At 36.9% G+C, this 118,085-nt stretch overlaps 2 protein-coding genes and 1 long non-coding RNA gene across 9 annotated transcripts; 2 read left to right on the top strand and 1 right to left on the bottom strand.

The window, feature by feature from the left end:
* The first annotated feature begins 4,280 nt into the window (after positions 1–4,280).
* On the top strand, positions 4,281–10,124 carry LOC139983591 (uncharacterized). The gene is made up of 4 exons (XR_011798757.1): positions 4,281–4,393; positions 7,017–7,111; positions 8,360–8,502; positions 9,889–10,124. It is a non-coding gene; the product is annotated as an uncharacterized lncRNA (long non-coding RNA).
* Positions 10,125–12,022: 1,898 nt separating this feature from the next.
* On the bottom strand, positions 12,023–93,552 carry LOC139982340 (epidermal growth factor receptor kinase substrate 8-like). 7 transcript variants are annotated; one of them, XM_071995064.1, is made up of 22 exons: positions 93,343–93,552; positions 68,058–68,197; positions 67,440–67,783; positions 65,281–65,369; positions 60,637–60,798; positions 59,525–59,674; positions 58,775–58,839; positions 48,647–48,789; positions 47,091–47,194; positions 45,461–45,676; positions 43,967–44,190; positions 43,267–43,357; positions 35,023–35,105; positions 33,864–34,017; positions 32,277–32,516; positions 30,985–31,126; positions 30,116–30,160; positions 25,050–25,166; positions 23,705–23,876; positions 22,648–22,780; positions 18,422–18,548; positions 12,023–16,920 (listed from the first exon to the last, which is right to left on the bottom strand). In XM_071995064.1, exons 2-22 carry the CDS (start codon positions 68,126–68,128, stop codon positions 16,856–16,858), a joined length of 2,937 nt encoding a protein of 978 aa, XP_071851165.1. In that variant the 5' UTR covers positions 68,129–68,197; positions 93,343–93,552; the 3' UTR covers positions 12,023–16,855. The 7 variants fall into 7 exon arrangements, with proteins under 7 accessions (XP_071851165.1, XP_071851162.1, XP_071851160.1 ...); XM_071995061.1 differs by having other exon boundaries at positions 43,159–43,357; positions 93,339–93,551; XM_071995059.1 differs by having other exon boundaries at positions 43,159–43,357; positions 93,343–93,551.
* LOC139983776 (uncharacterized) lies at positions 36,033–42,055 on the top strand. Its single transcript, XM_071997553.1, has 6 exons — positions 36,033–36,099; positions 36,612–36,716; positions 37,224–37,430; positions 38,203–38,409; positions 39,182–39,388; positions 40,417–42,055. Exons 1-6 carry the CDS (start codon positions 36,033–36,035, stop codon positions 41,094–41,096), a joined length of 1,473 nt encoding a protein of 490 aa, XP_071853654.1. The 3' UTR covers positions 41,097–42,055.
* Positions 93,553–118,085: the final 24,533 nt, after the last annotated feature.

Genomic DNA, 118,085 nt, shown 5'->3' with positions numbered 1-118,085 from the left:
CGACTTTGACTATCTCATTTATTTACAATTAAACTTGATTAAGTCTAAAGGCATTGAAGACTCGCCCCAAACCGTGTGAGGCCATCTGAAAAAGTTAACTTTCCGTTGCCTGCAAGTGAAGTTTTTTTTTTCTTGTCGCTACAAAATGCAGACAGTAATGAAACGTGATACCTTGTTATCTTTTATCTAGACCTGAGATGTCCATCGCTGCTATGTACACTGTGTTGTTGGTATTGACCGTATCTGCATGTATTGACTATGCACTAGTGTCTAATTACTGACGGTAGCAAGCTGTGCGTGTGCATTTTCTGGGATCGATGGTGGTGTCTAACACTTCTGTTACACCTCATTCGAAACTAGGTCAGATTACCGGCATGAGACGTTTCTTTGTGCGCGAGTCTTCAATGCCTTTAATGAACAAAAATATTGTAGGATTGTATCATTGATTCCGTAATCATCTTACATATCGTCGCACCATTACGTCATCATAAACATTCTGGATAGGCTTTCTTGAGAAGTTATTTATACAAACACACACAAAACTAATAAACTAAACTCCGAAACAAAGTAAACTACTCGTCCTCTAAAATATCCAAATGTCAGCGTTCAGTGTTGCGCACCGATAGCAGTATACTTACACAGTCTGCTGAAAACTGAAATATTTAGCAAACATCGTCTCCAGAAAAGGTCTTACGCATCGATTAACAGCAATAAGGGTGAAAGGATGACGAGGTGAGGTACTGAAGCTTATAAGGATCCTGCAGACAGGAAGAATATAACAACCATGTAGTTGACCATGGTCATACAAGCATGAAAATGACCCCTATGCAGCTTCAACGAACACAGGACCACGCCTTCCCTTTAATGAATCACGGACGCCCCCTCCCACAGCTCCCATCTTTGAACAAGTGTCTAAGTATATTGAATACATGGGTTACTGAGAGCACTATACATTGACAAGCAAATTTGCATATATTATTTCGATCATCCGTTATAAGTTCGAGAACCCGACATTTCTTATAATCTAATTGAGCCGTACATGTTGGGTGTCGTTGCAACATTATTAGTTAATTGAAAAAAGCAGAATGAGATATAGTCGAGTAAAAACAAATAATATAGATAAAGGAAAATATCAGGCAGAATTTTAGACTTTGAGATAATATTTTATAGGCCAAGAAAGTAAGAGAAAAAGAAATGCTGGTAAAGTTTCCACGATATTTAACATATAAAAATATAATTAGATATGTGTAATGTTCCTTTAAGGCTAATTTGATTATGTTGTCAACTCTTTTAGTGCAGGTTTAAATTTAAATTGTAATCCATTTTTCAATGTATAGATCATAACAAAAACCTTAGCCGAAATATATTTGGATGGCATTTATCACAACTAGAAATTGGTAAAAATTATATTGCAGTTTAAACGGCGTGTTATTTGAGTCCATAAAATCATATATTTGCCCACAGGAGTTTTGTAATTCTCCTGAGGAATTGCGTGAATGGTCTGTATTGGTTAGAACATGTAGTCCAGTCGCTTTAATTGATGTATCTCGTATGTTTAAAGGGTTAAAGGGTTAAAGCATCATTACTGAGAGAGCCTGAAGGATCCTTAATACCCTTAAAAGCTTAAGTAATATTTTATGTCTCCAATGTCTCCCTCTCCATTTCCTCATGCAAATCCTATAATTTCTAAAATTCAACCTATTAGCACCTACTTCAGTATTTTTTAAATATTATAGACGACAATGCAATCAGAGATTGTCTCAACATCCCTAGGTATTTATCCACAACCAGCCGATATTCATAGCTGGTACAGCAACAACTGTTCATGCCCTACAACCGTGCATCAGTAATTAATACTTTGTGTTCCTTAACATGGTAACATGTGTTACAGGTGGCACTGTAACAACTGTAAAGCTGTTAACTTGTTCCCATATAAGACATAGAACTGCGCGACTGGACAAGGAGTCTATGAAGATGAGAATGCCTGACGAGATGAAGTAAAGGAGGTAGGGTACCGCTTGATTCCAGTTCACGCCTCTCTTTAAATTACGCCAATTCGGCATGCCGAGAACGAAGAAAGGCCATGTTCGGGTGTGTCCATAGGCCTACAAGTTTATAGCATAAAACGACTAGATACGACTTTATTTTAGAATCGCGTTTTAATGAACTTGCAATCAATGATTGGTACAGCAACTACTGTTCATGTCCCACAACCGTTCATCAGTAATTACGAATTTGTGTACGTAACACGGTAACATATGTTACAGGACATGAACAGAAGTTACTGTACCAACCATTTAGAACAAGTTCATTCAAACGCGATTCGAAAACAAAGTCGTATTCAGTCGTTTAATGCTACGAGTATAGGCCTATGGATGAACGCATGAGCCACGAGTATCGGGTGCAGCCGAGTGCCACAACACAGCTGCTTGAAGCGATAAATCATTTTCAACTTTTTGACCAACAAGAAAGTATTTAAACGATGCAATTCTACTCCTCAAGTACCTACTTCGTAAGAGTTATGCTAAGAATAATTTAAATCTTTCCTAGACAAACTCGACTTTATGAAGAGGGAAGAGGCGTCCTCTCTGGCAAAGGGAAGGATGCCCCTAGTTTATGAACCTAGTGGCTAAAGGGCTTGTGAGTAAAACTCCGGAACTGAAGTTTACTTCCGAGGAACAGCCTAGCCACCTGCATTGAATTTGGTTTATGTTCCTAGGAGAAGGGGTATTGCCAGGGCTGTAGGGGGGGGGGTCTCAAAGTGAAGTTAGCTTGCCCCCTTCTCTAGCTGCCAGTATTTCTGCCTTTGTCTTTACGATTTCTTCCGATTCCAGTCTGAGACTTATTTGGTTGTCTTCTTTACCCCTACTCTATCGGCTTTCATTTACTAACAAATGTATTTAAAATTAAATTTATTTTCTTTCTTGATTCGTTTGCTAACCTGCAGTAGTTGTGGCGTTGCAAAGCTAGATGAGGCTCCCCTCCCCTCCTTCTGTCCATTGCTAAAATTATTACTTCCTAAGAAAGTAAAAGTGGTATAGCAACACCTAGACTGATAGAAGTACAAATCAAAGTCAATGTTGCAATTCAAGTCACCCTTTAGGTACGTCGCAAATGTTGTGCACTTTCTCAAATGAAGAACAGCCATAAACAGTAACCAACAGCTTGAATCCAAAGGAGAGGATTGAAAGACAATATGTTACAATTCAAGAATTGTCTTCGTGCTTTGTTATCCTCAATTCGCTTTCTTTTGTTTCTCTTTGTCTATCTTGCTCTCTTTAATTTTGCTTTAATTAGCTTAGCTCTCCAGCCCTTCCTTCCTTTGGATGGGTCTTTCCTTTTTGGTTTCAACCATCTGTAAAGCGATACCGGAAAAAATGACAGCATGGTGATGAAGTTCTTTCTGAGACATAATTAATCAAATTTATTCGCCGTGATACTAAAGATATATATATATATATATATATATATATATATATATAAAACACAGAACACTGTGACATAAGTGATACCACATATATATGTGATTACACATATATGAGTGATAACACATATAAATGTGATAACATGAGTGAAAACACATATATGAGTGATGAAAAGTGATAACATATATGTAAATAAGATTACACATACATGAACGATAACATCTATCTCTATTTATGTGATTACACATATATGAGTGATAACACATATATGAGTGATAACACATAAATAAGTGATAACACATAAATAAGTGATAACACATACATAGGTGATAACACATATATCAGTGGTAACTTATATATAAGTAATAGGCTAAAGCTGAAACTTCTAGCCAAAAGATATGTACAATTTTGAAGACTGAAGTTTCGATATCTATATACATTTGTTTATCATGAAGTCATGAACTGTGGTAAACAGACCAACGAATGACAATTTTCAAGGCAAAAACCAGTAAAGATAAAACACATGGCCAATGGTTACATTTAATTAAGGTCAGTGATGTTGAATAGAAGATATAAAGAAGCTAGAAAAATATCCTCATGCCTGAACGAAGATAACATTAATACAGACCCGCACTAGTAGTTTCTCGTGCTGAAACTGAACTTTGTAAACTTTAAAGGAAATTTCTAAAACCACCCAGCATATCGTTACCCAAGAAAACGTTAATTTAAAAATTTAAAGAAAACAAACAGGAAGAAAAAGTATGAAAAACAAAGGAATATTACAAAATAAACCAATTAAAAAGATAAACATTTTCCCTTTTTTAATTAACAGATTGCCCACATTTTTGTTGTGTATTATTATTATTATTTATTATCGCCCAGTTTCTATAAAAAGGGGAACTTTCGTCGTTTCTGCTTCATTCCTGACTGAAGACCTATCTATACTACCTTACTACTTTACTGAGAAGGTAAGCATTTTGTTTTTAAAATTGTTTCAAATCTAATTTCATAATCAGTTGGTAACATTATAATGTCTTATTTTAATTTCTTTTGACGTTGCTGTGAACAGATATCAAAAATCATATTCGTTAGCTTTTACTAAAAAGATTGTATTTCTATGAGGAATCTATGGACTATTTCTCTCTTCAGTAAATTCTTATTTTATTTGCATAAAAAAAATATATTTTTATTTTGATAAGAAAAACAATTCATCACATGTAGCATATTAATTTAATTCTCTTCTGACAGAATTTGTCGAACATAACATTTTGCTACCTTAATATCTTAAACAGATTGTTGCGGAATTGACCAGGAATTTTCCTAAACTTAATTTAAAATAATATACTATTCGTCGAAGTTAGGCAACTGGCTCCTAGATTTCTTTCAAGAGTGTAAAGGTTAATGAGTAATTAGTGGTTCGGAATCAAAGTGTTAACATAATGTCTGCCAAAATAATTCTTACATATTGTAAAGTATTGCTTACATTTAATTAGCTAATTGGAAAACTTCCTGACTTAAAAATTAATTCTTGAAATGAAATTTGGCAAGTCAAACAAATTGTTCACAATTTACTAATTGTTTATTGTATTGCAGCAGGGACAGAATTATCTCCTATAGCTAAATAAGTCGCCTAAATCATATGCAAGTCGAATTAATAATTGATTCCAATAAGAGAGACAGTTTCTTTTACGACCATTTGGTGTTAGCATTCGAATATTTTAACCTATTTGATATTTGTTCACCTACGTTATACCTATTTCAACAAATATTTTAACGAATATTTTAAACCTATTTTAAAATAGTTTAACCTATTTTCCAGGCTGTTATGAAGTATGTTTTACCTTTTTTTGTTTCATTACTCATCTGGTTCCTCGTGTTCTATATTCAGTTGTATGGTATATCCTAGCTTGTGGTTAAGACGTCAATGAAATTTGAATTATTACCTGATTCTCAAATGCCAATATTTGTTGATGTTTATCTTATAACTCAAGATAAAGTATACTTAGCAAGTATTTCCAGAATTAGAAAAAAAACAACTTTTGTCTGAGCATGGATGATGATAAACAAATAATAAACATTTATAGATTTAGAAAGGTGATGCAGAGGTTAGGACTTAAGTTTTCATTGGAAACTTCAAAGTCCAAATATAGAAAAATATTCCCCTTACTATAAGACTTTACCTGCAAGTAGCTGAGGTAATGCTCGTGTTTAACATGGCAATTTTCCAGCCTTTGTTGCAATTTCGTGTGTTTCATCGAATTGCTTTCTGAAGTAACTTTGTTTCATTTAAATATAGTGTTAGTTATATTACGTGATATCAACTGTATTTCTAGGGTAATTAGCATGATATTTTCATATTTAACGTTGTTTTCAAATAATACCATTAAAGAAAAAGTTTTTTATTCTTCACAAAAAGTTATTACTACTACTTTTTATATTAAAAAAAAAGTATCAGTGCAAGAAAAATGTTTAGAATATAGAAAAGAATAAGCATTTACTCAATAATTTAACATGTTCTATCACAAACATACAGAATATGTATTCACTTAGGTTTTCAACTAATATTTCGCCCCAGATCTGATATGCATATTTTTGTTTCGTTTATGTACTTAATAAACGTTCCAGTCCTCCCAGTTACTATATTGTGTGACATGCACGATTTTAAAACTAGAGTAGGTCTAATTTGCATATTAAGATTCGGATGATATTTTGTTTATTAAACAAGTTAATACTTAATGTTTACAATGTTTGAAATTTTGGAAGAAATGATCTTATTTTGTCTTTTAGTAAATTTCCTCAACTTAATATTTGTCTTGGTGTCGTTATATGATTAAATGATTTCCCTCATTATGTCTTACATTTTATATTATTGAACTGTATAGTTACGACTGTATATAGTTCTTGACTGTAATCAATCTTTGATTATATGGTGCTTTATACCTTATAGTCTATTGTAATGTATAGTCATTCAATTATAAGGTCCCGAGTTCGAGTCGCTCCAAGATTAATGTACGTCGTCCAGGTACAGAGTTGTTGACAATTGACAATTCATAACCATGGACGTTAAATATGAATCTAAGAGACTGACTTCAGTCAGCTTGCGGCTTTGATAAGCCAATGATGGCTTCTTCGCTAGCTCCTGCTTGCAGGAGTATCTAAAGATACATACATACAAATAATACAGAAGTTGAATAAATAGTTTTTCCTACTCCACTGTATCTGACTGTATGGTCGTGGACTGTAACGTGTTCTACATGTTTAGTCTTTGACTCTACAGTGTTTGATTGTACAGAGCTTGACTGTGTTAGTCTTTGCATACATAGTGTTTTACATTAGTCTTGGACTGTTTCAATCGTTCCGACTATATAACTTTTGATTGTATAGTGTTTGTGACTGTATCATATTTGACTCTATAGCGTTTGTTTTCTTACATGATTTGTGTGAATGTTAGATGCTGGCAGCACCTTAACGTTTCCATGGATATCAGCTGACAATATGAATAAGAGTTGTCTATAACACGTACTGACATGGAAAGCGTAATTGGTCAATATTATCGGTGATATTAATATATCTTTCATAATTCATTCACAGACTAACCACCTCAATCGAGACATCAAAAATGGCCGCCATTCGATTCATCTGCCTTGCTCTTCTTGTGCTCACAGCTACCATCATGATGGTTCAAGGTAACGTATAGATTATATATATATATAACATCATGTTACTTAAACCAAAATACAATTCTTACCTAATAGAACAGGGTTTCCCTAACTTTATGCCCCCACGAACCCCCTGTGGATGTCAGAGTTGTCCACGAACCCCCAACTTTTCGAGACACGATCTGAGTCATTATTATACTATAATACGCATAACAGCCTGTGTCTGTTTCATAATTCAGTTATTGATCACATGCACTGCACGGTACTACTATGGCAACATATGCGTATGGAACGCATAAAGAGTTTGTCGAGAGGTACCACTTTCGAACATTACTAAATTATATGATATATCAGATTTTAGTTCAACAAAAAGTACTATAGTTTTGACTTTCAGAAACGTCTCACGAAACCCCTGGGATGGACTCACGCACCCCCCCCCCTGGGGTTCATACACCCCAGTTAGGGAACCCCTGTTATAGGAAGTATTGAGACTTGGCTATATGCCAAATCTTTTGGTTATAACGTCATTGGTATACTAGATACACGATGTTTTTCCCCGTCATTTATTTTCTATCGCTCAAGAAAGTATAAGGTACAGAATACATTGAATGCAATATGTAGTATTATTAAATTTAAAACAATGAAAGGCGATTGGTGAGAGCCGCTTGAAGCAGTTACTCTTCAGAATGCATAAAACAAAAGCTGAATAAAGTTCTCAAAATATCATACTTAATCAGATGATTAGTGCTTTTCAAGGAGAGACGCTTTTCAATATGTAATAACGAATTTTAAATGATTTAATAATTCAGGGCATTTCGGAAGCTTTTCCACCATTCTTTTTGACACAGAGAGTTCTTGGTCTGCAGTTTTGCTTTTCCAAACAGGAAATTTTCTTTGGTTATAAAACCACCTCTATAAATTTCTCATTTGCAAACTGAAGTATTATATATAGATACGCAATTCTATTAAAACGCACCAATGCTAAATGTCTTTTTGTTTTTTAACTTGTGTTTTTCGTGGGCTAGACAGCTTTCTATATTATCGACGTTTGTCAAACGAAAATGTTATCTGATGGAATTGTAGGTAAGATGTTAACAAACCAATCTAAGACCAGATAGAAATCTATTTGAACACCCCCCCCCCCCCTCCCCAACCTCCCACCTAATGGTTTTTTTCTGACGGGGTCTATTATTATTATCATCATCATCATCATTATTACTATTATTATTATCATTATTATTTTCATTATCACTATTATTATTATGTTATCTGCAGCTGATGGTTGTGTGGAAAATTCGATTCAAGTGACCCCTAAGAACCCTAACGGAGATAATCCCACGTGCAAGATGTGTAAATGCGTGGGTGGTGAGTGGGGCAAGTGCACCACAACTCCTGGGAGTTGCTAGCGGTCTCATGAGGTAAGCGTTTAAAATATGCTTGTTATCGTGTGGTATAACCGTAAAGATATTTGGAATGTTGGAGGCAGTTCTTTGGCAGTAAAACCAATATAGACACGATTAACCACGGCTATACACGTATCGTTAATGGGAGACAGGAATACGTCTCTACCACGATACCGTCTGTTGACTATAGGCTGAACGTACGAAGATGCATGTGCATGAATATTAAACAGCCAGTTGGGATAAAATGTTGGCGATTTTACTCTCCTCCTCCTCAAATAATGATTGCTAGCATCCATCTTGACGATATGAACTATTTGTCAACGTGTTCCCGATGTCGTCACATTAATATTCATATTGTCCAAGTACAAGTGCTTTGAAGCATGGCATGAAAGTACATTGCTTTTAAATATTCCGGCCAAGAAGGCAAAGATGATTTTCAAAATAAAAGTGATATGCATATTCATTAGTATTGGGAATTTGGTGAGATCGCCAACACCCCCCCCCCCCCGCACCCCTTCTACTTTCATATGAGCCACCATCATGGGTACAAAACAAATCAAAAGTTACAGGGAGATAAAAATGTTCCCTTTCTTAAATGGCTTTCCCCTCGGCACCCCACTCCTCGCCCCCAACCCCAATACCAAAAACAAAACTGAGAATTTCTGGTTACAGGGTTACGGTCATCTTCGGTACAGGTGCATGCAACCCCCCGCACCCCTCCCTAAAAAGAAGGGAAGTGTATAATGTTTGAGGTAGAACACTATAGGGGAGAACAATGACCCATTATCATCTTTCCCTCTGTTTCTCTTTAAAACAAAAGAACCAATATAGAAATGATTCACTGTCTTTCTAAGCAATCCCCCCCCCCCCCCATCCTATCACAGTTGTTGCTAGACAGTCCCTTCTAGCTATCCATTTAGTCGTTCATATTCCTGTTCTTTTTAGTTTCCGTTAGCCTCTGAAGAAGATCCTTCTATGTTAGAAACGTTAAGTCCTCTGAACGTTTACGTATACTTAATACGTACTTAATATTAATACTTACTTAATACGTACTTAATATCAAGACTTACTCCATGCGTACTTAACATAAATACTAAGTTAACACGTACCTAGTATTCACACTTACTTAATATCGAGACTTACTTCATGCGTACTTAATATTAATACTTACTGAAACACGTACTTAATATTAATACTTATACTTAATATCGAGACTTACTTCATGCATTCTTAATAGTAATACTTAGTTAACACGTACTTAATATAAATACTTACTTATAATTAATATCGAGACTTACATCATGCGTACTTAATATTAATACTTACTGAACCCGTACTAAATATTATATTTTAACATCATCCAGAGACTGATTTAGGTTTCTTTCTCCGTTTCAATTTCAGCGCTGGGAGGCCACCGAGGGACGAGGCTACCAAACCCAAGACTCATTTAAATAAGAGATAATTTTTGCATGATGGATATACACGTTGCTAAATTTCTTAGTTTGGTTAAAAAACGTGTTATAATATATATTGTAACTGGTACTTAAAATACTCTACGGATTAAATTAAAAAAAAAACTTCTGTTATGATAAACCAATCCCGTAAGTAGTCGGAATAAAATTTGGGTCATAAATTAACCATCTCTCTTCATTTTTTTTTGAAGTCCTCATTTGCATTTATGAATATTCATCATCTATAAATACTCGCCATTTTGTTTCTTCTTACGCTTAAACCACTCTAAACTCTCCTTTGATATTATCATGCTTCAAATCACTTGTACTGGTAGTATGAACAGTTCCGTTCCAACCTTAACGCATAAACCCTATATGTATTCCCTATTCATACTGTCAGTACAAGTGTTCTGAAGCATGTCATGATATGATACGTGTTTGTATCGCACAGATGTTACTTACACATCGTTTGTAACGTATGTAACCAAGCAACGAAATAGACTCTCAAAAAGACACGTCAGAATCCAAAGCTCGAGTTATTTCTGGTACCACCTACGCAACACCCATCTCGTACCCCTTCCCTTGATCCCTGCTCTAACCCCTATCCCTTTCAACCTTTCCTCCACCCCTCCGCTCCATCTAATCCGACCTAGACTCACTTCATATCCGTAATCATAGTTTCAGGATGTGTCCCCCCCCCCTCCCCCCATGTCTTCTCAATTACTACATGATGTTTTAGCAGGTGAGGACCGGCGAAAAAAACAACAGCTACACAACAGCAACACACTGTTAACTTAAGGCAGCATACGCCCATTAAAAGCCCATTGACTTACACACTAAATCACAAAAGTAATGTGGTCTATATTTCTAGATAGAAGTTCTCACTAGCTAAACGCTACCCATCACCGGATAGCTGACGAGTTGGCCTTTCATGGCACTATCAATTCTCCGTATCATGTCGGTGCAGATTTTTTTGCTATCCGAGCCGGAATTTTTCTCCCCTTGTAAACAAATCTCTTCACTCAGTAGTAAACAATTTTCGTACGCTGCTCCTGGGAGGCCTAAAATTGCCTCAAGTGACCCAATTTTTGCACCACATGTACTTCCATTCATGCTCTTCAACAAGCCACAACAAACCAGATCATGATTGATTACAGGTAAAAAAAAAACAGGTTCTCCTGCTGCTTTTTTGGCACTTTTCCTGAAGGAGAACGTTCGGGCCGATTGATATATATATATATATATATATATATATATATATATATATATATATATATATATATATATATATATATATATATATATATATATATATATATATATATATATATATATATATATATATATATATATATATAGACTCTAATAGGAGTATACCAACTTAAGATAACGGCAAGTGCTAGCAATGAACAAAACAGAGCGGGTGATCCGATAGTCAGGTGGGACCCGGGGACAACTACGTAAACGGCCGGGTACAAGTTTATTTTTTTACTCTTTTTTTGGTGGGGGTGGGGTGGGGGTGGCGGGTACAAATGATGACCGTTGTCCGACTTGGGAGGGGTATATTTACCGGTGCTGTGGCAGAGTGGATAAAGGCGATGGCATTTGAAGCAATGAGGCTTAGCAATCGGGAGGTTCCGGGTTCGATATCCGGCCGGGTCATAAAGTGGGTTTTTCATCTATAGAAATCTACGGTTTTCCCATCTGAATTACTTTCTAACTTGAAAAAATTCCAAATTTGAGTTAAAATGTCGAATTGGAAGCTACCCGACGCGTGAGTTGAACTAACTGTTGATTATTATTATATGAGGTTTTCAAGGGGAAGGGGGGGGGGGTTAGGGGGCGATAAGCAAGATGTTCGAAATTTGTTGTAGTAGAAATATGTATAATTTAGCTTGTGTTGTTAAATTGAATCCATTTAGAAACAAAATAAAAGTCTGGAAATTAGGGGGCGACGGCACCCCTTCCCCCTGGGCTAAGGCCCTGCACCCTATCAAGATAACATTTCTATCATGGTTTAAAGATCGCTATATTCGGCGATATGTAAAACACACACAACAATAGATAATACTAAATGGTCTAAGTTAGTTTCGAAGATACAAATCTTTTATTTTCTAATTAATAAACTTTTACAAATAATATCTATTTTTTTAATGGTAATTTACAATTATATCACAATGTTTTTTTTATCTTAATATTGATTACGAATCGTGAAGTAAATTTACAGAATTGAATTCCAATGAATTGATTTTTCTTTTCTTCTTAATTAATTCATAACGCCATTCCAAATGATGATGAAGTAAACAACAAACAATACAACGGTTAAAATGAGATTGAAATGAAACAAACAGATACATATTACCATTGAAACAGTTTTTTCAACAAATTTCTAAAACAGGATCAAAACCAAATAATATGCAGCAGAAAGAATAACATGAGATGTACAATGGAATATTACGTAAACGAAGTAAAATAATCGATAATATATTATTATTATTGTTATTATTATACAATGTTATATTTGCTCGAGTTATAACGTAAGCTCACGTAACGTAGGTAAAGTGCGCAACTAATTTGCAGTATAATTTATTCACTTAAAAATGACCCCTGGGTTCTGTTTCCAATTCCTTCAAAAAAAAAGTCAATGAAAAAAAAAATTGGAGACAAAAAGTAATATTAGTGTTGTTTAGAGACATTTTATGGTACGTATTTTAAAATGAAACAAACAATTAATTTAAACAATGGGGGCAGGGAGTGTGGGTGTGCATGAATTTTAATTCTTGTTTCTTAAAATCTTTCTCTTTAAGGAAAAGACAACACCGTTTCCTTCTTCTTATACGCTTTTAATTACTTTGCAATGGACGTAACGATATGGACGTTCTAAAGACCATGGAATCATTCCTGAATAATGGAACGCAATAAAAAACCCGGCGTATGCTATGAATAAATATAGACTTTACGAAAACAACTTGCTTGATGTAAAATAGATTTGTTTTCAAATCCATTGTGACCCTTCCACGTGATAAGACACGTGACGTATATGTTGAGTGTATTAGTAGACTATATTGGCATTTGTTTTTGTAATGAATTGGGACATATACAATGTGCTCTATATACGATGTGCCCGTTCACATTGAAAATATTCTTACAAACACATTTTCTGAATACATTAATGAATGTCCAAGGCACAAGAAGATTCCATTAACTTCATAGGGGGTGTGGCCTAAAGGCGGCAGTTCTACGAGTTGTCTAAAAGTTTCAACATCGAATTTTGGCCTAAGATCAGTTTAGAAGAGCAAAGCGTAAACAAAACTTGCACGGCAATTCCGTTTGACATAAATCAGACTAAGCACGATGTTCTTTGTTCTTGGCATCGATGCGACAAAACAATGGTGTACATTGTTCGTAACATCAACGCGACAAAACAATGATGTGCATTGTTCTTAACATCAACGCGACAAAACAATGGTCTGCATTGTTCTTAAAATCACTGCGACAAAACGATAGTTTATGTTGTTGTAATCTATTGTCATTGTTACAAACGATGTCAAAGTTAGCTTTTAGCAGTTAAAACTTGTTTCAATACTTGAGAGAAGTCCATTTTATTCTTCATATCTGAGACGTTGAAACAAACATAAAAACAAGAGAGAAATACAAACAGAAACAAACGCACGACTATAAATGAAGAATTTTCGTGAATGTCTTAAAGCTTAAAAAAGAAACGAAAAAAATAGACGATAAAAAACGCGGTTTCAGTTCTACTTTTGTTGTTTAGTCAAATTAGGTTTCTGGCAACACAACTATCTTTAAAAAAAAAAAAAAAAAACAACAGTTGTCTTCTATTCATATACAAGAAAATTTATGTAAACTCTTAAATCTTTTAGTTGTCTTTACTAAATTTAAAAGTAACATTTTTGAAAATGGGAGCCGATGCAGTTAATCTGCATGCATATTCAGTCTGACGAATATGTAAATATTTCCCCTTCACTACTACATGAATATGCAAATGAACAACTATGACGCTTGCAAACGAGATAAAAGCTCTCTTTAGAATAGGTTTGCATACTATCAACCTTTGCGTAGAATCTAACAATGGTATAACATTCTTCTATATAGCATACATGAAAGTAAACAACAACAAAAAGAGTATGAGGATATAAAATAATTATGAATTATCTAAATTTAAAAACTTTCCTTTTTATTGTTATTTCATCAAAAAAAAAATAAAGTTTCATTTTTTTTATATCCTGAACCATAACTTTTGAGGGAAACCAAGAAAAAAAAATTGAAAACTACATACGGAAAATATATCATTTAAATCTTTCTGGTGAATACATGTGCAAAGATAGAGATTTAAATTAATTAATTAATTAATTAATACGAATGTCAAGACAAAAGGCTATGAAGATCAAGGTAATCACTAAGGCCGGTTCACACCTAAAATCACACGATTGACCTCAAATGAGTGTGAACCCTGCTGAGTAAGGTCTAATCGTACATGGATTAATTAAAAGTACTGTTGAAATAAATACAATAACAAATATATTATAACAAATTGTACAACGTCATTGTACATACTGGGTGATTGTGGGTACAATGAGAAGTAACGCAAGCGAGTACCAGCACATATGATTTGTGACTGTACTCCATACATTGTACTATGTTACACCCTGGCAGCCACTGAGTTGTGAATGACAATGATTGTACTGTAAGTGGGTGGTGGTATCCACATAGTATTGGTTGTACTCCAAATCAGTTCAATTCTGAATACAATGAATGGACAATATTAGGAAGGTACCAATCTCTAAATGGTACCCCTTAAAGAAAAATAAAACAAGTACAGTAGTGCATATACACCGACTTGTTGTGTTAAGATTGAAAATCATCTGAAACTTAACAAAATCTAATTTCAAGAAATTAATTTCCTTCATGAAAAGACCGAAGTAACCAGGTAAAAATGTTAGCTATTCATAGATGATATCAGTTTAAGATGAATTATAACCAAGGCCAATAAAATGTTGAATACAATTTATATTTAATACTTCAAAATTATATGTGAGTACTCCATTTAAATATATTTATATATATATATATTACAAGAACGGAAATGAGTACCTTCATAGAGCTACCGGAGAGGACCATGGTACTACATCACGACCGTGAGATGTTCTCAAGAGCCATCAATCACAGAACAAAACCCCACATGACAGGAATTTAAAAGATTTTAAAGAGGAGAATACATTCTTGCTGCTTTGACGAGACTTTTGTACAATCTTTCGAATTTAACAATAGTCTATTGTCACACTCGTAACAATAGATATAACAGTTTGCAGGCTACAAACAATAGATTCTGAACAAAAAAGACAATTGGCCGTTTGCAGGGGTACCAAGATGAGGCAGTTGAATACACAAAATGGAAGTGATAAAAGGTAGCACCCAGATATAACGAAAACAAGCGAAGAAGGATTTTCATTTTAAAAAAAGAAAAAAATTATGTCTGTCGTCAAAATATTACGTTACCGCCATCTTGAGTAGCTATTTATATACACCTGAAGTTTTTGTTGTTTCTAAACCTAATAAAAGAATATTTCGTTAGTACAGTTTTATTTTAGTGAACCATTTTTGTTTTTACCAAGAGATCTGTCCAAAACAAAAATATTCCATTCACTGATACTTCAGACAGTGTAAGCAGACTATTAGAGATAAAAACAATACCTCATTGAGTTCAGTAGGTTTAAAAGAAGAGCTTTCCATGAGGTGAACGATTATACCCTCATTCAGCTGTGTAGGCTTAAAAGACAAGTCTTCCACGCAGTGAACTTTAAAATGATAGAATTATGCATTGATATAATCTGTGCTTTGAATATTCTGCTAACATTTTTGCTATGTGCAACCCTTTGGTTTTTTTTCTTATTAAAATGCTACACAAATAATAAATTCAACATTTAATATGAGGTATTGTTTCCTCATCCAATATATATATATATATATATATATATATATATATATATATATATATATATATATATATATATATATATATATATATATATATATATATATATATATATATATATATATATATATATATATATATATATATATATATATATTACGGATGAATATTAATTCTCCACCGGATACACCAGAATATATAATATTGAATTAATCACCAATTATAGAGCACCTTAGACCAAAATTCAAATGAGCAGATGTAAAGCAAAACAAAGGTTGTGTTTTGAGATGAATGAGACAAATATAGCTAGATGTGATGATGAAGGGCTAAATGGATATGTTTGGCAATTACAACATGTGACTGAACAGCGCTGGGTAGAGTTGGATAGAGCAAGATAGAGTTGAATACCATTGAATAGAGGATGAATAAGATAGAGTTGAATACAGCTGAATCTGAGCTGCTTGTCTATCACCAAATGTTTCTTTTGAATCGACCAACTTTCAACAGGGACTGAACAGAGTTGAATAGAGCATGAATGAGTTTACCCCAGTTTTGATATAGAGTTGAATAGAGCAGGAAATCACTTAATCCACAGCCCAATCTCATCTACCCGTCCATCAAATATGTTTTGTCTTCGTCGATCGACTTTCATCGCATAATGCTGGATAGAGTTGAATAGGGCCAGATGGAATTGAATAGAGCTGAATCTAATAGGGCTGGACAGCGTCAAACAGAACAAGATGGAGTAGAACGGAGCTAAATCGTGAGGAACCTGGTCCGACAAATAGGTTTTCTCATCTTCACCAATCAAGTTTACCAGTCAAAAAGAAAAATTTGTTACAGAGCAAAAGAAAATTGAAATGCAAGAAATGGGCAGAAAATTGTGGCAGCGTGTTTCTTTTAAGAATGCGTGTAGCGCCCCCAGTCGGGATTCCAGAGCAATTCTTGAAGTTCGGGGAGGTCACTGGTCGTCGTTGTCTTCTGTGTACTCGATGGATGGGATGGCAATGTGGATGGAGCAGTCTTCTGGGAGGAGTTAAGAGACAGGTAGGAACATGATATGAAAAGCAATATGTTGGAATTGAGCAAAAGTGATAAAGCATCATGATGAACCAATTCGAACTCGGTTTACAAATCTATTTTCTTTCGAAAAGATATATTTATATCAGTAGGTTTTGTGGATCAGTCCAAAGCACCGTTATTCATCTTTAATCTTTGAGAACGCCTAGAAAGAAATTAATCCCTTGTGAATCACAAAACCTCTTGATGACATCAGGGACAAAACAAGTTATTTCAATTTGGCTGCCATGTGACCATTTCTTCCAGGTATTCTAATCTAGCATATTTCTGTGAGATATTATTTTCTTACTTGACATCATTTACTGTGCATGCAGGAGAGTGGTTGTTAACTAATTAATTTTAATTTTTTTTTGTACTCTGCAAAAAGAAATCTTGCCTATCCTATTCCATCTTCTTTTCTCAAGCCCCCTGCATCCAACCCCACCCCCTTGGTCACACCCACCCTCAATCACCCAAGTTATTTTCTGTATGTCCCTTAAACTATTACTAAAATTATTTGCAGACTTTCCTAGGTTGAACAGACCTGGCAGTACTTTTTACCCCCCCTCCCCCCCCCTCTAAAAAGAAAAGTTTCCCAGGTGATATTTTTGGTCTTAAACCTACAGATTACCATCACCAGAAATCATATCGACTTAGAATTATATCTCAACAAGGTCCCATAACCCTGCATGATTGAGCAACCGTGGACATAATACGGGCAAAACTTCTAGTTATTAAGTGCTGCTGACTGATATTTTGGCCTATCTCTGAAAAATTTTGAAAACACGAAGATCGTTAAATATGATTGATGGATGAAACGCCAACAGGTGGTAAATAAAACATGTCTGTTTTTTGTTTGTCGCAGGTAGCCGGAAGGCTGGAGACGTATGACGAACAAACGTGGTTAACCGTAACACGAGAAGGTGAGTATGAGAATTGATGAAATGTAACAGTTCATGATGATAACAAATACACCAGTTTTGCCCATTATTTTGTACTTTATCATCAACTCCCTTGAAATGGTTCTCTTGAAAATATGTGCAAATATAGGCAAATTTTTAACCTGGAATCTGAATTTTAATTCATGCCGGTTGGACTCAAAATAATATATCTACATATATATATGCATACTAATAACACACTTTGATGAAGGCAATTTCCTTCAAAACAAGATCCAGAATTATATCACTTTTGAAATATCTCACAAATAAAGATACTCTTTATGACAGTACACTATATATAGTACCCTCCATATTAAACCCCCTCCCCCCCAAAAAACGAAAAAAACCAAAAGAAATTAGAACTCGAATTGGAACCTTCACAAACATATACCATTATGTTAGACAATACCCAAACACATGTTAATACACACATAAGCCATGTTTGTGTCTTGCTCTGTTACGCAAGCCGTATGGACGAAAACGAAAAAGTTCAACACAAAATGTTGGCGAGTAGATTCATTAAGTACCTCCTACGGGCAGGCCAGGATCAAAGTCCGGAGGAGCACCGAGGGCGCCGTCGTCCGTCACACTGCGGCCCTTCCTCCTCTCCATGATGGCCTGCAGTTCGGCAGAGGTACCGCTGGCTTCCAGGGCCTGTATGAGCGGTGGCAGCGGTAGCAGCAGTGGGAAATACAAAGGATGAGGAGGAGGACGAGGGAGAAGAAAGAATGCAGAGGATGTTAATGAATGTTAATAGCAGCCATTAGGGTCGCACACCAAGATGGAAGAATATTAGAGATAGGTGAGAACGAGGGGGTATGGGCGGGGGTGTCCCCTGGGGCGTACCACCGTCTTAACTAACTGTACTTATTCAGATATCGGTCTGAGAGGTAGATTACTCTATGATGCCATAAGCGACTACATATTCATTTCCGAGACGCAGAATGGCTTGTAACTTACTAACTCAGGTAGGGTGGTGTTTGGTATCCAATTTTGCACTTACAAGCTCAGTTTGGTCTCTCGTCTTTGGGAACAATTTCTTTTTGGAAGATTGTTGCCGATGAAAAAAAGAATTTCTCACTGGATGAGGAACCCAGTTTACATTTATCGGAGGTGGGATATCAACCTAAAAACCCTCCCAGATGCTAGGTTTCATTGCTGGTACCGACAACACGTTTACCCAGTCAAACAATGCGACATTTTGACAGAGTCACTTTTCAAATTCGGCAGGTCGACCAAATTTATATTATATTAAGTTAAACAATTTTTTTTTTGTGCTTTTAACTTATGCTTATATCCATCTATCTATCTTTATGCCTTCAAAGAAAACAACCTCATTTATGCCATTTTATTCTCAATCGACTTAAACCACTATTATTCACAGACACCAGTACTAACAGGCAAGTAGCTGTCCTCAGCGAGCGACCTTTCACCTTAATCAATTGCAAAGTTCAACAAACCCCTATCCTACCAGGAACAGTCCTGCCTTTAGATATCTATGACACCAAATGACACAAAATATAGATGTTTTTTTGGCCTCTAATGTTATCGACGGTCACGAATTTGCAAATTACAGCTGAACTTTCGACGAGCTATCATAAAAAATGTCCATAAAACATCAACGAGTCTATGCCCTGTTTTGTGAATGATTAATGATCAACAACTTCTTTGAAGTTCATATTTCCATCTTTAGGGCCATTTTTATTGATATTTATTTTTTTTTCTCGTTTGACACAATACATCCACTTTATGCGAATTTTATGCGATCGCTCAACAATGACGTAAAGTTTTACGACCGTCTCAAATTTGTCCCTAATTTATCTGGATATTTCTTTTTTATTACTTCAATATGGATGACAAGGTTAGGGGTACCACTACCATCATAAAGCAGATACAAAAAAGGGAAAAAGTTAGGCAATAACCAGCGAGTCTACCAGTTCCCCGATAAGGCACGGGTGAATGGTGATATGTTACTGTTGATTATTAAACGTCTCATATTAAACGTGGGAGACATAGGTCAGCAAACCCAACTCAATACCCTGCTGAAAAGCTTTAAACAAAAAAATAGCCACAAGGCCATCTCACTTGCATCACGAATCAGGGCAAATTTTTAAAGATTGTGCGGTTTCCCAAGACAACCAAATTTCTGTTCGGACTAACAAGCTTAGCCGTGGACTGGCCGGCGAACAGTTGGTTCCCTCATATTCAGATTAAACTGTAACCACAGACCCCTTCAATAGGTAAACGATAAAAACTTCTGGTGTTCTACTCACCAAACCTTCACATCTCTCCCACGGTGTAAATATTGGTCAATTTAATATTTTTTATCATTTTTTTATATTTTATTATTATTATTTTATTTTTATAATAATTTTTTTTTTCAGGAAACCAAATTTGCTGTTCAGACAACCAATACGTGACGTGACGCCTTGTTGTCCGGCGGCCATTGAACCCGGAAAAAAATTCTGAGAGATTTGCCCCACCGCTACTAAAGGTCTGGTCGTGATATATATACATATATACTGTGAGTGCGCAATGTTGAGAATATACTCCTAATACTGTGTACAGCTGGTTCAATACACTAGATCTTCGTGCAGAGGGATGCCAACAACAACAACAAAATTTCCACAAAATGGACTGATTTTTCACAAAAAAATTTCAGGCTCTCATTTTGAAAAAAAAATAGACTCATCCTTTTTAATTTGGTTCATGCAAATAGAAATTTTGGTTATTTTAAAGGATTGGATTTTTAAAGACAGAAGCAAAATGAACCTTGTGGAAGTAACTGTCCTATTTTCACAATTAAATTGAAGAGGCTCACATATCCTTCTGATAATTTTTAAGAAAAAAGGATAATTTTGGTCTTTATGTTAAGAGATTCAAATATCAGACATCTCAGATGATTGGATGATGATAATTGTTAAAAGGGGGTGTTGGGAGAGGGGTGGACACCAAGAAGGTATATATCTGACTCACTCCTTGAGGAAACTGCCGTTGAAATTTTTTTTTCCAAATATTTTTCAAATCAAATCAGGCCTAAAACAAATTAGTGCATTCACATCAAAAAGAAAACCCAAAATAACTGTAAAAATTCGTTGAAAAATGGGGGCATAACTTCAGAAGAGTAAAGTTGTACAAAGATAACTAATAAAACAACACAGCAAAAGAGTGGTGCAAATAAAAATTAAAAAAAACATCCCATAGAAATCAAGCTGTTTAGTTTAATACTCACCTTCTATTAATCCCAAGACGGTAAAAAATGCCATGGAAGAATTAAAGAAAAGTCTTGAAAACGAAAATGGACCTTTCTAAAAAATTTAAGAACTGATTTTTCTACAAAGTGATATTTTTTGTAAATTAAGAAAGTTTTGGAACAAATTTCCAGAAAACCTAATAAGCAGACTTTTTAATCTTGGCATTTTATTCCATCAACCATCGACTTTCTGGAATTTCACAATTTCTAATATATATCTGATCCTCATAGTTCGATTAACATATTACTGAGCTTATTGTTTAGGTATTAAAATAATTTCTCCCAATAAACCAATCTTCTTCACTCCTATAGCACCCTTATTCTCTCCCTCCTGTATATAAACAGACAAGTGCTTGACTTATCACTTTATCACATATATTTTGTAAGCTATCAACATTTCAGACATAACAGAATAATTTAATGAGTAATTGAAAAGAATATTTCAAATTTTTTTTTCCTTTCAAAATTAAAAATAAAAGATCGGTAGTATGGCAATTAAGTTGCAACAAATTAAACAGAAAACACATATTGTTAATGCTGTTTGTAAATTAGAAAAACAAAAAATTATACTCAGGTTTCCACACAATGACAAAATAATATTTTCAATCTTTTCCTTTTACAAAACCCACATTACAGCTCCTGTACAACTCCCCCCCCCCCCACCCTTGGAACCTACGACAATTTTAAAATTTGAGCAATATGGTTAACTTAATTATCTCGAACGATTTGTGTTCCTGGCTGACTACATTTTGTGAGACGTTGATACATGTATCTCCTAACAGCCAAAATCTCCACCTAATATTAATAAATAATATCCCAATTTGTACTTTTTTGATCAAATAGGGCGGATGCACTGATAGGTGGCAGTATTCTGTTATTATATTTCTAGATACTTAATCTTACTGTTTATCAAAGTTGTAGACATTTCTTGTCCAAACAAGAAATGAACGTTTTTTGGGGTGGGAGAGGGGGGGTGGGGGAGGAGGTTCTCACCACATGTTGTACAAACTGAAATGAGTAAAGATTGTTTGGAACCAGGGACAATGATTGAGGCTGTGACTCATAATTTATATACAACTTTGCTCCACTATTATGAACCATATTATTAAACAAAATATGAAAATAATTTTATGGATTTGATCCATTTAAAATCGCTGAATAGAATCAAATATACATCAAAGTCTTAAAGGTTGATACTGAATTGTTCCTCTTATATTAAAATAATTCTCGATCCTGCGAGAGTGTATTCTTCATAAATACGCATAAAGAAATATTTCCATACAAAAAAAAAAATTCAAACAGGTGCAATCGAGCAAGCCTTAAATTATATCCACACATTTCTCTTTTGTAAACTGATTTGAACGTAAAAGCAATCGTCGGGGAAAATAAACGATATAAAAATTGAGATTGAAAAAAATTGGATGACAATTTCAGAAGAAATATAAAAAAACAAGATTGAAAGTTGAAATATTTTTTAAAGAGAGCAGCTCAGGGGCTAACCTGTATGTTTGCCTTTTGAACCATTAGTTGGCTGTAGACACGGGCGCCGTCATTCTGACACACCTGTTGGAGCTCATCTTTCGTCAAGCTGAACAGCTGTGCCCCTGACAGGACACCGAGACTTGTGATGGTCCTAGAAAGGGGGAGGTGAGGGGGGAGGGGGATTGGAAGGAACAGACAAAATTAGTTAAAAGAAGGATTCTGGGGGGGCCGAAAAAAATTGAGGGTCATTGCGTACAAAATCAAACCAAATTTCAGAACAACTTGGAAGGTTCAATGCTCCGATTTGACTGACTTTTGCATCATTTATATTAATTTTATCATATTTTTTATTATATTTATATTATTTTAATGAGTTAGTGGGAAGGTCTGCCCCCACAAAATTTGAACGTCCTCAGAATTGTTACTATTGTTTTTTTGTCCCTTTTGGCGTTCCTTATGATTTCCCGCCAAGTAGAAGCTCCGCCATATTGTTTGTGGAAAGCACTGCACATGTGTTTTCGCGGAATAGGAATAGAGAGACACTGGAGAAGGACGCCCTACCGAGTGCACTTGAGAGGAAAAACAGCAGCCAGGATTCGGGGAATATTGAAATGACCAGTTTAACATTCCAATGTTTCAACCTGAACTATTCCTTTCTTTGTAAACTACAAACAAAACTAATGTTCTCACAGTGAGCTTTGGTTTTAACACAGCCCCCCCCCCCAATTTGCACTTTTTATATATCCCATATTTCCTTGGCTCTTTCCATAGCCCCTCCTACCTCAAACCCCCACCCTGCCCTCCAAAGCTCATCTGTTGCACAAAGCAAATGAGTTACACAAAGAATGCTACTATATAGATCATATTTTGTGCTTACTGTTCGTAATTCAGAAAAAAAATCAACTTATATGCAGATAACTGGTGTTCATAAATTTATTCCACATCTACTGGATACTACTTTATACAGCATCCCAGCCCACCTCCCCACCCCCCACCCCATTGGCACCCTGTTTAATCTGAACCATGACCGACCGACCAACCCCCCGGCCTCTGTGCCATTTAAGATCCAACTCACAGTTTGCTGAATCCCTTAGAGTTGAGCCAGTCGGTGACCTCTTCCGGGGACGAGTCGAAGGTGAGGGGTACATTAGGACCGGACTGTCTCACCACTCTATAGTTTCGCTTGGGTCCCGTCCTGCTCACCCTCCTCATCAGCTCCTCATTCAGGGCGTCCATGTTTGATGAAGCTATCAAGAGTAGGAAACCGGAAAGGAAATTGAGAAACTTATGAAACCGATAAGTTTGTAACTTAAAAATTAACTGGAAAAAAAAAAGGCGTCAGTAACGATCAGGTTGGTAAGTGACTACAGACCACCGAAGAACGATAAATGAGTGTTAAAGCATATTGACGTACACCAGGACCAATGTCTTAGAACAAGACAAAAAAACAAATGAAAAAAATACCAGTTAGAATGAGAAATCGTTAGTAGTAATAATGTTTACCATGCAATATATTCTTGATTAGTTTGAGAGTTGTAAAACTTCCAATATTTGAGTTTCTTGTATCCAGTAACTAACACAGGATTTGAAAAGTGGGAGAGGTGTGTGGGGGTGGGTGAGGGAGGGGTCAAATTCCAATTTTCCCTGTTGACTTAGTTTGGTAAGGGCATGAGAATTTTGTGTACCAAATCCCACCTTCAACACCATCCCACCTACAAATACATTAACAACATGATAACATCACATATCTGTTGGTTGGAGCTCTACTATTTCTATCATGGAATGCAATACCCCACCCAATCTCACCTTCAACACCATCCCACCTACAAAAACATATTCACAACAAGATGGCATCACATATCTGTTGGCTCTATTATTTCTATAATGGGTGTAAAACCTCATCCAATCCCACCCTCAACACCATCCCACCTAAAATAACATATTAATTTTAGGGTACTAGGGGTATATCATACATCTGTTGGTCAAAGTGATATAATCTCCATCATGAATGCTCTAGTCAACCTAATCACACCTCTGACACCACCCACCTACAAATACATATAAATAGGATTATTAATATCATACATCTGTTGGTCAAAGTGCTATCATCTCCATCTTGAATGCTCTACTCAACTTAATCCCACCTCCGACACCACCCACCTACAAGTACATATTTATAAGAGGATTATATAACACGTCTGTTAATTGAAGTGGTATTACATCCATCATGAATGCTCTTCTCCACCTAATCCAGCCTCTGACACCATCCCACCTACAAATACATATTAATAGGAGGGTTATATCATACATCTGTAGGTCGAAGTGCTATTATCTCCATCATGAATGCTCTACTCCACCTAATCCCACCTCCAACACCATCCCACCTACAAATACATATTAATAGGAGGGTTATATCATACATCTGTTGTTATTCTGTGGTTCGAATATCCCATTGACAGTTTGCTGCTGGCGTTGCTGCTGTTTTCTGCGAACAGTGTTAGTCAATTCAGAGTGGAAATCTGTGCTGCCAAAGGCCGCTGAAATTAGAGAGATAGGGTACAAAAAGTACGGAGAAGTTAGCAGCGGTTAATCGTGGCATGTCCATGCAGACGTCAAGGGCATACATATGGCTGGCTAGGAAGAGTGCATGTTAGTATACCAGTGTGCAACATGCCATATTTTACCCAAAAATGATTTTAGATTATTATGAAAGAATAACATAAGAAAAAAAAACAAAATGATATATTTATATAATATATTTTATTGACTCAGAAAAGATATTTTTCAAAATAAGAGAAAAATTTGGGGTTTTGTTATGCTTAGCCAATCGTACTACCGAGCAATACACATGACACTGTTTATACAGCAAAGTTCCATATTACAGCATATTGCGATAGTGTGCCAAGTTCATGGAGAGAGAATATGGTCTAGCATGGTATGGCATCATTTATTATGTTCCCTTTATGTAGTTTTGTTTTACAGGTTATTAAATTTACCATCCAATATGATTCATATTAAATCATTTATGGTTTTTGCTCATTTGTAACTTTTTCCCTTTGCTAATAATATTTCAATTTTTTACCCCTCCCCCAGCAAAACCCCATAGGATTACATATCTGTATGCAATGCATTCAGTATATATGTGCACTATATAGCATTATATACTAAATACATGTACATCCGTACAGCATTAAATACATGTGCGTAAATGTATATGCAAATTACATACAGGAGGTACATAAATGTATATAGATATGTATTTCATACATGCGTGTATAATGTATCGTGTAGTGTTACATACATGTAGATAGGTGTATATGTGTATTACATAAATATACATAGGCCTACATGGTTATGTGTGTAACATACAGGTACATAAATGGATATGCATATTACATATATGTGTACATCAGTGTATATATACATTCCATATATGTACATAAATGTATGTGTATTACATACATGTAGGCCTACATCAGTGTATATGTGTATTACATACATATACATAAGTTAATATGCATATTACATATATGTACCTAAACTTGTATATATACATTCCATACATGTACATAAATCTATGTGTATGAAATACATGTACACGCGTGGAATATTACATACATAAATACATTTACATATTGTGTATTACACACAGATACAGGAGTATAAGCATATGAAAGTGTACTATACACACACACACATACATGGTTTATGTGTATAACATTCAGGTACATAAGTGTATATGTGTGTACAGCTTCACACACATACATGGTTATGTGGATAGCATACAGGTAACTAAGCGAATATGTGTTAGTAAACAGTATTTTATACATGTAGACATATTAAATATGTTCATGTCATATATTAAACTAATTTAGTTTAAAGTTTAAAAAATAGGCAGGCCAGAAATTCAGGACATAATTGCATCAGCATGAACCTACACCTGCAGCAGATTTCATGAATATGTATTTTAATATATATCATATATATATTCATAAATAAATAGCATTTTAGGGAATGGCCAGTGGCAGAGAATGGGATACCCTTAAAGGGTGTGAAAAAAGAAACATCTAATGCCGGTAATCTGACCTAGTTTCGAATAAGGTGTAACAGAAGTGTTAGACACCACCACCGACCCCAGAAAATAGGCACACAGCTTGCTTCCTTCGGTAATTAGACACTAGTGTACAGTCAGTACATACAGCTGCGGTCAATACCCACAACACAGTGTACATAGCAGCGATGGACATCTCAGGTCCAGCGAGGGATAAAAAGGTATCACGTTTCATTACTGTCTGCATTTTGTAGCGACAAGAAAAAAACTTCACTTGCAAGCAACAGAAAGTGAACTTTTTCAGAGCACGGTACGCGGTTTGGGGCAAGTCTTCAATGCCTTCAATAGGATATTTTCGTTTCCAAATTTTTTTGATACAAAATATTTTCCTTTTAAGTTCCCAGCTAACTTCAAGAAAAAGCAGGAGACTTCAATTATTTCGATGCAATCAAAACAGATTTTCAGTAATTCTTATTATTTCTTTCATTTTCAAATCTTATCTAGGTCTTCGCCATAAAAATAAAATTATATGTTTGGATTACAACTGATCCAAAGTCAAAGTTTCATGAAATGTTGGAACTTTTCTTCACATTAATTATTTTCTCGGTCCCTTTTCTGCATAAGGACTTTTTACATTACCAAAGTAAATTTTGAGCAAACCCAGTTGTAATTCACTATAAATAATATTTTTTTTAAATATTAAGCAAAATTCTCATATTTCGTAGCAAACTACGTCATCAAGATGGAGCATTTTAATAGCAGTCTCTTGTATAGTGTGAAGCTACTTCTGTAATAAAACAGTCTATTTCTGCCACTGGCCAAACATTTCAATTATACTTGTATAAATACTTTTTATTTTGAGCTTGCAGCTTTAAAGGTTGGAAGAGACACCAATGAGATCCATTAAACAGAAGCTGGATAAATAAATAGCGCCCCCATGATAACCAGCATGTCACACCAGTAAACAACCGGTTCTTATTTATTATCCTTTTATTGAAATTATGTTTTACCTCGAGGGATTTGTAGTTTTGCTGGAAAAAACAAAGAGATCAAGAAAACAAAGAGATACAACTCTGTTTAGAAGAATCTTGCAAAAGGTAAAGAAAAACTAAATTTTGCTACCGGTTAAAACTTAAAATCCGAGGGATGCGGTCAGGGGCAGATTTGGGCATAAAGTAATCTACCGACTCAATAGTAGCGAATGCGATGGGGCCTTGAAACCACAGACCCATTTGGCGCATCTTTGGCGACCAAGAGAAAATGATCTTTACCATCGCCACCTCGACCTGGTAGTGACTCATCAGACCCCCAGTGGATCACATGTTCAGAGCTGGTAATATCTATCGGCCACTACCACTCCCACTTCCCCCCCCCACCTTATTAGATACCGCTTAACTCTTATCGTTTATGAAAAGTAATATAGAAGGAGATATAAGTATAAATAATGATAAATTATTAAGTTAATAAGTTTTAACAAAAAGTTGAGATATATATCTCAGTGGCTTCTGAGCTGTCATATCTCTAAGACGGTTCATCGGTATTGACCGGAAAAATGCTAGAAGAAGTAACCTGGATAAACGTTCACCGATATTCAAACAATTCTCGTCAAGTGCCTTGCTGTGAGTATCTTATATTTCACAAAGACATAACAATTTCTGATTGTAGCAATCCTCAAAATGTGGGAATCATTTGGAGAAATGTGAGACCTCTTGCCAAACTTCCACAAATTGCGTTAGTTTATCTGTTAAAACTGATAAATGGTCGTAACAAATCTGGTTTACTAGGTCTTCTTGACAAGCAATATTGATACCATCGTACCTTTGGTGAGATTGCCGAAATAACTGACTTAAGGTCGAAGGAAAATATTTGAAACATTAAAGGTTTAATCACTATTTCCAAACTTTTGATGGTCCTTTATTGACTAAATCATCTTACTTTGTGAACAAATAAGTGAACATAAAAAAAAATATAAAAAAAATATATAAAAACAGAAATTAGTCAAATTTTTGCAGCACACAGGCATATCTCCTAGCAACAAGTTAATGTGGAAACACACTTCATACAAGCTAGCTACGAAAAAATTTACTGGATATCTGACATTTACATTATTAGTAGGTTGGCCTGACGATTTGACCCTAGCAGGATCTTCTTCAATCCAGGCTAAAAATCAAGGCATTTTAAGCCTATGAAGAAGATCCTGCTAGGATCTAAATACCACGCCAACTTACTTTTACACATTATTCTCCTACACAGGCTCTCTAGTGGATAAGCAGTTTGCTAACAGTTTTATTTTATTTTGATTTACATGATTAAACAGATTGGGCAAGGAGCATGACCTCCTGTGCATATCTATATCCTGGTAGAAAATTGGAAATATTCCATAAAATATATATATGTGATGAATTAATGTGATGTTATTAAGTAATATATGTGTAAGTACTAGAAAAAGTAGAGAAATAAGATATGACTCATAATTGACAAATAATGATTAGATTCAGAAATATATATCTAACGAGGTATGGAAACATGACTATGTTAATTTATTTTGATTTGGAGGATTTTGAGATGTTAGTGGGTAATATTTGTTAAACAATATGTAAATCATGCTAAAAACAAAGGAAAATACAGAAAAAAATTGATTACCATAGAAAAAAAATGTGAATGCAACCCAATACCACCTAGTTTCACTGTCAAAATGTAGGCAAATCAGAATTAAAGATGCTTTAAAAAAACTAGCATCTTGCAGAATTCGTTCGAACTATGGAATTTGCAAAAGGATTTGTTTCTGTACTCCTCCAACACTGGTATTATCACATTTTACATATATACATAAATTCAGCTGCATCGGACTAGTTACAAAGGTTGCTCTGAGAAAGGAAGTGTCGATGAAACAGTTAGGTTAGAACCTGATTCGGTTTATAGGACCACAGGTTCATATACTTTATATGTTTGCTTTATATGACTTGAACCTAAAAAAATTAATTAAATGCTAGTGCCTTGCAGAATTTGTGCAAACTATAGGCTGGAAACCAAATTGTTTTCTGTGCTACCTAACACTTGTAATATCACCTTTTATATACATAAATTCTGCTATATCGGACAAGTTCTACAAAGGTTATTCCAAGTAAAAAAATAGAATATCTCAAAATCAGATAAGATTATCCAAGACTGTTTTTTCCTTCTTTGTGAGAAATACTTTGAATCAATACATCGGACAGCCAAGACAAGCAATCGATCAAGTTCAAAAATATTTTTTTTTTTACAGAAAAACCAGAGATTATAAAACAAGGTTAGTAGAGTCGGATTGATCGAGCGGTGAAGAGACGGGATGGTCGATTAACGAGTGATCAAAGAGAGATGCTAAAAACAACGGAAGTATGGTTAATTAATACTCAACAAACCAAACCAATCTGAAATGACTAAAATGGTTTCTACCTTGGTTGTCATCGCTAGCTTGGGCGATATCTTCTTGTTCTCTAGCTATGGCAGTAAAGTCGGACAGAAAATATCCTCAAATATGGTCGCTTCGGCTCAAGGACAGTACCCGAGGTACAATGCCGTAGTACAAATGAACTTTCTGTTCCCACACATGACCCCACCCCACCACTCCCCCCCCCCTCACCATCAACTACTACCACAAACCTTGATTCCTATTCTGGCAAGAATTGCAAAGAATAAAGTCAACTTAAAGGGATAACAAAGACTAGATATTCAAACAGATCTATTTAACTCGTGAAACGAAACCACCTCGATTCAACTGATCGGCTCAAAAGCCTAATTAGAAATTATTATATTGTATGTTTCTCCTTACTTTCCTCTGTGATTATAAGTTTGGGGATTTTTAGACTTTTTTTTAAAACCTTTAACCTCATATTCCAAGCCTTAAAACCTAAGTCGTCACACACTTAATTTGAATGGAAATAAACATTGGTAAGTGTGTCATTGCAAGAGGTTTGCACAGTACCTCTGTCCTCATTTTTGCCCCTTACTGTTCCCAAACATGGCCCCCCCAACCACTCCCCCCCCCCCCTCGCCATCAACTACCACAACCCTTGAAACCTCTTCTGGCAAGAATTGCAAAGAATAAAGTCAGCTTAAAGGGATAACAAAAAGAGAAGGTATTCAAACTGATCTATGTAACTCATACCTCTGTTCTCATTTTTGCCCCCTTTTTTTGGGCCATTTATTTACATAGCTTGGAATCGAGAAAACGACTAACTTTAATCACACGGAGATGAAGTACCTAAACTGGCTGCTATACAACCAAAGGGCGCTATATAGAAATGCCAAAAATCAATACTTACTTTGAGGCGACTGATGGGTCTTCTTCGGAATGCTCAGCTTGGTCGCAGCGGGAACGGCTGTAGGTGGTGGTGGTGGTGGGGGTGGGGGAGGGGGTGGGGGAGGAGGGGCTGGCGGTGCCTGTGGAGGAGGTGGAGCAAACTCCTGTGGGAAAGCAAAATAGAAGGTATTTACTTAGACCACGAAACGGTTATACTTCATGATAAACGTGATGAAAAGGCCACGTTATTTGACTAATGAGGCAATTTACTAACTCAAACAATGAAACAAGTATTGTGTATTATTTTGTATCAAGTAACCATATGCAATGCTCAACGTCAACCTCTTCAGTTTTTTCTTTCTTCCAACTGCAATGCTTACATACTAATCATGACAAATTAACTCCATAAACGTAATTCTTACAAAATCGGCGCAAGAGACAGGTTTCTGGAGGAGTTTTGGCCTTAATATGTTAAAACCTGCCCTTTGAAATGGCTTGTAAAATTTTGAATAATTCTCATCACACCATAATTGTCATGAATGTGAACACCATTGTGTCAAACCCATATAATGTCATGAATGTGAAAAACATTCCATCTAACCATAATGTCATTAATGTGATCAACATTCTATTTAACCATAATGTAATGTTTGTGAACAACATTCTAACCATGTCATGTATGTGAACAACACTCTATCTATTAAGAGATCTCTTTCGTAACAACAACATGGTTACTTCCAAGTTCTTGGACTTTCTTAAACTATTTCACCCAAATAAATGATTTCATGTGTGCAACAACATTAACATGATGTGTCATTACTTCATTGATTAACCCTTGGAGTCTATATCAGACTTAATATTCATTCCTGTAGTGATTTCGGTAGACACTAGTTAATACATTATGTTTTCAGGGTACCATGTGTTTCCTTCAACAGTCAAGTACTAAGGTATCAACATAATTTGGCAAAGTTACTTCAAATTAACTTAATATTAATTTTAAAATAAATTTAATTTTTTTAATTTATTAACTAAATGAACAACAGAGAACTGAATGCAAGAACTTTTTGGATAGAACAGGATTTGGCGCCCTCTATATTAAATATATTATATAGGGATTGTGAACAACTAAGGCCTGGAGAGCTCATTTGGTGGAACACAGGACTTGTAACCAAATTGATCAATGTTCCCACTCTGATATAGCAAATTTAACTTATTGCTCCAAATGGAAAAATTTAAAGTATGTGAAGAATATATGGGTAGGGGTGGGGGAACAGGGTCGATGAGAAGGGTGTGGGTGGGGGGTTTTATACTTACTGGAGGAGGTGCATGGACCTCTGCTTTGCTTATCAATTCTCTGGAGTGGTTGCTAGGGTCACTGAGGGGTGGTGATGGCAGGGGTGCGGGCTCGAACGACGAGTTTGAATGGTTGAAATTCAGATTTTGGCCAGAGCTTCCCGAGGAAGGATGGATGGCCTCTAGGATGGTGGAGGGAACAAAACCAGTCTGTCCAGAAGAATTCCTCACTTCCCACCATCTCCTCTTGTTATCGAAAACCTGGAAAAGATGATTAATAATAACACAGTGGATGTGTTATAATAACAGTATATATAGGCATCAACTCTGCATACATATTAGTGTGCTATAACCACAGTATAGGCATCTATTCGGCATACAAATTAGTTTGTTATAAGAACAGTATATATCGGGATCAATTCTGCATAAGAATAAGTGTGTTATCATTACAGTATATATAGGCATCAATTCTGCAGACATGTTAGTGTATTATAATCACAGTATAGGCATCTATTTTGCATACATATTAGTGTGTTATCATTACAGTAATATATAGGGACCAATTCTGCATACTTATTAGCCTTTGAAGAAGATCCTGCTAGGATCGAAACGTCAGGCCAACTTACTTTTACACATATTAGTGTGTTATAAAAACAGTACAAATAGGTCTTAATTCCACATGTTAGTATTAGTGTGTTATCATAACAGTATATATATATAGGCATCAATTCCACATGTATATATACAGTGTGTTACAATAACAGTGTATATGGGCATCAATTCCACATGTATCTATATATATATATGTTGTTGTAACAGTCATCATAATAATAATTAATAAGATAGTGGATTTATATAGAGCCAAATCAGAAACCAGAAGTAGCTGCTCTATGTGCTTGACAAAACAAGTTAATAGCAATCAAATGAACCAAGTCAACAAATGATTCTTTAGGAAACACTTAAACCTAGAAATTTTAGGTCCAAAATTGTTTAATACGGTCTGGTAGCTGGTTCTACAGATAAAGGAACAGAGTAGGCAAAAAATTGGTTCCCGTATGTTTTGTATCGTGGATTGGGAAGAGAAAAGTAGGCCCTGGCAGAGGAACGAAAAACAATGGGCAAGAGTATAGGGAGAGAGTAGTGGAGAGATATATACAGGGTGTTCCAAATGATGAGTACGAGAAACAGCATTAGAATCAGAAATGAAAGGATTGCAAGAAGAGAGTTCAGTTTAGTATAGTTTAGTTTAGTTTAGTAGTAAAAATGGATCAGGAGGGACACTTAAGTCCCCATCAAGGACCCTATAGAGCGAGGAAAAAAACTTAAGACATAAACACACAGACCCGATTACAATGCTTAAAGTGCTTATTCAAAGCATTCTTAAAGCATTCTTACAGCATTCTTAAAGCATTCTTAAAGAGTTGATGGACGGTTGTAATTTTCAGAGGGTTGGTGAAGACGCAACTGCTAAAAGCCTGGTTGTAACTCGATTGGTAGAGGTCAGTTAACAAAATTGAAGAGTCTACAAACTTTTAGCTTATCTGTGCCCAGTTTTATGCCATCCAGCAAATTTGCTTGACGACGAGATAAAATTTTACGCAGACTTACATCCAGAATTTCTCCAGCCATGATGGTCAGTTCCTTTGAATTCCTGGCTACAAAGTCGTACGTTGCTCTGACTTGACCGGAGGCATAATGGGACGGCGTTGCCATGGGAGACACAGGTTTGGGACTCACGGGCGGTGGTTGTTCGTTACTGTGTCTGTGAGGGAAGGAGAAAGAAGGAAATATTTGTATGATGCTAATTGTGATTGTTTAGAATGTGGGCTGGTGTTGATACATGATTATTAAAAGGCAATTACGGGATAACATACGTATGGTGACAGGCATTAACACATGATTACAAATATGATTACACTCACTAATAGGTGGTGACATGTACATGATTACAGGCATTAACATGATTACATATGATCACATGCACTCACATATATACATATACGATACATATACGATATTTCCATGCTAAGTTGTGTCTGTGTCACAAGCGCTATGATCTAGATGGAATAGCGCTATATAAATATTAATTGTTATTAATTGTTATGTTATGATTACAGTGTAGCATATCAAGCTAGATGTAATCATATTAATGCCCGCCACCATATGTATACATTCGTGTGATTGCTGTTAATCATGTATAAAGTGCCTGTATCATCACTACACAATATTTTCAGCAAGCGTAATCACAATCATGTTAATGACTGCAATCGTATCAATATACAACATGTGAGTGCATGTAATCATATGTAATCATGTTAGTCATGTGTATGATTACAGGCACTGACAAGACAACAAAGGTAAATTACATGCACTGAATACTTGTCCTTAACAGTAAGAACTCTTTCATTTAAGCATACCTGAACGTAAACACAAACGCTTAGGTCTGATTTTGGGTATTTTCAAGTAAAAAAACATGTATTTGTTTTACCCAATCAAGCACTTTCACATGCTTCTGTGGACTGAGATACCAACATAGTAATACAGTTATTTTGAAAACATACCAGGTATCAATTTTTTCGCTCACAAATAAACAAAATGTTACTTTCGAAATGACGGCTGCATATGTTACTGATACCGTTTAGATAGCCGTGATTGCAACTTTCATCAGCCAATCAGAGACCTTAGCATGTTTAGGGGATTATGCGATACATTTAATCCGTTCTGTCATAATTCTCTGAACTTATACGGTTGGAAATGTTACCCTTACCTTGGGGAGCTGGGACCACGGTCCGAGTTGCCTGACGAAAGTCTCCCTTCTTGAGAATGGTAGGCCAAGTCTGTGCTGTCATTCTAATGAAAAAAAAAAAATGAATAAATCACAAATTGGGTCATTATCTTCAAAGTTTGAAGGTAAGAACAGAAAACTGACATTTTTAGACTCATACGCACAGAAACATCAAGTGTACTCACAGATAAGTCTTTGCGTAAATTTGTCTATTAATGTCACCAAGTCACCATTTCATGATTACTACTCTAAACAAACTTTTTGGAATGAATCAAAGTATTACCCTTTTACCAAGCTACCAGTCTTTTTACACCAAACTGGATGTTAAATAGCGAGAATTCACTGAATCGGTTTGATTCTAAATGATTCCACGTACAACTTGAAACCTACTGTATGGCACATGTTCCATAACTACAGGTGGAGGAAGCCTGTGATGAAACTCTGAAACCCTCAGGGATTATCTATGGAAATGTGTGAATTCGTGTGAAAAGGTGTGATTTTGTGTGAAAACGTGTGATTTACACACACACACAGAAGCAGCTTTGCCAGTTCTCACGTTTAATCACACATTTTCCACAGATCCTCATTCAGACACTTCTTCAAGACCCCATCAATCACATCGGAGAAGATATCAGAAATTTTCCCAAACGTTTGTTAATATACATTTTTCGATCATTTGAAAATGAGACTTGATTTTGTCCAGCTAATGTACTCTTTTCACACTATAAGGCAGGCAATATTAAGTGTTCAGATTTTGTGTAGCCGTCTTGAAAGTTCAAAGTTTTGTCTCTGATAAAATACTCCGGTTCCTTCATACTAAACTGCTACACCTCTTTGCACTTATATTGCAATTGGACCATTTCATGCAAAATGTTTGCGATGCGATGCAGGATAAATAATTCCCTGTGTAAAGGATTTACAAAAATCTAGCCAGGTCCTGGGCTGCCTTAGTCCCAAGAACATTCACATTTGACAATCGACTTTGTAACTTAATGCCGTTTGGCTATCTCGGCTGGGATTCTTGGACTACACTGATTGTTTATCTGCAGTTTAGCGATAGTAAGCTACTATAGTATCCCAATGCAGTACGTTGTGGAGGCCTTACATGTGCTGTACTCTGTGGGCTACCCTGTGGGCTACCCTGTGGTTACAAACGTAAGCCAGGCCGACCGAATTTACGATGGATTGACAATTTAACCAATTGGTCCGGCCGTTCTGCAGCCCAGCTACTGGAAGATGGCAGGCACCGGATTAACATTATAAAAGGTTACAATCCTAACATTGTTTATAATCTTCGTTTGTATTTCGTTTGTACACATCTTTGCCAAATGTTGGAATCAATTGTCTCTTTGCAATTAACACAAGGTGTTCAAATAGCCATTTAGTTTGAGAAAAAAGTCTAACAATTAAATGAAAATATCAAGACATTGTAGAAATTTGGTTGAGCAGCTACCAATAATGAGATTTCAATTTAAAAAAAAAAACAACTTTCTTCTGACCATTTTCATTATTGAATTTGTTCCTGATATAAAATAAGTTTGTTACTAATCACACTTTCTGGTTTCCTACAGAGGAGGAACAATTCATCACGGAATTAAAGGCAAAGTATGAGATACTTTATCACTCCGTACAACCATTGCCTTACATCAGAGACAGAATGTATTGTGCATTGAACGGTTAGTTGAACAAGCACATGGAAACAAAATTTGGAAACTTTTAGAGTCACATCATGAACTACTAAAGTAACCTGAGAATTGTGGTAGGCAAATTATTGAGGGCGAAGCCGGATATGGTAAAGCAACACTGACAATACAGCTTGCATACGATTGGTGCCAAAGAGTTCCAAAATCCCCTTTAAGGAATGTACCGATATTTATTTACCTGCGGCTAAGACAACTGAGAGGAGTGAAGTCAATATACCAAGCAATACGGCGTTTTATATTACCCAGAGACTCAGATCTGAGTGAGGATATTGTGGAATCAATCATAAAGAATTGTTCAGGTGCATCAATTGGTTATTTTGGATGGATTTGATGAATACCCTGATAAAGATGATCAAGAGACTGATATTTCTCTTATCCTTCGGAGAGAAATGTTGCAGGAAATAGACGTCATTCTGACAACCAGGCCTTTCTACTTGCCGAAAGAATTTGCACCGCATACTGATCGTTTACGTTTAACAGGTTTCAACGAGGACATCCGAGATCAATATATTCGAAAAGCAGTTGTACAGGGTGACGAACACGCCGCCAGGGAAATAATACTTAAACTCCAACGAAACCCTCTACTCGGTGACTTGTGTCAAGTTCCTTTGTTGTTTGTTTTGTTTGCTCACATGAGCCACGAGAACAAAGACTTGAAGACAGTCAAATCCGTTACTAGTTTCTTTCGTAATGTGATAGCTTGCTTACATAGTCATTTGATGAACAAAACAATTGAAAAGGGTATGTTTTGGCTCAAAACATGATGAGTTGAACAAGGCTGCTTTTGAGGCATTGAGCGGTAAAAACCAACTGATTGTGTGGTATAGTACTTCCCTGAGAAAACGACTTCGGGATGACTTTTATGAGCAGTACCTTAAAACTGGAATATTTTTTGAGGAAGAAGTTTTGACTGGTGATCAATTTCTCTACAAAAAGGAAGTCAGATTCTACCACAAATTGTTCTGTGAGTGGTATGCTGCCCACTACATTGCATTGAGTCACATCATGAACTACTAAAGTAACCTGAGAATTGTGGTAGGCAAATTATAGAGGGCAAAGCCGGATATGGAAAATCAACACTGACACTACAGCTTGCATACGATTGGTGCCAAAGAGTTCCAAAATCCCCTTTAAGGAATGTACCGATATTTATTTACCTGCGGCTAAGACAACTGAGAGGAGTGAAGTCAATATACCAAGCAATACGGCGTTTTATATTACCCAGAGACTCAGATCTGAGTGAGGATATTGTGGAATCAATCATAAAGAATTGTTCAGGTGCATCAATTGGTTATTTTGGATGGATTTGACGAATACCCTGATAAAGATGATCAAGAGACTGATATTTCTCTTATCCTTCGGAGAGAAATGTTGCAGGAAATAGACGTCATTCTGACAACCAGGCCTTTCTACTTGCCGAAAGAATTTGCACCGCATACTGATCGTTTACGTTTAACAGGTTTCAACGAGGACATCCGAGATCAATATATTCGAAAAGCAGTTGTACAGGGTGACGAACACGCCGCCAGGGAAATAATACTTAAACTCCAACGAAACCCTCTACTCGGTGACTTGTGTCAAGTTCCTTTGCTGTTTGTTTTGTTTGCTCACATGAGCCACGAGAACAAAGACTTGAAGACAGTCAAATCCGTTACTAGTTTCTTTCGTAATGTGATAGCTTGCTTACATAGTCATTTGATGAACAAAACAATTGAAAAGGGTATGTTTTGGCTCAAAACATGATGAGTTGAACAAGGCTGCTTTTGAGGCATTGAGCGGTAAAAACCAACTGATTGTGTGGTATAGTACTTCCCTGAGAAAACGACTTCGGGATGACTTTTATGAGCAGTACCTTAAAACTGGAATATTTTTTGAGGAAGAAGTTTTGACTGGTGATCAATTTCTCTACAAAAAGGAAGTCAGATTCTACCACAAATTGTTCTGTGAGTGGTATGCTGCCCACTACATTGCATTGAGTCACATCATGAACTACTAAAGTAACCTGAGAATTGTGGTAGGCAAATTATAGAGGGCAAAGCCGGATATGGAAAATCAACACTGACACTACAGCTTGCATACGATTGGTGCCAAAGAGTTCCAAAATCCCCTTTAAGGAATGTACCGATATTTATTTACCTGCGGCTAAGACAACTGAGAGGAGTGAAGTCAATATACCAAGCAATACGGCGTTTTATATTACCCAGAGACTCAGATCTGAGTGAGGATATTGTGGAATCAATCATAAAGAATTGTTCAGGTGCATCAATTGGTTATTTTGGATGGATTTGACGAATACCCTGATAAAGATGATCAAGAGACTGATATTTCTCTTATCCTTCGGAGAGAAATGTTGCAGGAAATAGACGTCATTCTGACAACCAGGCCTTTCTACTTGCCGAAAGAATTTGCACCGCATACTGATCGTTTACGTTTAACAGGTTTCAACGAGGACATCCGAGATCAATATATTCGAAAAGCAGTTGTACAGGGTGACGAACACGCCGCCAGGGAAATAATACTTAAACTCCAACGAAACCCTCTACTCGGTGACTTGTGTCAAGTTCCTTTGCTGTTTGTTTTGTTTGCTCACATGAGCCACGAGAACAAAGACTTGAAGACAGTCAAATCCGTTACTAGTTTCTTTCGTAATGTGATAGCTTGCTTACATAGTCATTTGATGAACAAAACAATTGAAAAGGGTATGTTTTGGCTCAAAACATGATGAGTTGAACAAGGCTGCTTTTGAGGCATTGAGCGGTAAAAACCAACTGATTGTGTGGTATAGTACTTCCCTGAGAAAACGACTTCGGGATGACTTTTATGAGCAGTACCTTAAAACTGGAATATTTTTTGAGGAAGAAGTTTTGACTGGTGATCAATTTCTCTACAAAAAGGAAGTCAGATTCTACCACAAATTGTTCTGTGAGTGGTATGCTGCCCACTACATTGCATTGAGTCACATCATGAACTACTAAAGTAACCTGAGAATTGTGGTAGGCAAATTATAGAGGGCAAAGCCGGATATGGAAAATCAACACTGACACTACAGCTTGCATACGATTGGTGCCAAAGAGTTCCAAAATCCCCTTTAAGAAACGTACTGATACTTCTTTACCTGCGGCTAAGACAACTGAGAGGGGTGAAGTCAATATACCAAGCAATACAGCGTTTTATATTACCCAGAGACTCAGATCTGAGTGAGGATATTGTGGAATCAATCATAAAGAATTGTTCAGGTGTGTTGGTTATTTTGGATGGATTTGACGAATACCCTGATAAAGACGATCAAGAGACTGATATTTCTCTTATCCTTCGGAGAGAAATGTTGCAGGATATAGACGTCATTCTGACTACCAGGCCTTTCTACCTGCCGAAAGAATTTGCACCGCATACTGATTGAATATGTTTAACAGGTTTCAACGAGGATATCCGAGATCAATATATTCGAAAAGCAGTTGTACAGGGTGACGAACAAGCCGCCAGGGAAATAATACTTAAATTCCAACGAAACCCTCTACTCGGTGACTTGTGTCAAGTTCCTTTGTTGTTTGTTTTGTTTGCTCACATGAGCCACGAGAACAAAGACTTGAAGACATTCAAATCAGTTACTAGCTTCTTTCGTAATGTGATAGCTTGCTTACATAGTCATTTGATGAACAAAACAATTAAAAAGTATGTTTTGGCTCAAAACATGATGAGTTGAACAAGGCTGCTTTTGAGGCATTGAGCGGTAAAAACCAACTGATTGTGTGGTATAGTACTTCCCTGAGAGAAGGACTTGGGGATGACTTTTATGAGCAGTACCTTAAAACTGGAATATTTTTTGAGGAAGAAGTTCTGACTGGTGATCAATTTCTCTACAAAAATGAAGTCAGATTCTACCACAAATTGTTCTGTGAGTGGTATGCTGCACACTACATTGCTGATTATCTATCTCAAGAATCTCCAACCTCTGCTACAACAGAGAGTCAGACTGTAGCTGAACTGCTCCATTGTTTGGATCCCTTTGAACTTCACTATGTTTACAGATTTGCCTGTGGTCTTAATAAAACTGCTTCGGGTAAAATTGTAAATTATCTGCAAGACAACCTTAAACATGAAAAGTTTGCTATGATGTGTATGCTGGAACAAGACTATAAAAATGAGAAGATTGTTGATGCAATCACAAAGTTGGCCTCTAAAGTGGTCCACGTACATAGCGATGACAGTCAATTACTTCAGAGATCAACTTTACAAGTTTTGGAATTCGCAAGTGCAAAACAGGTGAAGTCATTTTCTTTCATTGCAATCAAGACATATTTCCTCAGTTTTGTGGTCATGTGGTCACCGTCTTGTACTGTTATTGTACAATAGAATTATAATCACTGTGTCTATATACCTACAGAAACAGTGCAAAACTTCCAGCCTCCACCGGGATTCGAACCCTGGCCCTCATGTGTTGAAGTGCTTGGTTTATTTTCCCACCAAGTCCTGTTTTGATATTTCCAGTTTGTGCTGTATTTTCTTGAAAGTTATATAATTACAATCGATTCATGAGGTCAGATTCGTAATACATATCTTCAGAGGTTGAATCCCAAAATAATGACACAATGACCCTACGAATGTAAACAGTTTCAAATGCTGACAACACTTACTGTCGTTGTCTTAACCAATAGTGTCACTTGATCTATTGCTTTCATGTGAATGGGCCAATTGGCTTATGACTATTGATTGATTGATTGAGTGTACCCCAATCTCCAAAGTTGGGCTTATATATATACTATATTACATCCTATGTAATGTAATGAAAATGTAACACAGGCCTTGTGGTCCAGTGGTTAAGGCAAATGGACTTGCAATCTAAGGATTACAGGTTCGAGTCCTGGCCAGATCAATATGTTGTGTCCTCGGGCAAGGCACTTTATCTCCATTGCCTCTCTTCACCCAGGTGTATGAATGGGGACCTGCGAGGTAACTTGTAAATGTAGTTGTGTGAGCAGGTTTGTGGCTGCACCCTAATGAGAAGCCCCCCTGGGGACACGTGGCTGTGGTGCACTGTGGTGCCCCAGGAGAGATTGTTTGAATTGTGCACACCTTGGAGTGTGGGTGTGACAAGTTACCAATGACCAGGGGTTAAGTGGTCTAAAGTCGTGTGGGGGGCCTTGGCCTTGAACAAGACTGTAAACCTTCAACTTTTAGTGATAGTCATTCCATTCTACCCAAACATCTTTTCTCTTTAAATTTTATTTAAATTTTTTTATTTCAGTTACGTAGTAGCACTGCCACCTATTATTCGTAACTACATCATTCCAGTCGTAAAAATTGCACTTATCGTACATGCCAAAAAATTTCAACAATAGCAAAAAATTTTTGTTTTTCGTTATTCTGTGTCTAAAAATTTCTTCCATGTGTGGGTGACAATGATGACCGGTTTTTTCTGTCACTAAAAATTAGCAAATTTTTTGTTCCATCTTCTCATTGTTCCATTCCATATCAAAGAATAATTCGAAGGGAGCGTTATTTCTATCACTTGATGTCTCAAGACAACAGTTTTACGTTTACTTCCCCTTTAAAGGAAACCCTTTCTCCCCGATCCAATTTTCATGTTTAGATTAAAAAAAAACCCCACAAAGACAGAATGAACCATTTTGTAACCCTTGGAAACCGGAGTTAGTGTCTAGTTTCTGCAGTTTCATAGTCGCTATGGGTATAGGTTACTAAGGTGATGAAATATTTTTGCTTTTGCTGCGAGAAGACAGTAAGGATGTTAAAGCATAGATTAATACAGTTGCACACAGCAGAAACTGGAAAATATTAGTAGATCAAAACAACCATCAAATAACAAAACAAGATTATTAAATACAATAAATCATATTGCCATGGTAACCGGCATTGAGAAAATTAACATGGTTTCAAATTCTACAGTTTGATATATGGAATTTTGAAGAAATTGACAAGGTAAGATATTTAAGGAGCATACTGCATTCAAAACAAACATTTTAACAAATCAGCTATCAGTTATTGCAATTGCTGATAGAAAACAACTTGTACAATTTATAAGTAAAATCAGTTTTTACTTACAGTGTGTGGCTAACAGTAATACCATTTTTACTCCATAATATTTTTCTCAGAAAAATTATTTTGTACTATTAAAAAGTGGTGGTTTGGTTTAAAACTGTGACAATAATCTCAATATTAAGAGAATTATCTATTTTTGAAACATTGTCTCTCTCTAATTCTCTCTCTTAATCTATCAATTGCAATATGCTCCCCAAAGCTGATCTCCAATCGACCATAAAAGAACACAGCAACTGATTTAAATACACCCCATTTAACATCACTGATGCTAAAATAACACTAGGCTACAGAAGGCTATACATTTAGTGTGTTAGGATAGTAAGAAAGCAGCAAAAGCATGAAGATGGTGTTAGTTTACCATATCCATGGCGATACTCCGCCTTGCTTCGTGTTTGGCAGCTGCCTCAGCCGCCTGGGCAGCCATGCCTGCACGTTCCGCCAGTTTTTTATTAATCTCCGGGGTTACCTGTTCAACGGCGGGGACTGGTGGTGGAGTCCAACCATCCCTAAACTGTGGTACAAATCTGGCTATCGGTTTGTCCTTGGGCCATTCCGTCCTGCAAAATACCAAACATAAACTTATGCAAATTCATCCTGTAAACACTCATGACAACTTTTTGGGTATCAGAGTTGGACGGATTCAACAAAACATTTTTCAAACCAGCCTGTAGACACCAGTGTTGTAGTAAGTCATAACTTGATAGCTTAAATTTTTCAAAGTTGAACCATGCTCCAAGAAATTTGATAAAGTATTTCCTCTTAGGGATGAAACAGAAAATGACTTGGTTCGGAAACCCTCTGGTTTATTAAACGATAAACTTCAAAAGCGAAACCAACTCCAAGAAATTTGATAAAGTATTCCCCCTAAGGGATAAAACAGATGGGTGACTTGGTTCATGAAACTCATGAAACCGGATAAGACTCGATAAAGTTCAGAAGTGAACCAACTCCCCGGAAACTGTCTGGTTTTGAATCAACTAGACCCGTAAACAGAGTCACAACTCTGGCAGTCTCTTAAGAGGTTTTAGGATCAATGAAACGAAACATCAAGAAAATATAGTTTATAATCAGAATCGTAGCTGTATCAATACATAATATCTACGGCCAAAAGTGGGGAATTGATCAACTTGAACCATGCTCCCAATTCCTCGCTTTTTTTCACTTACGATGGAACATTCCAAGCGAGGCCGAGGGATTTCCAGAGGTCGGCTTCCCTCGACGTGAGACAATTGTTGAGAAGGTCCACTGCCTGGGGGGTCAGGAGTGGCGACTCTACGGACCGGGCCATGTTGGGACCCTGGCTGCCCTCTACCACTAGTTTCAGCGGTATGAACAGGAAGTGGACAAGCTCCGGAGCGTTAGGGTCGTGAATGTGGTTCTTCAGTTTTGCCTGAAAGTGCAGGAGTGAACAAGGAGAGGAATTTCCTCAGCTCTATTATTTTTACATAAATGTTACATCAAACTTCAACATCCGAGTGAGTTTCTGACACACATTGAACTCAAACTTTACTCTTTTTCTTCTTTGTTCTTTTTTTTAAATTCCAAGGAACACCTCCTCCTGTATCAGCTGATTTTTTTTAATTTTTTTTTAATTAATCTCTTATTAATGATTTTAGTTCACTGAGATAATGTATATTTCACATATTTACATATTGTCATTGTTTCACTTCTCTGTATTTAATTGCTTTAATGTAATATTTTGTACATCACATGACATCAGAGAAACAGAATATGTATGGCTGAGTTCAGAAGAGTTGAGAAGAGATGATATATCTAAATATATACATACTGATTTTAACAATATTTTTTTATCAGTTCTACCAGTTTAATCTGCCATTAACCAACCACTAGCGTTGTGCGGTAGTCGGATTTCACACAACCGGTAGTGTTGCAACATGAATCCAGGTATCGTAACTACAACCGGGATTTTCCTCAACTTTTATCTATGGTTCAAAGCACTTAGTTACGAGACTGTCAATGTCATACATTCAATATGCATAGCCTAGGCATAGGCCAGTATGTAAATTGATCAGATATTATTCAAACTAAGAACACAGAAACCAGAAATGAAAGTGTTTTCTTTCTTTAATTCAAATAGTAACACGTAGATATTTTTATTTTGTCCGGGATTCCCGGGAATGATACCAAAACGAATGTAATAACCGGTTGTTTTCCCAGTACCGGTTGTAGTTACACATTGCACTGTGATCGGGATTAGTCAATACCGGGATCGGGATACCGGGATTCTCTTGACTACCAGGATCCCGCACAACGCAGATTTCTGTTCCTTGCAAGACTTTTCTAGACTTTGCAAATGTTGATGGGATAATGAAGTCTAAAATGGTAGAGGAATTTATTTCATCAAGCGAGTTAAACAGAAACACATCAATCCAACTCCCATTTTTAATTAGCTCTATCCGTTGCTGAGGTAGCAACAAGGTTTGAAAATTATTCAGGTTTTACTCAGATAATACAAAACGAGAAATCGATGGATTTATTTTTCGTTTCTACAACAAGACAAGCTGTTAGGAGTTGGTTTAATATGCTTCATTTCACAAGACCTCTGTGTTATGCATATTTTCATTTTTTGGCCTATTTCATGTTTTTTTCCCCCATCTTCCAGGGCAACCCCAGACCATTCCATTCCTTTAATCACTTACCAGTAGATTGAGTGAGTATTTGAACATCTGGTAACAGCTGATGTAGTCGGCATCTGATGGCGGTTTGGATCTGGTCAGCAACAGGCCGTCTCCCGGTTCGCGGTGCGGGTGTCGTCTCGATTGCCTTTTGTTGTTCAATTCCACGTAAGCCTCCGCCGCTTTCTGGAGTCGCTGGATGAAGAACTCGATTTCGTCGAAACATTTGTTCAGGAGTTCCTGAGGGATAGAATTGAAGGAATTGAAGAGGATAGAGAAATCCGAGGTCAAAACGAACGTCTAAGCTACTTAGGGTTACTGGTTCAGTCTAAAAACGGTAGAACGAGGAGGGCATCGAATGGAGGGGTCTGGTCATAGAGGGCACACAGTGCTAAAAGGGTAGAACTAGAGTGCTGAGGTTGTGAGGAGACAGGTAAGCGAGGAGCGAAGTAAAATACATTTGTTCGAGAGTTATTGAGGGATAGATACAGAAGTGCGACTATTATATTAATTTATCTCTGACTTCGTCAGCTCAATAATCGGGTTCCCCGCAACCGAACTCAGAAATCAGTGTGGATTCAACGACCCGGTGTTTTAACTAGTAAAGGCCTTGAGTCACTCATTTGCCAAAAAGTAAGATTTGTGTGATACTTTTCCACAGAGATTGTTACAAATCTAGAGTGACCAACTCTCCACCTGAGTCGGGAGAATAACCAGGGGTGCCTAAACTCGACCTCAAGATAAACCCTTGAATCACCTTTCAGCTCCTAAGTACCTAGAGTCACCATAACATTGCAGTCATCTTCATTTGCAACTGTTAAAAATACCTAATTTCATCTTTCATGGTAAGAATTTAGGGAAGACTACTAACAAGAGTAAGTTTACATGATTCTATTCTACATGCCTTCTCTTTTGTATTCTCCCCTCCCCATCCCACTTTTCTATATCCATACCTTATCCCCTCCCCCATACCCCCTCCCACACGCCGACTTACCACATCAACCCCGTCACCCCACCCTCCACCCCCAGTGGCCTTCTTATCCCTTCCACCTCCTCCCATTCTCCATCCCACTTCTCACTCTCTCCTCATCCCATAACAACCTCCTGTCTGACTGCCCTTACTCACCACATCTCTTTCTGTCCTCAATGCCAGTGCCTCAATACTGTTATCCCATAACCCCACCCTCCATCCCCTGTGGCTTTCTCCTCCATTCCTTCACCTCCTCCCATTCTCCACCCCACTTCTCACTCTCCCTCTCTCTTCATCCCATAACAACCTCCTGTCTCACTGCCCTTACTCACCACATCTCTTTCTGTCCTCAATGCCAGTGCCTCAATACTGTTATCCCATAACCCCACCCTCCATCCCCTGTGGCTTTCTCCTCCATTCCTTCACCTCCTCCCATTCTCCACCCCACTTCTCACTCTCCCTCTCTCTTCATCCCATAACCACCTCCTGTCTCACTGCCCTTACTCACCACATCTCTTTCTGTTCTCAATGCCAGTGCCTCAATACTGTTATCCCATAACCCCACCCTCCATCCCCTGTGGCTTTCTCCTCCATTCCTTCACCTCCTCCCATTCTCCACCCCACTTCTCACTCTCCCTCTCTCTTCATCCCATAACCACCTCCTGTCTCACTGCCCTTACTCACCACATCTCTTTCTGTTCTCAATGCCAGTGCTTCAATGCTGTCTCCCCTGTCTGGTTTGGGGATAGAGGAAGACGGTGTGTGGGGTGGCATGACGGCTCCACCAGCTATAATCAGGTCAAGAAGAGAGCAGAGATGAATAACATCAAAGAAACAATCATGAATGTTACAAGAGATTTAAAAGAAAATAGAGAAAACTTTTTTAGTTTTTAGAAAAAAGTTTTTTTATTAGAAAAATGTTTTACAGAGACTAATGATTAGCAGGAGTAGCAGTTATCATATAAATATAAAGTCTTCTAGCTCTTTCAAAGCTTATTAACTGTCCCTAACATTTTACTCAAAGGATTGCAAGAACAAGGAACCAAAACCCAGGGCTGATTCCCACATCTCCTACACACACAGGTAACTTTCAACTGATCTTCCGTTGAAGGCCATCTTGTAAAGACTCTGCCAATAGGATTTCTCTTTATATGAAAATGTTAGGATTACAATGAATCAATGCACTCATTTCGACAGTATTATCCAGTATGAGCCAGTAAGAATTCATATATATAATTACTAACCTGTGTGTGTAGTTATCAACTAGGGGTATCTCCTTTTACTCAAGTTGGGACAATTCTTTTCCATACTGTACTTTTATGCCCTGCCTCCATGCACTCACATTTAGGGATGCACCGGATATCCGGTCTGGCCGGACTATCCAGCCGGATAGTGAGGAATTATCCAGTTCCGGTCGGATATTTTTCAAAATCCGGCCGGATCTTTTTCAAAATCTGGCCTGAATTATTCCTTAAAAAGGTGTTGGTATTAGCTTAAATCAATGTAAACTATTTCCAAAAATTAATAAAAACATTCAAAGGAAAAAATTAGGTTTAACATGTTTAATTTAATTTTCTCAATGGTCTGACCGACTGTTTCTAAAGATCAATCAAAGTAATACAACTACTGTAATAATATGAAGCTATATACAACAAATACAGTTTGCAGTGAAATCATTTCTTGCAGCCTTCATCAGTTTAATATTGTGCAGTTAAAATAGACCATTCATATACTTATCAGTCAAAATACTGTTCCATTGAAACTTTACTTTCCCATTATTGTTGGCATTCATGTTTTCTCTGAATATTTATGTGTGAAACAATCTCTTATATGGTTAAATACATCTGAATTTTTTTAAATTCCACAAAAACCACCTTCTTTATAATATGCGTATACCTCACCTAATATTTGCTCCTTGTTTCATACTTCTACTTCTTATTAATGATTTTCTTTTGTGTAATGAGAAAATCCGGTTCCGGCCGGATTTTATCCGGCCGGATTTCATGTACTATCCGGCAAAATCCGGTTCCAGCCGGATCCCAAAATTTGGATCCGGTGCATCCCCACTCACATTGACAGTATGAACCAGCAGGAACTGTTTGTACTGTCAGTAAGAGTGCTTTGAAGCAAGCTTATGGGAGGAGAGTGTCAATCGGTATTAGCATATTTTAATTGTCCTGACTGGCTGATCCTTGTGGGCCAGTTACTAATGAATATGCATGAATTAATCATCACCATACCTTGAGCTGCAGCATAAGCTGCTGCATATAGAGCCACCTTTTCCTTGACGTGGCTATCTGGGGGTAGAGGAGCTGGCTCCTGTGGGGGTGGCGGGACCACGATGCCATTCTCTGAACTTCTCCCCGAACTTGGTGGGGACTTCCTGCAATTAAACCATAACCATATATGACAACTGAGGCTTATCAACAATGCACACTGTGTAAAATTTATACAATACAATTTAAACAATACAATTCAAACAATACATTTAAACAATACAATTACAATTTTAAACAATACAAGTCGGTGACTGTGAGACCTGAATGTTTTGTACCATATGACTGTTGAGATATTCCACAGGGTATGTACTGTACTGTATGTGACTAAGCCATATAGACACATGTCTACTGCAATTTGATTCATCACCCAGACCAATTCGATTGATCTCATGTAAAGAATTTGATGAACATGTTTCAATTTAGAAACTCTTACAGAAGTTACAGTGTTTTATGTTTTTAAATGTTTCTGATATTGCTCAATTGCTAATACTGCAATGAAATGACACACAAAATACTCCGGATTTTCTATACATGTATATAGTAGGCATGTACTAACAACATGAGAGTGCCACTTTAAACACTGCAACTGGTTTGCAGTGGTCTTTCTCAGTATTAATAGCAATGTCAAACTCTAGATTCAATGCATTGGGAATTGGATATATATCTTATACCATATATATGACTAACGAGATTATTCCAATAGGGTACTGTATGTGCCTAAGCCGTATACAGTACTGCCCTTCGGTTTAAGGAGGGTTTAAAAGGCATCTCAAGAGCTTGGTCAATTTACCGACTGGATTTGCTTATTGGATTTACAGTTGAGAACCACATATTTCACAGCAAAAGTCAACAGTGTTACAGATAAGTGGGTGTACCTAACTAATACACCCATCCAGAATTTGTGCGATTCGGGATTGAAGCCAATAGGCCTGTACAGTAATGGGATGGAATTTCACTTGGTGAAGGACTTAGTACTTATAATATTATATAACTTTTACAACACATTTAAAGCATACACCCCATGATCAATCAGTATGTCATTACAATGGACAGATTGTCATATTTCAAATAACGAAAAGGTCAAAAATATCTCACCATATTCATATGAAAAGGAATTCAATTAAAAATTCTGCCCTGTAACTCAAACAGTTGAGGAGTGACATTGACAAAATTGTATCCCCCCACCATCAATCCCATCCTCTCTCTCCTTATACTGTACCCCTTCTCCCCTCTCTCCTCCCCCTCTCCCTTCTCCCCATTCCCCTATCCCCACTCTCCTCTCCCCTTTTCTCATCCCCTGTATCTGCACTACCCTCTTCCCTTTTCCCTCTCTCATTCCCCCTCTCCCCACCCCCCATTCTCCCCTCTCCTATCCCAATCCCCATGATGATTCTCTTTTTAATAATAATAATGGCCATTTTAGTTTCAACAGACATGTAGGGTGTGTATTACAACAGTTCTCTGATATAAATCCAGTATATATATTGATGTGTACAGTAGGGAATAATTAACCAAATTTTGCATAGTTATCAATTTTGAAGGCTCTGAATAATTAACCAATTTATGCATAATTATGCATTCATGATTATAAAGTGACAAATTATGCATAATTATGCATAATAACCAATTTTAAAGGCTCTAACTTTCCTCTTAAATGATTAAACACTATGGTACAATAACAGCCTTACATCTTTACTCTTTGTATAGGAACTTGACCAGTTTGCATAGTATTTTGTGATGAGATAACAGATATAAAATTAATTCCCTGTGCTTACAGTATGCAACAATGACTTTATATTTTGTGTTATCAGTTTTCAAGGCACTGAATTTTCTCCTTTATAAAATAATATGGTACAATAACAGCTACACATCTTTACTCTTTGCATAGCAACTTGACTGTTTTGCATAGTATTTTGCAATGCGATGCCGGATAAATTATTCCCTATTCAGCATGCACAGTAGATATATACAACAATTAATCTGCTTTCTCTGTAAAGCGCTTTGAGCAGTGATTTTTGTTTACTGATTTGGCACTATACAAGTCTCATTTATTATTATGATTATTAATATTATTTAAATAATAAATTAAATAAAACTGTTAGCAAACTGCTTAAATCCACTAGAGAGCCTGTGTAAGAGAATGTGTAAAAGTAAGTTGGCCTGAGGTTTCGATCCTAGCAGGATCTTCTTCAAAGCTAAATGACAAGTAACAGTAACACAAGGGACAAAAACACACACAGAATACAGAAAGGTTTATGAGCATGGTAGTATATAAACAGTGTACAGTTAAGTGAGAAAACTTAGCAATCCTCAACTCTGGTATTTTAAAATTTTACTGTACCTTATAACCCAACTCATGACAATAATGACTTTGGTTAAAAAAGAATACAAAATGTCACATTAATCACTATGGCAACAAGTAGCTGGCATTCCAAGAAATATACCGCAATTAATGGACCAGCAATTACAGTAGAATCCGTAAGGGTCACCTTGAAATCGTCAATCCACAAGTAGGCGAAAGCACATAATAAAGTTATATTCTTGGATCAGAGAACAGAATTATACCACAATTTAAAACCCAGAGAGCTGTTAATCTCCTGAGCGTTCTCACTTTAATCCCCAAGATGTGTGTCAACCACAGTGACCTTTAATGTTACCACTATACAGCAAATTTTAGGTTAATACTTAACAGTACAGAATTTTCAACCTAGCAAGACTGATGCATATGTTCCTTCAAATTGACTGCGCTTAGAGTGAGGGTAAAACTGCAGGTGTACAGGGAAACCTGCAGACTCCACATATAGGTAAAAAAGCACAATTTTATATCCGTAGATCAGAGAACAGAATTTAAACGCAATGTAAAATTCAGCGCTCTCATTTTAATCCCCAAGATGTCAACCACACTCCGCAACCATGACTGCATCCATGATCGGTCAAAAGGCACCAAATTTCCAAACCCCGTAGACTGGACAATTCACATCCATCAAATTGACCAGTAGCCGACTAGGAAAAAGTTTTCATATACAGGAAAATATGAAGAATCCACATACTGTATATGTAAGAAAGCACAACTTTATAACATTCAATGATTCAAGGATGCAATTTACTGCTCAAGGATTAAAAGAAAGAAAAAACAGAATTTCACACTTTTAAAGTTGTTCATCTCCTTATCCCTAATTATCCCCATCTATAAATATGACCCTCATTTCATGACCTAATATATCGACAAGGGTCACTTTTGGCAGGAGATTCTAGAAGAGCTATAAAAATTTTGAACCCGATACAGGGTGAATGATGTAATTTCCAATAGATAGTTCAATACTATGTTTACTGTACTGTACTGCACACAGGAAGCCCTGCAGAGTCTACCAGCAGAAAGTAATTGAACAATCACGTTTACACACTTGACCGTCCATACCAAAAACAGCCGTGCTGGCGGGTTGAACAGTGTGTGGTAACTAGTGTGGAAGAATCAGTGCAAACCAGCATGTACTACAGCAGGGAGGAGAGCAAAACCATGGTAACGAGGTGACTTCTGTAGACCTTTCCTTCACCCAAAACTCATTGTCATATAGACTGTAAGACACAAATCCAGGCTGGTTGTTGGGTAAGGTGACACCATGGAAAGTCCATAGTGCTATTATTACTGATAATATCACAGGTTCACAACTAATGACAAAGGCCTCCATTGTTTGCACAGTCTCAAGAATGCCAAATGAGTTTTGGTGTCATATTTGGGGTGCATACAGTATATCAATGGGAATAATTTAAAGGTATGCTGTATTGGCCCCAAATATGCTAGATATTCAATTACATGGTCACCTTTGGTCGAAATTCTTAAAAGACTGTTTTTATTTACAATAAATACAACATTCCAGGAAATTATTGTCCTCACTTAACTGTTTTTATTACAACCTTCCAGGATATTTTCCTCACTTAGACATTCAGTCATCTAAAATTGTGTGTTCCTTAAAAATGTGTGAGAACAATTTGGAGGGTTAAAGACCTCCAGGAAATTCCTTTTTGTAAACTTCTAGCAATTATAGCATGCTACTGACTACCTTTAAAAAGTGGTTATAGTCTGTATGACAACATTTTGAACATTTTTCAACAATTTGTCCAATAATTGATCAGTGACATGTATACTGAAACCTCCAAGTGTTTCTTCACCTTCTCCACTTATGCACCAATAAGCAAGTCAAACTACTTTTGGAATTTGGAACCCCCACCAGCGTTCCTTACCGCCCCCCCCCCCCCCCTCAATTGTAAGTTTTACAAAGACTTAAGTACATGACTTTTATTATGTTTCAAAATTACCCAATTTTTTATATTTTTTATATATCATTATTATTATTATTTTTATTTCTTTTATATTTGTTATTAGCCCATTTACATATTGTGATTGTGGCAATAACACATTGCATTAATTACATAGATTATAATCATAAATTACCCGTATTCTTTTTCTTTGGTTGGTCCATCAGTGAACATACTGTATCACTTTAAAAGTATACATAAACCACATACAGTAGGCTGCATATATCTAGGGTAGCACACCTAGCAATAAAATGTATGGTTCTCAAGGCAGACCTAACCACAATATTGAACTTTACAGGTATAGTACTCATATCCTAAAATCTACAAAACCAACATTCTTGGTGTAGCAACCAAAACCAACAAGGAAATGAGTCCATAGTACTTTAAGACTTGCTTGAATAACCATAAACCTGTAACTCTTTGACCTGCATATTACAAAACTGTAAACAACATGGTAGAGATGTTTTTGTATCCTTTGTTTCTTTCTTTTTTGGGGATGGGGGAGGAGGGGGAAGGGGTGGGTTGGTATAGAAAACACTGGACCCTTCCAAAAACCAGAAAAATATTTCCATGAAATGATATCTCTCTCTCTCTTCTAGATTTAATTTATTACCTTGGGAAGAGAAAGAACTTAACTTAAAGAGCTATATATACACCTGTACTAGCTTCCCCTCTCCCCCGGTTCAAGACATGCCTAGTGTGTCTCCAACTCTGAAATCTATAATTCAGCGACTGATCTGTCATTAATCAAAGAATAAAACTTATTACAGCCTGTGGGCAAGACAAACCGAGGAACGATCGATTAAATCCATGACTCTCTTCTGTATCCCCCACAATCATCTGAGCACCTTCAACCCCTCCCCCAGGACGGCGATCAGTATACCCGGCACTCGGGAAATCCTGGGCACATCCCTGCAGACTACAGTGTGTGCAGCTCAATTGCAATAATGACATCACTAACTCATTTGTTGCCAGATGCATTCATAAACCTTCTCCAGCAATCTTTTAAACTTTGTTCACAGGAGCATCCCTTTAATCATGGTTGCCCACCCAAAAAGGAATGTAAACTTCCGTTAGGATCTGGTATTTATTTCAAAGCAACTTTTTGCATTCATTATAAGATCTGTCTATGAACCCTATACCCTCCCTGTCCACTGGTTGCACCCCAAAAGGGAACGTAAACTTCCATGAGGACCTGGTATTTATTTCAAAGCAGACTTTTTAGCATTCATATGAACCTTATACCCTCCCTGTCCACTGGCACTCCAGGAATTTGGAGCTGGGCAAACAACCCATCCTCGGAAACAATTTAGGTGACAGTTCTGACGTCAAACCAAACACTCGATACCTCTTAAAAAGTGAACTTTCATATCATAAAAATGTACCGCCGCCGAACAGGTAACAGTACACATAAACAGTGGCACACCCATCAAAATGGGTTGGCCCACCCCTCCCTTCCTCTCAGGAATCAAAATAAACAAAACCTCTTTACAAAACTTTGCTACTACACTTTACTCCCTTGTTGAACCTACTTTTTTTACTGTTTGTCTTTGGGGGGTACATTTTTCTGGCTATCAATTTTCCATTCCCAATGAAAAGTTTAAGACACAAAAAATTTGCCATCTGACTAAAGAGATTTGTAACTTTGATCAAAATAAAAATAACTTTGATCAAGACAATATTTGCTGTCTAATTTTAATCAAAACTGGTGCTGTGTCAGAGATGATAAAGGCGGGTGGCATTTGAAGCAATTCGGCTTAGCAATCGGGAGGTTTGAGGGCCCGATACTCAGCCAGGTCATTATCAGGTGGGGTTTTCATCCCAGAGCAATCTACTGTTTTGCCATCTGAAATGACTTTCTACATTGAAAAAGATTCCAAATTTATGTTAAAATGTTGAATTGGAAGCCACCCAATGTGAATGTTGTAATCTATAAGCCCCTGCGGATCACTCCCAAATCCGTGGTCGCTTAAGCATAGTAAAAATAACTGCTGATTATTTATGATCATTAAAACGCATAGAAGAGTACTACAGTTTATCTAGCATTGCATGCCAAAGGAGTACAAAATGCAAAGTTGTAAAACTGGTTCACGATAGAAAGAACTAAACAAATTTTGTTAAAGTTGGTAACTATTTTCTATACCTGAACAAACATGATCACGACCATAATTTATGGAATGACTCCCGATGAAAAAATGAATACCTGAACGGCTTATTTGTATCTCAACATTTCGTAAAACACTGATTTGTTCTTTACGATGAATGAATGCATGTACCCTAAGTCATAGCCAAACATTATTAAATGACCCAAAACAGTAACCTGTCTTTCCCTATATGACTAATTAATAATTAGTAGCTAAGAATAGAATCCTGTACACATAGAATGTGACACATTAATCTATATATATATATATGAATCCATACCCTTAGTCATACTGTAGCTAAACGGTATTAGGTGACCCCATACAGCAAACTGGTCTCCCAATATGACTAATCGGTAGCTTAAGAACACACCCTGTACCCATGGAATACCAGTTTATTGTTTACGAATGGAACCTCGTAACCCTTAAGTCACGCCTTAACCTAATTAATGGACCTCCCCAAACAACCAACAAAAATCTGACTTCCTGTAAGGCTCATTGGTATCTAACACTATAAACCCTAAATACATAGTTCTACCTGTCAGAACTTGTAAATTTCTTATGACTTACAACGTTCCTTCAAGGAAACCATCAATTGACCGCCAATAGTCTCAAGGAAGTCCTTTCATGTTTAAACTGATGTTACAATACCCTCCCACCAATATAATATCACTTCATTTGTCTGTGGTTGAAAAGCTCACACCCTGAATACCCCTAATCATTGTTAACTGATCTCAGCACTCAAATGTAAATCAGATTGTTTATTGTGGGGAACAATGGTCGCCCATCCATAGAACAAAGGGAGCCCTCATACCAGCCTATAGACTTCCAAACCCACAGCTTTGTATTTGGAACTCCTCACAGAGAAGTTCCTGTTGACTTTTGGTGTTGTTTTTTATTGTTTGAGTCATTATTCATTTTCGTGTTAAGTCATTGTACGTAAGACCTCAAAGGTCATTGTTATTAAAACACACAGTAACCGCTCTACACGATACCTCTTTCTATGGTGGTTTGTTAGGGACATATTCTACAGAACAAATTTTTCTAAATATTCCTCCGGACAATTGTGACTATGAAAAGTCTTCAAGATTCCAACCTTCAAGTTCAAACATTTCAAGATTAAGAAGTCAAATGTCAAGATTTTAAAGCCAGATTTGGTTTTCATTTCATTAAACTGTCAACATTTCAAGATTACAGAATGATAAACTTTCATGATTATTTTATAAGTCAAATTTCAAAATATCAAGATGGAAAATATTACAAACCTGACTTGAGGATTGTACAGTCCATTTGCTATTGTTTATGGATAATGTTATATGTTTACTGTTCATATATGATGTATCATGTTATGTCTCATGTATAATGTTACATACAATGTTTATGCATTTAACGTATACATGTATAATGATATGTACCTTTATGTATAATGTAAAATGTTTATGTAAAATTTATAATGTAGTTATGTTTATGTATAATGATTATGCATCTATAGTGTATAATGTATATGTACACTATGTACACTATAGTGTATAATGTATATGTACACTATGATAATGTATAATGTAAAATTTGTATAACGTATCATGTATAATGTAAAATTTATAATGTATTTATGTTTATAATGTATAATGTATAATGAATATTTATAGTGTATAATGTATATGTACACTATGATAATGTATAATGTAAAATTTGTATAATGTATAATGTAAAATTTATAATGTATTTATGTTTATAATGTATAATGTATAATGAATATTTATAGTGTATAATGTATATGTACACTATGATAATGTATAATGTAAAATTTGTATAATGTATAATGTAAAATTTATAATGTATTTATGTTTATGTATAATGATTATGCATCTATAGTGTATAATGTATATGTACACTATGTACACTATAGTGTATAATGTATATGTTCATGTATAACTTACAAGGTTATGCATAATGTACCATGATTATGTATACCGTATACTGTTTATGTATAATGTTCATGTATAACGTACAACGTTATGCATAATGTATAATGATTATGTATAGAGTGTATAATGTTTATGTATAATGTTCATGAACTAGCTTCATATATTACACATACATACTATATAAACATTGTACATGCACATTATACATAATCATGATACATAAACAATTATACACAAACATTATACTTTATAGATTCTACATAAACATACATTATAATTATTTATAATGTATGTTTATGTAGAATATAAATAAGGTTCAGATTAATGCAATTCTCATTTCTCCAATCGCAGACAGTAAAAAGGAAACACTAATCCACTCAAACAGACTTATCCATGTATTTAAATTTTGATTGTCGGGGAACCATAAAGGTTGCTACGTAAACACATGTAAACATCATCCCATATAATAATAACCAAACAAAACAAAATGAAAAATCAAGAAGAAAAAAATCAGCGATAATTATTAAAGGGGAACAATCTCGTTTATATTTATCTATATCCAACCTGTTTGGCTGTAAGGGTAAAGTACGAAACATGGATTCATAGACAAGAAAAGAGAATAAAAGAACAATCTATGTTTGATTTATGTCTGACTTTATCATTTCCATAAATGTATGATGTGGATCGAGAATTAAATTTTGATGAGCAAGTCAACAGTCTTATCAGGACGGGCTGTTGATCATTCACAGAATCGACGACATGAACCGAGACGGATACAAAAGGTTTATGACACAGAATAAACCTGCGAAGTAGCTCTGTTATCGAAACTATCGATCACTTGATACATGTATCATCATGTTGTCTATAATGCAAGCAGCCTTTTCGGGCTGTTTACAAATACAGTAAAATCATCCACTTAACAACTCATGAGACCTCTCAAACTATATAGGTGCCATTTTGAAGAAAAAACTAGAGTAGATAAATGTGAGCCTCAATATATCATGATAACTTATGATAGTTAATCCTTCATGTGTTCAATGTGACAATTAAATTTCTGGGTGACTTTTGTCTCTAGTTGTTCTTGTTTTGCCCTTGTTTTTGTATCTCTAAAACAGTTCCTGCTAGCATGGAAAAGTCACTAACTTTTATACCCTACAACTTTTCTTTTCTAAGAGATGACTTTTTGTAGTTAGAAAACCTTTATGCATTTTGTAAACAAATTTCAACAAATTCCACAAAGTTATTCCAACTAAGTCTGCAAAGTTTTAAAGTGGGGCAACTTCTTTGATTTTTAATTTTTTTTTAACAAAGTTAATGTTAACAAGCATGCAACTAGTGGTTTCAATTCCATTCACAATGTATCTTGTCATATTAAAGTGAGCACCTTGTGAAAGGCTAGGTTATTGATGTTGTTGAATATTCATTTTGTACCTGACAATTTCTTTATTGTTGAATATTCATTCTGTACTTGAACATTTATTTCTAGTTGAATATTCATTTTGTGCCTGACAACTTATTTATAGTTGAATATTCATTTTGTACCTGATAATTTACTTATAGTTGAGTATTCATTTTGTACCTTACAACTTATTTATAGTTGAATATTCATTTTGTACCTTACAATTTAAATATCATTGAATATTCATTTTGTACATGACAGTTTATATATATTTGAATATTGTTGAATATTCATTTCTACTTACTTTTTCTTTTTCTTTCCTGCCGCTGAATCCACCGCCCTCTTGACTTGCTGGACAACTTCCTGACCCTGGCGAAAGAAAAGTAAAAACCAAAATCAAATTACCCGGGTGTTACTTCAGGCTTATTGCCTCCTGCCTCTGTGATTGGTCGACCATTATATCGCATTTGAGAGAAACATGTAGGACATTGTGTTCATTAAATCATAAACGTAAAGAAACCATCTAAACCAAGGGGTGGGCAACATTTTTGAATGAATGGGCCAGATATAAGGAGTGAACAATTGACTGGGCCGCACCTAACCAACCACCTGCTGTTGATTTCAAACCTTTGATTCCAAGGACTTTCAAGCAATTGGTGTGTGTACTAAATCTGTATTCACAAAAACATATTGTCAATACAGTACAGTTGATAATTAATGGAGATAGTAGGCCAACCTGACAGCATCATTAGTGCCGATAAATTCTAAGCAGCTAGCTCGTATTTGTGATGATGCAAAATAGATTTTTTTCTTTTTCTTGAGACAACGCACAAGCCACAAAAAACTCACTGACGGGCTGCATGTGGCCCGCAGGCTGTAGGTTGCCCACCCCTGATCTAAACATATCAACGATTATGATCTCTGATTGTGGCAGAAGACAGACAATGATTCTTTTCAGAAGAAAATGGGGGGAGGGAGGGACCAAGGGAGGGAGGGTAGGAGGGAGGGAGGGGAAAGGGAGGGAGTGAGGGAAAGGGGAAGATGAAACATTTACCGGAGTGTTTTCACAGCTGAAGAAGAATATCTCGGGAGGTTTCTTGTTGCTGAACTGAAACACCAGTAGTATCAGATTCTTGTACTGTGTTTTGTTTGGCTCGGCGTGCACCATGGTCAGGTCGGCTAACGGCAAGGTTTCAATCGTATCCTGAAGAGAAGATAACAACGGAACGGTAGCTATCATTGTATACAGTATATATACTGAGCAGATCCAGTGAAGACTGCATACTTATGCATAATTAGTAGTATGCATCATTATAGAAGTAAGCATAATTATACAAGTATGCATAATTATTCCATCTATCAAGTGGCGGAGCTAGGGGTATTGATCAGGGGGAGCGAGAATGGTATGTAGGGGCGCTTTCGACACTATCCAAGCGGAGCGCCACCACAGGTTGGCACGGAGCACACAGAAATTTTTTCTGAGAAAAGATACTCCCTAGATCGCCAGAACTGACCCTTTCCGGGCCTTGCTAGTTTGCAGATAAACGAAGAATAAATAGGTGTCATCGCCATTTTGTCAGAAAATTACACCAACAAAATGTGACAAATGTCAATAGGTATTTGAGAGCGCAATAAAAAAGTCAATAATCGCGAATAAGTACACTATCTGTAGAAAATAAGTACACGAATAAGTGACTATATCAACGCTCCGCCACTGCATCTATCATTGTGACAGTATGAACCAATATGAATATATACTATACTAACCTGTGTGTAGTTATCAACTCATTGATGCCCTGCTTCAATGCACTCACACTAACAGTATGAATTAGTATGAACCAGTGTGAATATACTAACACAACTAACCTGTGTGTAGTTATCAACTAGGTGTACAGTATATCCTTTTACTCAAGCTGGGACAATTCTTTTCCATACTGGACTTTTATGCCCTGCTTCAATGCACTCACACTAATAGTATGAACCAGTAGGAAATATACTAATACTTCTAACCTGTGTGTAGTTATCAACTAGGTGTACAGTATCTCCTTTATTCAAGTTGAGACAATTCTTTTCAATACTGTACTTTTATGCCCTGCTTCAATGCACTCACACTGACAGTATGAACCAGTATGAACCAGTATGAATATATATACTAACACTACTAACCTGTGTGTAGTTATCAACTAGGCGAATATCCTTCTCAAATATCTGCATGGTTGCTTCCTGCGCCCAAATCTTTCCCTTGGCGTCCATCAGTCGTAGTTTCCTCATGGCATCGTCCATGTTAATGATCCCCTCCTTTCGGTCCATAATCAGGGTAGTTAAATGCTGGAGGGAGGAGAATTAGGCAAGATCATGTTTAATACCTGTGTACAGGATTAATGGAGGGCGTTGTGGTCAAGTGGTTAAGGCAGTGGACTTGTGATCTAAGGTTTACAGGTTCGAGCCCTGGCCAGATCATTGCGTTGTGTCCTTGGGCAAGGCACTTTATCTCCATTGCCTCTCTTCACCCAGGTGTATAAATGGGGACCTGCGAGGTAACTTGTAAATGTAGTTGTGTGAGCAGGTTTGTGGCTGCACCCTAATGAGAAGTCCCCCGGGGAACATGTGGCTGTGGTGCACTGTGGTGCCCCAGGAGAGATTGTATGATTGTGCACACTTTGGTGTGTAGGTGTGACAAGTTACCAATGACCAGGGTTAAGTACAGCCCGGCGAGACTTTATTGTAATTTGTGCTACATAAGAACTGTTAATTATTATTACTAATTCTTCCCCTATGCCACTAACCCCTGTACCCAAGTTAGCATACTGTATAATATGTAACATTTAATAATATCATGTCAGTCCTCAAATACAATTTGTTTATACATTAAAACAGTCAATGTTATAATGATATACCTGTATGTCAACAATATTGAAGAATATAAGACAATAACGTTGAAAAATCTGAATGATATATTTTAAATAACCATTGTCACCCAATTACCGCCTACATTCTAACACTATACTGTACATGTAACATCTTTTTACATTTTATCAGACATTATGTATGTAAATATTTAGGAACATTTCTTTAAAAAAAAAAAAAAAATCAGAACTTTTACTGGTATTTTTCAGTCATTGACCTACTTTGCCCTATTTTGCCTTCTCATCATACTCAAGGCAAACAGATCATAGATCAACTGTTTAAAACTGTTTAAAACTTGTCTGATTGACTTTCAAGATTACCACAATGAGATTAAAGTTTAGTCTTGTTACAAAACATCAAAAGAATTGAACATTGGCAGCCAACCTGTGCATGCATACATGTATGTATGTACACATTGATAGAAAATTAGCTATAAATTTCACAATGTGATTATTAATTATTCACAGACGTCAACGTCTAATATTATCTGATTATTTTCAACATTGCCACAAAAAGTTCAAAGTTTAGTCTTGTACATGTATGTTATCAACAACATTGGCAGCCAGCCTGTACATATGTATAATTAATATACACATTAATAGAAAATTAACTGAACAAGCAAGAACATTATACATGAATAATGACAGTCCAGCTATGTTAATATGCTATATAACTACTGTATGTAGTATCATATATATACACCTGCCGTGATACTGCAGCTGTGCAATGACTTCATCTATTATATATTCACCACAAAAGGCAATTAAAAACATTTCTAAATTTGTGTGTGACTCAAATTGCTCACGAAGAATAATATATCAAGTCCATGCCAAATATGAAAAGAACAAACTGAAAAAACAATCTCTTATCTTTCTTGAGAGGAGTGAAAATTAGCAATTTCAAAGAAATTAAAGTATGACAGCAGAGTGATATATATGTAAATTGAGAATTGGTGAAGTCACACAAAATACAGGTAGACCAACTTCTCTGTATGATTGACAGACGGACAACAGGACAGACGGACGGACAGACGGACAACAGGACAGGAACAGAACTTACTGTAGGATAAAAGGACAGGAGCACATGGACAAAAGGACAGGAACAGAAAGGACAAAATGACAGGAACAGAAAGGACAAAAGGACAGAAAGGACAAAATGACAGGAACAGAAAGGACAAAAGGACAGAAAGGACAAAATGACAGGAACAGAAAGGACAAAAGGACAAGAACAGAAAGGACAAAAGGACAGGAACAGAAAGGACCAAAGAACAGGAACAGAAAGGACAAAAGGACAGGAGAAGAAAGGACCAAAGAACAGGAACAGAAAGGACAAAAGGACAGGAGAAGAAAGGAAAAAAGGACAGGAACAGAAAGGGCAAAAGGACAGGAACAGAAAGGGCAAAAGGACAGGAACAGAAAGGGCAAAAGGACAGGAGAAGAAAGGAAAAAAGGACAGGAACAGAAAGGGCAAAAGGACAGGAGAAGAAAGGAAAAAAGGACAGGAACAGAAAGGGCAAAAGGACAGGAACAGAAAGGACCAAAGAACAGGAACAGAAAGGACAAAAGGACAGGAGAAGAAAGGAAAAAAAGGACAGGAACAGAAAGGGCAAAAGGACAGGAACAGAAAGGGCAAAAGGACAGGAACAGAAAGGGCAAAAGGACAGGAGAAGAAAGGAAAAAAGGACAGGAACAGAAAGGGCAAAAGGACAGGAGAAGAAAGGAAAAAAGGACAGGAACAGAAAGGGCAAAAGGACAGGAACAGAAAGGACCAAAGGACAGGAACAGATGGACAAAACATATCTGCACTGAGAACAAGCTCTTGTTTTCAAAAATTGTTAGTACATGGGCACAAAGAGCTTGGAACGTGAGACATCTCTCCTTACGTGTGTAAGATGCAAGACACTTACTTACATTAGCTAAATATTGTTTGTCTCACAAGTAGGGAAGCGGAAATTGGGTGTAAACATTAAAAGTTTAAACAAAGTTCCAATATAGGCAGGAAAGGCTAACAGAGGTTGAGTGATCTATGCTGGACCAACACTGAGGGTATTGTGAGTTTGGAGGGGGGGGGGGAGTGGGGAGGTGGAGTGTTAGGAGGCCGATGAATGGCATGATAGGTGCCACTAAAAGTATCTAGATGATTCCTCAAATCATTGCAATGGATGCATACCTACATATTCAGTTTTTAATGAAAAAGTATGAAATGCCCTGGTCAACAGAGAGCATTCTAAGTAAGGACTATAAAAGGAGGCAATCCCGGTCCCGGGCTTTACAAGCTTCCATACTCTCTTTCTCTCTCTCCCACACTTGCTTTGGTTATATGTTTACAACATAATTTTAGAACATTGACCAACCAGTTGAAAAAAAGGTCTCTAAACTTTTGTGAGGGAAAAGCCGGATGTCAAACACCTCATGTCTCTATCCACAGGGATGAGCCTGCGGTATAGGCTACAGTTTGCGTATGCTACAGTGTGTTAGGATAATAGTTTTTGTCCCCGAGGTAGAAAAGAAATCACAGATATTCCGCGAAATCGCGGAAAAAGCTCATGCCTGTATCCAAGAGGGGCCTGAGGCAAAGGTAAAATCGAGTATTTTGTTTTCGTCGGCCTGAAGTAGTCGTCAACTTAACCACATCTTCTTCAAATATAACAACAACACAAATACAAATATGGATAGATCTGATATCTGCAGAAACTAAATTTCCAACAGGAATGTAAAATGAGAAATAACCAAATATGCCTGAAGATCCTGTTAGGATTTAAAGACAGTCAGGCCTTCTACTTTTCATGCAATGTGTATTGGTTTAGCTACAACATATGTACCACCTCTGTGTACTACAGTACATGAACAGTTCAACAGTGTTAAAGAAATAGGTCTGTTTCTCTCTTCACCATATTTGTGTCACTGTTTACCAAACAGTCCACAGGTCGGTAAGACTTTCCTGCACGTACGTATTTCAATCACAATGTCTTTGCCCTTTTTTATGATATTGAGTATATAAGGCATAGCAACATACATAAATGGCAGCTTCATTAATTATACCTTATCGAATTGCTCGAGTACAAAGGTCAACCGAATCTGTCTTTAATCAGTGACAGCAATGACGAATAAGTCACGCAACTGCACCCCTAATGTTGGTAAAGACTCATAAACTTCCCCCGAGGTGGGTCGTAGGGGAAATAGTGTTAAAATGTTACCGATCTATGTTATTTTTTGGTATTTTAAAATCAAAGTAAAATAAAACTGTTAGCAAACTGCTTATCCACTAGAGAGCCTGTGTAAGAGAATGTGTAAAAGTAAGTTGGCTTGACGTTTCGATCCAATGACAAGTAACAGTAACAGAAGGGACAAAAACATGCACAGAATACAGATCGGATATTGAGCAAGGTAAACACAAAGAGATAGATGTAAGGGGATTAGTAGACAATGGATGGAGAGAAGAAAGAAAGAAACCAACAAGGGAAGAGGAGAGGTAGGAGATAAACAGAGGAGGGACAATGGTTCATGAATGTAATACACAGAAGAGAGGTATTTTAAAATGTTAGAGCATGTAGATTAGAGAGAGGTACAGTAAAGAAGGCATGAAGTCACATACATAATAACATGTTTACAAAAATACATACATATACATATGTACACGCACACATACAGACATACATACACCAATTCATAACTACACCCATACATACATCCACGCAATCACCCATGCATATCTGCAGCATTTATCTTTGTGTATTCAACACTTCAAAAACAGAAAAATTCAAAGCAGACAACGGAAAATTCATTTATGGACCTACTCTCCTGGGTTTATATGGCACACTTCCAGAAAGTAAAGAAGATTAAAACAGCTTTGGTTCGACATTACCCGAACCTAGCAAGAGGTCAAAGGTGGGGGGGTACTTACCATAACATGATATTGTCTGTCTGCTGAGCCGGCCGATTTCCCAGCACTGCTCTGCGATCTCGTTGTCTGCGAAGAGTGACTGAAATAATCTGAAAAAAAGAGAATTTTTTTGCCTTTTGAAATATTCATAAAAGCAAGACTTTGCATATATATGAAATAATCAGTCCACACACAAAGAAATAGGTCACTTGGACCAAGGTTTGTAAATATTTATTCTATAAAATATTTAATCAAGGTTATGTTCAACAAAAATTAAACTTTGTAATTCTTCAATAAATAAAAAAATAACACACCAAAAAGAAGAAACAGTGGGCATCTCCCACCTACAGACCACCATACCCACCCCACACCCCTGCTGACCACCATACCCATCCCCACACCCCTGCTGACCACCATATAACCAGCGTACAGTATAACCTCTATTAAAAGATGTCTGCATGAATTGACTTCCTACCCATTCAGCTTGATATATTTAAGAACTTGACAGTTTGATGTCGTTCTCTCTTTAAGAGTTACAAGCCCAAAAGAACAGGTAGGTTTAACAATGTGTGAAAAGTAAACACTCGAAAATACGACGAAAAACGACAAATAAACCACAAAACGAATAAAGAGAACGTGACAAATTGTTTCGGCAAAATAGATAACAGAAAAAATGTCCAAGTGTCACAAACTGCCCCAGTTTTACAATAATCAAATATTTACTTTGAGCGGGTTTGAACGACAGACCTGAAAATAGTTCGATATTTCAGTGCTTAGTTCACGATGAACTACTAGAAAGGTCAGAACATTCCGAGCTAGACATTTAATTGGATCATGCAATGTACACGTGTTTATGTACATACATGATCTGAATTAACTTCATACAGTACTTCTTCAAGCATAATGCCACACCTGCAATTCTATTAGGCCAAGCAAAAATAAATAAATAAAAAATAAATAAATAAATAAATAAATAAATGAATCAAAAAATATGTAAAAAATATAAAAATATAAAAAAAATAAAAAAATTTTTCAAAGAAGTAAGAGGGTTTTCTTCTATCATTCATTTTTATTTTTTTATTATTAATGCAGCACTTTGTCTATTTATTCAGACTGTAGGTGACAGAACAAATGTTGTTGCATTTTAGGACTTTAACTTTGGAATGCCTACTGTAGTTGAGTACACTCCACGCCATTTAGGGTTGGTTCCCTGGGTTACATCATTCAAATATTGTTCAGACTACACTTGAAAATGACATTTTTCAACAGTTCGCACAAAAAACACAAAAAATTAGGAGAACATGAAGCAGGGCAAGAAAGAATGTTAACGAGGACAAGATACATGTGAACGGATATGTTTTCTTTTTGCTTTGCATACTCATCGTCACAGTTACCCGTCGGCTGATTTGCATATTCATGATCACTTAGCTTTGATTAATTTATTTAATTTCGTTTGCTACTTTGGAACCCATCATATTTATTTATTTCGTAACCAAAAAACTTAGTCACTTATTTTCATATTTTAAGATCATGCTATTTACTCTGCTGCCATGACAATCATTTACAACTGCACCCCCCTGATGAGTCATCACACCCTCCTTGTTGTCCCCCCCCTCCATCCAATTGAGCCAGCACAGCTCCCTTATTGTACCCCACATGATGGGTCATTACACCCTCCTTGTTGCCCCCCCCCACCATCCAATTGAGCCAGCACAACTCCCCTGTTGTACCCAACATGGTGGGCATTACACCCTCCTTGTTGCCCCCCCCCCCCCAATCCAATTGAGCCAGCACATTTTGAAACCAAGTCAGAACTGTTTTCATTTAGAGATTTGACATTAAAACTGAAATTTATCGTCAAACTTAAACTTGAAAATTTTCAAATTAAATTTGAAGCTGAACTTTTATAAAGTTAATTTTAAGTTGAAGTTAATTTGAAGTTGGTTCTTCACAACTTCGGAAGTTGAATTTGATGTTGAATTTTTTATGTTAAATTCCATGTTGAACTTTAAGTTGCATTGGATGTTGAATTTGAACTTGAATTTGATGTTGAAATTTGAACTTGAATCGATGTTGAACTTGAACTTGAATTTGATGTTGAATTTGAACATAAATTTGAAGTTGAATTCGAATTCGATGTTGAATTTGCAAATTGAAGTAGAAGCTCCAATCTGACTCACCTGTGTTGATGTCCCCCTGTCCAGATATCTTTCCGTTTGAGCCATTTTGGTGCCCTTGAGATTTGGGCCTTTGCTTCCTGGATGGGCCCAAGCCTGCATCGAACTGAGGGCCATTAGCACCATTGGTAGGGACGTAGCTGCTGTTTCTGTGATTCTGGTTTCCTCGCCCGTAGCCGTCGGGGGGATGTGAAATTCCGTTGGAGGGTCTGTGGGGTGACCCTCCATAGTAACCCTGCGGATTCCCAGCAGATCCGCCATTAAAGCTCGACGCTAGCCTGTCGTGGCCGTTAACTTGGCCATAGTCCTTGGCAGGATAGCCCATAGGGGCATGAGGGGCGCCATGCCTATAAATCAAAAGAGAAGAAAAGTAATGTTTAAAACTTGGGTCACTTATTGGTCACTTATTACTCAAATGGTCACTTATTACTAAAGATGGGATTTAGGTAACTTTGTCAGGGTTCCTGGATAATTATAGCAAGTTATCCATTGCACTTTTTCTTCTTCTTCTTTGGTACATAAATCTTTAATGATCTTGAGGTGCAATGTTGAATATCCTCAACACCAGCGAGAGTTCAAGTTTGTAATGTATCCCGGCCCAACTTTCACTGACTGACTTACTGGTAATTATTATTTGTGTACGGTGCCTCTTGGTGGTATTCCCTACCGTAGGCCCCGGTGTGACCCGGCATTATTCTCGACTACTGCGAGGAGGGTCCACTAGTTCATCGGTGCGACTCGTTGTAGCGCAGCAAATTGACCTGTCAAGTGGAAGGAATTCAAAATTAAGAATATTCATAAAGGCTTTTCATTTGAAAATAAATTGACTCAATTGGTGCTCTCAATACAGTACTACAGGTTCAATATGATAATAATAATAACGGAAGTTTTGAGTTTAGCCAATCCCCAGATGACAATTGGGAAATACCTATCAAACATGCTGTAACAAGCTTAAAGGGTGTGAGGAATGCGCTAAAAGGAACGTCTAATGCCGGTAATCTGACCTATTTTCGAATAAGGTGTAACAGAAGTGTTACACACCACCATCGATTCCAGTAAATACACACATAGCTTGCTTCGTCTGTAATTAGACACTAGTGTACAGTCAGTACATACAGCTGCGGTCAATACCCACAGCACAGTGTACAAACGTTACAGCGAAGGACATCTCAGGTCCAGCTAAAGATAACAAGGTATCACGTTTCATTTTGTAGCGACACGAACAAAACGTCACTTGCAAGCAACAGAAAGTTAACTTTTTCAGATGGCCGCACTCGGTTTGGGGGGAGTCTTCAATGCCTTTAACTATCTAAAAGTGTGATGCGCATCCAGTTGCCATGGAGATTCACGTATCACAACTAAAGACAGCGATCCTGTGGATCTGACTACTCCTGCAAAGCAGATATAATATTGTCAGAAATTTTACGCTCGAGTCTGTCTGTGGTCATGCGACTTAACTAAATCCGTTAGTAGCTATATTGATCAATTTTGCATTACACCAGGATGCTTCAGATATGATATGTTCCTCTTTTATCAATAAATAATCAACTTTCCTCGGGACTTTTCAGATATTAAATCTACAGGATTGTTGTGATCAGCATTGCTATGTGTGTAAATCATATATGGTCAAAAATATGCAACTCTAGAGAATGGAGAAAGAGGGGAAATAACCTAATTTGCATCATGGGAAATTGTGTGTTACACCAAAGTTAAGTCACAAAGTGGATATACTATATACAGTGATAATGGTATTGCATGTGCACAAAACATTTGAACAAGTTAAGAAGGCCAGCTGTTGGTTTGCTATGTAATAATGTAACTAACAAAATGATATGTATTTGTATGAGGTAAAAAAAAGAATTAGAGAACACAGAAAGAGGGGAAATAACCTAATTTGCATCATGGGAAATTGTGTGTTACACCAAAGTCACAAAGTGGATATACAGTGATATTGCATAAATTTACATATAACATTTGAACAAGTTAAGGAGGCCAGCTAGTGGTTTGCTATGTACAGTAATAATGTAAAGTTACAAACTGATGTATATGTATGCGTATATGTGGTAAAAAAATGAATTAGAGAACACAGAAAGAGGGGAAATAACCTAATTTGCATCATGGGTAATTGTATTTTTTACACCAAAGTTTCCAATTAGATAATATTGGTATTGCATACATCATTTGAACAAGCAAGGAGGCTAGCTACAGTGGTTGTTTGCTATCTGTTTGCTATATATATGCAATATGCTATGTTTGATATATGTTTGCTATATATGCTATATATGATATGCTATGCTATATGTTTGCTATTAAGTAAAGGCTCATGATTACACATCTGATCCTTCCCTCCTCCCATTTCCCATCCACCTCCCCCGTTGAAAAATGAAAACATTGGATTAACTGACGGAAAACCGAGGAAATTAATTACAAGTACATGTAAATTTTGAATACAGGTGACAAACTATATTACAGTATATACATTCTAGCATGTTTGGTAACTTAACACTGAAGGTCTTTATAATGAGATTAAAAACTGCTCTCTAAAGTTAAAGTGGTGATTAAAGCGAGCCCTTTACTCCTTCCTGTATTGACCTAACAGCCATTAACCGATATCCCTATTTACATAACAACAGAACTGGTGGCACGTAGGGTCTAACGGGACTGGTGACCAACATCCTGAGTTAGAGTAATAAATCCATTAAATGAGGGGGGGGGGGAGGGGGGAGGGGGAATTAAATGACAGAGTGTATTAAAGAACAGTGCGTAATTTAAAAATTCAATTGGTTAATGGGTGTTATTGAAACTGGTCAAGAATGCCCATCAAATGTTGGTATTTATTTTATAGAAAGCCTTAAAAAAGAAATTGGGGACATATAATTCTATAATTATAAGGCGTTATGTCATTGAGTTCAAAGTGTTGACAAACTAAAAGTTATTCAATTGATGTGCTTAATGCATATAAAAATTATATATTATTATTATGTATTATTATTATTATTATTATTATTATTATTATTTTTATTATTATTATATAAAGCGTACATATCATCCAAGTGTTTTCTTCTGTTCTTTTCATTTTTTTATTCATCATTTTATAGTGAAATGATGCTATTTCGTTTGTTAATGACAGACAAAGAACAGCTCGGCTACCATGACTTTAACAGTTAAGACAACTAGAGACAGCTATAGACTGCTTTTAAACGTGTTTCAATGTGTCCTGAAGGTTGCACAGTGCTAAAACGGTTACCGGTTCAACTCTTAGTCAAAGTGGAGTGAGAGTGCAAATGTTGTGAGGAGACAGGTAAATTGAGAGCTTCAACGAACTATTTACCATCATAATCAAATGGTATCAACCAAAGACGATCATGTCCCATGCATTCATCGACCTGTCTGTTTAACTTTAGACTATACCATTCGATAATAGGTTGGCGTCAAGTTTAACGATGGTAAAAGCTCGGCATACAGTAGGTTAGGGATTAATGATAATATATATAAGTATTAATTCGCTAAACTCAATATGTCTAGGATGTGAAGTGTCGTTCTCAAAATAATTTGAGAATGACAAAAAAAAATGACTGTTTTACAGTAGATTCCATACAAATTTATACAAGACACCCCTCCCTCAATAGTGGAATATACCGCAACAAATGGTAAATGATCCAACACAAGATTTTCAAAAAAGTACTAACTAATTAGAAACTATTGATAATCGTTATCATTAAGTGTGAAATACCAGGTACAGTACTGTACAGGACTACTTCCTGTCTGTGCAAGAAGCTAAGATATTGTAAAAGTGAACCTAGGGTAAGGGTAAGGGTGGGGGGAGGGGGTAGTTTTCTATAAAGTACAGCTAACTGTTAAAGGAGAGACGTTTCCCCTATCGATTCTACCAGTCCATCTTCATCGATTGTTGTTGTACATAGATACTCTACCAAGCTGTGTTACAGAGATCTGTATTTCTGCTGCTTTCTAATTCTATAAAGAGTCACCGAAGACGTAATCCACTATTTATAATTATTTCCCCTGAACGGCACACTCTTTAACCGAAGCCTACAACAAGTACATTACAGATGATCTTCGAACGCAGTCTTTGATTAATTTTAGATAAACATTTTCCTTATCGATACTCCTGTACATATAGAGTGTACAGTTTGTGTTTGTTTTACATTTAACGTCAACGGACTGTAATCACAACGTGCAAGGTCGTTTAATGACGCATTAGGAACTAAACTAACAGGAAGCAATGTCTAGTACAGTAAATATGTATTTTACTCCCGGAATACAATAATTACATCTCGATCTTCCAGGTTTTTTCCTGTTTTTTTTTGCCAACTAAACTAACAGGAAGCAATTTCTAGTACAGTATATGTGCGTATTTTATTGCATTTTTATTAGAATTACTTCTATATTTTCCAGTTTTTTTCTTTTTCATATTTTTTTGGGGGGGAGGTACTGTATTTTCTTACTGTGCATGCTAGTGCACAATTAGATTATAGACATCCAATTAACCACTGTCATACTTAATGGCTATATGTATGTTAGCAGTTAAAAACATCACGCATGACATGCGAGGGCATTGTGGTAAAGTGGACTTGTGATCGAAGGTTTGCAGGTTCGAGTCCTGGACAGATCATTGCGTTTTGTCCTTGGGCAAGGCACTTTATCTCCATTGCCTCTCTTCACCCAGGTGTATAAATGGGGACCTGTGAGATAAAAATGTCAGTTTGGCGCTGTTTAGTTGCTGCCATGTGGAGGGATTGTCTCTATGTTTGACAGGTAATCATTGACCGGGGTAATATTGTGATGAGCCTTGAGACCGTTATCCGTGGATATTACATTAAAATATTACTTAAATGTTTAATGTTATTATATAAAATCGGATATAAATCTGAATATTATTATTATCTCGGTCTGCAAAGCCTTAGGACACACATTTATGTAAGACCACACACATACGTCGTAACGAATGCAACAACTTTATTCTCAAAATTAAAAGGAGACTCAGTCACTCAGCAAAAATAAAGGTATTTTTAAAGTTGTCTAAATCCCATTAGAAATATATAGGAGATGGGTCAGAAAGGAATAAAGTAAATTCATATTAACTTTGCATACAATTCATGTGACAATACAATTCATGCAACCATTCATGCATACCATTCATGCAACATCATGTGACATCAAACAGGATTGCATAACAAGAGCATTTTGTAAAGCCAATGAGGTTCCAGTCAATGCAAATCACCCTGGAAATGTACTGTACTTGTGAGCCTTCAGAATGGGTGTCAGCCAATGTGTACTCCTAGTTTATACGTGTATACTTCAAATGTTGCAGATAAATATACAAAGAAAGGGAATATTTTATCTTGTGATGTATGTATATCACAAAACACTATGCAAAATGGCCAGATTACTATATGTCCAGTACAAATCAAAGATGTACATAGCTCAGTTCTTTTACACAGGAACCATAGTACAAATCAAAGCTACAGTGACATGTCCCCTTAAAGGTAGTAAGGGCCGTAGTGAGGGCGGTAGTGAGGGCGGTAGTGAGGGCGGTAGTGAGGGCAGTTGTGAAGAAGTTAGCATGCATTTAGACCCTAAGTGTGTGACCTGACCTTAATTCACTTTGGCTTCGGCTATGAGTACAACATAAACATTTCCATATCCTGCTGTGTTGGACGAATCTAACTGTAATGAGTAAGTAACGACTTTGCGATCCGTGTTATAGTCATTGCCCCACTATGCAATCCGCGGTCCCCTCACAATTTTTCATGGTCGGTAAGACTGGCTCCATAATTTTCCATTTTGGGAAACCAAAAAATGTGAACACTAAATATAAGTTTCTGAATACGAGCCAACCTAATCGCATAATGGTGTGGAAATAACGCTGTATCTACATATGTTAAGTTGTATTGCAAGGTAAGTTTGTGCCAATCAAGCAGTTTTTCCCAAATTTTAAACTATGCCAAATTTTCTTTTCTTATTTTTTTTTCTTTTTCTTTTTAACATTTTTTCCCTATTCACTATATTTTCCAGGGTAACAGACCGTACCACCCACCAACTGTCTACAATCAATTTAAGAAGAAAAATCAATTAAAAAAATTTTTTTATATATATATTTTTTAACCTTTTTTCTTTCTTTTTATTTGTTTTTTATTGTAAATTGTTGTTCAATCATGCCATAAAATGTAATTCACAACTTAGGCAAATCAACAATACAATCGTGAACAAAATTTTAAGTATTAGTGACAAAGTGCTTTATACATCTAATACATACATGTACAGTATATAGATCTAGGTTCATGGAAATAAACCTACGCAGTAAAACAACACCAAATACATGGCGCAAGTACAAATGCATCAGTCTTTCACAGAAGATATCAATTTAACTACAGTATACATGTGCATGTACTGACTGTTCACCTTGAAATTGAGAGCCTCATCTCGCAACAGTTTTTAAATGCCAAGAAGAGAATAACTTTAATATAATAAAGATCTTAGGTACATAATTTTTTAATATTTAATCGACCCGTTAATATTTCCATCCGTGATATTATACAAGCATACTTCAATACTGATAGTTAGCTGTACATACTGTATACACGCACGTACACATAGTTATATATGGTCTTCATATATCGTAACTTACATATTTTAGCAATTAATTTTCAGGGTTGCAGCTCAGCAGTACTACCAAAGCTCTACATACCTGCTGTGTGAAACCAGTATAGTAATTTAAACAAAAGTTCTGTACATGTACATACACAGCGATATATATAGTACAATGTGTATGACAACATGTACTGTAATTATAACACACTTTATGCGGAATTGATCCCTAGATACTGTTATTATTCCACACTATGCGGAATTGTTTCTTTTTATAACACACTATATAGACGGAATTGATGCCATACTATTTTTATAACACACTAATACATGCGGAATAGATGCCTAAACTGTTATTATTGCACACTATACATGTATGCAGAATTGATAGAGCTCTATACTGTTATTATAACACACTAATACATGCGGAATTGATGCCTAAACTGTTATTATTGCCCAATATACATGCAGAATTGATACCTATACCTGTTATTATAACACACTAATACATGCATGCTGAATTTATGCATTTACTGTTATTATTGCCCAATATACATGCAGAATTGATACCTATACTGTTATTATAACACACTAATACATGCATGCTGAATTTATGCATTTACTGTTATTATTGCACACTATACATGCGGAATTGATACCTATACTGTTATTATAACACACTATACTGTACATGTGTATATGCAAAATTGATGACTATATTTACTATACATATATATTATAACACACTGTATACAGAATTGATATCTGAAGTGCTGTGGAAATTAATATTATGTGACACTGAAAATTTATCAACTGGTTCTAAGTGTACTACTGTAGTTTACCTGTTACCTGTATCAAGTACTTGAAACTAATTCCAAACACATAATTACTCAGTTCCAAGTGTATATACTAGTTTTCCTGTTACCAGTATCAAATACTTTAAGTTGACTCCAAACACAATATAACTCAGTTTCTAAGTGTACTAGTTACACTAGTCAGTTACCTGTATCAAGTACTTTAAAAACTAATTCCAAACACATTATTTAGTCAATATAAATCTTTTTAAGTGTTATTGCTCATTGGCTTTTTATCATAATTATTGATCTAAGATTGCTACTATATAACATGCCAAGAATAATTGGAATGATGTAGATGTCATCATATGCTAGCATATAATCAAGACCTAACATATAACTGTACTGTATATAATATGTCGATATGACTGCATGTATTCATGTATATACAGTAACCTGTACAGTAGAGTGCAGAATCGACAATATTCAAAAATTCTGTTTGTTTTTTACATAGTTTCTAGGTTATTGCATCCATTAAAAGAAGCACTCAATATTCAAAAGAAAGCTAAGTAACTAGATGAGAGTGAACAGTTTTGTAAAAGTCATACCTAGATGCATAAGTAATTAACTCAAAAGTGAGCTGTGATGTACTGTAAAAGCCAAAAGCAGAGAGAGTACTCAACTTTTCATTTGGGGGAAGGGATATTATTAATAGGTTTTTTTTTTTTGGGAGGGGGCGGGGTTGGTAGGAGGGGGCTTTTGTTTTTTCTTTACTGGAAAGTTATTTTCTTTCTTTGTGATATCAAGACATCTATGCTGATTAAAGGGTGTGAAGACTCGTGCAAAAAGAAACATCTAATGCCGGTAATCTGACCTAGTTTCAAATGAGGTGTAACAGAAGTGTTAGACACCACCATCGATCCCAGAAAATACACACACAGCTTGCTACCGTCGGTAATTAGACACTAGTGTACAGTCAGTACATACAGCTGCGGTCAATACCCACAGCACAGTATACAAATAATACAGCGATGGACATCTCAGGTCCAGCTAAAGATAACAAGGTATCACATTTCATTACTGTCTGCATTTTGTAGTGACACGAACAAAACGTCACTTGCGAGTAACAGAAAATTAACATTTCAGATGGCCGCACGCGGTTTGGGGCGAGTCTTCAATGCCTTTAAATGCCATAGAGACACACCTGCAGGTACAGTACGTATCTAGGCCACTCGGCCATGTCTCTCTTAGCTGTCATTTAACAAAGTTCTGACAGTATTATTTTGCGTTCCGGCCAGACTCGGACTCAGTTTCTCTTGACTTGGAACTCGGTCGAGAATGGGCCTGGACTAGATCTGACCCCATGGATTTAGGATGTATCATGTAACTATGCACCCTACTCATCATGTAGAACAGCCTGTGTACCTCTCGCAACTTCTCTTGCCATATATTCCAACTTGCACACTTCGTTCCTCCAACAAACTCTATTTAACTGTTCCCAAACCCCCGCTTGAAGACCTATGGTTACAGTTCTAGCTTCAAATACTCTGGCTCTTATCTCTGGAACAAGTTACCAGATCACATTCGAACATGCTCTAAACTTTCTACATTCAAAAGTCTACTTAAAAGACCCATCTTTTCACTTGTTCTTTTGTAAATTAATTTGCTTTCTTTGTATTTAAGTGCCTTGAGCAGTGACTTTTGTCTACTGATTTGGCGCTATAAGTCTCATTTATTATTATTATTATTATTATTACTACAGCTCTGATATAGAGTGCGCGCAGAGTTAAAAATGTTGCCAGTTCGTTCTAGACACGGTATAACGAGAGTGCTGAGGTTGTGGGGAGACAGGTAAGCAAAGATCGAAGTAAAATTCCCTTCTCCCTTCCCATGCTATAATCACCTTTAGAAACTATTAATTTTTATGGAATAAATTTCAACCCAAAAAACAATTTTAATGATGATTTCATTTTGTCTTTTGATTCTATAGCAAGGTTGGTGTACATAACAAAATTATTTGTTGAAAGTAGTGATATATATTCTATGATCTTCCAATTAATTAGGTTAAAAAAGTATATTTGTAATATGTTCCCTTTCTACATACATATCATTTCTATGTCAAAAAAATCACAGAGATTGTCAAAACCAATGATATTAAATTTTGTTTTTAGATGATTACAAGATTTTCGAGACGATTGTTGTTCCCTCGATCATCACGAATTCCAAGATGATCTACTTAAACTTATCAAAGCCACCAGCCAGCATGCCCTGTTATGGATAACAGATCAATATTTAATTAGGTCAGCTAATTGATCTCCTAAAGTGGTACCATTTGGCTCTTGGTCAAGACAAACAATTACTTTGTGTTCCGATCATCAAAAACAGCAGAAAACAATGCTGGTCGGGTTTCCAGCGCAAGTTTTAGCAACCAAAGTTATTATCATGCACAGTATTCCCATAGAGTACATTCATGTGTATGCATGCACAGGAGATCTACTCGTTGATTTGGGACTTTCCACCAATACAGCACCTTTTTAGAGAGGATCATTGACTTAACTTAAAAAAATCACCAGAAGTTAATTTCAAAAATGAGATGGTTGTATACATACCTTTAATATCAAAACACTTTAAAAACCACTGTAACTTCACAACTCTTTCTGACTTAAAACCGTTAGATTCCTTCGGGCATTAAAAAGATTTAATCCTGTTTTAGAGGTAGCTGAAAACTCCTCCGTAGAACAATGACTACTTATGAACGGTATTGTTATCTGGTGTTTGTGTCTTCCAGTCTGTGGTCGCTGGCTCGTAGTACCGTGTAACGGGCTAGCTACTCAATGCTTACTTACAGACTAACATTAACCCCACTAACTGGTTGCATAAGGTGGTCCCATAAATTCTCCAACGATGGTTATCGGTTCTGTAAACAAATCGTACTGCGGCTCTAACCGGTGGTCTATTGCTGTTCCAATGCACTCTGCAACACACCTAGTGTACAAACTCCAAAGGTTTGTTTGCTGTTAGTATGTGTAATACACCAACTGAAGAACCTCTTCTAAAAGGAGAACACACAAACACTGGATAGTGTAATTAAAGGAACTCCCACTGTAAACCTTAAAGGTACTGCACTATGTAAGTACTGTGTACTGTGTACTGTGTACTGAACTGTGTACTGTACTATGTACTGTACTATGTACTGTACTATGTACTGTGTACTGTACTATGTACTGTACTATGTACTGTACTATGTACTGTACTGTGTACTGTACTGTACTGTGTACTGTACTATGTGTTATACTGTGTACTGTGTACTGTAGTATGTACTGTGTACTGTAGTATGTACTGTGTACTGTAGTATGTACTGTGTACTGTACTGTACTATGTACTGTACTGTGTACTGTACTGTACTGTGTACTGTACTATGTGTTATACTGTGTACTGTGTACTGTAGTATGTACTGTGTACTGTAGTATGTACTGTGTACTGTAGTATGTACTGTGTACTGTACTGTACTATGTACTGTACTGTGCTGTGTGCCGTACTGTGTACTGTACTATGTACTGTACTGTGTACTGTACTGTGGGCTGTACTGTGTGCTGTACTGTGTGCTGTACTATGTACTGTACTGTGTGCTTTAATGTACTGTACTGTGTACAGTACTGTACCAGGGAGTTGTTATGGAACAACTCCCTGACTGTACTGTGTGCAGAGAGCAACCTCAAGTGCAGTGTGCCCAACACTGTAAGGTAGTTTAAAAGGTATATGGTCACCTTTGAACAATATTGTCCTAGAAAATAGGCATTGGAAATCATGAAAATAGCTGCAACTGCCATCAAAATCCATCAAAGATTGATTATTTCATATAGGTCTTTTCTTAATTCTGGTGATATTAATGAATAAACAATTAGCTAATTAGAATTAGCACATTGATGATGTAAAGGGTCATGACTTCTTAATCTGTGTTATGTTAATGTTCACAATTCCTTCGTTTCAAGGACACTGAACTCAGGTTTGTGGCCTAAGGTGACATTTTGGATATATTTGTCTTCTTTGCAAAAGAGGACAGATGTCACATTATTTAAATGATATATGTGGGCTTTTAATTAGGGATTAACTAATTAACGGCTAAAATAATAAATTTTGATGAGCGCAACACTCCACGTCATACTGTAGTTTGCACATATTTAATGAGTTTCCCAGATTTCTCAGAACTTCAAAAATGTATCTCGGAAACAAATAGAGCTTTTGAATAAATTTCAACAGATTTTGAATAAGATTATCACACACTACAAATGTACTGAATATGGGGCAGATTGGCTAAGCGACCATAGTACTTCAAAGCACTCACACTTTATACACTAAATGTATTGTGTGTGCAATAGACTAACCACTTACTGCAAGACTACACACAACACTGCAGTAATTAAAGGTAACTTCCCTATTAAACATTAAAGGTACGGTGTGTGTGCAATAAGACCCTCTTAGGAGTACATGTACAACACTGTACATAAAATAGTTATTTAGGGATTCGCACTGTAAACCTTAAAGGTACTGTGTGTGCAATAGACCATGTTAATTGTACATAGACAACACTGCATAAGTAGTTAAAAGAACTCCCACTTTATACACTAAATGTTCTGTGTGTATGTGCAATAGACCACTAATCTCTAGGGGGTACACACAACACTGTACAGTAATTAAAGGTAACCCTTTAAACATTAAAGGTACAGTGTGTGCAAAATAATCAACTTCCTAGGAGTACACACAACTGTACCTCTTAGGATTACACACATCACTGTACAGTAATTAAAGGTAACTTCCACTTTAAACATTAAAGGTACGGTGTGTGCAAAATGATCAACTTCCTGGGAGAACATACAACACATACCTCTTAGGAGTCCACACAACACTGTACTGTAATTAAAGGTAACTGCCACTTTAAACATTAAAGGTACCTTGTGTGCAAAATGATCAACCTCTTAGGAGTAAACACAACACTGCACAGTAATTAAAGACAACTTGCAATCGAAACATTAAAGGTACTGTAAATGTGCAAAATGATCAACCTCCCTAGGGGTACACACAACACTGAACAGTCATTAAAGGTCACTTCCACTTTAATCATTAAGGTTAAAGTCACCTTTCTTTCTTTCTCAGAGAAGCAAGCTGACAAAATCACTCTGATTAATTCTGTAAACAAAACACTTCCGTACTTCACACATACTATGCATCCAATATGTATATTTTAGTGTTAGGGTACTTTTACTGTACTAAGTTTCAAATGTTCTTGCATTTTTGTACCCTTTATTAGAACTGATCATTTGTAAATCATATTCTGAATTCTGGATTCCTTTTGTTTCTCAAAAACTGTATCTATCATTAAACAGCTAATTACCATACACATGACATACTGTGCAGTAGCCCCAACAGCTACATACAGCATATACACCCATATATATCCATATGATAAGGTTTATATAATGTCTCTAATATTTACGCATAAAATCATTCACAACCCTTGGTTAAAATGTAACCACAACTATTAGGAAAACCTATGAAACCTTTTGGGCTATTGTCAACAATTCGCAGAATCTGTTTTTCGTACGCCACTGCAGTTGGGTGGGAAATAAAGTCTGCCCTGGTTAAAAAATTGGTGTGTTGAAGCCTGTTTATATGATAACAGTGAGAGCATTATTATGAATTATTTATTAAACTGTCAATTCCTAAAAATCTGCTCAACAGGGAAACTTTCCTCCCTTGAAAACTTAACCAGTGAATCAAAGGAAATAATTCATATATAGATCCAGTATTACTTTGACCATGCACTATCCATCCAGAAAGTCATAGTGTTTTTAATATTTTATAACTACAGTAAGAAAATGATGTTATAAATCATGTGAAAAATATTATGCAAACATGTTAACCATAAATTATACTCTGGAAACTTGATGGTATTGACATACTTTTTGTTGCTCAGGGATAGATAGGAACATATGTGGTGCAAATATAGGTGATATCTCCCTGGTTACAGGGTGACATTTCCCTGGTTACTGCATGGGTGACATATCCTTGGGTGACAGCTGCAATTTTGACCTGTGACCTAAACAGTCTGAGGAGCTGGGGAGATCATTTATATTCATGTTCTCACAATTAGACCTTCTATGTACTGTACAACTATGTATAGAGAACATGTACTGGGATATATACATGTATGTTATAACTGCAGTGTTTATACTGTGTACATACCAAACAGTATTACTATACCCATCACTGTAACCAATCACACTGTAATATGTATTGAGACATGTACTGGGATATATATGTTATAACTGCAGTGTTTATACTGTGTACATACCAAACAGTATTACTATACCCATCACTGTTAGCCAATCACACTGTACTATGTATGGAGACATGTACTGTGATATGTTATAACTGCAGTGTTTATACTGTGTACATACCAAACAGTATTGCTATACCCATCACTGTAACCAATCACACTGTAATATGTATTGAGACATGTACTGGGATATATGTTATAACTGCAGTGTTTATACTGTGTACATACGAAACAGTATTACTATACACATCACTGTAACCAATCACACTGTACTAGATATATTGAGACATGTACTGGGATATATGTTATAACTGCAGTGTTTATACTGTGTACATACCAAACAGTATTGCTGTACACATCACTGTAGCCAATCAAGCTACCCTGCGTAACTGCCTGTTACAACACCATGTATGCACAATGCTGAAAGCAACTATATTAGGTCACTACCTGGTTGCTATGTACTTCTTCTCTAGGGGGAGATAAAATCTAGATTTAACAAGAAATGTGGTTTTTCCTTATCACTAACTGGATCACAGATAATTACATTCTTATTACCACAGGAGCTGCTTAATGGAGATAATTACATACTGTATATCCAACCACTTAGGTAGGGTAGGCTCGGACAGACTCTCTGTTTCTCAGCCCCTTCAAATTCTCTGTGATATTTACTGGCTAAAGTACCGGTGGATTTTGCCAAATTTCGCTAGTTACAAGTCCTTGGCAATACAAACGTAAAGACATGGTTTAAGAAGCCCGTTTTAAAACAATCATTACTTGATAATCAGTCAAAGAATTGAATGATTTCCATACATACTTCTGCTCATATTCCACTTAAATGATATTAGGCATGCACTCAAACCACTGCACATAGAGTAACTTACTGTATAATGTGCGTTATTCGTAATATTACCAGAAAATGCCAACTTGGTGAGAACTTGGTTTATATTCAATACATCTTTCCAAGCACCTCATTTGAAACTAGGTCAGATTACCGGCATTAGACGTTTCTTTTTGAGCGAGTCTTCAAACCCTTTAATACCAGTGGATTTTGCCAAATTTTGCAGTACTTGGCAATACAAACGTAAAGACATGGTTTAAGAAGTCTGTTTTAAAACAATCATTATATGATAATCAGTTCTGCCAAAGAATTGCATGCTTTCCATAACTTCTGCTCTTGTATTCCACAAATGATATTACTGTAGGCATGCACTCAAACCAATGTACATACAGTAACTTATAATGTGCGTTATTCGTAATATTACAGGAAAATGCCAACTTGGTGGGAACTTGGATTATAGCCAATAGATATTTCTAAACATAACCTTTTTTAGCAAGTTGGTTTCAAATCAGTACAAAAAGAACCGGTAGGCCTACAATTTTGACTCAAAATGCTTTAACTTGGGGACAGCTATAAATTTATCTTACTACAATATGCAGTAAGCGTGAGTAAGTGTAAGGTAAGTGTGAAAGAGTGTAACCTGTAATGAAAAGCAAATTTATGAATGAAGTTGAATACTGCTCAGACAACCAAGGACCCAGGTAATAGCTGAAAGGTCCGGATTTAACTAGTTTTTGTCTGTGGTTTTGAATATTTATCTTATATATTCCTACACTGACCGGTCTGGAGGGTACAGTAATCTCAAGACCAACAAGGTTACTTCTGAGTGGATGACGCTGCCCACTCAAGCTTGACCACACAAAAGAGCTTGGTGAAGGAGGAAATAATAAACACTCTGGCCAAACAATTTATCCAAGACAGTTTGATGTGTAAATATCGGAGAACTCTGACAAATTGGGACCGGATGAAAGAAATTAGAAACTGTGTGTAAAGTATTGAGAGGAAGAGGAAAGAGAGAAAGTCCTGACCAGGATATGATCATGTTATCTACAATTTAAAATAAACAGTTATCTTTCTTTTCCTTTCTTGTTTCTTTTTTTCTCTCTTTCCTTTGTTTTTTTTTCTTTTCTTTTCTGTTCTTATATTTGTTTTCTCTCTTCTAATTTTTTCTCTCATTTCTTGGTTTGGTCTTTTTTTTTTCTCTCTCATTTCTCTTCTGGTTTGATTTTTCTCTCTTCTCTTTTCTGTTCTCGTTTTTTTTTTTTTTTTTCTATTCTCATTTTTTTCCTCTCATTTCATGTTTTGCTTTTTTCTCTCTTTTCTGTTCTTGTTTTTGTTTTCTCTCTTCTCATTTTTTCCTCTCATTTCTTCTTTTGGTTTTTCTCTCTTCTCTTTTTGCTCTCGAGTTTGTTTTCTCTGGTCTCAACTTTTTTTCTCATTTCTTGTTTTTTTTTCCTCTCATTTCTTTGGTTTGGTTTTTCTTTCTCTCTCATTTCTCTTCATATTTTATTTATCCTCCCTTCACATTGCTGTTTTTTTTTTTTTTTTTCTCATTTTTATCCTCTCATTTTTTGTTTTGGTCTTTTTTTCTCTCTTTTCTGTTCTTGTTTATGTTTTCTCTTTTCTTCCTTTTTTTACGTTTCTTTTCTTGGTTTTCTCCCTTTTTTTCCTCTCTGGATTATCTTCTTTATGTTAATCATTACAATAAATACAGTACTGGTGCTTTACACATGTGGAAATTGTATTTTACTTCAGTATAACTATTGCCAGTGTGATCAATTTCCATATTCAGCATAACTTTTACGGGCAGTCCCCCATTCTCCCCCCCCCCTAGGGGAAGAGGCAAGTTGCCCTAAAATGGGTTAAAAATGATAGCAAGCAACTGAATCAAACTATGTGTCCAACAGCAAACTTTAAAATAAGCCAACTTTGACATTGCAAACAGACCTTACACACTACCCATGGTGGAATTTTCTTTCACTTTTATCATGAATCCCAAATAACTTCTTTGAAAGCAAAGAATTCTTTTTATCCATCAGTGCTATAAATCCCTTCTGTATTTTTGTTTTTTTAATAACTGCTAAGCCAAACCCCAAAAGTCAACTTAGCTGATTGCTATTATATGCCATAGGTCATATGTAATTTTCTCAATTATCATTTTATACATCAATACCAATCGACTTGTCCATAAAATTTTTTTTAAAAAAACACTTATAATATATACTTTATATAACTACATCTTTGTTTAATTCACCTTGGCTGTGGACTGACCTAAATCCCATGGGGAATAGGATATTGACTGTATCTAATCAAGCGTAGAAAAGACTTTTACTTTCTCAGGGCCTGGAGACCAATCCTTATCTTGAATTTTGATATGAAAATTAACTGTCATGGTAAATTTAAGGCAGAAGCCATTTTCAATCTTGAGTGCTGGATACTGCATTGATTGAGTGAAGCACAGGGTAATACAGTACCAGTAGCAGACCAGTGCTGGATAGGACATGGTCCAGTGATCACAAATATGTACTGTACAGCAGTGTGTTTCAAGTTTCAAATGTATTAAAAACCCAGTATAAATACATGAAAGTACATATTTATAAATAGGATATTTATAAATAAGATATATATAGGTGTAAGGTTGAGCACTACAATCTCAATAAAACATCTGGTCTGAACATTGAAGATTAAGAAACTTACCTGTCTCCTATGTACAGTATATATACTCTCCTATATATGCATACACCCCCATGAACTTCCTGACCCCTATGACCCTCACCCACCCCAAAAACTGAACAAAAACTGCTATAAATATACACATCTTTGCACCAGTTTGTATCTGCAATGTACCCATTTTGCATTGCTATGAGAGATGCTACAGTATCGGGGATAAATAATTACATTGGTATACATGTTTAGGGATGTGCCCAGGATTTCCTGAGTGCCCGGTATACTGGGGCAGGGGTCTTGGTGAAATATATAACATACCTGGTAAAAGTTATTAGTTTGTTTCAAAGAGACTTTACAAGGGACCGATTGAGAGCCGTAAGTAATGTTTCTCGCATGCGTATCCGATGCATTATTAGTCTGTATGATTTTGGCATAGGCTAGGCCCAATTTATGCTGAATGTATTGTTAGGAATGTTAGGATTTTAGATGAAAATAGTGCTGGGCGGGATTCACGATTTTTAAGACAGTGCTGTGCGGTAATTTTTAGTGCTGGGCAGGGCTGCCCAGTGCCGCCCAACGTGGGCACATCCCTGCATGCATGTACAGTATATCCATATAGGTGAGAATTAGTTGAAACTAGTAAAACACTAATATCTTTGTTACTCCGAGTTTCACACGTTTGAGCGATTAACTGGTAGCTTCATGCTGTCCTCCTTTTGTTTTCATGCTTTATATCCACTTATAATATTTGATTATATTCAATAGCTCAAAGGATATATGATACAAATTAGGTTTCAAATCCAATGTCACAAACTGCACAGATTTCAACCAGCATCCTGTGACAATCTTTCACCAAATGATGTTGCGACCTTTAAATTTCCCCTCTTAAAACAGAGATAAATGACAAAATATTTGGACAGATTAGAACCAGAGCCCCTCTTATACTTTTATATTTACATTTTACTCTGTTACTAAGTTCTGCCTTTTCATCTTATTTTACATGTTGCTATAGTAACTAGCTAAGCTATAAAATGGACTGAGTTCAATTCACTTTTCTTTTCTTTTTTTGTTGGCAACTTATGTTCAAAGTTGTTTTTTTTTTGGTTTTTTTTATTATTACAATTAAGACCAATTAAGAAAAACAGATGAGCTCTTTAGAGAATATTAAGTCACATATAAATGGATCTGTTTTTAATAATTACTGTACACTGTGTATGACTGGCATTGCCATCTACACATAATGTACAGCAAACTAGGTGTCAAATGAAACACATGTGTAGGTAATATACATTAATGATATGGTATTTGTTTTAATAATAAGTAATTGAATAAATAAATTTATATCTCTAGAGAAATTACTTTTTGGGAATTTCAATTTTCATCTATTTGGTCAGATTTAAAGGCACATCACTGAAAATATTTATTTTGTGCCTTTTTACTGCTCAAGATGAAACAAACGATCTGTAGATTAGGTACTTACAATGAGTCTGCAGGTGTTTTAATATTTATTTTAATATTTTGTTATCAAAAATTGGAAAAATCTCTAAAAGGCTTAAAAGGGTATATATATATCCATTTATTTGTGAATAGTAAATTTAACTTGGTCAAAATGACACAGATTAATAAACAATCATACACATACTGCTTCATATCTATGCCAGTAGTAGCAAGTTACCTTACATATTCTTTGAAACCTAAACTTTCCCTTTTCAAGCAAAGAAGAATTATGGACATAAAATTTTGGAAGTTTGGCACAAGAGCTACCTTCTGTAGTACTGTTAAAATACACTTGTAATTTTAATTTTAAACAGTTAATTTTAAACAGTTAATTTCTTCCAAAGTTCATCACGAAAAATATGGAAAGCTACTTTCGTCCCTACCAGAGCTACGTAACTACTGCTGTACCACAGACAGGCTGTTTATGCTGAATAGTACTGTAAGAAAAGGAATTCCAACAACCAGTTAACGAGTGGGTGTACGACACACAAATATAGAAAATATTACAATGTTGAACACTTTTTAATAATGTATACTGTCTTTTGTTCAATACTGCTATCATTTTTGTTGTGTTTCTTTCTCTCTCTCTACAGTATATATTTTTATATAAATATATAAATATATATCTCTCCTGTATTGTTCTTTTTTTGCCCTGTAACCAGCATACCATGCTAGGAATATACTCATATGCATGCAAGCAAACAATCCATTTTGATTAAATAAACCCTTACATGTATACTGGCAAATAACAATGTAACAAGGCAAAGTTCAAAGGTTACACGCTTACAATTCCCACACGATATGTTGAATAATCTCATTATTCTTCAAAGGTTACTGTATTAATTGTGATGCCATTGGTCATCATATTTGTCGCCCTCTATATATTCAGGCTACATGTCACTGTTTTAGCCACATGTATGTGAATTCCATGTGGACAGTGCCGTAAGTATTACAGGTCAAGTGACATCTGTTCATAAGCTCAGGTGGATCAGATCTCGAGACATGTGAATCAGTCTTCGCTCCCGTTCTGAATCGTTCCGTTCGGTAGAACCACAGGTTCCGATTTTTGTGGTCGTATTTGTATCCGTTTGGTACTGTTTTGTTTCGTTTGTACGTATTGTTACAGAACTCTACTTCGGTAAATTGAGACCTCATCTTACCACCTTACTATGACCCGGCCGGGAATCGAACCAGGAACCTCCTGATCTCTAAACCTCATTGCTTCAAATGCCACCGCCTTTATCCACTCGGCCACAGCAAATATTTTGGAGTGACACTGTCCATTCTGTCAGATTAGATTTTTAAGCAAGACAGGTCTACAAGAACTGGACCTAGTCTCTGATTTATCCCAGGAGGCTGCATGTATACAGTAACATGCTTTGAAATCCCCCCCCCCCTAAAAATAACCGGTTCGGGGATGTGCTTCTATCTAGGGGTATTTGAGTGCCAAGGTGGATTTGTGCGGTAGTGCAATCCGCCTCCTTTGGGGGGAGGTCTGAGGGGTAGTGGTGAGTGGTCCCTCTCCTTTTGGATACTTTTTGTAAATGAAGTATATATGCTTAGAATGGCAAATGGTGCAATCGTTTTCCTCTTCTGGCACTAACTTCGATGCCAAATATTCACCCATATTTTGGAAACTTTAGGTAAACTTTGTGGAATTAATCATCAAAATAATACTTTTTGCGTGGTCTGTATTCAGAACTGCCAGCGCGGCCTTTGTGAGTACATCCCTGCTGGTTTGAGTCTCTACAGAAGATGATACTCGCTGCACATGTCTCCAATCTACTCACTGCACATGTACAGTATGTCCCCAATCTACAGTATGTATTCAAATCGACCCAGGATCTCCAAAACTTTTAAACCAAGGATGTCGAGAAAAAATTTCCTTGATTTGCCCTGAACTTCCTTATTAACTTCCAAAATTTGTCAAAGCTTACGAAAAATGATCTTACCTACCTTGCATACATCCAAGGTACTGTAATCCAATTTCATGAACACTAATTAATGAAAATTAATGAAATTATCAATACTGTACTCTTGGAACTTCCAGTCATAGATTCCTTAAACTGTTTGATAGTGTACTCTTGGAACTTCCTGTTATAGATTCCTTTTTAAATTCCCTTTTAATATTTCTTCAAATATCTTTCAAAAGTAGTGACCACACATGGCACACATTTAAGTCCGAGTGAATAGTTTACTAGCCTCAAAAGTTCAAAATGGTTCAAACATGTACAGTACAGGTAAACACTGCTGAATTCATTGATACAGTGCTTGCAGCAAGAATGCAATTGAACTGTCAGGTAACCACTCAGACCACAGGCTTACAAGACTTATATAAACCATTACAAACAATTAAGCTTTTGATCACCACCAGGATGTAACAACCTTAATTTCTTTGATATGTAGTCATTCCAGCTAGACCTTGAGATTACTTGGTTCTCTCATGCAAACTTACACAAAGAGTTCTTTTATGTCTGATATTTGTTGTTTATTTCCTGCTTTTAAAATCTTAAAGTGATACTGTATAGCGTGGCACAATTGGACACGCTGAAACACGAGGAGGGAGGGGTCTAGAGAGACCCAAAATATGACCCGAGACTTGTTTGTTGACAACATTATGCCTCTAGACTCTTAATATGGAGGGTAACCTACCAATTAAAATTACATAATTGCAAAAAATTACATTAAAAAAAAATTACATTTAGAAAAAATTATCCTGAGCTTAGCTAGGGTTTTTATGTCCGGGCCCCCTTTTTCATTCTTTTACAGTTAATCTTTGCATTATATGTTTAATAAATGCCAATTTTGCTCATATTGTATACCATTTGGCTATTATGATTAATATTTAATATATTATTAATAATTAATATATAATTGGGGATAAATTGTTCCCTTATTCCCTAGGTACTGTACCTGGCCAGAACGCTGATACTATAACTTTGGCCTTTCAAATTAATGTAACCAGAATTATGGATGGTCTTATTCCTAGCAATTTCTTCTGATATTGTCAGTTTTATCCCTTTAATAATTAGTTTATCTGCATTAAGAGTTAAATCTCTTATCTTCACAGCAGGTCTCAGGGTCCACCCTACTGTATTATTGTATGCTAGATTACAAGGCACAGTGAAGTGTATATACCAGTCAGAGAGAATTATAGCTTTTCTGGTCTTAGTTCCTGGTTCGTGTACAGGTAGGTTGAGGACATATATTACAGAACCAGCCAACCCATCATATTTAGCCCGATGGGAAAATTGCTCTCTTTATTGTGTTTGGCTAGATATTCTTCTTTTTTCTTTTATATTTTTCTTTTGTTTTTTTTTCTTTTCTGGACTTTCTTGTAAATTGTAGTTTTTATTGTTCTTATCCTTGTTCCTCCTTTTGTTGTTCTAAATTCTAATCATTGCCCCCGGATTCCTTTCTTGTTTTTTCTATTGTTAGTTATTCCAACTGGTGTTATTTATATACAGTATGAGCACTGTTTATATCATTGTTCTAACTTCTTACTGTTATTATTGTTGATTGTACAATTGTTGTTGCTCATAAATGTTGTAAATTGTTGTTGCTTAACTATTATTGTGAATGTTATTATTGCTGCTTGTATTGTTGTTGTCATTGTTACTGACGTATATTAGTATTAAAGTTCTACTGACTGAACGACTGTTCGGCAGAATCTAGTTCAATAACCAGGGATGTGCTCACGCCGAGGGAGCAGCGCCGGCCGGTTGTGCCTGCCAGTTCTGAATGCTGCCCACAGTGCCCAGCACAAACAGTATTGTAAACTTACCCGTCCGGCACTATTCTGGACGATTAAATTTAACAGATTTTACCAATTACCAAAATAAGGGTGAATAACTTGACACAGAAGATAGCTCCAGAAGAGGGAAAAGATAGCACCATTTGACATCCCAAGCATATATACTTCATTTGCTAAAAAAAATGCTCCCAAAGGGGGAGAGGGATACACCCCACGCCTTAGACCCCCCTCCCCCAGGATGTGGATCACACTACCGCACAAATCCCACACTCCAATATTCCTGAGCACATCCCTGGACTACCTATCTGTTGTATATTTAATTTGGTCCAGTGAATTTTAATTTCCAGAAGCTGACTCTAAAATTCTAAACTGTTCTGATATGGTATCTCAAGTTACCTAATTAGTGCAAACTTCATCATTTATGCTGGTACCCTTCCTTGCAAGTCCATTTAGAGCTTGCAACAGTTACACTGCTGTACATCGAACACCACAATGCTCAATATTTCAAACGTGTTTATAATACTGTAGCTTGACAGTACAAACAAGCAAAAAAGACGATAATTGATTTTAATAAGTAACTCGTTAACATTAATGTTAATTGCTATTTTTACACTGGACCCTATCTGGTCAGTAAGTTAGCATTTAGTTTAGTTTTTCATTTGAAGCTTGTGGTTGCCAATTTTTTATTTTTTGTCACGCTATGTAGACCCCCTTATCTACATATTTGTAAGTACAGATTTGTAATCTATGTGATATATGCAATACCTTTGCACTTAATGTCACACATTCATGTATCATATGTAATCAGTTCATTAATATTCATTAGTGCACCAAAAGGAACAACAACAAGTTTCAGACTTTAATCCTTTGACACTGATACCCTACCAGGATGAGATGGCGTCTGAAATCCTCTTTGTTCTCTCATTAGAAAGGTCTCTACAGATGTGATTAAAGCTAGTTCCCTTGTTATATTTGTGATAATGTCCTATCAATGGGAAACAAGGGATATCCAGATAATACTGTAGTGGAAATGCAAAAGTGGGATTATATGGCTCAACACATTTTTTGTTTGAATGGATTACATGTTAGCTGAAAAGTTAACCAGACATCTCGTTGCTTCTGGCTAGCATTTTGGCTAGGATCCTGTGTTAGTTATCTGTTCCCTTTCCAAGGGACTTGTGACATACATTGAACCATTAGTTATTCTTCCTGTTAACGTATTTTATGACTCCTACCTGTAGCTTTACAAATTTTATATTTATACTGGAATGAATAAATGAAGTTATGACCACACAGTCACAGTCTCCATGCAAGGGGACTGGGGTTGAGACTGAGAAGTTGGATTATAAGTTAAATTAGTTTGGTTTTTGTGCAGATATGCAGTACTTAGACCAATTTAAGCAATTTTTAGGCCGATAACCATGTAGCACCCAGGGATTTGAGTTCTGTGTATTTGGTCAAAATTTGCAAAGATATCTAGGCTTTGTTTAGTTCAGTGAAACTGTAATACTTTGTGTAGTAAGTGGTTTGAAGGAGCTCTTAAAACTTTGACTCATATAAAATGCGATATGATTACAATGATAAAAAAAAGAACTGCTACATGTACATCTTTGCCCTTGTATCTAGCAATTCAACCATTCTGCACATGTGGCACTTTGCAATATGATACTGTATAAACTAGTCCCTGGCACAGTTTATAAACCTCTACATACTCTGCTGATACTTAGGAAAAAAACATGAAGACTAGATAATTCCCTAATCAGGAAATGTCTAATGTTCTAGGTGACCATAGGGAAACCTGAAAGCAAAACAATGTGTAATTTTAAAGAGTGGCAGTTGTCATGCTACAATAATGTCATTTAATATTAGCTAAAAGCATCGGTTAGATGATGTCATGCCCTTACAGGCGCTTTTATTTGGTCTTGGTTCTTTTTCAAAAGTCACAAATTAGCAGAACTGATGGTCACAATTGTGCAAGGTCTACAAGAAACGCTAACCTAAGGCCTACAGTACTGTTAGTCTCATTTACTAGCCCACTACTACCCTACAAACAGCAGGTAACAGGAACCGTCAGTCCCTCTAACAGTAACCTCTATACTAACAAAAGCTTTTGCAATAGATTAGCAATATCCTAATTAAGTCTTTTCCCTCATTTGAGTTACTGACAGAGATAGTTTTCTGCCATAAAAAAAATGGTAATTTCTCAGATCATAGATGGTGGATTCCTCAATGACAGAAATCCCTTTTTTTCTGTATCGGACACTATATATCATCTTTGTTCTAAAGGTATGGTAGTATAATGTAGTTCTGGAATATTATAAGCATTCAACTTAAAAGAAACATTATAAAGGAAAGTTGTTTTTTTATGTATTTTTTTTTTTCAATTTAGTAACTGTCATTCCTAATTACTTTACAGCTAATGACAAATTTATGGGAGATATGAAGCATTAAAGGAGCTAGGTTTTATATTTTGCTGTTTTAATCTAAATGAAATGTAAATGAGGTGAAAGATAAAAACTGCATAAAACATTGAGGAATGTTATTGTTAAGGCTATTACTTACTCCTTTAGCCTACATGTTCATTTATGGTAGCCTATACTTATATGCAGACCACACACAGGCGCTGTTACTTAGGAATAGGATGTATAACTATCATAAAGCATTTCGTATACATACAGGTACTGCCAAAAATTAGTGAAAAAGTTTTCTTTTAAGGATTAACCGACAAATGACTAACAGACTTTTGACAAGTTGCTCCCCCACGAAAGGTTCACAATTTATCTTAATTCCTTAGTTACAATTTGACGAAGCTTGCAGTTTGCAAAATGGTAGCCCTTAATCATTACCACTAGGCTGCCAGACTAAGTGGTGGCAACTAACTCTCCCCTGCCTAATGTTGCATACAGTCACACACTAACTGTTAGAAAGATAATTTAACATTATCTGGAGCATTTCAACTCACACTCACAGTGACAAGTAGCCCAGGCTACTGTAATGTCTTGATCTAGGTCTAGTCTACCATTTAGGCTAGACTTTGGGCCTAGGCCTCTTTGAGTATTGAACACATTGATTTGGCTGTATGCTATGGACCTTTGTAACATATCGTAGCCCTTGGTCTACCTTACCTTAGCCTTGGTCTACCAAAGTTATGGTCAATTCAATTTTAATTGTTAGTGTTCTAGTACTAGCCTGAGTAAGTCAGTGTTACTACTAACTTTGACCAGCCAACAAACTAACTCGAAGCTGTTACTTGTTCATGTTAGGCCTACAGTAGCATATATATGCTTAAATGCTACGCTTACGGCTTAGGCTACTGTTTACAATATAAACAACAGGTTGTGGCTTGGGACACACACAGGAAATGATCTTCATAAATCACAGCTTAGCCAATATCCTATCGTCTTACCTACCTCAAGTCTTGCGCCAAAGGAACAACTAGAAAATGAATGTCCTACTCCAGCAAAGTCGCCTCTATAAATGTGACACTATCCAGCAGTATGCGATGTTTTTCACATCCGAACGTCATAGGTTTATACTGGAACATGTATAAACTTAATTCGCTGCGCTGTATGATATAGCTTCGAACCGTAAAATATTTCATATCATCACACACAACAAAATATTGCCGACGTAGTGCAACTCAGACTTGCTAAAGACGGTCTCACGTATCGCCCGCCACAGTCTTACCGAGTCTTACACAGTCAGAGTTTATCCGACATATTCGCATGCGTCTTTGAATTTTGTGCGCTGATTGCCTTAGTGATATTGCAAAACAAGAAGGCGCATGCACTGTACAGGAAGGTGGGGCGAGGGCATAGCTATACGGGTGAGGGCATTCAGAACTTACATTTATTTGATTATCTATGACTCAAAAGAAAGATGCTGTCAAGTGTCAACAAAATGAAAGTCACTTGAAATGCGATAATTTTACTGGCATACTTAGGTTTGCTGGTTATTCAAGTGAAGTCAGTTGAAATGTGAAAAAAGGAGACGCCTGCAAAGTTTAATCAACAACGTTTATAAGTGAATCGCAAGCGAAGTAAAACTAACAACAGCGATGGTTCACGCAGTTAAATTTGCAGCCAGCACTTCAATTTCTCCCCTGCCCCCTCCCCTCCCTCCGGACACGCACCAGTACAACACACACACACACATACTAACCACATTGAAGAAAAATAAGAAACACTCGAATCATCCATCTTTTCTGCACCCCAGCTTAGCCATCCACTGATTATCAATGATGACAAAGTACCTGCATTATATATGGAACCGAACTGCAATCACAGGAAGTTCTGATTATTTCAAAACTGACAATTTTATATTTTAAAAAGAAATTGTTCAATAACATCACGTTTGACTGACACATTCATCAAATAATCGATTCATTATTTTTTTCATTATTATTATTATTACTACTTTACCTGTTTTGTAATTGATTTTTTTTCTCGTAACACTCACCAACCATGGAAAGCCATTTCCATAGAAAAATCAATCAATTCATGGAATTGACATGTGAAGCCAACAATTCAACTAAATCGATATTTTGACGAAATAGTTACGTTAAAAGGAATGTTTGATGAACTATTATGACAAAATTGGACAAAATTTAAATTTAAATTGTTTTAGCAATTCTTTCGGGTGACATATTCATAATTGAGCTGTCCGTTAGTGTTTACAGTGCTAGCTGGGCACATTCCCCCTCAAATTTTTCCATTTTGGAGATATCCCGGATTGAATGGTTTGTTTGCACATCTAAGGCTGAAGACTTGATCAAGTCTAATGATGGCGTCATTGAGCCACACGTTCTTCTACTGTTACGTGTTTTACTTTAAGTTATTACAATGTTCTTTTTCTATAATAAATAACCGTTTTTTGTTTTGTTTTGTTTTTTTGTGCAAAATGCTGAATCTAAAATATTGAAGCTGATTGAATGACCAAATTCTGACATTGGATTTAGGCTATATATAATAGCTTTACACAGTGGCGGAGCTAGGGGTATTGGTCGGGGGGGGGGCGAGAATGGTCTGAAGGGGCGCTTTCGACACTATCTAAACGGAGCGCCACCACAGGTTAAACTTTTTTGAGTTAAGATACTCCCTAGATCACCAGAAATGACCCTTTCCGGGCCTGGCTAATTTGCAGATAAACGAAGAATAAATAGGTGTCATCGCCATTTTGTCAGAAAATTACACCAACAAAATGTGACAAATGTCAATAGGTATTTGAGAGCGCAATAAAAAAAGTCAATAATAGCGAATAAGTAAAAAGTGGTAAAAAGCTGAAAAGGGCGCCAGCAGTCCATTTGAGTCCGTCAGGAAGGGGGGGGGGCATCCGCCCCCTCTGACAGTTTGGACGCTCCGTCACTGGCTATACATAATTTTATAATCAGACCTGCAGGATATATTAAGACTGGGCTCGAATGAAACGGTCGCATCCAAGTTAAGACGTTTCTATGGACGAATGAGGGTGATTTTAATCTTGTTACTAACAGGTTGTGTGTGTTTGTCTGTGTCTTCTTTTCTCATCTTGTTAGCTTTATCTGTTTGCTTATTCGTTTGTTTCTCTTAGTTTGCTGAATCTGAATAGTTGCTCTTGTTACGCCAGGCACAGTGATGTCAAAGGTATAGTTGCCCAAAGGATAGAAACGGTCAACAATAAACTGTATAGTTTTCAGTGATGTCTTGACTTAACAGAATTGTCAATACTTTTTTTCGAAAACAAATCGGCACTCGATATCCAAACCAACGTGGCGAACTCTTATGTATGTTTGTATGTATGTATGTATGTATTTTAGATCCTCCTGCAAGCAGGAACTCGCGAAGAAGCCATCATTGGCCTATCAAAGCCGCAAGCTGACCTAAGTCAGTCTCTTATATTCATAGTTAACGTCCATGATTATGAATTGTCAATTGTCAACAACTCTGTTACTGGACGACATAAATTAATCTTGGAATGACTCAAACCGGGGACCTTATGATTGGAAGGCACCGGGGTTAACCACTGAGCTAACACTCCACTTATAGTACCAGTCCTTTAACATTCGGGACTATGATATCACAAGATTCATGACAAAATTAAAGTGCTCCCAGCTAGCCTTACCATCAGTTATAGCATGTGGTCTGTCCATTTTCAGGTTGAGAAGGATATCGACGCCTTCGAGCTGGAGTGTATACCTTCTTCGGGAGGGGGGATGGGTGGAGGGTTACCATGGAATCCGAAAAATATACCGAAGGACTAATACTGTAAGCGTACGGCACATAAGCGCAGATGTGGCTCGCCGATGATGTCATAAAATGATTGAGACTTGATCGAGTCTTCAGCCTTGTGTTTGAAGAAACAATAACTTTGTGATATCTCTAAAATGGAACAAGATTTTCTCTCAGCTATTTTGGGTGGTTTGTTCATGACAGTTATTTCTATCACATATATCAATGATGGTGGTTGGGTTTGTGGCCCCTTTTAACTTTTCTTGAATGCTAGACAGCGAAGATCGTCAGTAAATTGACTGAAATGAGGATTATAAGTTTATGCTACGAATGTTTCAAATAGAGGGCGCAATTTCAGTTTGTTTCCATAGATTAGTTATATGCCTGCTTGCAAATGTGTGCTGTATCAAATAAATGATTCGATTACAGCCAATGGGAGTTTCTACTACATAGATTGTTCAGATGTAAATGTACTTGAAGATCTTAAAGACAGGCAACGATCAAAACGACTGGTCAGTTATGTTTAGGTGTTTGCTCTTTTCATGCGGGCGGTATCAGCCAAAGCAATCTGGGGGAGGGGGGGTGGGCAGATAGGGAGAAAGGTTTATCAATATATTTGGGGGATGTAACACTGATATGGGGGAGATATCCAAGAGGAGGGGATTCTTCTCCCTTTTGGGAATATTTCTGCAAGTAAAGTGACGTAGACGCAGAATCGTGCTTTCATTTCACAATTTTTCTAATCAAAACTGTTATGTGAAAAAAATCAACCAGTAGCTGATGAACCTGTACTTGGTGAGGAAAAAAAATCGCATTGAAAACAAATCAATTTATCACTACTAGCTAGTTCACTTGGTGAAAAAAAAATGAATTTCTCAAACAAACAAAAATTGAAGAAAAAAATTGAAAATGAAAAAAGATTGAAAAATATTGGTGAGGAAAAAGAAAATAATATAGACAAAATTGAATTTATCACTACTAGCTGAAAAACTTTTCACTTGGGTGGGAAAAAAATACTGAATTTATAAACAATAAAAATGAAAAAAAGTCAACTACTAGTTGTTAAACATTTACTTGTAGAAAAAAAAAATGAATTTATCAACATTAACATTTTTTTTTTTAAATCACAACCTTTAACCATGCATGGTTCGATGCACGTTTCAAGAAAATGAAATCAGAGTAGGTTAATGGACAGAATCTACATAAAATCGATGATAACATTAGGTACTTCAGATGGTACTCAAATGATAACTTGAATAGGGAACTTATGCACCAATGAAGTCGCCGAGCAAATAAAGAAGTTAAAAATATGATAAGACTCCTGGAATTGACGTTTGTCATCAAAGAATTGCTTAAGCACCTATCTTGAAAATTATAATAACTAAATTGTTCAATTTGGTATTTTCTTCTGGTTTCATGCCTATGGACTGGACCATTGATCTTATCCAACTAATATAGAATGAAATGCCCCCCCCCAAAAAAAAAATATATATATATATATATACATATATAGATAAGTATCATTAAAAAAATACTGCAATGTTAAAGGTCTGCTATATAGACCCCAACTATAGCACGCTATCATGGAAAAGTTTCTTGTGATTACATAATCGACCTGCCTTGGTCGTAAAATGACCTCTTTTTACTAATTAGTCTGCAACGCCTGCCACATATTTTTTTCTTGTATGAGAGTCTCTGTATGAACGCTGTATGATTAATTAACTACACTGTAGACATGAACATATTTCCACACAGTGTTGACACAAAGAGCCTAATGGTGTATTAAGAAGCTGTACATGCTAATTGTAAAGCCTGAGGTCGATTTACGACCGTGGCAGGTCGATTACATAATCACATAATCACAAAACTTTCCTAGCTATAGCGCGTGCTTTAATTAGACCCAATAAAGCAGATCTATAAAAGATCAAATAAGGTAACGAGCAGGTCGTTCAACGATAAATGACATATATTGTTCTACATAAGAATTAGTGATTTGTATTTAAGACAAAAAGAAACGTGTTTATTGCGCATTTATTGACTACAAGAAAGCCTTTGATTTGGTGGACACGGCTTCTCTTTGGAGCAAGCTATAATTGCATATTAATGGTATAGAGGTTTTCTAATGTTATCCATGCTATGTATAGTACGTTATAATGCCAATGTCATGTGTTGTGAACTAGGGAGACAAATCCGATATGATTAAATTGTATTGTTGGAGTGCGACACCGATTCTTAGTTTCCATTTTCCCGAATGACATTAACCTGGGGGCTTTATCAGTCATGTATTATGATGGCCGACTGAGGCAAATTATCACATTCTATGATAAATCATTTAATTTTAACGATGACGTTGATATCTAAACCTCAAACTGTTTATGTCGCATGTAGCTGACGATAGAAACGATTGTTTTAGCTGAAAATTATGAAACGCAAAAAGGGCACAATCAAACAACAACAACGTTTATTATATTGATGACTACATAAATTCGAATGACGACGACGTGATTTGATGTAATGATGTTATACTTATGTGCAATAACGACATAAATGTATACAACAGCTACGTAAAATAGTATAACAACGACGCAAAAATATACATAAACATCATATTTCAGTATGAGAACGTCATTACTTTCTGTGTTGTCATCGTTAATTATTTTATTGACGGGTATACCGCATATGATTACAACATAAACACACGTGAAGCCTACGTAAACTGCACTGATAACAAGCTGAGAACAGATGATGACGGCGCTATTTCACTTACCGTAATACAGATATACATCGACGTAGTAGATCGCTACGACGACAGCTTTTCAGACAACAACTTTTAATCCAACGGCATCAATTCGTGCAACAATGTAATATCATGCAACGAAGTTATGGCGCGCTTATACTTTTGTGGCCAGAGCCGTCTCAGTATACGGCGTTGATTTGAGATAGCGGGAGTTATTGTTTCAAGCCCACCGAATCATCATCAACACGGAATTGAAATAATATACACAACTGTCGAAAATGGAAGCAACTCTTCGAGAATTAGGATATGGGGAAAATGTTATACTTTATTTCGAAAGAGAAGGAGTGAGTTTTGCTGTTATCTGAACTTCTATAATATATATATTTTCTATTGTAGGGAGAAATATATACAACATCCTCAGGCTCAAAAGCTAGCAATAGGTCTCAAAGCTTTAGGCTAAATGTTTAAATCTAACAGTCAGAGTAAGCTTAAATAAGAGTTATATGCATATTCAGTCGTTCTGAGGATATCAAGGTATACTATGGTGGTTTGAGAAAAACCTTCGGGGATGTTTGGTCACCTTAATTATTATATAGGTTTACTTGACTTTAGGTGTTAGAATTTCAACCCACCGCATGCAGTAGGATATACTACATGAACGAGACGCAGTCAAACTGACACCGTCGATGATGGTATAGTGGGGGAAGGGGGGGGGGGACATTTCCGACAGAGCCGCTCTGGTTGCGACACTGATCTCTTTCTTAAATCATAAAGTTGATATTAAGGATGATTGGCCGATGTTATAGTGCAAAATATTAAGTAACATTTTATAGCTTTTTGTGTTGTACTTTCAGATGAGAATGCGCTCTACCTCTCTTAGCACAATCATTTAGTACGCCCGGCTTCTCCTTCAAACTGATGCTGTTTTAAATATTGATACTGATCGATATTTGCATTTATGTCATCGAAAAATATATATTCCCGCATCCACAGTTCATGATCCTTCTGGGCAATGATCCACCTTACATGCATGTGCGGATCTCAGTTTTGATTAAGTCTTGGTTTTGCAGTTGGTAAGGGGGGGGGGGTCTTAGTTTTGCAGTTGAGGCTTAGTTTTGTAGTTCGTTGGCTCTTAATGTGCAGCGGGTCTTATAGGTCTTAAATCTTAGGGTTGTAGACACCCATTTTAATGCATCTGTTTACTGTAGGCGTCCATCTGTTTAATGTACCGTACCTTGCATCATAACACGTTATTTCCTCATTAATATTATAGGTATAATCATCGAAGCTGTTTCAGGCTTGAACAGGTCTGATTTATATTCACTTGGTATACACGGAATTGGACGACAGGCGATATTAGGGTCTATCTATAGGTAATTCATGTGCTTACGGCAACTAGAAAGCTTCGACACGATAAATAAATGGCTAAGTCACTGTAATTGCCTATAGACGATCGATAATAGCTATTTATTGACCTTGGATATGGTTACCCTGGTGTATTTTTCGCAACTCATTATACATATTTAGAAATTATTCCCGAAATCAGCGTCTATGTCGTTCCTTATAGACGTAATCTACACCTAATAATGTTCACTCGAGCCTGTTTTGACTTGTAGCAATAAAAGTGCGCGACTTTACACCTAAAACGTAGCTTCGAGACATCATCTATAGGTAATTCATGTGCTTACGGCAATTAGAAAGCTTCGACACGATAAATAAATGGCTAATTCACTGTAATTGCCTACAGACGATCGGTGATAGCTATTTATTGACCGTGAAAACATGAAAACAAATTATACCGTTTCAGTAGTTATAATGCCACACATTCAAATGCTGAATGTTCATCAATCGTGCAAATCAAAATAAAAGCAACAAAATGTAAAAGGACAAAAATGTTGGCCGGGAATCGAACCCGGGATCTCGCGCATACAAGACGAGTGTCATCCATATAGACCAACAGGCCGCTTGTACATAAACTAACAAGGTAGCATAGCCTAAGTAGCTTCGACACGTTGTCGTCCAGTCAATCGGTAATAGCTGTAGGTATACCTTCGATACGAAAAACAGATGACGTAATCACTGCAATTGCGTATAGCCGATCGATAATAGCTATTTATTGACCTTGGATATGGTTACCCTGGTGTATTTTTCGCAACTCATGATACATATTTAGAAATTATTCCCGAAATCAGCGTCTATGTCGTTCCTTATAGACGTAATCTACACCTAATAATGTTCACTCGAGCCTGTTTTGACTTGTAGCAATAAAAGTGCGCGACTTTACACCTAAAACGTAGCTTCGAGACATCATCTATAGGTAATTCATGTGCTTACGGCAACTAGAAAGCTTCGACACGATAAATAAATGGCTAATTCACTGTAATTGCCTACAGACGATCGGTGATAGCTATTTATTGACCGTGAAAACATGAAAACAAATTATACCGTTTCAGTAGTTATAATGCAACACATTCAAATGCTGAATGTTCATCAATCGTGCAAATCAAAATAAAAGCAACAAAATGTAAAAGGACAAAAATGTTGGCCGGGAATCGAACCCGGGATCTCGCGCATACAAGACGAGTGTCATCCATATAGACCAACAGGCCGCTTGTACATAAACTAACATGGTAGCATAGCCTAAGTAGCTTCGACACGTTGTCGTCCAGTCAATCGGTAATAGCTGTAGGTATACCTTCGATACGAAAAACAGATGACGTAATCACTGCAATTGCGTATAGCCGATCGATAATAGCTATTTATTGACCTTGGATATGGTTACCCTGGTGTATTTTTCGCAACTCATGATACATATTTAGAAATTATTCCCGAAATCAGCGTCTATGTCGTTCCTTATAGACGTAATCTACACCTAATAATGTTCACTCGAGCCTGTTTTGACTTGTAGCAATAAAAGTGCGCGACTTTACACCTAAAACGTAGCTTCGAGACATCATCTATAGGTAATTCATGTGCTTACGGCAACTAGAAAGCTTCGACACGATAAATAAATGGCTAATTCACTGTAATTGCCTACAGACGATCGGTGATAGCTATTTATTGACCGTGAAAACATGAAAACAAATTATACCGTTTCAGTAGTTATAATGCCACACATTCAAATGCTGAATGTTCATCAATCGTGCAAATCAAAATAAAAGCAACAAAATGTAAAAGGACAAAAATGTTGGCCGGGAATCGAACCCGGGATCTCGCGCATACAAGACGAGAGTCATCCATATAGACCAACAGGCCGCTTGTACATAAACTAACATGGTAGCATAGCCTAAGTAGCTTCGACACGTTGTCGTCCAGTCAATCGGTAATAGCTGTAGGTATACCTTCGATACGAAAAACAGATGACGTAATCACTGCAATTGCGTATAGCCGATCGATAATAGCTATTTATTGACCTTGGATATGGTTACCCTGGTGTATTTTTCGCAACTCATGATACATATTTAGAAATTATTCCCGAAATCAGCGTCTATGTCGTTCCTTATAGACGTAATCTACACCTAATAATGTTCACTCGAGCCTGTTTTGACTTGTAGCAATAAAAGTGCGCGACTTTACACCTAAAACGTAGCTTCGAGACATCATCTATAGGTAATTCATGTGTTTACGGCAACTAGAAAGCTTCGACACGATAAATAAATGGCTAATTCACTGTAATTGCCTATAGACGATCGGTGATAGCTATTTATTGACCGTGAAAACATGAAAACAAATTATACCGTTTCAGTAGTTATAATGCCACACATTCAAATGCTGAATGTTCATCAATCGTGCAAATCAAAATAAAAGCAACAAAATGTAAAAGGACAAAAATGTTGGCCGGGAATCGAACCCGGGATCTCGCGCATACAAGACGAGAGTCATCCATATAGACCAACAGGCCGCTTGTACATAAACTAACATGGTAGCATAGCCTAAGTAGCTTCGACACGTTGTCGTCCAGTCAATCGATAATAGCTGTAGGTATACCTTCGATACGAAAAACAGATGACGTAATCACTGCAATTGCGTATAGCCGATCGATAATAGCTATTTATTGACCTTGGATATGGTTACCCTGGTGTATTTTTCGCAACTCATGATACATATTTAGAAATTATTCCCGAAATCAGCGTCTATGTCGTTCCTTATAGACGTAATCTACACCTAATAATGTTCACTCGAGCCTGTTTTGACTTGTAGCAATAAAAGTGCGCGACTTTACACCTAAAACGTAGCTTCGAGACATCATCTATAGGTAATTCATGTGCTTACGGCAATTAGAAAGCTTCGACACGATAAATAAATGGCTAATTCACTGTAATTGCCTACAGACGATCGGTGATAGCTATTTATTGACCGTGAAAACATGAAAACAAATTATACCGTTTCAGTAGTTATAATGCCACACATTCAAATGCTGAATGTTCATCAATCGTGCAAATCAAAATAAAAGCAACAAAATGTAAAAGGACAAAAATGTTGGCCGGGAATCGAACCCGGGATCTCGCGCATACAAGACGAGTGTCATCCATATAGACCAACAGGCCGCTTGTACATAAACTAACAAGGTAGCATAGCCTAAGTAGCTTCGACACGTTGTCGTCCAGTCAATCGGTAATAGCTGTAGGTATACCTTCGATACGAAAAACAGATGACGTAATCACTGCAATTGCGTATAGCCGATCGATAATAGCTATTTATTGACCTTGGATATGGTTACCCTGGTGTATTTTTCGCAACTCATGATACATATTTAGAAATTATTCCCGAAATCAGCGTCTATGTCGTTCCTTATAGACGTAATCTACACCTAATAATGTTCACTCGAGCCTGTTTTGACTTGTAGCAATAAAAGTGCGCGACTTTACACCTAAAACGTAGCTTCGAGACATCATCTATAGGTAATTCATGTGCTTACGGCAACTAGAAAGCTTCGACACGATAAATAAATGGCTAATTCACTGTAATTGCCTACAGACGATCGGTGATAGCTATTTATTGACCGTGAAAACATGAAAACAAATTATACCGTTTCAGTAGTTATAATGCCACACATTCAAATGCTGAATGTTCATCAATCGTGCAAATCAAAATAAAAGCAACAAAATGTAAAAGGACAAAAATGTTGGCCGGGAATCGAACCCGGGATCTCGCGCATACAAGACGAGTGTCATCCATATAGACCAACAGGCCGCTTGTACATAAACTAACATGGTAGCATAGCCTAAGTAGCTTCGACACGTTGTCGTCCAGTCAATCGGTAATAGCTGTAGGTATACCTTCGATACGAAAAACGGATGACGTAATCACTGCAATTGCGTATAGCCGATCGATAATAGCTATTTATTGACCTTGGATATGGTTACCCTGGTGTATTTTTCGCAACTCATGATACATATTTAGAAATTATTCCCGAAATCAGCGTCTATGTCGTTCCTTATAGACGTAATCTACACCTAATAATGTTCACTCGAGCCTGTTTTGACTTGTAGCAATAAAAGTGCGCGACTTTACACCTAAAACGTAGCTTCGAGACATCATCTATAGGTAATGCATGTGCTTACGGCAAATAGATAGCTTCGACACGATAAAAAAATGGCTTATTCACTGTAATTGCCTATAGACGATCGGTGATAGCTATTTATTGACCGTGAAAACATGAAAACAAATTATACCGTTTCAGTAGTTAGAATGCAACACATTCAAAAGCTGCATGTTCATCAATCGTGCAAATCAAAATAAAAGCAACAAAATGTAAAAGGACAAAAATGTTGGCCGGGAATCGAACCCGGGATCTCGCGCATACAAGACGAGAGTCATCCATATAGACCAACAGGCCGCTTGTACATAAACTAACATGGTAGCATAGCCTAAGTAGCTTCGACACGTTGTCGTCCAGTCAATCGGTAATAGCTGTAGGTATACCTTCGATACGAAAAACAGATGACGTAATCACTGCAATTGCGTATAGCCGATCGATAATAGCTATTTATTGACCTTGGATATGGTTACCCTGGTGTATTTTTCGCAACTCATGATACATATTTAGAAATTATTCCCGAAATCAGCGTCTATGTCGTTCCTTATAGACGTAATCTACACCTAATAATGTTCACTCGAGCCTGTTTTGACTTGTAGCAATAAAAGTGCGCGACTTTACACCTAAAACGTAGCTTCGAGACATCATCTATAGGTAATTCATGTGCTTACGGCAACTAGAAAGCTTCGACACGATAAATAAATGGCTAATTCACTGTAATTGCCTACAGACGATCGGTGATAGCTATTTATTGACCGTGAAAACATGAAAACAAATTATACCGTTTCAGTAGTTATAATGCCACACATTCAAATGCTGAATGTTCATCAATCGTGCAAATCAAAATAAAAGCAACAAAATGTAAAAGGACTAAAATGTTGGCCGGGAATCGAACCCGGGATCTCGCGCATACAAGACGAGTGTCATCCATATAGACCAACAGGCCGCTTGTACATAAACTAACATGGTAGCATAGCCTAAGTAGCTTCGACACGTTGTCGTCCAGTCAATCGGTAATAGCTGTAGGTATACCTTCGATACGAAAAACAGATGACGTAATCACTGCAATTGCGTATAGCCGATCGATAATAGCTATTTATTGACCTTGGATATGGTTACCCTGGTGTATTTTTCGCAACTCATGATACATATTTAGAAATTATTCCCGAAATCAGCGTCTATGTCGTTCCTTATAGACGTAATCTACACGTAATAATGTTCACTCGAGCCTGTTTTGACTTGTAGCAATAAAAGTGCGCGACTTTACACCTAAAACGTAGCTTCGAGACATCATCTATAGGTAATGCATGTGCTTACGGCAAATAGATAGCTTCGACACGATAAAAAAATGGCTTATTCACTGTAATTGCCTATAGACGATCGGTGATAGCTATTTATTGACCGTGAAAACATGAAAACAAATTATACCGTTTCAGTAGTTAGAATGCAACACATTCAAAAGCTGCATGTTCATCAATCGTGCAAATCAAAATAAAAGCAACAAAATGTAAAAGGACACAAATGTTGGCCGGGAATCGAACCCGGGATCTCGCGCATACAAGACGAGAGCCATCCATATACACCAACAGGCCGCTTGTACTTAAGCTATCATGGTAGCATAGCCTAAGTAGCTTCGACACGTTGTCGTCCAGTCAATCGGTAATAGCTATGGGTATACCTTCCATACGAGAAACAGATGACGTAATCACTGCAATTGCGTATAGCCGATCGATAATAGCTATTTATTGACCGTGGATATGGTTACCCTGGTGTATCTATTCGCAACTCATGATACATATTTACAAATCATTGCCGAAATCAGCGTCTATGTCGTTCCTTATAGACGTAATATACACGTAATAATGCTCATTCGCCGCCTGTTTTGACTTGTATCCAAAAAAAAGCGACGCGAAGGGGCCTTTACACCTGAAACGTAGCTTCGATACATCATCTATAGGTAATGCATGTGCTTACGGCAAATAGATAGCTTCGACACGATAAAAAAATGGCTTATTCACTGTAATTGCCTATAGACGATCGGTGATAGCTATTTATTGACCGTGAAAACATGAAAACAAATTATACCGTTTCAGTAGTTAGAATGCAACCCATTCAAAAGCTGCATGTTCATCAATCGTGCAAATCAAAATAAAAGCAACAAAATGTAAAAGGACAAAAATGTTGGCCGGGAATCGAACCCGGGATCTCGCGCATACAAGACGAGAGCCATCCATATACACCAACAGGCCGCTTGTAATTAAGCTATCATGGTAGCATAGCCTAAGTAGCTTCGACACGTTGTCGTCCAGTCAATCGGTAATAGCTATGGGTATACCTTCGATACGAGAAACAGATGACGTAATCACTGCAATTGCGTATAGCCGATCGATAATAGCTATTTATTGACCTTGGATATGGTTACCCTGGTGTATCTATTCGCAACTCATGATACATATTTACAAATCATTGCCGAAATCAGCGTCTATGTCGTTCCTTATAGACGTAATATACACGTAATAATGCTCATTCGACGCCTGTTTTGACTTGTATCCAAACAAAAAAGCGACGCGAAGGGGCCTTTACACCTGAAACGTAGCTTCGATACATCATCTATAGGTAATGCATGTGCTTACGGCAAATAGATAGCTTCGACACGATAAAAAAATGGCTTATTCACTGTAATTGCCTATAGACGATCGGTGATAGCTATTTATTGACCGTGAAAACATGAAAACAAATTATACCGTTTCAGTAGTTAGAATGCAACACATTCAAAAGCTGCATGTTCATCAATCGTGCAAATCAAAATAAAAGCAACAAAATGTAAAAGGACACAAATGTTGGCCGGGAATCGAACCCGGGATCTCGCGCATACAAGACGAGAGCCATCCATATACACCAACAGGCCGCTTGTAATTAAGCTATCATGGTAGCATAGCCTAAGTAGCTTCGACACGTTGTCGTCCAGTCAATCGGTAATAGCTATGGGTATACCTTCCATACGAGAAACAGATGACGTAATCACTGCAATTGCGTATAGCCGATCGATAATAGCTATTTATTGACCTTGGATATGGTTACCCTGGTGTATCTATTCGCAACTCATGATACATATTTACAAATCATTGCCGAAATCAGCGTCTATGTCGTTCCTTATAGACGTAATATACACGTAATAATGCTCATTCGACGCCTGTTTTGACTTGTATCCAAACAAAAAAGCGACGCGAAGGGGCCTTTACACCTGAAACGTAGCTTCGATACATCATCTATAGGTAATGCATGTGCTTACGGCAAATAGATAGCTTCGACACGATAAAAAAATGGCTTATTCACTGTAATTGCCAATAGACGATCGGTGATAGCTATTTATTGACCGTGAAAACATGAAAACAAATTATACCGTTTCAGTAGTTAGAATGCAACACATTCAAAAGCTGCATGTTCATCAATCGTGCAAATCAAAATAAAAGCAACAAAATGTAAAAGGACAAAAATGTTGGCCGGGAATCGAACCCGGGATCTCGCGCATACAAGACGAGAGCCATCCATATACACCAACAGGCCGCTTGTACTTAAGCTATCATGGTAGCATAGCCTAAGTAGCTTCGACACGTTGTCGTCCAGTCAATGGGTAATAGCTATGGGTATACCTTCGATACGAGAAACAGATGACGTAATCACTGCAATTGCGTATAGCCGATCGATAATAGCTATTTATTGACCTTGGATATGGTTACCCTGGTGTATCTATTCGCAACTCATGATACATATTTACAAATCATTGGCGAAATCAGCGTCTATGTCGTTCCTTATAGACGTAATATACACGTAATAATGCTCATTCGCCGCCTGTTTTGACTTGTATCCAAAAAAAAGCGACGCGAAGGGGCCTTTACACCTGAAACGTAGCTTCGATACATCATCTATAGGTAATGCATGTGCTTACGGCAAATAGATAGCTTCGACACGATAAAAAAATGGCTTATTCACTGTAATTGCCTATAGACGATCGGTGATAGCTATTTATTGACCGTGAAAACATGAAAACAAATTATACCGTTTCAGTAGTTAGAATGCAACACATTCAAAAGCTGCATGTTCATCAATCGTGCAAATCAAAATAAAAGCAACAAAATGTAAAAGGACAAAAATGTTGGCCGGGAATCGAACCCGGGATCTCGCGCATACAAGACGAGAGCCATCCATATACACCAACAGGCCGCTTGTAATTAAGCTATCATGGTAGCATAGCCTAAGTAGCTTCGACACGTTGTCGTCCAGTCAATCGGTAATAGCTATGGGTATACCTTCGATACGAGAAACAGATGACGTAATCACTGCAATTGCGTATAGCCGATCGATAATAGCTATTTATTGACCTTGGATATGGTTACCCTGGTGTATCTATTCGCAACTCATGATACATATTTACAAATCATTGCCGAAATCAGCGTCTATGTCGTTCCTTATAGACGTAATATACACGTAATAATGCTCATTCGACGCCTGTTTTGACTTGTATCCAAACAAAAAAGCGACGCGAAGGGGCCTTTACACCTGAAACGTAGCTTCGATACATCATCTATAGGTAATGCATGTGCTTACGGCAAATAGATAGCTTCGACACGATAAAAAAATGGCTTATTCACTGTAATTGCCTATAGACGATCGGTGATAGCTATTTATTGACCGTGAAAACATGAAAACAAATTATACCGTTTCAGTAGTTAGAATGCAACACATTCAAAAGCTGCATGTTCATCAATCGTGCAAATCAAAATAAAAGCAACAAAATGTAAAAGGACAAAAATGTTGGCCGGGAATCGAACCCGGGATCTCGCGCATACAAGACGAGAGCCATCCATATACACCAACAGGCCGCTTGTAATTAAGCTATCATGGTAGCATAGCCTAAGTAGCTTCGACACGTTGTCGTCCAGTCAATCGGTAATAGCTATGGGTATACCTTCGATACGAGAAACAGATGACGTAATCACTGCAATTGCGTATAGCCGATCGATAATAGCTATTTATTGACCTTGGATATGGTTACCCTGGTGTATCTATTCGCAACTCATGATACATATTTACAAATCATTGCCGAAATCAGCGTCTATGTCGTTCCTTATAGACGTAATATACACGTAATAATGCTCATTCGACGCCTGTTTTGACTTGTATCCAAACAAAAAAGCGACGCGAAGGGGCCTTTACACCTGAAACGTAGCTTCGATACATCATCTATAGGTAATGCATGTGTTTACGGCAAATAGATAGCTTCGACACGATAAAAAAATGGCTTATTCACTGTAATTGCCAATAGACGATCGGTGATAGCTATTTATTGACCGTGAAAACATGAAAACAAATTATACCGTTTCAGTAGTTAGAATGCAACACATTCAAAAGCTGCATGTTCATCAATCGTGCAAATCAAAATAAAAGCAACAAAATGTAAAAGGACAAAAATGTTGGCCGGGAATCGAACCCGGGATCTCGCGCATACAAGACGAGAGCCATCCATATACACCAACAGGCCGCTTGTACTTAAGCTATCATGGTAGCATAGCCTAAGTAGCTTCGACACGTTGTCGTCCAGTCAATGGGTAATAGCTATGGGTATACCTTCGATACGAGAAACAGATGACGTAATCACTGCAATTGCGTATAGCCGATCGATAATAGCTATTTATTGACCTTGGATATGGTTACCCTGGTGTATTTTTCGCAACTCATGATACATATTTAGAAATTATTCCCGAAATCAGCGTCTATGTCGTTCCTTATAGACGTAATATACACGTAATAATGCTCATTCGACGCCTGTTTTGACTTGTATCCAAACAAAAAAGCGACGCGAAGGGGCCTTTACACCTGAAACGTAGCTTCGATACATCATCTATAGGTAATGCATGTGCTTACGGCAAATAGATAGCTTCGACACGATAAAAAAATGGCTTATTCACTGTAATTGCCTATAGACGATCGGTGATAGCTATTTATTGACCGTGAAAACATGAAAACAAATTATACCGTTTCAGTAGTTAGAATGCAACACATTCAAAAGCTGCATGTTCATCAATCGTGCAAATCAAAATAAAAGCAACAAAATGTAAAAGGACACAAATGTGGGCCGGGAATCGAACCCGGGATCTCGCGCATACAAGACGAGAGCCATCCATATACACCAACAGGCCGCTTGTACTTAAGCTACCATGGTAGCATAGCCTAAGTAGCTTCGACATGTTGTCGTCCAGTCAATCGGTAATAGCTATGGGTATACCTTCCATACGAGAAACAGATGACGTAATCACTGCAATTGCGTATAGCCGATCGATAATAGCTATTTATTGACCGTGGATATGGTTACCCTGGTGTATCTATTCGCAACTCATGATACAAATTGCAAATCATTGCCGAAATCAGCGTCTATGTCGTTCCTTATAGACGTAATATACACGTAATAATGCTCATTCGACGCCTGTTTTGACTTGTATCCAAAAAAAAAAGCGACGCGAAGGGGCCTTTACACCTGAAACGTAGCTTCGATACATCATCTATAGGTAATGCATGTGCTTACGGCAAATAGATAGCTTCGACACGATAAAAAAATGGCTTATTCACTGTAATTGCCTATAGACGATCGGTGATAGCTATTTATTGACCGTGAAAACATGAAAACAAATTATACCGTTTCAGTAGTTAGAATGCAACACATTCAAAAGCTGCATGTTCATCAATCGTGCAAATCAAAATAAAAGCAACAAAATGTAAAAGGACAAAAATGTTGGCCGGGAATCGAACCCGGGATCTCGCGCATACAAGACGAGAGCCATCCATATACACCAACAGGCCGCTTGTAATTAAGCTATCATGGTAGCATAGCCTAAGTAGCTTCGACACGTTGTCGTCCAGTCAATCGGTAATAGCTATGGGTATACCTTCGATACGAGAAACAGATGACGTAATCACTGCAATTGCGTATAGCCGATCGATAATAGCTATTTATTGACCTTGGATATGGTTACCCTGGTGTATCTATTCGCAACTCATGATACATATTTACAAATCATTGCCGAAATCAGCGTCTATGTCGTTCCTTATAGACGTAATATACACGTAATAATGCTCATTCGACGCCTGTTTTGACTTGTATCCAAACAAAAAAGCGACGCGAAGGGGCCTTTACACCTGAAACGTAGCTTCGATACATCATCTATAGGTAATGCATGTGCTTACGGCAAATAGATAGCTTCGACACGATAAAAAAAAATGGCTTATTCACTGTAATTGCCTATAGACGATCGGTGATAGCTATTTATTGACCGTGAAAACATGAAAACAAATTATACCGTTTCAGTAGTTAGAATGCAACCCATTCAAAAGCTGCATGTTCATCAATCGTGCAAATCAAAATAAAAGCAACAAAATGTAAAAGGACAAAAATGTTGGCCGGGAATCGAACCCGGGATCTCGCGCATACAAGACGAGAGCCATCCATATACACCAACAGGCCGCTTGTACTTAAGCTATCATGGTAGCATAGCCTAAGTAGCTTCGACACGTTGTCGTCCAGTCAATGGGTAATAGCTATGGGTATACCTTCCATACGAGAAACAGATGACGTAATCACTGCAATTGCGTATAGCCGATCGATAATAGCTATTTATTGACCGTGGATATGGTTACCCTGGTGTATCTATTCGCAACTCATGATACATATTTACAAATCATTGCCGAAATCAGCGTCTATGTCGTTCCTTATAGACGTAATATACACGTAATAATGCTCATTCGACGCCTGTTTTGACTTGTATCCAAACAAAAAAGCGACGCGAAGGGGCCTTTACACCTGAAACGTAGCTTCGATACATCATCTATAGGTAATGCATGTGCTTACGGCAAATAGATAGCTTCGACACGATAAAAAAAAATGGCTTATTCACTGTAATTGCCTATAGACGATCGGTGATAGCTATTTATTGACCGTGAAAACATGAAAACAAATTATACCGTTTCAGTAGTTAGAATGCAACACATTCAAAAGCTGCATGTTCATCAATCGTGCAAATCAAAATAAAAGCAACAAAATGTAAAAGGACAAAAATGTTGGCCGGGAATCGAACCCGGGATCTCGCGCATACAAGACGAGAGCCATCCATATACACCAACAGGCCGCTTGTACTTAAGCTATCATGGTAGCATAGCCTAAGTAGCTTCGACACGTTGTCGTCCAGTCAATGGGTAATAGCTATGGGTATACCTTCCATACGAGAAACAGATGACGTAATCACTGCAATTGCGTATAGCCGATCGATAATAGCTATTTATTGACCGTGGATATGGTTACCCTGGTGTATCTATTCGCAACTCATGATACATATTTACAAATCATTGCCGAAATCAGCGTCTATGTCGTTCCTTATGGACGTAATATACACGTAATAATGCTCATTCGACGCCTGTTTTGACTTGTATCCAAACAAAAAAGCGACGCGAAGGGGCCTTTACACCTGAAACGTAGCTTCGATACATCATCTATAGGTAATGCATGTGCTTACGGCAAATAGATAGCTTCGACACGATAAAAAAAAATGGCTTATTCACTGTAATTGCCTATAGACGATCGGTGATAGCTATTTATTGACCGTGAAAACATGAAAACAAATTATACCGTTTCAGTAGTTAGAATGCAACACATTCAAAAGCTGCATGTTCATCAATCGTGCAAATCAAAATAAAAGCAACAAAATGTAAAAGGACAAAAATGTTGGCCGGGAATCGAACCCGGGATCTCGCGCATACAAGACGAGAGCCATCCATATACACCAACAGGCCGCTTGTACTTAAGCTATCATGGTAGCATAGCCTAAGTAGCTTCGACACGTTGTCGTCCAGTCAATCGGTAATAGCTATGGGTATACCTTCCATACGAGAAACAGATGACGTAATCACTGCAATTGCGTATAGCCGATCGATAATAGCTATTTATTGACCGTGGATATGGTTACCCTGGTGTATCTATTCGCAACTCATGATACATATTTACAAATCATTGCCGAAATCAGCGTCTATGTCGTTCCTTATAGACGTAATATACACGTAATAATGCTCATTCGACGCCTGTTTTGACTTGTATCCAAACAAAAAAGCGACGCGAAGGGGCCTTTACACCTGAAACGTAGCTTCGATACATCATCTATAGGTAATGCATGTGCTTACGGCAAATAGATAGCTTCGACACGATAAAAAAAAATGGCTTATTCACTGTAATTGCCTATAGACGATCGGTGATAGCTATTTATTGACCGTGAAAACATGAAAACAAATTATACCGTTTCAGTAGTTAGAATGCAACACATTCAAAAGCTGCATGTTCATCAATCGTGCAAATCAAAATAAAAGCAACAAAATGTAAAAGGACAAAAATGTTGGCCGGGAATCGAACCCGGGATCTCGCGCATACAAGACGAGAGCCATCCATATACACCAACAGGCCGCTTGTACTTAAGCTATCATGGTAGCATAGCCTAAGTAGCTTCGACACGTTGTCGTCCAGTCAATCGGTAATAGCTATGGGTATACCTTCCATACGAGAAACAGATGACGTAATCACTGCAATTGCGTATAGCCGATCGATAATAGCTATTTATTGACCGTGGATATGGTTACCCTGGTGTATCTATTCGCAACTCATGATACATATTTACAAATCATTGCCGAAATCAGCGTCTATGTCGTTCCTTATAGACGTAATATACACGTAATAATGCTCATTCGACGCCTGTTTTGACTTGTATCCAAACAAAAAAGCGACGCGAAGGGGCCTTTACACCTGAAACGTAGCTTCGATACATCATCTATAGGTAATGCATGTGCTTACGGCAAATAGATAGCTTCGACACGATAAAAAAAAATGGCTTATTCACTGTAATTGCCTATAGACGATCGGTGATAGCTATTTATTGACCGTGAAAACATGAAAACAAATTATACCGTTTCAGTAGTTAGAATGCAACCCATTCAAAAGCTGCATGTTCATCAATCGTGCAAATCAAAATAAAAGCAACAAAATGTAAAAGGACAAAAATGTTGGCCGGGAATCGAACCCGGGATCTCGCGCATACAAGACGAGAGCCATCCATATACACCAACAGGCCGCTTGTACTTAAGCTATCATGGTAGCATAGCCTAAGTAGCTTCGACACGTTGTCGTCCAGTCAATGGGTAATAGCTATGGGTATACCTTCCATACGAGAAACAGATGACGTAATCACTGCAATTGCGTATAGCCGATCGATAATAGCTATTTATTGACCGTGGATATGGTTACCCTGGTGTATCTATTCGCAACTCATGATACATATTTACAAATCATTGCCGAAATCAGCGTCTATGTCGTTCCTTATAGACGTAATATACACGTAATAATGCTCATTCGACGCCTGTTTTGACTTGTATCCAAACAAAAAAGCGACGCGAAGGGGCCTTTACACCTGAAACGTAGCTTCGATACATCATCTATAGGTAATGCATGTGCTTACGGCAAATAGATAGCTTCGACACGATAAAAAAAAATGGCTTATTCACTGTAATTGCCTATAGACGATCGGTGATAGCTATTTATTGACCGTGAAAACATGAAAACAAATTATACCGTTTCAGTAGTTAGAATGCAACCCATTCAAAAGCTGCATGTTCATCAATCGTGCAAATCAAAATAAAAGCAACAAAATGTAAAAGGACAAAAATGTTGGCCGGGAATCGAACCCGGGATCTCGCGCATACAAGACGAGAGCCATCCATATACACCAACAGGCCGCTTGTACTTAAGCTATCATGGTAGCATAGCCTAAGTAGCTTCGACACGTTGTCGTCCAGTCAATCGGTAATAGCTATGGGTATACCTTCCATACGAGAAACAGATGACGTAATCACTGCAATTGCGTATAGCCGATCGATAATAGCTATTTATTGACCGTGGATATGGTTACCCTGGTGTATCTATTCGCAACTCATGATACATATTTACAAATCATTGCCGAAATCAGCGTCTATGTCGTTCCTTATAGACGTAATATACACGTAATAATGCTCATTCGACGCCTGTTTTGACTTGTATCCAAACAAAAAAGCGACGCGAAGGGGCCTTTACACCTGAAACGTAGCTTCGATACATCATCTATAGGTAATGCATGTGCTTACGGCAAATAGATAGCTTCGACACGATAAAAAAAAATGGCTTATTCACTGTAATTGCCTATAGACGATCGGTGATAGCTATTTATTGACCGTGAAAACATGAAAACAAATTATACCGTTTCAGTAGTTAGAATGCAACACATTCAAAAGCTGCATGTTCATCAATCGTGCAAATCAAAATAAAAGCAACAAAATGTAAAAGGACAAAAATGTTGGCCGGGAATCGAACCCGGGATCTCGCGCATACAAGACGAGAGCCATCCATATACACCAACAGGCCGCTTGTACTTAAGCTATCATGGTAGCATAGCCTAAGTAGCTTCGACACGTTGTCGTCCAGTCAATCGGTAATAGCTATGGGTATACCTTCCATACGAGAAACAGATGACGTAATCACTGCAATTGCGTATAGCCGATCGATAATAGCTATTTATTGACCGTGGATATGGTTACCCTGGTGTATCTATTCGCAACTCATGATACATATTTACAAATCATTGCCGAAATCAGCGTCTATGTCGTTCCTTATAGACGTAATATACACGTAATAATGCTCATTCGACGCCTGTTTTGACTTGTATCCAAAAAAAAAGCGACGCGAAGGGGCCTTTACACCTGAAACGTAGCTTCGATACATCATCTATAGGTAATGCATGTGCTTACGGCAAATAGATAGCTTCGACACGATAAAAAAATGGCTTATTCACTGTAATTGCCTATAGACGATCGGTGATAGCTATTTATTGACCGTGAAAACATGAAAACAAATTATACCGTTTCAGTAGTTAGAATGCAACACACTCAAAAGCTGCATGTTCATCAATCGTGCAAATCAAAATAAAAGCAACAAAATGTAAAAGGACAAAAATGTTGGCCGGGAATCGAACCCGGGATCTCGCGCATAGAAGACGAGAGCCATCCATATACACCAACAGGCCGCTTGTACTTAAGCTATCATGGTAGCATAGCCTAAGTAGCTTCGACACGTTGTCGTCCAGTCAATCGGTAATAGCTATGGGTATACCTTCCATACGAGAAACAGATGACGTAATCACTGCAATTGCGTATAGCCGATCGATAATAGCTATTTATTGACCGTGGATATGGTTACCCTGGTGTATCTATTCGCAACTCATGATACATATTTACAAATCATTGCCGAAATCAGCGTCTATGTCGTTCCTTATAGACGTAATATACACGTAATAATGCTCATTCGACGCCTGTTTTGACTTGTATACAAACAAAAAAGCGACGCGAAGGGGCCTTTACACCTGAAACGTAGCTTCGATACATCATCTATAGGTAATGCATGTGCTTACGGCAAATAGATAGCTTCGACACGATAAAAAAAAATGGCTTATTCACTGTAATTGCCTATAGACGATCGGTGATAGCTATTTATTGACCGTGAAAACATGAAAACAAATTATACCGTTTCAGTAGTTAGAATGCAACACATTCAAAAGCTGCATGTTCATCAATCGTGCAAATCAAAATAAAAGCAACAAAATGTAAAAGGACAAAAATGTTGGCCGGGAATCGAACCCGGGATCTCGCGCATACAAGACGAGAGCCATCCATATACACCAACAGGCCGCTTGTACTTAAGCTATCATGGTAGCATAGCCTAAGTAGCTTCGACACGTTGTCGTCCAGTCAATCGGTAATAGCTATGGGTATACCTTCCATACGAGAAACAGATGACGTAATCACTGCAATTGCGTATAGCCGATCGATAATAGCTATTTATTGACCGTGGATATGGTTACCCTGGTGTATCTATTCGCAACTCATGATACATATTTACAAATCATTGCCGAAATCAGCGTCTATGTCGTTCCTTATAGACGTAATATACACGTAATAATGCTCATTCGACGCCTGTTTTGACTTGTATCCAAAAAAAAAGCGACGCGAAGGGGCCTTTACACCTGAAACGTAGCTTCGATACATCATCTATAGGTAATGCATGTGCTTACGGCAAATAGATAGCTTCGACACGATAAAAAAATGGCTTATTCACTGTAATTGCCTATAGACGATCGGTGATAGCTATTTATTGACCGTGAAAACATGAAAACAAATTATACCGTTTCAGTAGTTAGAATGCAACACACTCAAAAGCTGCATGTTCATCAATCGTGCAAATCAAAATAAAAGCAACAAAATGTAAAAGGACAAAAATGTTGGCCGGGAATCGAACCCGGGATCTCGCGCATAGAAGACGAGAGCCATCCATATACACCAACAGGCCGCTTGTACTTAAGCTATCATGGTAGCATAGCCTAAGTAGCTTCGACACGTTGTCGTCCAGTCAATCGGTAATAGCTATGGGTATACCTTCGATACGAGAAACAGATGACGTAATCACTGCAATTGCGTATAGCCGATCGATAATAGCTATTTATTGACCGTGGATATGGTTACCCTGGTGTATCTATTCGCAACTCATGATACATATTT

The sequence above is a fragment of the Apostichopus japonicus genome, chromosome 16 (assembly GCF_037975245.1).
Source record: "Apostichopus japonicus isolate 1M-3 chromosome 16, ASM3797524v1, whole genome shotgun sequence".
Taxonomy (NCBI): domain Eukaryota; kingdom Metazoa; phylum Echinodermata; class Holothuroidea; order Aspidochirotida; family Stichopodidae; genus Apostichopus; species Apostichopus japonicus.
Note: the sequence above shows the minus strand (reverse complement) of the source record. Positions and strands in the feature narration are given on the sequence as shown.

Coding starts and splice junctions, on each gene's coding strand:
- LOC139983776 (XM_071997553.1), top strand. CDS start 36,033: ATGCCGTTTGGCTATCTCGGCTGGGATTCTTGGACTACACTGATTGTT. Junction 36,717..37,223: donor AATGTATTGTGCATTGAACG/GTTAGTTGAACA, acceptor TACGTTTAACAG/GTTTCAACGAGGACATCCGA. Junction 39,389..40,416: donor ATCCGTTACTAGTTTCTTTC/GTAATGTGATAG, acceptor ACAATTAAAAAG/TATGTTTTGGCTCAAAACAT.
- LOC139982340 (XM_071995061.1), bottom strand. CDS start 68,128: ATGCCGGGTCACACCGGGGCCTACGGTAGGGAATACCACCAAGAGGCA. Junction 47,195..48,646: donor AGCTTATGCTGCAGCTCAAG/GTATGGTGATGA, acceptor ACCTGATTATAG/CTGGTGGAGCCGTCATGCCA. Junction 18,549..22,647: donor TTCAAAAGGCAAACATACAG/GTTAGCCCCTGA, acceptor CCGCTCATACAG/GCCCTGGAAGCCAGCGGTAC.